The sequence below is a fragment of the Pseudorasbora parva genome, chromosome 16 (genome assembly GCF_024679245.1).
Source record: "Pseudorasbora parva isolate DD20220531a chromosome 16, ASM2467924v1, whole genome shotgun sequence".
NCBI classification, from domain to species: Eukaryota; Metazoa; Chordata; class Actinopteri; order Cypriniformes; family Gobionidae; genus Pseudorasbora; species Pseudorasbora parva.
The window spans coordinates 1943429-2047050 of NC_090187.1; the positions used below are offsets into that span (position 1 = coordinate 1943429).

At 39.7% G+C, this 103622-nt stretch overlaps 3 protein-coding genes across 5 annotated transcripts in view; 1 reads left to right on the plus strand and 2 right to left on the minus strand.

The window, feature by feature from the left end:
• Positions 1–25618: 25618 nt before the first annotated feature.
• scamp5b (secretory carrier membrane protein 5b) lies at positions 25619–33421 on the minus strand. Its single transcript, XM_067419573.1, has 7 exons — positions 33239–33421; positions 32209–32256; positions 32002–32121; positions 28033–28189; positions 27285–27386; positions 27000–27117; positions 25619–26175 (listed from the first exon to the last, which is right to left on the minus strand). Exons 2-7 carry the CDS (start codon positions 32213–32215, stop codon positions 25999–26001), a joined length of 681 nt encoding a protein of 226 aa, XP_067275674.1. The 5' UTR covers positions 32216–32256; positions 33239–33421; the 3' UTR covers positions 25619–25998.
• Positions 33422–34598: 1177 nt separating this feature from the next.
• Positions 34599–90572, plus strand: abcc8b (ATP-binding cassette, sub-family C (CFTR/MRP), member 8b). The gene is made up of 41 exons (XM_067419269.1): positions 34599–34733; positions 35370–35529; positions 35679–35820; positions 37562–37683; positions 37832–37998; positions 42545–42787; positions 44672–44860; positions 46130–46294; positions 46762–46917; positions 47013–47147; positions 49949–50111; positions 50496–50536; positions 50659–50810; positions 50913–51015; positions 52447–52578; positions 52730–52802; positions 53417–53522; positions 55337–55369; positions 55469–55501; positions 55585–55683; positions 57009–57093; positions 57180–57260; positions 57336–57473; positions 57742–57855; positions 59506–59590; positions 59857–59886; positions 61767–62011; positions 63386–63552; positions 65433–65502; positions 65602–65759; positions 66485–66577; positions 66671–66773; positions 66893–67006; positions 67573–67693; positions 68342–68472; positions 68541–68619; positions 68697–68805; positions 69552–69655; positions 84408–84541; positions 86258–86320; positions 90287–90572. The coding sequence occupies exons 1-41, from the start codon at positions 34713–34715 to the stop codon at positions 90422–90424; spliced, it is 4797 nt and encodes a 1598-aa protein (XP_067275370.1). The 5' UTR covers positions 34599–34712; the 3' UTR covers positions 90425–90572.
• Positions 90573–92087: 1515 nt separating this feature from the next.
• The window catches only part of mob2b (MOB kinase activator 2b), a 48735-nt gene continuing 37200 nt past the window's right edge, over positions 92088–103622 (minus strand). For all 3 annotated transcript variants that reach the window (XM_067419643.1, XM_067419642.1, XM_067419644.1), the window contains exons 2-5: positions 99245–99405; positions 97071–97164; positions 96426–96550; positions 92088–93379 (exon numbers count right to left, since the gene is read on the minus strand). In XM_067419643.1, the coding sequence (XP_067275744.1) occupies positions 93108–93379; positions 96426–96550; positions 97071–97164; positions 99245–99405 (652 nt within the window). In that variant the 3' untranslated portion in view covers positions 92088–93107. The remainder of the gene's footprint in view (positions 93380–96425; positions 96551–97070; positions 97165–99244; positions 99406–103622) is intronic.

The following is a 103622-nucleotide window of genomic DNA, read 5'->3' on the forward strand; positions in this document are numbered from 1 at the left end:
ATTTTTTTAAAAATAAAAAAGCCAGTTCATGACACCTTTAAAGTTAATCATAATGGTCAAGGGAACTAAAGGATGTTGCTCAATAGCACATCATAAAATCGTATGCCTACATGGTGTGTCAGTAGCTTACAGGCATGATTATAATTCATAAACAACGAGTCCCATAATTAAAGAAAAAACAAAGAAGTTAGCCAGAGGCGTGGGTTAAGAGTTTAAATCAAGTTTGGATTACATTATCTGTTTGCAGTTGTTTGCCAGGACATAATGAATGCTGTATACAAGTAGACAATATGAGACAAACAACAGCTGATGTAATGTAAGATTACAAACGGCAAACCTCCATACATGGATCTGCCAGATGTATTTATTCAACGACTGTAAACAGCATCCATAATATAACAGTGTTGGAATATTGGAGCATGTCCAAAGATCAAACCTAGTTTTGTGGTTTGAGATATACACTATATTGCCAAAGCTATTGGGAAACCCCTCCAAATCACTAAAATTAGGTGTTCAAATCATTTCATGGCCACAGGTGTGCAAAGTGGAAGCAATTGAGAACAACAACATTGAGAACAACACCAACTCAGCCACGAAGTGAAAGGCCATGAAAAATTACAGAGCGGGGTCAGCGCATGCTGAGGGTCACAGTGCAGAGTCAATAGCTCCAGACCTCCAGACTTTGTGGCCTTCAGATGAGCTCAAGAACAGCGTAGAGAGCTTCATGGAATGGGTTTTCATGGCAGAGCAGCTCATCCAAGCCTTACATCACCAAGAGCAATGCAAAGCGTGGGATGCAGTGGAGTAAAGCAGCCGCCACTGGACTCTAGAGCAGTGAGACGTGTTCTCTGAGCGACCAATCACGCTTCAGTCTGACAATCCCATGGACGAGTCTGGGTCTGGCGGTCGCCAGGAGAACGAGACTTGCCTGACTGCATTGTGCCAAGTGTAAAGTTTGGTGGAGGGGGGGGGTTATGTCATGGGGTTGTTTTTCAGGGGTTGACATCTTAGTTCCAGTGAGAGGAACTCTTAATGCTTCTGCATACCAAGACATTTTGGACAATTTCATGCTCTCATCTTTGTGGGATCAGCTTGTGGACGGCCCCTTCCTGTCCCAGCATGACTGCGCTCCAGTGAACAAAGCGTCGGTCCATAAAGACATGGATGAGGAGTTTGGTGTGGAGGAACTGGACTGGCCTGCACAGAGTCCTGAGCTCAACCCGATAGAACAGCTTTGGAATGAATTAAAGCGGAGACTGAGAGCCAGGCCTTCTCGTCCAACATCAGTGCCTGACCTCACAAATGAGCTTCTAGAAAAATGGGCAAAAATCCCCATAAACACACTCCTAAACCTTGAGGAAAGCCTTCCCAGAAGAGCTGGAGCTGTTAGAGAGGGTGGGCCGACTCCATATTAAACCCTACGGATTAACAATGGGATGGCATTAAAGCTCATGTGCATTTAAAGGCAGAACAAATGTTGGCAATATTGTGTTTATAATGCAATGACAGTTTAGTAGTGGAGTAAGTGTACGAATACTCTTCAGGGCCTTGTGCACAAATAAAAAAGTTCATGACCCAGAATTCCATCACAAAACAAATAGTAAGCTCATCAGATGTTTATGTCTCTGAGTTCCTCTTTGACTTTTCTTTACTTCAGGCTTTTAAACCAGCACTGGCCAATCAAGAGTGTGTTGATCATAAAGTGAAGGAGAATTTCATAAAAGAGACAGAGGGCATTAGAGACATTCCTACGTGGTGTGTGTGTCTGGACACAGTCATCTGGGTGTGATAGAGAGAGTTTGTGTGTGTTTGTAAAACACACGGATACGGCTCTGTCACCCTTGAGCAGGAGAACATAAAGCTCTTCTGTTCACTGGACTCCTGCATGTGTTCCCCTTCACATCCACTGACCTCCCTGCACCCTGATCTCAACCTAAAACATGTTTACCAAGTTTGAATTCCCCGTTACGTTCCTTGTGTGTTTATCACAATATTGATAAGGTTAGAGGGCCACTGGCCGGTGATTTTGATGTGGTAACATTGGCTAACATTCTGACAAGGTTCTCTCAAAGTTATGAATAAACATTATTCCAGTAATGTTAGTAAAACATTCATTCAAAGTTCTAGTCTTCAGTAGTCATCAAAATGTCAGCACATGTATGCAGCATACATGGATCAATTTTTCTGAAATGTTTATTTGGATGTTTATCTATTATTTTTTTACACGTTTCTACTTGTTTTAGAATGTTCAGAGAAAAGTAACGTTTGAAGAATGTTAAAATCAACCCAGGCTCTTTGAAAATACGTGACTCTGCCCACATTTTTGCAACACCCTAATTATGTACCTCCAGGTACGTTTACCTGCACTTTTTGGGTGAACCGTCCACCGGAGGCGCTAAGTGGTAATATTTTTTCTCCATTCCCAGACCGATCTCATGAAATGGCGTATATATGACACGCCAATTCATATGCCATTTTGGCGTGCTATCAAGACACATAATCGCTTTTTAGCGTGTTTATCAACGCCGTTACATTCTATCCCCTACACTGCCCCTACCCCTAAACCTACCCATCACACACACACACCGACACACACACTGCACTGCCCCTACCCCTAAACCTACCCATCACACACACACACAGCCCCTAAACCTAGCCATCACACTCACACACACACACACACACACACACACACACACACACACACACACACACACACACACACACACACACACACACACACACACACACACACACACACACACACACACACATACAGCCCCTAAACCTACCTATCGCAAGAAACATTCTGCATTTTTACATTTTCAAAAAAACTATTTTAGTATGTTTATAAATCCATTTACCTTGTGGACACACACACTCATATTCAGACACATTTTGAACGCGTAACTCAAACGCTTCCCTAAACCCACCCATGTGTGTATTATAAAAAACAGGATATAACAGGCAGATACGACGGCAGGCATAATTTATTCAGAAAGTATAAATATCCCAAGTGTCCGATGCCAAACGATTGATTTGTGTGAAGAAAATCCCCAAAAGCGATCAGTAACGTCGAGTCCATCCGCCAAAGATTAATACATTTCAAATATTGCCGCCGGAAGAAACCTCAGGTCAGCTTTGACAGCGTTGGCTGTCGTGTGTCTCGTGACCGATCGCATCATTCTAATCTTGCCCTGTGTATCATTTGAATTAGAAATATGAATGAACGAGTGTGTGTGTGTGTGTGTGTGTGTGTGTGTGTGTGTGTGTGTGTGTGTGTGTGTGTGTGTGTGTGTGTGTGTGTGTGTGTGTGTGTTCTGTTCGCAAAGGAGCCCGATCATCATTTCAACGACTAAAACATCAAGATCAACTCTGTTCTTCACATGAAGATATCGCATGACTTCAGAAGACTTGGAATGCAACATGAGTTAATACTTCTATACTGTTTTTTGGACAGTTTTTACAATAAATACCTGTGACTGTACATTTATTTGCCTGTTACGTGTTTTATATTGTTGAGAGTTGGTAGGTTTAGGGTAGGAGTGGAGTTAGTTGCTCCAAAATAAAATGAAATTAGGCTATAAATATTCATTCAGGTTGGCACATGTATGTTTACGCAAAGTCATGATGTCCTGTTGCACATCTGGAATGGAGAAAAAATGTTACCACTTAGCGCCTCCGGTGGACGTTTCACCCAAAAAGTGCAGGTAAACGTACCTGGAGGTACATAATTAGGGTGTTGCAAAAATGTAGGCAGAGTCGCAATCCGTAACTTTTTGGGGTTAAAAATGATCCAAAATCAATTTTTGAGCAAGTAAATAACTAGCCAGTGTTAAAAATGACCTTCTTACCTCAGTCTGATTCATAATGGTAAACTTGTAATAATGTTATAATTTAATTGGTACTGGTGGATTTCTGCGTGAAATCTGAGCATGTCGCCGTTCGTCTTTGCTTCATTATGCCCGGTCTGTAAAAATAAAGAAGGAGTGCGGCTCACATGTGAGGATGCTGCAGGTGGCGGATCATTTACAGCCTTCTCTCACCGCAAAGGTCCAAACGACAATCATCAGTGACAGCTGGAGATTCACTCAGAGTCAAAAGCAAAAGATTAGTCTGTACAGAAAGTGAAATCTACAGGTAAAGCTAATACACATAGTCATGCAATGCTGTTGTTAACATGAACAAATTGAGAACAAAGTATAACAATAAAAATAGTTTGCACAGTTTGATGTGATTAGAGCTAAGCAATCGTTAGATTTAATCACTGTTAGTGGCATGATTTATTAATGGGGTTTTTCTCAGTTGGTCAGAATAAAAGTGGCAGACATGTTACTCACTTGTTCAGATGACATTGTCTGGTGAAACCTATTATTTAGGTCATACTCAAGACGTAGAATCTGTGATTCCGGAGTACAGTATCCACACCGGTGCGGTGAATGAATGACAGCCACACACACTCCTCACAACATTAGCTTCAGCCTGACTGAGGAGTCGCTGATGCACAACACACATAAAGATGATAATTCAACAAATAACTGCAATTACAGGTTTCAAACAGAGATGGCGACAAAGAGGCAAAACTTGAAGTCTGGTCAAGTTAAAGTTTATCTATAAAGCACTTTTTTTAAACAGCATTTTACACACATAAACTAAAATATCAATGACACAAACAATCAACAACAAAGGAAAACAGTAAGACACAATAAAACTAAAGCAGGTCTCACATAGCGTCAAATGCCAGACTATAAAAATATCTGTTTAGGCTATAGATTTAAAAAAAAAAGCAAGTGTTTGAGCCTGTCTAATAAAGAGGGGCAAACTATTCCAGAGCTTCGGGCCGCTACAGCAAATGCTCAGTCACCCCTGCTCTTTAACTTTAACTTTGACTAAAAGCAAGAGGTCAGCAGACCTAAGAGCCCTTAGCGGAGCATACAGCTTAATCAGGTCCCAAAGATATCTGGGTGCTAAACCATTAGGAGATTTAAAAACAAACACCAAAATGTTTAAATCAATCTTGAAATGGACTGCTGATCTCTAGGTGTTTTTTGTTTGTTTGTTTGTTTGTTTTTTATGGACGTTTTTGAACGTTCAGAGAACATTCTGCATTCATGTGTTCACAACCTAGTGGAAATGCTGGCAAATGTTTTTAAAACACATTTTTGTAATTTAGCGATGCAGTGCTCTGGTCAAGCAGCAGTTGTCTCACACTTACCACGGTGAAACAGACTAAAACATACAGATGAAGTCACCCACTCATCATTACTTTATCATGCTTTCATGCAGTCCAAGAACACTGCCCTGAATGTCTACAGACTTTCTCAAGAACCTAAGGAAGAAATTGCATCTTGTTTTTAAACTCTGATCTTGTTTGTTTAGGGGTCACACTTGGCTCCTTCGTGGTCAAATGTGACTGAAGCCTTGAAGCATTTAAATTAATTAAAAATAGTCCTGCATTCCACCAGGCTAAAACATTACACAAATAATACAAAAGGGTGAACTATCTCTTTAAGGTTTAGATGTTTTTGTTTGAAATGTTGATTTAAAGTGTCAGTTTTTGCCATAATTAAACTGTGTTATATGTGCTAGTTTGTGTGTGTGTGTGTGTGTGTGTGTGTGTGTGTGTGTGTGTGTGTGTGTGTGTGTGTGTGTGTGTGTGTGTGTGTGTGTTCATGCAAGAAAAGTCACAAGCTGTCATGCCATTCCAATAAAGAGAAAAAAAAAAAAAAATGTTCTGTCATTTTTGACTGAAACGGTCCAGTGTTAAAAATGACAGTAATACATTTTTATGTATTTTTTATTTATTAATTTTTGCTTCATTGGAATGGCATGAAACTGGTGACTTCAGTACATGGAACACACACACACACACACACACACACACACAAAAAAAACCTTGGTCATAATGATCCCGGACTGATTCGGAGTCTCAGTCCATCCCTGCCCAAGTATTCATTCTGTGCTCAAACATCAATAATGAACAAGCACAAGGGCTTACGGCTCTCATTCACTGTGATATGTTTGCACACAGAATAAATATTTGGGCAGGGACAGACTGAGACTCAGAATCAGTCCGGGACCTTTCCTTGTGAAAAAGAAGTGCTGCGTTTAATGTGTGCTTTTAGTGAATTTTTTATTTTTTATTTTTTATTTTTTGTGTACTTAAAGAGAGTAAACTTTAAAGCGACACTGTGTAACTTTTTTTTTATTCTTAGTTAAAAACACTTAGTTCTTTCAAAAATATATGTGCTCATTAATGTATATTTACTTCTTTCACGTAATAAAGTATTCTCGTAAGTTTATAATATGCCATTGAAAACACATACGGGTGAGGGGTTTGAATGCCGGTCGCCATGTTGCCCCTCCATCTTGAAAGTACAGTAGCCAAAGAGGGACATACCCGTAAATTCAAGCTTCGCCTTTCGTGTTTTAACACTCGATGGCACCGTGTCGAATGTGAAGAGGGGGACTGCCATGTTAATCTTGGACTAAATCGGCCACCGTAGGAGTTAAAACGAAATCGGGATTGAGAGAAACAGAAGCTAATATTCACTGGATGGTCATAAACCTTTACACCGCTAGATGGGGGAAGATATCACACAATGCAGCTTTAATAACTATGTTTCTTAGCACATTAGCACATCCTAGTGAAACGCTTCTGGAACAAGAACAAATGTAGTGCGGTTGCCCCATCATCAGAGAAAAGATGTTGTGCACAGATAAATATTTTGTAATAAATACTGTAGTAATTCTGCCAGGCAACCAAAACAGTTAAAAATGCACAAAGTGTGCTGTATCAAACACAAAACAGTGCTGTCATTTACAGTAAGAGTTTTAACCATTTATACAGTGACATCAACCAAGATAACAATGAAATGCTCTAAAAATGTTTTGCTAACGTTTCCTTTAAGTTATGAAAATGGTGGATGATTATGATTTGACAAGTTTAACTTTAGTTTTTGTAAAATGTAATTTTTTTTATTAGTTATTTTACAGAAATCTCATTTTAAGGACTACAACAAACGGCTGGTAGGGACTACAACGAGTTAGTGACATCACTAACTCTAACATTTGCATAACCCCGCCCCCAGGAACATGTGGAGAAGAGGATAAGTTGCTGTGGTCGAGCACATTTGCATAACCCCGCCCCCAGGAACATGTGGAGAAGAGGAAGAGTTGCTGTAGACGAGCACATTTGCATAACTCCGCCCCCAGGAACATGTGGAGAACAGTTGCTGTAGTCGAGTACATTTGCATAACCCCGCCCCCGGAAACATGTGGAGAAGAGGAAAAGTTGCTGTAGTCGAGCGCATTTGGGAGTCGCTCAAGCTGTCGTCTGTCTTTCACATTTATTGATACAGTACGAACACAAATGAAATAGCATGTCATAAAGCAAGAGGAAGAATTGCTGTAGTTGAGCAAATTTGCATTACCCCGCCCCCGGGGAACATGTGCAGAAGAGGAAGAGTTGCTGTAGTCGTGCACATTTGCATAACCCCGCCCCCGGCAACATGTGGAGAAGAGGAAGAGTTGCTGTAGTCGAGCACATTTGCATAACCCCGCCCCCGGGAACATGTGGAGAACAGTTGCTGTAGTCGAGTACATTTGCATAACCCCGCCCCCGGGAACATGTGGAGAAGAGGAAAAGTTGCTGTAGTCGAGCGCATTTGGGAGTCGCTCAAGCTGTCGTCTGTCTTTCACATTTATTGATACAGTCCGAACACAAATGAAATAGCATGTCATAAAGCAAGATGATAACAAAAGTTATAACCGTAATTAAACTAAACCATCCCTGTTCTCTCTTCATCGGCAGATATTATAACCGTAATTAAACTAAACTATCCCTGTTCTCTCTTCATCAGCAGATATTATAACCGTAATTAAACTAAACTATCCCTGTTCTCTCTTCATCTGCAGATATTATAACCGTAATTAAACTAAACTATCCCTGTTCTCTCTTCATCTGCAGATATTATAACCGTAATTAAACTAAACTATCCCTGTTCTCTCTTCATCTGCAGATATTATAACCGTAATTAAACTAAACTATCCCTGTTCTCTCTTCATCTGCAGATATTATAACCGTAATTAAACTAAACTATCCCTGTTCTCTCTTCATCAGCAGATATTATAACCGTAATTAAACTAAACTATCCCTGTTCTCTCTTCATCTGCAGATATTATAACCGTAATTAAACTAAACTATCCCTGTTCTCTCTTCATCAGCAGATATTATAACCGTAATTAATCTAAACTATCCTGTTCTCTCTTCATCAGCAGATATTATAACCGTAATTAAACTAAACTATCCCTGTTCTCTCTTCATCTGCAGATATTATAACCGTAATTAAACTAAACTATCCCTGTTCTCTCTTCATCTGCAGATATTATAACCGTAATTAAACTAAACTATCCCTGTTCTCTCTTCATCAGCAGATATTATAACCGTAATTAAACTAAACTATCCCTGTTCTCTCTTCATCGGCAGATATTATAACCGTAATTAAACTAAACTATCCCTGTTCTCTCTTCATCAGCAGATATTATAACCGTAATTAAACTAAACTATCCCTGTTCTCTCTTCATCTGCAGATATTATAACCGTAATTAAACTAAACTATCCCTGTTCTCTCTTCATCAGCAGATATTATAACCGTAATTAAACTAAACTATCCCTGTTCTCTCTTCATCTGCAGATATTATAACCGTAATTAAACTAAACTATCCCTGTTCTCTCTCCATCTGCAGATATTATAACCGTAATTAAACTAAACTATCCCTGTTCTCTCTTCATCGGCAGATATTATAACCGTAATTAAACTAAACTATCCCTGTTCTCTCTTCATCAGCAGATTTTATAACCGTAATTAAACTAAACTATCCCTGTTCTCTCTTCATCAGCAGATATTATAACCATAATTAAACTAACCTATCCCTGTTCTCTCTTCATCAGCAGATATTATAACCGTAATTAAACTAAACTATCCCTGTTCTCTCTTCATCAGCAGATATTATAACCATAATTAAACTAAACTATCCCTGTTCTCTCTTCATCAGCAGATATTATAACCGTAATTAAACTAAACTATCCCTGTTCTCTCTTCATCAGCAGATATTATAACCATAATTAAACTAACCTATCCCTGTTCTCTCTTCATCAGCAGATATTATAACCGTAATTAAACTAAACTATCCCTGTTCTCTCTTCATCGGCAGATATTATAACCATAATTAAACTAAACTATCCCTGTTCTCTCTTCATCAGCAGATATTATAACCGTAATTAAACTAAACTATCCCTGTTCTCTCTTCATCTGCAGATATTATAACCGTAATTAAACTAAACTATCCCTGTTCTCTCTTCATCGGCAGATATTATAACCGTAATTAAACTAAACTATCCCTGTTCTCTCTTCATCAGCAGATATTATAACCGTAATTAAACTAACCTATCCCTGTTCTCTCTTCATCAGCAGATATTATAACCGTAATTAAACTAAACTATCCCTGTTCTCTCTTCATCTGCAGATATTATAACCGTAATTAAACTAAACTATCCCTGTTCTCTCTTCATCTGCAGATATTATAACCGTAATTAAACTAAACTATCCCTGTTCTCTCTTCATCTGCAGATATTATAACCGTAATTAAACTAAACTATCCCTGTTCTCTCTTCATCTGCAGATATTATAACCATAATTAATCTAAACTATCCCTGTTCTCTCTTCATCAGCAGATATTATAACCGTAATTAAACTAAACTATCCCTGTTCTCTCTTCATCTGCAGATATTATAACCGTAATTAAACTAAACTATCCCTGTTCTCTCTTCATCTGCAGATATTATAACCGTAATTAAACTAAACTATCCCTGTTCTCTCTTCATCTGCAGATATTATAACCGTAATTAAACTAAACTATCCCTGTTCTCTCTTCATCTGCAGATATTATAACCGTAATTAAACTAAACTATCCCTGTTCTCTCTTCATCTGCAGATATTATAACCGTAATTAAACTAAACTATCCCTGTTCTCTCTTCATCTGCAGATATTATAACCGTAATTAAACTAAACTATCTCTGTTCTCTCTTCATCTGCAGATATTATAACCGTAATTAAACTAAACTATCCCTGTTCTCTCTTCATCTGCAGATATTATAACCGTAATTAAACTAAACTATCCCTGTTCTCTCTTCATCTGCAGATATTATAACCGTAATTAAACTAAACTATCTCTGTTCTCTCTTCATCTGCAGATATTATAACCGTAATTAAACTAAACTATCCCTGTTCTCTCTTCATCTGCAGATATTATAACCATAATTAAACTAAACTATCCCTGTTCTCTCTTCATCAGCAGATATTATAACCGTAATTAAACTAAACTATCCCTGTTCTCTCTTCATCAGCAGATATTATAACCGTAATTAAACTAAACTATCCCTGTTCTCTCTTCATCTGCAGATATTATAACTGTAATTAAACTAAACTATCCCTGTTCTCTCTTCATCTGCAGATATTATAACCGTAATTAAACTAAACTATCCCTGTTCCCTCTTCATCTGCAGATTTTATAACCGTAATTAAACTAAACTATCCCTGTTCTCTCTTCATCTGCAGATATTATAACCGTAATTAAACTAAACTATCCCTGTTCCCTCTTCATCTGCAGATATTATAACCGTAATTAAACTAAACTATCCCTGTTCTCTCTTCATCAGCAGATATTATAACCGTAATTAAACTAAACTATCCCTGTTCTCTCTTCATCAGCAGATATTATAACCGTAATTAAACTAAACTATCCCTGTTCTCTCTTCATCAGCAGATATTATAACCGTAATTAAACTAAACTATCCCTGTTCTCTCTTCATCAGCAGATATTATAACCGTAATTAAACTAAACTATCCCTGTTCTCTCTTCATCAGCAGATATTATAACCGTAATTAAACTAAACTATCCCTGTTCTCTCTTCATCAGCAGATATTATAACCGTAATTAAACTAAACTATCCCTGTTCTCTCTTCATCAGCAGATATTATAACCGTAATTAAACTAAACTATCCCTGTTCTCTCTTCATCGGCAGATATTATAACCGTAATTAAACTAAACTATCCCTGTTCTCTCTTCATCGGCAGATATTATAACCGTAATTAAACTAAACTATCCCTGTTCTCTCTTCATCGGCAGATATTATAACCGTAATTAAACTAAACTATCCCTGTTCTCTCTTCATCGGCAGATATTATAACCGTAATTAAACTAAACTATCCCTGTTCTCTCTTCATCGGCAGATATTATAACCGTAATTAAACTAAACTATCCCTGTTCTCTCTTCATCGGCAGATTTTATAACCGTAATTAAACTAAACTATCCCTGTTCTCTCTTCATCGGCAGATATTATAACCATAATTTAACTAAACTATCCCTGTTCTCTCTCCATCGGCAGATATTATAACCATAATTAAACTAACCTATCCCTGTTCTCTCTTCATCAGCTGATATTATAACCGTAATTAAACTAACCTATCCCTGTTCTCTCTTCATCGGCAGATATTATAACCGTAATTAAACTAACCTATCCCTGTTCTCTCTTCATCGGCAGATATTATAACCATAATTTAACTAAACTATCCCTGTTCTCTCTCCATCGGCAGATATTATAACCATAATTAAACTAACCTATCCCTGTTCTCTCTTCATCAGCTGATATTATAACCATAATTAAACTAACCTATCCCTGTTCTCTCTTCATCGGCAGATATTATAACCGTAATTAAACTAAACTATCCCTGTTCTCTCTTCATCATCAGATATTATAACTGTAATTAAACTAACCTATCCCTGTTCTCTCTTCATTAGCTGATATTATAACCGTAATTAATCTAAACTATCCCTGTTCTCTCTTCATCAGCAGATATTATAACCGTAATTAAACTAAACTATCCCTGTTCTCTCTTCATCAGCAGATATTATAACCATAATTTAACTAAACTATCCCTGTTCTCTCTCCATCGGCAGATATTATAACCATAATTAAACTAACCTATCCCTGTTCTCTCTTCATCAGCAGATATTATAACCGTAATTAAACTAAACTATCCCTGTTCTCTCTTCATCAGCAGATATTATAACCGTAATTAAACTAAACTATCCCTGTTCTCTCTTCATCAGCAGATATTATAACCATAATTAAACTAACCTATCCCTGTTCTCTCTTCATCAGCAGATATTATAACCGTAATTAAACTAAACTATCCCTGTTCTCTCTTCATCAGCAGATATTATAACCATAATTAAACTAACCTATCCCTGTTCTCTCTTCATCAGCTGATATTATAACCGTAATTAAACTAAACTATCCCTGTTCTCTCTTCATCTTCAGATATTATAACCGTAATTAAACTAAACTATCCCTGTTCTCTCTTCATCTGCAGATATTATAACCATAATTAAACTAACCTATCCCTGTTCTCTCTTCATCAGCAGATATTATAACCGTAATTAAACTAAACTATCCCTGTTCTCTCTTCATCAGCAGATATTTTAACCGTAATTAAACTAAACTATCCCTGTTCTCTCTTCATCTGCAGATATTATAACCGTAATTAAACTAAACTATCCCTGTTCTCTCTTCATCAGCAGATATTATAACCGTAATTAAACTAAACTACCCGTTCTCTCTTCATCATCAGATATTATAACCGTAATTAAACTAAACTATCCCTGTTCTCTCTTCATCAGCAGATATTATAACCATAATTAAACTAAACTATCCCTGTTCTCTCTTCATCAGCAGATATTATAACCGTAATTAAACTAAACTATCCCTGTTCTCTCTTCATCAGCTGATATTATAACCGTAATTAAACTTAATATCCCTGTTCTCTCTTCATCAGCTGATATTATAACCGTAATTAAACTAAACTATCCCTGTTCTCTCTTCATCAGCAGATATTATAACCGTAATTAAACTAAACTATCCCTGTTCTCTCTTCATCGGCTGATATTATAACCATAATTAAACTAAACTATCCCTGTTCTCTCTTCATCAGCAGATATTATAACCATAATTAAACTAACCTATCCCTGTTCTCTCTACATCAGCAGATATTATAACCGTAATTAAACTAAACTATCCCTGTTCTCTCTTCATCAGCAGATATTATAACCATAATTAAACTAACCTATCCCTGTTCTCTCTTCATCAGCTGATATTATAACCGTAATTAAACTAAACTATCCCTGTTCTCTCTTCATCAGCAGATATTATAACCGTAATTAAACTAAACTATCCCTGTTCTCTCTTCATCAGCAGATATTATAACCGTAATTAAACTAAACTATCCCTGTTCTCTCTTCATCAGCAGATATTATAACCATAATTTAACTAAACTATCCCTGTTCTCTCTCCATCGGCAGATATTATAACCATAATTAAACTAACCTATCCCTGTTCTCTCTTCATCAGCAGATATTATAACCGTAATTAAACTAAACTATCCCTGTTCTCTCTTCATCAGCAGATATTATAACCGTAATTAAACTAAACTATCCCTGTTCTCTCTTCATCAGCAGATATTATAACCATAATTAAACTAACCTATCCCTGTTCTCTCTTCATCAGCAGATATTATAACCGTAATTAAACTAAACTATCCCTGTTCTCTCTTCATCAGCAGATATTATAACCATAATTAAACTAACCTATCCCTGTTCTCTCTTCATCAGCAGATATTATAACCGTAACTAAACTAAACTATCCCTGTTCTCTCTTCATCTGCAGATATTATAACCGTAATTAAACTAAACTATCCCTGTTCTCTCTTCATCAGCAGATATTATAACCGTAATTAAACTAACCTATCCCTGTTCTCTCTTCATCAGCAGATATTATAACCGTAATTAAACTAAACTATCCCTGTTCTCTCTTCATCGGCAGATATTATAACCGTAATTAAACTAAACTATCCCTGTTCTCTCTTCATCAGCAGATATTATAACCATAATTAAACTAACCTATCCCTGTTCTCTCTTCATCAGCAGATATTATAACCGTAATTAAACTAAACTATCCCTGTTCTCTCTTCATCAGCAGATATTATAACCGTAATTAAACTAAACTATCCCTGTTCTCTCTTCATCTGCAGATATTATAACCGTAATTAAACTAAACTATCCCTGTTCTCTCTTCATCTTCAGATATTATAACCGTAATTAAACTAAACTATCCCTGTTCTCTCTTCATCTGCAGATATTATAACCATAATTAAACTAACCTATCCCTGTTCTCTCTTCATCAGCAGATATTATAACCGTAATTAAACTAAACTATCCCTGTTCTCTCTTCATCAGCAGATATTTTAACCGTAATTAAACTAAACTATCCCTGTTCTCTCTTCATCAGCAGATATTATAACCATAATTAAACTAACCTATCCCTGTTCTCTCTTCATCAGCAGATATTATAACCGTAATTAAACTAAACTATCCCTGTTCTCTCTTCATCAGCAGATATTATAACCGTAATTAAACTAAACTATCCCTGTTCTCTCTTCATCAGCAGATATTTTAACCGTAATTAAACTAAACTATCCCTGTTCTCTCTTCATCAGCAGATATTATAACCGTAATTAAACTAAACTATCCCTGTTCTCTCTTCATCAGCAGATATTATAACCGTAATTAAACTAAACTATCCCTGATCTCTCTTCATCAGCAGATATTATAACCGTAATTAAACTAAACTATCCCTGTTCTCTCTTCATCAGCAGATATTATAACCGTAATTAAACTAACATATCCCTGTTCTCTCTTCATCAGCAGATATTATAACCGTAATTAAACTAAACTATCCCTGTTCTCTCTTCATCAGCAGATATTTTAACCGTAATTAAACTAAACTATCCCTGTTCTCTCTTCATCTGCAGATATTATAACCATAATTAAACTAACCTATCCCTGTTCTCTCTTCATCAGCAGATATTATAACCGTAATTAAACTAAACTATCCCTGTTCTCTCTTCATCAGCAGATATTATAACCGTAATTAAACTAAACTATCCCTGTTCTCTCTTCATCAGCAGATATTTTAACCGTAATTAAACTAAACTATCCCTGTTCTCTCTTCATCAGCAGATATTTTAACCGTAATTAAACTAACCTATCCCTGTTCTCTCTTCATCAGCAGATATTATAACCGTAATTAAACTAAACTATCCCTGTTCTCTCTTCATCATCAGATATTATAACCGTAATTAAACTAAACTATCCCTGTTCTCTCTTCATCAGCAGATATTTTAACCGTAATTAAACTAAACTATCCCTGTTCTCTCTTCATCAGCAGATATTATAACCATAATTAAACTAAACTATCCCTGTTCTCTCTTCATCATCAGATATTATAACCGTAATTAAACTAAACTATCCCTGTTCTCTCTTCATCAGCAGATATTATAACCATAATTAAACTAAACTATCCCTGTTCTCTCTTCATCTGCAGATATTATAACCATAATTAAACTAACCTATCCCTGTTCTCTCTTCATCAGCAGATATTATAACCGTAATTAAACTAAACTATCCCTGTTCTCTCTTCATCAGCAGATATTTTAACCGTAATTAAACTAAACTATCCCTGTTCTCTCTTCATCAGCAGATATTATAACCATAATTAAACTAACCTATCCCTGTTCTCTCTTCATCAGCAGATATTATAACCGTAATTAAACTAAACTATCCCTGTTCTCTCTTCATCAGCAGATATTATAACCGTAATTAAACTAAACTATCCCTGTTCTCTCTTCATCAGCAGATATTTTAACCGTAATTAAACTAAACTATCCCTGTTCTCTCTTCATCAGCAGATATTATAACCGTAATTAAACTAAACTATCCCTGTTCTCTCTTCATCAGCAGATATTATAACCGTAATTAAACTAAACTATCCCTGATCTCTCTTCATCAGCAGATATTATAACCGTAATTAAACTAACCTATCCCTGTTCTCTCTTCATCAGCAGATATTATAACCGTAATTAAACTAAACTATCCCTGTTCTCTCTTCATCAGCAGATATTTTAACCGTAATTAAACTAAACTATCCCTGTTCTCTCTTCATCTGCAGATATTATAACCATAATTAAACTAACCTATCCCTGTTCTCTCTTCATCAGCAGATATTATAACCGTAATTAAACTAAACTATCCCTGTTCTCTCTTCATCAGCAGATATTATAACCGTAATTAAACTAAACTATCCCTGTTCTCTCTTCATCAGCAGATATTTTAACCGTAATTAAACTAAACTATCCCTGTTCTCTCTTCATCAGCAGATATTTTAACCGTAATTAAACTAACCTATCCCTGTTCTCTCTTCATCAGCAGATATTATAACCGTAATTAAACTAAACTATCCCTGTTCTCTCTTCATCAGCAGATATTATAACCGTAATTAAACTAAACTACCCCTGTTCTCTCTTCATCATCAGATATTATAACCGTAATTAAACTAAACTATCCCTGTTCTCTCTTCATCAGCAGATATTATAACCATAATTAAACTAAACTATCCCTGTTCTCTCTTCATCTGCAGATATTATAACCGTAATTAAACTAAACTATCCCTGTTCTCTCTTCATCAGCAGATATTATAACCGTAATTAAACTAAACTATCCCTGTTCTCTCTTCATCAGCAGATATTATAACCATAATTAAACTAAACTACCCCTGTTCTCTCTTCATCATCAGATATTTTAACCGTAATTAAACTAAACTATCCCTGTTCTCTCTTCATCAGCAGATATTTTAACCGTAATTAAACTAACCTATCCCTGTTCTCTCTTCATCAGCAGATATTATAACCGTAATTAAACTAAACTATCCCTGTTCTCTCTTCATCAGCAGATATTATAACCGTAATTAAACTAAACTACCCCTGTTCTCTCTTCATCAGCAGATATTTTAACCGTAATTAAACTAAACTATCCCTGTTCTCTCTTCATCAGCAGATATTTTAACCGTAATTAAACTAACCTATCCCTGTTCTCTCTTCATCAGCAGATATTATAACCATAATTAAACTAAACTACCCCTGTTCTCTCTTCATCAGCAGATATTTTAACCGTAATTAAACTAAACTATCCCTGTTCTCTCTTCATCAGCAGATATTTTAACCGTAATTAAACTAACCTATCCCTGTTCTCTCTTCATCAGCAGATATTATAACCGTAATTAAACTAAACTACCCCTGTTCTCTCTTCATCAGCAGATATTATAACCATAATTAAACTAAACTACCCCTGTTCTCTCTTCATCAGCAGATATTTTAACCGTAATTAAACTAAACTATCCCTGTTCTCTCTTCATCAGCAGATATTTTAACCGTAATTAAACTAACCTATCCCTGTTCTCTCTTCATCAGCAGATATTATAACCGTAATTAAACTAAACTATCCCTGTTCTCTCTTCATCAGCAGATATTATAACCGTAATTAAACTAAACTACCCCTGTTCTCTCTTCATCATCAGATATTATAACCGTAATTAAACAAAACTATCCCTGTTCTCTCTTCATCAGCAGATATTATAACCATAATTAAACTAAACTATCCCTGTTCTCTCTTCATCTGCAGATATTATAACCGTAATTAAACTAAACTATCCCTGTTCTCTCTTCATCAGCAGATATTATAACCGTAATTAAACTAAACTATCCCTGTTCTCTCTTCATCAGCAGATATTATAACCGTAATTAAACTAAACTACCCCTGTTCTCTCTTCATCATCAGATATTATAACCGTAATTAAACTAAACTATCCCTGTTCTCTCTTCATCAGCAGATATTATAACCATAATTAAACTAAACTATCCCTGTTCTCTCTTCATCTGCAGATATTATAACCATAATTAAACTAACCTATCCCTGTTCTCTCTTCATCAGCAGATATTATAACCGTAATTAAACTAAACTATCCCTGTTCTCTCTTCATCGGCAGATATTATAACCGTAATTAAACTAAACTATCCCTGTTCTCTCTTCATCAGCAGATATTATAACCATAATTAAACTAACCTATCCCTGTTCTCTCTTCATCAGCAGATATTATAACCGTAATTAAACTAAACTATCCCTGTTCTCTCTTCATCAGCAGATATTATAACCGTAATTAAACTAAACTATCCCTGTTCTCTCTTCATCTGCAGATATTATAACCGTAATTAAACTAAACTATCCCTGTTCTCTCTTCATCTTCAGATATTATAACCGTAATTAAACTAAACTATCCCTGTTCTCTCTTCATCTGCAGATATTATAACCATAATTAAACTAACCTATCCCTGTTCTCTCTTCATCAGCAGATATTATAACCGTAATTAAACTAAACTATCCCTGTTCTCTCTTCATCAGCAGATATTTTAACCGTAATTAAACTAAACTATCCCTGTTCTCTCTTCATCAGCAGATATTATAACCATAATTAAACTAACCTATCCCTGTTCTCTCTTCATCAGCAGATATTATAACCGTAATTAAACTAAACTATCCCTGTTCTCTCTTCATCAGCAGATATTATAACCGTAATTAAACTAAACTATCCCTGTTCTCTCTTCATCAGCAGATATTTTAACCGTAATTAAACTAAACTATCCCTGTTCTCTCTTCATCAGCAGATATTATAACCGTAATTAAACTAAACTATCCCTGTTCTCTCTTCATCAGCAGATATTATAACCGTAATTAAACTAAACTATCCCTGATCTCTCTTCATCAGCAGATATTATAACCGTAATTAAACTAAACTATCCCTGTTCTCTCTTCATCAGCAGATATTATAACCGTAATTAAACTAACCTATCCCTGTTCTCTCTTCATCAGCAGATATTATAACCGTAATTAAACTAAACTATCCCTGTTCTCTCTTCATCAGCAGATATTTTAACCGTAATTAAACTAAACTATCCCTGTTCTCTCTTCATCTGCAGATATTATAACCATAATTAAACTAACCTATCCCTGTTCTCTCTTCATCAGCAGATATTATAACCGTAATTAAACTAAACTATCCCTGTTCTCTCTTCATCAGCAGATATTATAACCGTAATTAAACTAAACTATCCCTGTTCTCTCTTCATCAGCAGATATTATAACCGTAATTAAACTAACCTATCCCTGTTCTCTCTTCATCAGCAGATATTTTAACCGTAATTAAACTAAACTATCCCTGTTCTCTCTTCATCAGCAGATATTTTAACCGTAATTAAACTAACCTATCCCTGTTCTCTCTTCATCAGCAGATATTATAACCGTAATTAAACTAAACTATCCCTGTTCTCTCTTCATCATCAGATATTATAACCGTAATTAAACTAAACTATCCCTGTTCTCTCTTCATCAGCAGATATTTTAACCGTAATTAAACTAAACTATCCCTGTTCTCTCTTCATCAGCAGATATTATAACCATAATTAAACTAAACTATCCCTGTTCTCTCTTCATCATCAGATATTATAACCGTAATTAAACTAAACTATCCCTGTTCTCTCTTCATCAGCAGATATTATAACCATAATTAAACTAAACTATCCCTGTTCTCTCTTCATCTGCAGATATTATAACCATAATTAAACTAACCTATCCCTGTTCTCTCTTCATCAGCAGATATTATAACCGTAATTAAACTAAACTATCCCTGTTCTCTCTTCATCAGCAGATATTTTAACCGTAATTAAACTAAACTATCCCTGTTCTCTCTTCATCAGCAGATATTATAACCATAATTAAACTAACCTATCCCTGTTCTCTCTTCATCAGCAGATATTATAACCGTAATTAAACTAAACTATCCCTGTTCTCTCTTCATCAGCAGATATTATAACCGTAATTAAACTAAACTATCCCTGTTCTCTCTTCATCAGCAGATATTTTAACCGTAATTAAACTAAACTATCCCTGTTCTCTCTTCATCAGCAGATATTATAACCGTAATTAAACTAAACTATCCCTGTTCTCTCTTCATCAGCAGATATTATAACCGTAATTAAACTAAACTATCCCTGATCTCTCTTCATCAGCAGATATTATAACCGTAATTAAACTAAACTATCCCTGTTCTCTCTTCATCAGCAGATATTATAACCGTAATTAAACTAACCTATCCCTGTTCTCTCTTCATCAGCAGATATTATAACCGTAATTAAACTAAACTATCCCTGTTCTCTCTTCATCAGCAGATATTTTAACCGTAATTAAACTAAACTATCCCTGTTCTCTCTTCATCTGCAGATATTATAACCATAATTAAACTAACCTATCCCTGTTCTCTCTTCATCAGCAGATATTATAACCGTAATTAAACTAAACTATCCCTGTTCTCTCTTCATCAGCAGATATTATAACCGTAATTAAACTAAACTATCCCTGTTCTCTCTTCATCAGCAGATATTTTAACCGTAATTAAACTAAACTATCCCTGTTCTCTCTTCATCAGCAGATATTTTAACCGTAATTAAACTAACCTATCCCTGTTCTCTCTTCATCAGCAGATATTATAACCGTAATTAAACTAAACTATCCCTGTTCTCTCTTCATCAGCAGATATTATAACCGTAATTAAACTAAACTACCCCTGTTCTCTCTTCATCATCAGATATTATAACCGTAATTAAACTAAACTATCCCTGTTCTCTCTTCATCAGCAGATATTATAACCATAATTAAACTAAACTATCCCTGTTCTCTCTTCATCTGCAGATATTATAACCGTAATTAAACTAAACTATCCCTGTTCTCTCTTCATCGGCAGATATTATAACCGTAATTAAACTAAACTATCCCTGTTCTCTCTTCATCTGCAGATATTATAACCATAATTAAACTAAACTATCCCTGTTCTCTCTTCATCAGCAGATATTATAACCGTAATTAAACTAAACTATCCCTGTTCTCTCTTCATCAGCAGATATTATAACCATAATTAAACTAACCTATCCCTGTTCTCTCTTCATCAGCAGATATTATAACCGTAATTAAACTAAACTATCTCTGTTCTCTCTTCATCAGCAGATATTATAACCGTAATTAAACTAAACTATCCCTGTTCTCTCTTCATCAGCAGATATTATAACCGTAATTAAACTAAACTATCCCTGTTCTCTCTTCATCAGCAGATATTATAACCGTAATTAAACTAAACTATCTCTGTTCTCTCTTCATCAGCAGATATTATAACCGTAATTAAACTAAACTATCCCTGTTCTCTCTTCATCAGCAGATATTATAACCGTAATTAAACTAAACTATCTCTGTTCTCTCTTCATCAGCAGATATTATAACCATAATTAAACTAACCTATCCCTGTTCTCTCTTCATCTGCAGATATTATAACCGTAATTAAACTAAACTATCCCTGTTCTCTCTTCATCAGCAGATATTATAACCGTAATTAAACTAAACTATCCCTGTTCTCTCTTCATCAGCAGATATTATAACCGCAATTAAACTAAACTATCTCTGTTCTCTCTTCATCAGCAGATATTATAACCGTAATTAAACTAAACTATCCCTGTTCTCTCTTCATCAGCAGATATTATAACCGTAATTAAACTAAACTATCCCTGTTCTCTCTTCATCAGCAGATATTATAACTGTAATTAAACTAAACTATCCCTGTTCTCTCTTCATCAGCAGATATTATAACCGTAATTAAACTAAACTATCCCTGTTCTCTCTTCATCAGCAGATATTATAACCGTAATTAAACTAAACTATCCCTGTTCTCTCTTCATCAGCAGATATTATAACCGTAATTAAACTAAACTATCCCTGTTCTCTCTTCATCGGCAGATATTATAACTGTAATTAAACTAAACTATCCCTGTTCTCTCTTCATCGGCAGATTTTATAACCGTAATTAAACTAAACTATCCCTGTTCTCTCTTCATCGGCAGATATTATAACTGTAATTAAACTAACCTATCCCTGTTCTCTCTTCATCAGCTGATATTATAACCGTAATTAAACTAAACTATCCCTGTTCTCTCTTCATCAGCAGATATTATAACCGTAATTAAACTAAACTATCCCTGTTCTCTCTTCATCAGCAGATATTATAACCGTAATTAAACTAAACTATCCCTGTTCTCTCTTCATCAGCAGATATTATAACCATAATTTAACTAAACTATCCCTGTTCTCTCTCCATCGGCAGATATTATAACCATAATTAAACTAACCTATCCCTGTTCTCTCTTCATCAGCAGATATTATAACCGTAATTAAACTAAACTATCCCTGTTCTCTCTTCATCAGCAGATATTATAACCGTAATTAAACTAAACTATCCCTGTTCTCTCTTCATCAGCAGATATTATAACCATAATTAAACTAACCTATCCCTGTTCTCTCTTCATCAGCAGATATTATAACCGTAATTAAACTAAACTATCCCTGTTCTCTCTTCATCAGCAGATATTATAACCATAATTAAACTAACCTATCCCTGTTCTCTCTTCATGAGCTGATATTATAACCGTAATTAAACTAAACTATCCCTGTTCTCTCTTCATCTTCAGATATTATAACCGTAATTAAACTAAACTATCCCTGTTCTCTCTTCATCTGCAGATATTATAACCATAATTAAACTAACCTATCCCTGTTCTCTCTTCATCAGCAGATATTATAACCGTAATTAAACTAAACTATCCCTGTTCTCTCTTCATCAGCAGATATTTTAACCGTAATTAAACTAAACTATCCCTGTTCTCTCTTCATCAGCAGATATTATAACCGTAATTAAACTAAACTATCCCTGTTCTCTCTTCATCAGCAGATATTATAACCGTAATTAAACTAAACTATCCCTGTTCTCTCTTCATCAGCAGATATTTTAACCGTAATAAACTAAACTATCCCTGTTCTCTCTTCATCAGCAGATATTATAACCATAATTAAACTAAACTATCCCTGTTCTCTCTTCATCGGCAGATATTATAACCGTAATTAAACTAAACTATCCCTGTTCTCTCTTCATCAGCAGATATTATAACCGTAATTAAACTAAACTATACCTGTTCTCTCTTCATCTGCAGATATTATAACCGTAATTAAACTAAACTATCCCTGTTCTCTCTTCATCAGCAGATATTGTAACCGTAATTAAACTAAACTATCCCTGTTCTCTCTTCATCAGCAGATATTATAACCGTAATTAAACTAAACTATCCCTGTTCTCTCTTCATCATCAGATATTATAACTGTAATTAAACTAAACTATCCCTGTTCTCTCTTCATCAGCAGATAATCTCTGCTCATCTCATCAATTCCCACACCAGCGATTTAGAGATTATCATGACAGAATATGCTAATCAATGACTGAAGATCATTAACTCATAAACTCATTAACTATCCCTTCAAAAACGTCCTGTCTCATTCTACGTGTCCTCTCTTCTTCTGGGGTCTCTTCATCATTGTCCGACTCCGGTTTGATCATAAAAGGCTGAACAGTTTCTGACATTTTTAGTGTGTGTGTGTGTGTGTGTGGTGTGTAAGAGAGAGAGAGAGAGAGAGAGAGAGAGAGAGAGAGAGAGAGAGAGAGAGAGAGAGAGAGAGAGAGAGAGAGAGAGAAAGGTAATCAGAGCTGCTAACATGAGCTTGTGAAGCTCCGCCCTCTTTTAGAAAGGGGGGGGAGCAGCAGCTCATTTGCATTTAAAGGGACACAAAAAAACTGCATTCTGGGGACATCAGAGACTTAATTTACATCTTGAAAAAAGGGGCGTAATAGGAGCGCTTTAAGGGAACATTCTATTGTATCATTCTTCAAAAATAATGGGAACGTTACTTTTGAATGTTCTCTGAAAGTAGAGTTGCATATAAAAAAAAAAGTTAGAAGAGCATCCGACTGAAATGTTCTATTAACATTACTGGAAGAATGTTTCCTCCTAACTTTGAGAGAACCTTGCCAGAACGTTCCCTGTTAGATGCGTATACGGTACACTAACTTAACTTGAACTGTTCAGAATGACTTAACTTCCTTCAAATCCAAGCATTGCAGAGGAACAGATGTTGTGCGCAGTGAGTGTCATGGAGTAAAGGATATTCAGATAGACCCAAAGGCAGATCATACAATATCCCATCTGCAAAACACCAATTTCCAAATTTCCTCCGCTTATAGTAGCAATACTGCTACAGTTAATTTGCAAGTGCAATATTTGATTTCACCGTCTGCAACTGTAGTAATGCAGTTAGGCAACTAAAAGAAGTGCACAGAAAACCCGATGCTGTATTATAAAACACAAAACAATACAGTACAGTCATAGAGCTGTAACCATCAAGCTATGTTTTATTATTATGAGTTTCCGGGGAATCCAATCCATGACCTTGACCTTGCTAGAGTCATTGATCCATAGGAGCACTAAAACATCAGGCCTTTGCAGTCACAAACACACTGTACCTTTACAAGCCTCCAGGTTCGATGCGATATAATAGACAGTAGTCAGTGATATAAAGAACATATGCTTCACTGTGATGGTGCTGACTTTATTGGTTATACTCCATAAATCAATTTGATTTAAGCTGAAAGCTGGCAAATATTCTCATCTTCATAATTCATACTACGAGTTTTATTATACGTCGCCTCTGTGTTAGAGCGAATCGAGTGTGTTCCTGCTAAAAAGCAGAGGACGTCAGTGATGTATATGGCAGTGCCGTTGATACTCTCTAATGTGAATGGTCTGTGCAAGGAGATACAAATGGTCAATGAAAGACAAGAGAGCATTAGACAAATTCATTCATTGTCTTCTTTAGCAATCTAATCCTGGCTCGGACACATGCTTGGACAATGTCCACGGCGAAAATGTGCTTGAACGTGCGCCTAACTGAGAATCAAGTTATTAGCCTCCAATTGCAATCTGCAGGTCAGTGAAGTGTCTGGAGAAATGGTGGTTTGGAAATGTCTAGAACAACACTGCGCCCTGCTGGACAAAACACTTCATGCATTCACACACGAAGCCCGAAGAGGACACACGTTTACTTGAGTTTATTGGTTCATTTAGATCCTTCTGCTCTATTTAAATCATTACAGTCACGAATCTGTAACACTAGTTTTATATCACATGGAAAAACAATCTCTAAAATAGATGTAAAGATGTACACAATTCCCTTTTTTATGTGTATATTAAAGTAATCTGTGGCTCGGCGTTCTTCAATAAATGTAATGCATTTAAACTCACAAATCATGTGTCAGTGACCTGACAAATCAGAGGCCCTTCAGTTTAACTAAATACACACATACAGTATATCTGAAATTAAAACAATATACGTCAAATTTAATTAATTAACAGAGCAACCCGTCTACTAGTCATTTATGATTACTAAATAAATATGTTATAAATATGAGTTATATCATATTACACTCACTTGAGCAGTCTCTGGCAGATTAAATAATTTATAATAACTAGAAGGAAAATATATATATATATATATATATATATATATATATATATATATATATATATATATATATATATATATATATATATATATATATATATATATATATATATATATATATATAATAACACCAAAATTTTTAAAAATAATTTAATCAGCTGTGCTAAAATATCTATCTGAATTCATATTTTAGAAATATTAATATTTGCTTTAAAAATGTCCAGGATGTTCTTTACAGATATTACAGAAATGTTTAATATTTAATAAAAAAAATTACAGAATTTTAAAATGCCCTGATGTTTCCAGTTTTCCCTGATTTCTAATTTAATGTAGACACATAACAGCAAAGATAGGCTATATACTGTATATATACACACAACTTAAAACAAAGACACAGACATAAAAAAAATAAATTAAAAAAACTGAAGCCTCACACACTTTGTTCACCCCGTATTCCAGCTACATCACATCGCGATCACCCGAGGCCAACAGCAGGTTTCCCGCTCAGCCTGATCTCTCCATTATTCGTGGTTTGGTGGTGTTTTACATGGTGTTGTCGTAGGAGGGTGTGGAGTATTGTGGTGACGGAGGGCCCTGCATGGCCCCCAGAGCGGCCTGCTGCGCTGCCTGCTGAACGTGCGGGTTCTTCCAGGCTCCAGACACCCACTCCTCCTGCGCTTTACTCATGCTGCCTCCACTGCCTCGGTAGAAGTTATGAATCTGACATACACAGCAAATATTCAAGCACACGGTTATTTAACCAGAGAACATCTCAAGAATAAGCAAGACAATGATATTATTCAGTAACAGTTTTATATGGAAGATTTTTTTCTGCCATGGGTTATTTAAAAAAAAAAAAAAAAAAAAAAAAAAAAACCTGTATTTTGACTTTTTATTTTGCATTTCATACAAATTCATACAATAAAATGAGTTCCTATAATATGTCATTCTGAGACGTCTGAATTGTGAGATAAAAAGTTACAATTAACATCTTTAGTTTTTCATTCCATGATGGAAACAAGAAAAACAGAATTACAAGATGTAAAATATCAGAATTGTGAAATGTAAAACAAAGTGTGTAGAAAATTTGCCAGAATTTCAAGTTTAAAAAAATCTGAGAATAAAGTCAGATTTCCGAGATCAAAGTCATAATTCAGAGAATAAAGTCATATTTTTGAGGTGTAAAGTCATAATTCAGAGAATAAAGTCATATTTTTGAGGTGTAAAGTCATAATTCAGAGAATAAAGTCATATTTTTGAGGTGTAAAGTCATAATTCAGAGAATAAAGTCATATTTTACTGGCTTATAATTGGCTTTTTCCAAACACAAATACTGAGGTAAATCATTTATTTCCTCTCACATCTAATTAACAAGCACTACATGCTCCAGCATCACGGTTAATGACACATCCCAGGACAGACAGCGCACTGCCCCAGTCCTCTATATACCCGTCAGCTAAACGAGCTGTGAAGAGCCGACTGCAGGAGCAATGAGGCAGCCCGAGGCCTGTCTGTCCCGCTGTAATACATCAGCGAGGGCTTACCTTAGTGAGCGCGATGAAGGAAATGGCAGCGACTGCCGTGAACATGATCGTGGGGATCAGCATGATGATGGAGGCGAAGATACTCGTGCCGAAGAAGGAGATGGTGCCCAACCAGCCGCTGAATCACGACAGAGACACCATACCACGACACGTGTTATATGTGCATAAAATACAACACAATCATCCACACAGCATTCTAGATTTATGCTAGCATACAGAATTCTGATATTTGGCTATTGTTTTTAAGCGTAATATCTGCATGCATGTGCGCATAAAGGGTCTTACCAAACACCCCATCCTGGAATACCAATGGCCTGAATTATAGCGATGAAAAGTTGAGCCATGAAGACAAAGAAGAAAGCCATGAAGTAGAATGAGCTGTCGGTCCTGAAAAACAACACATACATGAACAAATACATAACAATATTTATCTAAAACTTACTGATCAATGTGTAATAAATCAGTTGTTGTCATTATTGTTTATTTAATTCATATAAAAGCATACAAAAATCATTTATATTTAAAAATAATTTTATTTATGTATTTATTGGATTTTAATATATATAATTTTAATATTTACCATGTCATGAGGATGACTATTACAAGTAATTAAGATTAAAACAAAGAAAAAAAATACAAAATATAACAATATTTATTAAAAAACTTAATGATTGTTTAATGTTTAATAAATCAGATGTTATTGTTATTATTATGTATTTAATTCATATAAATAAAAATATATCATAATAATGTATATATGAATTAATTACACATTTACCATATTATTATTATTATTATTATTATTATTATTATTATTATTATTATTATTATTATTATTATTATTATTATTATTATTATTATTTTATTTTTATTAAATATTAATACATTTCATAAAATACAAATTATCAATAATAATAATAATAATAATAATAATAATAATAATAATAATAATAATAATAATAATAATAATAATAATAATAATAAATAATAACTAATAATTGATTTGCTAGTAATCTGGCAGGCCGGCGCTCACTTGAAGGCGTTGTAAATGGGTCTGAACCAGCAGACGTAAGAGCAGGGGGTGAAGAGAACCAGCCATATGATTGACATGCCAAAGTTAGTCACTCCTCCGCCGCCAAACATCCACGCCATACAGCCGAAGAAATTCACCAGCAGGGTCACGCCGTACACTGCAAAACAGAGCAGACGTCTTACGCTCGAAACAACACGGGGCGGCCGGGTCATTTACACAGGTGTGTGTGAGAGAGTGAAAGAGATCTTCTTTCAGCACAAGTGCCACATCTTTACCTGTCACACACACCTCAGAGACACACACAGAGAGCTCGTGTGTGTGTGCAAGAAAATGCAGCTGTCAACAAATAGAGGAAATGCTTCACTAAGCAGAGTAACCTGAAGACCCACAGTACACCAGCTGAAATATTTCATTGCATTTGCACAAAGGTTATAAATGCACAAACTTATGAGCACACTGAGCAGTTTACACAAAACACGAGGCTGACAGAAGCAGTGTAACGCGCCGTAAAACACTGTGACATGCGGCCTTGAAGGAAAATGCTTTGTTTCATGCCATTAAAAATATAATTAAATAATTCAGACCCCCCCCCCCACACAAACACACACACACACACACACACACACACACAAACACACACACACAATTAACAAACGAATGATACAATAATAAATATATATATAATGCATGCAATTTCACTCAAAAGCAACACATAAAGTATACCTTCGAAGAGATCTGCTACAGGTATCTACAGCAAGAGATGACAATAATTAATGTATATATTTAATAATATATATTTTTTTAAATACCAGATCCACATCATTTTTGAAACCATCCTTCATGACCTCTCGGGACAAAATATGCTCATTGATTTCTTAAGTGCAGTGAACAAATGCAAAGGCGTGTGAATGACCAATGATGTCAGCACTTAGAAATAACGGCTCTTTAGAGGCGCTGATGGTCCCATGAAGAACCTTAAACAGCCATAGAATCGCTCCATTACACAAAAGGTTTTTACTAAGAAAACAATACCGAGTTATGTCATGAAACTGTCCCAGACAGGATGGGCCTTAAACACAACCTGCTCACATTACATCACTAACTACACGACACACTGATTGGTTATGAATTCTGAATGGTTAACTCGCTTATGATGGTAAAATGATGCCATGAATCGCATGCGCAGGGTGAGATTTGTGATAGTAATGTCTATATATGATTGCAAGCGCAGATTAAATTTGAATGTGCAAGAGAAGATTTGTAAAGTTGTTAATTGCCTTTCAAGTGTCAGTAAAATGTCTTATTTGCATCATGTCACTGTTATTCATAAGTGTAATTCATGTATAGTGAAACTAACGTGAACTAAATATGATCTATGAGGCCTGCTTTCAACAGCATCAAGAAGATTACAAACTAATATCACGGCAGGAGTATGAGAAGCATGCACTGAACACACAGAAATGTTCTTTCTTAACACACCAGCTTGAAAATCAGTGTGAACACACATAGTCAGACTAATAGTGCACAGTTCAAGCAATCACGCTTTATTTATTTATTTTAATATATTTTATTTTATTTGTTTGTCTGTCTGCCTATCTGTCCATCTATTTATTTATTTATTAACATGTACGTGTGCATTAAAAGTACCATTTCGGCAACAAGAATGATGCTGAGCCAAATGAAGATGTGTTCTGGTGTGTGTTTAATGAACCAATCAGATAAGAGTAAATCTAGAGTCAGCGAGAAGCTTGTTTGATTGGTTATAGAAGATGGTGGACCCGCCTTCCTCCTAACGCTTGCAAAACTCAGAAAGAATCGTACCAAATCTCTAAGCGCAGCTAAAATAACGACGGAACTGTACAAATCGGATTATTTTGGGAACAGTTTTGCCCTGCATACACAAGAAGTCATTTAGACATTTGCAACAGTTTTATGAGGCCAATCGGTTCTGCAGTTCCTGACAGTTCAGTTGCAAATCGATGTTCACAGGTTTGCAATGCTTTTAGACCCACTTTATATTAGGTGGCCTTAACTACTAACATTTGAATTAATAATTACAATGCACTGTCTGTAGTTACATTAGTAATCACACACTTCCCTTTCATCTAACCCTACCCTTAAACTGACCCACACCTGTCCCTGACCCACTCTACCCGTATCCATCTCAATAGCAGCAAAGGTGTTTTGCAATACAATTTGGATACAGTAAGTACATTGTACTAATTTTTTGATGTAAGTGCATAGTACTTAAGGCCACCTAATATAAAATGGGGCCAGATCATATTTATTTTGTGTTCGCATGAAGCTGCAGTTTCACAATACATAAATTACACTTACGAATAACAATAAAATGCTGCAAATATTTTTACTTACACTTAAAAAGGCAATGTACACCATTAAAAAAAAAAAAAAACTTCTCTTGCACATGCACATTTAATTTATGCTTGCAATCTTATGTAGACTTACACAAATCTTACCCTGTGCGTTTGATTCTTTATAGCTGCTGCTTTATGGCACACTGCTGCTCAACATTTGAATAGTTGGTCAGTGTTTGCTGTAGCAACAAAAATTTTCTCAATTAAACAATTTCTTCTCTTTTAGAAAGTTTTTTCTTTGACCGTCCTCAAACTGTTCCCACAGAGTTGGGAGCATGAAATTGTCCAAAATGTCTTGGTAAGCTGAAGCATTAAGAGTTCATTTCACTGGAACTAAAGGGGCCAAGCCCAACCCCTGAAAAACAACCCCACTCCATAATCCCCACTCCACCAAACTTTACACTTTGCACAATACCATCAGGCAAGTCCCGTTCTCCTGGCGACGACCAAACCCAGACTCGTCCATGGGATTGTCAGACTGAAGCGTGATTGGTCGCTCAGATAACACGTCTCACTGCTCTAGAGTTTAGTGGCGGCTGCTTTACTCCACTGCATCCCACGCTTTGCATTGCTCTTGGTGATGTAAGGCTTGGATGAGCTGCTCGGCCATGGAAACCCATTCCATGAAGCTCTCTCCGCTGTTCTTGAGCTCATCTGAAGGCCACAGAAGTCTGGAGGTCTGGAGCTGTTGACTCTGCAGAAAGTTGGAGACTTCTGCGCACTGTGACCCTCAGCATGCGCTGACCCCGCTCATGGAATATTTAATAGTGAGGAAATGTCAGGAATGGACTTATTGCACAGGTGGCAACCTATCACGGCACCATGCTTGAGTTCACTGAGCTCCTGAGAGCGACCCTGTTACGATCCAGGGTCTCCAGTGTGTGTGTCTGTGACGCTAACCACTTAACCACGGAAGGAGGTTGACCCCAAATGCAGAGGTATTCAAGACAGTAAAAAGTCGGAGTCTTAATCTTTGCCTCTTTACTTCAGCATCCAAAAACAAACCAGAAAGCAGAAAAAAAAAGTCTTAGGCATGACAATGGTGCGGCTAACATCAGGACTGAACAAGAACAAAAGGGTGTGAGGCTTTAAATAAGGTTTCTCATTAGGTGTGATTCAACACAGGTGAGAGCATTACAATCATTTAAATCAAAGAGAATTAACCTAGGTAGAAATAACGACCTCTAGTGGTGAAATCAAGGAACTTCAGACATAACATTACAGACCCATTCTTTCACTAATGTGTGTAGAAGCGTCTGCAGGCCGAGAGCTGGAGTTATACACCTGTGGCCATGAAGCGACTGAACACCTGAACTCAGGGATCTGGAGGGGCGGCCCAATACTTTTGACAATATAGTGTATATGCAAAAATGTACTCAATATTTAATACACTAATATATAATACATAGACTAATATTTAATTAAATAGATTCTACATTTTTAAAAATGATTCTACAGACCACATTTCACTAGGGAACCAAGAACTAACAAATCAGTCAGAGTAGTTTAGACGTTTAGACTAAACCCAACAGAATATTTGATCACATGTGAACTAGAACTAAATGTTATGTATAGGTGCGTTTTCCAGACTCACAGATCCACAGGTAGTAGAGTCTCTTGCATATGGTGCGGTGCTGCTCAGGAATATCCTCAAAGTCCTGATGGAAGCACGGCTTCAGAGGAATAAAGCCAGGCAGAGGAGGGAAGTTGTTTTCTACAGGACAGACATAAACAAAGCAAGGCATCGATGGAAAATACAGATTCTTATGGTTATGCAACGGACTGGATTCAAGGTCCTTACCAGCCATTGGGAAACAGGCGACGGATATTTGTCTTCAGAGCTGTCAATCTATCACATATGAAGAGAAGAGAAGAGAAGAGAAGAGAAGAGAAGAGAAGAGAAGAGAAGAGAAGAGAAGAGAAGAGAAGAGAAGAGAAGAGAAGAGAAGAGAAGAGAAGAGAAGAGAAGAGAAGAGAAGAGAAGAGACAAATACAGTAAGGTCACATCAGAGCATTTTCAGTTTTATTGCCCATGAACACATTGACATCAACATCCTGGTTCTCAAGCAGGGGCCCGAGAAGCTTCCACAAGGGCCACAAAAAGGCTAAAAAATGATTTAAATGTAGTCATATTGGGGGTGAGAAGAATCACCAGAGTCCTCACGATATGTCATCACGATTTTTAAGCCATAATACATTAGTATTGTGATTTCAAACATGAGTATTGCAATAAAATATTTAGCAATTTATTATTTTATTCAACCTCAAACGCCCCAAATGAAAACTGTGCCAGGTGCAAAATATGTAATAGACAGTAGTCAAATAATGTTTGCACTTTTAGATATGTCTAAATGTTTTAATGTTACCCATTGTATTGGACTAATCCACAATCCTTACAGTAAACAAAAACAAGTCATGAAACGATAACCTTCTAGTTACTGATATATAACCCTTGATAACTTCCCTGTGTGACAACAATCTGAGACAGAGCATTCAGCACTGCAATGCATCCCGTAAAACAGAGAAAGTATCTTAAAGTTAACAGTGCTTAATGTCTGCTGGCTGGAGTGTGTTCAGAGTCTTAGATTAAGAGGCTATATGTGTGTGTGTGTGTGTGTGTGCGTGTGTGTGTGTTTTCTAAAGTGACCCATATTGACACATTAACGTGCTTCTCAAAGCAGATCGCAACATTTACCTTTGCACGAGTTGCATTAGTTTGATTCTCGTCTATTTACTTCAAACACTGAGCAAATGAGATCCATCCATCATGTCAGCTCGCGCTAAGCCTGGCATTAACACAGACTGAATGGAGAGGAATATAATCGCCTTACCTTCTCCTGCTCTCCTTCTGCGCTCCTCTTACACTAACATGCTCTCCAGTGCATACTCAAACACTCATTTACACCAGACCAAACACCACGCACACACTAAAGCAAGCAGAGAAGCTGGTTTCTTGAGAAGTTTGGTGTAATCTTTGAGTGATTTGAGTTACATTCCCCGCATATCCAGACACATCAGAGAGTACGCTTACGCCAATAGGAGTGGCGCATTAGGTTCTGGGCACGCCCTCTTATACCTCGTTGGCCAATCAGCATCCGGGATCGCGGTTGCTCTCCGCGGTGCTGAAGTTGTTGTTTGGTGGGCGTGTTAAAGAAGGAAACCTTCGCCCTCCAGACTGACCTGATCATCAGACGCTCTAAAACATAAAGGTTCTTTATTGCCATCGATGGTTCACAACATTTGCAACGCATAAAAATGTTCTTCATAGTGGAAAAAGATTATTCAAACCCAGTAAAATTGTTCACTGAAAGACTCTTTGCTGTGAAAGTTTCCATTTGGAATTGGAGCCATTATTTGTTAAGAGTGTAAAGACCTTTCAGGCCACTGAGAGATTGAAATGTGAAATTTTGTGTAAAATGGTGTAAAATGTGATCAGACTTGCTGAAATCAGTAAGACTCGTGTTGTCAAGTATTGTTAAGGGTTTTTGTTGTTGTTGTTGTTGTTGTTTCAATAAGGGTGGTTATCAGAAAAAAAAAAAAATAGTTTGTCAGTTTATTAAACTGTCTGGCGCCCAACCTGAATAATTAAAATGTTGGCTGAACCACCGTTACAGCATGCACTCTCCAATATATTCTTCTCTTCATATGTTATTCACAAGAGCTTTCAAAAAACCTCAGACAATTAGTGCAGTTAATACATGGCTAACTAAAGATTCTGTTTCAGCAATTAAAGCACATGCTGCATCAAATTATTCAATAAATTGTGAAAGTGGTTATGAAAATCTCATGCATTTTCATTGTTTAACCACTAAGGGGCAGCGTTTCAATAAATTATGCCATTGCAACCTCATAGTTTCATATCTAGCTGTCATGCTTATGTTCACGCTGCATTTATCCTTCCAGCATTTGTACTTTATACACACTAGTAAAACACTCAAATACACGTGTAAAGGTAGACCGACTAACTGATATATTCGCCTTATAAATGGTGTTTTAACTTCGGAAGACAATGCGTTTATTTTATTTTGCTCATTATCAGTTTAATGTTATCAGATGAAATGCATTAAACGAGAGCCCCGCTGAGGGAGGAGATTAAGGGACAGTGGGACTGAGAGGCTCGCGCTCATAATCTCAGAGCATCTCATCTCAGGTCAGTCAGATCAGAGCTCAGTGTGTGTGTGACTCGTGCAGACATCACTGCTGTCGCGCTCGTGTGCGTGCTTCAATGTCTGAGGTGGGAAGCACACACTTACTATTGGAAATAAACCAGTCACCGTGGGGAAAATGAAATAAACACTTGTGAAGATGATGCGAGGATACAGACCGGTGAGTAGCTGCACTTTTATCGGTGCCACATTTTACTTTCAACACTTCTGTGAATATTATGCATGTTTTGTTTTTTTCCCCACGGGAAACTATTTGAACTTTTAATATTTTAAATATGCACAATACTATATTGTGTAGGAATAACAGTTTTGAAATATCATGATAATATCACATATTGGGATAAATGTGTGATTGACATACATGCACAAAATAACCCCTGCATGATTTTTTTTATTTATTTTTTTACTATTATTAAAAAATATTTCAGATAACTTAATCCTGGCTACATTGGGATGCCACAACAAAACGAGATTTATAAGATCTGAAATAGTGTTTTTTTTTTTTTGTGTGTGTAGTTGTTTTTTTAACAATTGCATACTTTTACAGTGTATATCAAGAACAGATTATTCATGTTAGTGCTGTTTTTCCATAGGGCAGTATGTGAAACTGTTGGGATGTTTGTGGAAAATATCCACACATTGCAATAAGGATTTTTTTAATTTAAAACCATGGATGGGAGGATTACTGTAGCATTACCTCAGGATACCCCAGCAATTCAGACACAACAGATTCTTCGCTCTATATTTCTATAGTCTCATAACTGATGGTCTCCAGCATTTCTGTATTTCTCCTCAGACTCCAGTCTCCAACACCACTCTGTCCTTCTGCGGCACTGATAACTCCTCAGCGTATAAGGTTGATAATGGCCTTCTGAACAACGGCTGCTTTTTGGACGCTCTAGGAGTCGTCCCTCACGTCTTTTTGCTGTTTAGCACCTTCCCCATCCTCTTCATCGGTGAGATGCTTTCTCATTTTTCACAATTTGCACCGGATTTCATTATGGACGTGGGCTTCTGCGTGGTCCAAGATACAGTTGAGAAGTTTTCACGTCCAGTGCATTGCAGACACTGTGTTTGAGTGTGATTGTGTGATTGTGTTGTGTAGGCTGGGGCAGTCAGAGCTCGAAGGTCCACATTCACCACAGCACGTGGCTTCATTTCCCCGGCCATGACTTCCGCTGGCTGCTCACCACCGTTCTGCTCTTCGTGCTGGTGTGTGAGATTGCTGAGGGAATCGTGTCGGACGGGTGAGAACAACCACTAAGAGATTCAGTGATTATCACGCTTCACTGATTATCAGCTCATTTATGTTTGTCAGTTATTTAGTCATGACCAATAAAATGTTTTTATATAACATGGCTGTATATTTTATAACCTAACTTGGTAACATTTTAGTTTATGGTCCAATTGTCACTATTAACTAGTTGCTTTTTATGCATATTATATTGTCTGTTTATAAAGCACATATTAATGTCTTATTTTGCATGACCTTAGAATAAGATCAGGCATAACATTATGACCACTGACAGGTAAAGTGAATGACACTGATGATCTCTTCATCACGGCTCCTGTTAGTGGGTGGGATATATTAGGCAAGTGAATATTTTGCCCTCAAAGTTGATCTGCAGTTAGAAGCAGGAGAAATGGGCAAGCGTAAGGATTTGAGCGAGTTTGACAAGGGCCATGATGGCTAGACGACTGGGTCAGAGCATCTCCAAAACTGCAGCTCTTGTGGGCTGTTCCCGGTCTGCAGTGGTCAGTATCTATCAAAAGTGCTCCAAGGAAGGACCAGTGGAGAACCAGCCACAGGGTCATGGGCGGCCAAGGCTCATTGATGCACGTGGGGAGCGAAGGCTGGCCCGTGGGGTCCGATCAAACAGACGAGCTACTGGAGCTCAAAATGCTCCAGAAGTTAATGCTGGTTCTGATAGAAAGCTGTCAGAATACACAGAGCAGCTCAGTTTGTTGCGTATGGGGCGGCATAGCCGCTGACCAGTCAGGGTGACCATGCTGACCCCTGACCTCGCCCAAAAGCACCAACAGGGGCACGTGAGCATCAGAACTGGACCACGTAGCAATGGAAGAAGGTGGCCTGGTCTGAGAAATCACGTTTTATTTCACATCACATGGATGGCCGGGTGTGTGTGTGTGGCTTACCTGGGGAACACATGGCCCCAGGATGCACTATGGGAAGAAGGCGAGCCGGCGGAGGCAGAGTGATGCTTTGGGCAATGTTCTGCTGGGAAACCTTGGGTCCTCCATCCATGTGGATGTTACTTTGACACGCTCCACCTACCTAAGCATTGTTGCGACCATGATCACCCTTTCATGGAAACTATATTCCCTGGTGGTCTCCTAACAACTTACAGGACTTAAAAGGGTCTGTTACTAACATCTTCAGGGGTCTAGTGGTTTCCATGCCTTGACGGGTCAGGGCAGTTTTGACTGCAAACGGGGGACTAACACCATATTAGGAAGGTGGTCATAAATAGTGAAAGTTATGTACAAACACTTGTCTGTTCTACTCATTTCAACAACAAAAAAATCTAAATTCTATGACATAGCAACTTCTTTTCTTTGTTTTTCCTTTTTTTTAGTAACACAAATAGTTTCTTTCCCTGGTAACGAGTTACTTTTATTACATAGTATTTCAGTTACTAACTCAGTTCATTTTTGTAACAAGTAGTGAGTAACTATAAAGATTTTTTTTTTTTAAAGTAACGTTCCCACATAACGTCATAATGTTATGCCTGATTGGTGTAGGTATATATGACATATGTGTGTGGACCACGGATGCTGCCTGTCATTGACATACATTGGCATCACTTCCGTGGACCCATCACCGAATTTTCGGCGATTCCGTAAACCTACCACAGATTTTGAGTTAAGGGGCCGTGTTCATTTCATGTAATTCTCTGAGACCAGGTTGTCCTGTGATGAGTGTGATTCTGCTGCAGTGCTAACTAACTGAATGAAATCCTTCACCAGGTTTAATCAGTCCCGTCATCTTCACCTCTACATGCCAGCAGGGCTCGGGATTCTGGCTGCCATCACTTCTATCGTTTATTACCACAATATAGAGACCTCCAACTTTCCCAAGCTGCTTATAGGTATAACCAGACACAACAGCACGATTTCAGATCCAGATCAGTGCAGTTATTATTATCCCTGAGATAAACACTGAATGTTGTCAAAATACTGACAGAGAACAGACAGTAGGCTTTTATTCTAAATGGGAATATTTATCTTCCTATCCAGCACTGCTGATCTATTGGACTTTGGCCTTTATCACCAAAACCATCAAGTTTGTGAAGTATGACGATCACGGTATTGGCCTAAGACAGCTGCGATTCTGCATCACAGGACTGCTGGCCCTTCTGTACGGCCTGCTGCTGGGAGTCGAGGTCAACGTGATACTGCGCCGCGTAAGTGAGGGTCAGGGATTAGAGGGGTGAATATCTGCAACACAGAGAGCGGATTAATGAAGACAGTGTTGTTTAATGGAACTATCTGTCTAAGCTTATTCATTTTTTAAATGCTGTTGACTTCAAAGCTACCTGGCAAAAATATATCACAATTAAAAATGAATTGCACAATCATTGTGATTAAAACACACACATTATATATATATATATATATATATATATATATATATATATATATATATATATATATATATATATATATATACATACTTTTTTTTTGTTATGGCAGTATTATGTTATATATTTGTCATGGTGTGCCTGTGTAGAAATGCAAATGAGATGCATACATAATTCTTTAATCTACTAACAAACATAAATAATTTGAGAAAATTCAAGGAGAAACACAAGCACATGCACATTGACATAAAATAATAATAGACAAGGACAAAAAAGAAACAAACAGCTTTCATACCCAGAAAATAGAGGAGCTAAAAAGACTAATTAAGCTGACACACCTGCATTAAGGACTATATAGGTGGGGAACTGAGGAGAACTAATCTAATTAACACACAAGAAGATTGACAAGAAAACCCAGACAGAAAAACAGATAAAAAACAAACTGAAATTCAAAACACAAACTGAAACCTTGACATTTACTCCTCCCTCCTGGAAGGCACTTTCTCAGGCCACAAACAGTCAACTGAGGTGGGAACCCTGGAGGCTGGCTAGGAGTGTCTCAGACAGAATCCAGGAGGCATCATGGGCTGGAGAGGACTCTGGACTTGGGTCAGGTGAGGGTAAGGGTCTAACCTTAATAAGACTCTGGTCAGGGGCTGGAGCTATCACAGGACTCTGGTCAGGGGCTGGAGCTATCACAGGACTCTGGTCAGGGGCTGGAGCTATCACAGGACTCTTGGCAGGGGCTGGAGCAATCAGAGGACTCTGGACAGGAACTGGAGCCATCCCTGGACTCCGGACAGGAACTGGAGCCATCACTGGACTCTGGAGCCATCACTGGACTCTGGTCAGGGGCTGGAGCTATCACAGGACTGTGGTCAGGGGCTGGAGCCTTCATGGGACTCTTGGCAGGGGCTGGATCAATCAGAGGACTCTAGACAGAAACTGGAGCCATCACTGGACTCTGGACAGGGGCTGGAGCTATCACTGGACTCTGGACAGGGGCTGGAGCCATCACTGGACTCTGGACAGGAACTGGAGCCATCACTGGACTCTGAACAGGGGCTGGAGCCATCACTGGACTCTGGACAAGAACTTGAGCCATCACTGGACTCTGGAGCCATCACTGGACTCTGAACAGGGGCTGGAGCCATCACTGGACTCTGGACAGGAACTGGAGCCATCACTGGACTCTGGAGCCATCACTGGACTCTGAACAGGGGCTGGAGCCATCACTGGACTCTGGACAGGAACTGGAGCCTTCACTGGACTCTGGACAGGAACTGGAGCCTTCACTGGACTCTGGAGCCATCACTGGACTCTGGACAGGGGCTGGAGCCTTCACTGGACTCTGGAGCCATCACTGGACTCTGGACAGGAACTGGAGCCTTCACTGGACTCTGGAGCCATCACTGGACTCTGGACAGGGGCTGGAGCCTTCACTGGACTCTGGAGCCTTCACTGGACTCTGGAGCCATCACTGGACTCTGGACAGGGGCTGGAGCCTTCACTGGACTCTGGAGCCATCACTGGACTCTGGTCAGGGGCTGGAGCTATCACATGACTCTGGTCAGGGGCTGGAGCTATCACAGGACTATGTTCAGGGGCTGGAGCTATCACAGGACTCTGATCAGGGGCTGGAGCTATCGCAGGACTCTGTTCAGGGGCTGGAGCTATCACAGGACTCTGGTCAGGGGCTGGAGCCTTCATGGGACTCTTGGCAGGGGCTGGAGCAATCAGAGGACTCTGGACAGGAACTGGAGCCATCACTGGACTCCGGACAGGAACTGGAGCCATCACTGGACTCTGGAGCCATCACTGGACTCTGAACAGGGGCTGGAGCCATCACTGGACTCTGAACAGGGGCTGGAGCCATCACTGGACTCTGAACAGGGGCTGGAGCCATCACTGGACTCTGAACAGGGGCTGGAGCCATCACTGGACTCTGAACAGAGGCTGGAGCCATCACTGGACTCTGTTCAGGGCCTGGAGTCTTCGCAGGACTCTGGTCAGGGGCTGGAGCCATCACGGGACTCTGGACAGGAACTGGAGCCATCACTGAACTCTGTTCAGGGGCTGGAGTCTTCACTGGACTCTGGATAGGAACTGGAGCCATCACGGGACTCTGTTCAGGGGCTGGATCCTTCACTGGATTCTGGAGCCATCACTGGACTCTGGAGCCATCACTGGACTCTGTTCAGGGGCTGGAGTCTTCGCAGGACTCTGGTCAGGGGCTGGAGCCATCACGAGACTCTGGACAGGTACTTGAGCCATATCATGACTATGGACAGGACTGGAGTCCTCTCTAGACTCTGGACAGGGACTGGATTCATCAGACTGGAGCCTCAGGCATGGTGCAATCTTGGCCAGATATTCAGGCCTGGCGGCCATCCTGGTTGTAGTATTAGGTGTAAGGGCCATCTTGACTGAAAACTTTTGGCGTAGTGGCCATCTTGGCTGAAGACCCAAGAATGGCAGCCATGACGAGATGAGACTCTGGACGTGCCCTCTCAGGCATGCCTTCACCCTGGTGTGTGTGTGTGTGTGTGTGTGTGTGTGTGTGTGTGTGTGTGTGTGTGTGTGTGTGTGTGTGTGTGTGTGTGTGTGTGTGTGTGTGTGTGTGTGTGTGTGTGTGTGTGTGTGTGTGTGTGTGTGTGTGTGATTAATTTCCTGGAAAATTACTTTTAGCTTGTCCGAGAAAATGCCTCGTAACCATTCACCTCCATGTCAGACAACAAATTTAGCCACGAGGACATTGTTGCTTTAGGTACGGCATGATCCTCTCTGCCTGTTACATAACTGCACTACTGCAGCTCGATGTGAGATTAAAATGTTGAGAACCTGCACTGGCTGTAGTTTACAGCTGAATTAAATGGCCTGCAACACACAATAAACATCTGACTACTGTTTGGTTCCCTGCACAAATCCCTCACTTTCCACTTGCTTTGCTAAGCTGTTTATCGGGACGGTTGTGTTCTGTTGCTTCTGATGAAAGCTCAAACTCAATCCAGGTCCACTTATGACTGCTTACTTAAAAATGAATGTACATAACTCATCACTGGGGATAATCCTGTAATCGTACCATGTTTGGCCTCACATTATTAAAATTATTATAAACAAGTTTTGGACAATTACCAGATGGGGAAAAACAGCTACGCTGCATACTAATAATACAATTCAAGTAGTGTCAAATCACAGTTTGTCCAGAAAAATTATGAATCATCATCTTAAGTTATTTTGGAGTTTGAACAATTTGGAAACAAAATATTTAGACATGCATAATATTGTGCAAAACAAGGGTCAAGTCTTAATAAGAGAGCTAATCGTTTTTTATTTAACCAGCTGTAAAAAAAAAAAAAAAAAAAAAAAGAAAGAAAGAAAGAAAGAAAGAAAGAAAGAAAGACCATATTTTAAAAAGAGAACTTATAATGAAAATAAATTACTTTAAATATTTGTTTTTAAGTGTGGCCTGAATGTAATGTTTTCCGGTGATTAATTGCATGTTATTACAATTAAATGAAAATGTATTCGATATTCTAGTTATCTTAAATGCAATTAGTTGTATTTAATATGTACATTTAGTACATCTTTATTTGTAATTTCATAATTATTTATATTGTCTTTGAAATATAGTTAATGCTGAATGTACTGACAATCATTGATGGAAAAATAAAATATATATTTGTTATACTAAAACTTGTATGTCATTGTGTATTTGAATTGTATTTTGTTGCAGTTTTATACATTTAAAATATATTAACTAATATCTCAACTAATAACTTAAATATAGTCAACACATCAAAATAACTGTAAATCATGACAAAAGATTAAAAAAAACAAGTATTAAAATGCACTTAAAAGTACAACTTTTAATTATTACAAACTGCACTTTTTAAAAAAAGTTTACTTAAGTGTGTTAAGAAATATTGATGAAAGTGTTTTAAGATTTGAAGTACACTACAATTATAGTATTATATTTAGGGATTTCTTAAAAACCTAATGTTTCAAAATGTAAAACATTTGAAAATATACTTATGGTCTTATATGATGTTATACACTTGAAAATGCTGATTTTGTGGGATTGAAGTACACTACATGGCCAACAGTAATGGGCAAGTCCAATTATGCTAGTAAAGTTATTATACAAATGCTGAGAAAGACATTCTAGAGAATAATGTACTTTTCAAAAGTATGGGAAGAGCAGTTTTCTGAGGAAGGTTGTTTCCACCACAGAATAAAACATTTTAAAAGAAAATTGGGACTTTTTATCTCACACTTGTCAGTTTACATCTGGCAAGATGGTTTTGAGATGTTAATGCACATATAGGCGTTCATGCTTCACTAACGAATGTTCTCGGTTGGGTTTCAGCGCTACATGTGTTTTCCGTTTCCCACGGAGGTCAAGCCACCTGATGACCTTCAGGACCTGGGCGTTCGGTTCCTGCAGCCTTTCGTCAACCTGCTGTCTAAGAGCACGTACTGGTGGATGAACACCTTCATCACCTCCGCTCACAAACGGCCCATCGACCTGAAAACCATCGGCAAGCTGCCCATCTCCATGAGAGCTCTTACCAACTACCAACGGCTCCGCAAGGCCTTCGACGCGCAAATGGTACATTCATTTCATTCAGTGTTTCACTTTATTCTCTTGAGACATGCATGATTTAACCAGTGCTGGGTTCTTACAAATTAATGTCAAAACATGACAAAACAAAAGAACAGCATTTATTTGAAATAGAAAACATTTTGAAATGTCACTTAAATGAATGCGTCAAAAATCTTGCTGTAACACATTCTAAGAAAACTGTATTTATAATGCATTATAAGGGTATTATTAATCCATTATAATACATGCATAATGCCTTATAAACAATCTTATAATACGGTCTATCATCTGATAAATAATCATAACAACAGTTACAATACACCAATCAGGCATAACATTATGATTTAATACTGTGTTGGTCCCCCTTTTGCTGACCCGTCTCTGATGGACTCCTCTAGAGCCCTGAAGGTGTTGTGCTCCTCAAACCATTCCTGAAGCATTTGTGCTTTGTGTCAGGAGCATTATCCTGCTGGAAGAGCCACAGCCACCAGAATACCGTTTCCATGAAAGGCTGAACATGGTCTCAGCAATGCTTAGGTAGGTGGAGCGTGTCAAAGTAACATCCACATGGATGGAGGACCCAAGGTTTCCCAGCAGAACATTGGCCAAAGCATCACACTGCCTCCGCCGGCTCGCCTTCTTCCCATAGAGCATCCTGGGGCCATGTGTTCCCCAGGTAAGACACACACACACACCCGGCCATCCACGTGATGTAAAAGAACACGTGATTCCTCAAACCAGGCCACCTTCTTCCATTGCTCCGAGGTCCAGTTCTGATGCTCACGGGCGACTGTTGGTGCTTTCGGCGGGGTCAGGGGTCAGAGGTCACCCTGACTGGTCCATACGCCTCAAACTGAGCTGCTCTGTGTATTCTGACAGCTTTCTATCAGAACCAGCTTTAACTTTTGGAGCAGTTTGAGCTCCAGTAGCTCGTCTGTTTGATCGGACCCCACGGGTCAGCCTTCGCTCCCCACGGTCATCAATGAGCCTTGGCCGCCCATGACCCTGTGGCCGGTTCTCCACTGGTCCTCTTGGAGCACTTTTGATGGATACTGACCACTGCAGACCGGAAACAGCCCACAAGAGCTGCAGTTTTGGAGATGCTCTGACCCAGTCGTCTAGCCGTCACAATTTGGCCTATAAGATTGTTTATAAGGCATAAGAATTCATTAAAAATCCTTATGATGCATCATAAATCTGGTGCTATGATGCATTGTGCTATTAAAAGTTATAACCACAAATAGGTTTATACTAGTTTTATAAAGTATTATAATGTATCGTAATGGTGGTATAGTTATTTATCATATCATAAGACATATTATAAGATGATAAGACTATGTACATATTTATAATGCCCTTATAATGCATTTTAAATACAGGCTTCATAGAAATTGTCATACCAATCTTGCAATTCTTTTGACTTTATATTTATGGTATCACTCGAACTATATGTGCAGATGGTTGATGAAAGGCCAGTGATCTATAATCTGGATTTCAGGGAAGAGCTGCATGTAAGCCATTACATAAATTTAAATGGTAGGATCTGTTTCTCTGCCAAATTCAGGGATCTTTTTTTGGTCGAATCCTTCCTGTTTTGTTGTTTTGTAGACGTGCACTGGTTTAACCTGACTGCGTACGTCCCTAATACAGCAGAATTGCTTTTATCCTTTTGTCCTGAAAAAAATAGAAGGGACTTCAGAAACTCTTCAGATTAAGCCCCTTATGTAAGACATGGTAGAAAACGTGTTTGGGTGTGGAATTGACATTCTCTGTTCATCAGTTACTAAATTACGAGTTTAGAGATGATACAAATGAAATATAGTCAGTGAATGTCCTAATCTTCATCTGTCCAGCGGCTCCCCTGTCATCTCTCTTTGGGTGTGTGTGCAGGAGGTTGGTCCTGTCCCGCTGAAGGGCTCGAGGTGGATCTGGCGTTCCCTTCGGCAGGCTTTCGGCAGACCTCTGGTGCTGAGCATCACGTTCCGCTTCATGGCTGACCTGCTGGGCTTCGCCGGGCCGCTCTGCATCTCTGGGATTGTTCATCACATCAGCAGTGAAAATCACAGCGTGCTGCCGCCGGTACCAATGCAAATTATAAAGTATTTAAAGAACTGTATGTACAAAATTTATTTCAATTAATCATAAAATGTCAAAATAAAATATCATAAAAATAATAATTTACACAGTTATTATTGCATCATGTTAATGTAAAACAATACTGAGGTGCAAATAGTATGTATCTTTCAAAATAAACGATGTAATTACTATTTATATGGCAAAGAGCTGCTACTTTTATCTGGTGTAAATAGAACATATCACTATTTTCACTTAGTAAATATAATCTACAGCTATTTGCACTTCTATCACTATGAAAATATGCCATTTTCACCAAGTGTAAATATAATTTAGTTGCTATTTAAACTTGGTGTAAATAGCATCTATCGCTATTAGCCGCTGCCTAATATTTTTTCCCCTTCCTTAAAAGTCTTGTTTTAGAGAGCAACAAAAAAAGCATTATAGCATAAGTAGGTTCCAGTGCAACAGCTGGCGCTGTTATGTGACATCTGTATCACTGAAACCACCATTTTATATTCTACTCAGATGCCACTTTGAATGTGTTCCTGAACACCGAGTACAAACACTCAGGACTATAGCTTTGAGTTTCTGTTCAGTACTTGTCAAATCTGATTGTGTGCCGCTGCATAATGTCCGTCACTTGATATGCAAATACTTTATGGAAAACGTGATTTATTTGTATTTTTTCTGCATAATATTTCAAAACATTATTTTCTTTTGAGAAATTTGGTTTTGTACAATTGCTCCTCTTGCTAAATGATCTCCTGTTTTTACAGACACAGGGAGGACGTGATGTTAATCTCATTACATGCTCAGTTTGAACACACTTAGAGTTCACACTTACATATAATTATATAGAGTAAATTTAAATGCGTATTTGGCGTGCTGTCCGAGGGGAGGGATTCGAGCTCGAACTTGGTCCGAACCCAGAGACTGCTGCGTGTATATATACACCTCTTGTTGATTAGCTGAGTGCTCTTCACCTGTGTCAATGATCTGAAAGCCCTCCTCCCGAATCGTTTCCAGAGCACAAAGAATGCTTTGATGTATTGCTTTGAGATGGCTAATGCATAGTGCATGCTATTAGATGAATGTTTGCTCTTGAGTTTTAATGAATATGGGGAGTATTGTGTTAAAATCACATTATTATTTTTCTTATAGGTCCTCTTGAATGAAGAATATTTGAATTATGGGGTGAAATGTGCCCTGGACATGTTTTTGCAAGCTTCACCCATTGGGCAATGTTCAATATTTGCACACTGTCTTCTGTAGGTGAAGCTGCTTGGAGTGCACTTCATTTCGTCAGAAGCCTTCTTAGCGAATGCGTATGTTCTGGCTGTGCTGCTGTTTTTGGCCCTGCTGCTGCAGAGAACCTTCCTTCAGGCCTCTTATTATGTGGCCATTGAGACCGGAATAAAACTCAGAGGAGCCATTCAGGTATGAATAATGAACCGGTCTGTCAGTAAACTCTAGTTTTTACATTCAGTGTTCTGTTAAAGTCGGCATGAAAGAGAATTTGCGCTGGTCTCTTCTTCTCTATTATGCCATATCTGAGTGAATCGCTTCAGGAACAAGAACAAATGTAGGGCGGGGCTTGATTGTGTCTGTGGGGAATTGATTGGATGGCTGTGGTTTGCTATTGGTGGATCTCATGTGAGTGACAGGTGGCCCCGCCCTCATCATCAGAGAAGAGATTAAGTTATTCTGATTCAAGATTATTAAAACAATAATGATGTGCACCAATAAATCATTTAGAATAAACACTGTGATATTCCATTAAAAACAACAATTTTCTATTTTGATTTCATGGTGTCTTATCATTGGTTAGATGAAGATTAATAGCAATCCTTTGATATTTTTGTGGTAACTTGGAAATATTTCGTCTTTGTTCTTTTTTCCTACAGACTAAGATTTACAATAAGATCATGCGTCTGTGCACGTCTAACATGTCTATGGGTGAGATGACCACGGCCCAGATCTGCAGTCTCGTAGCCCGCGACACCAACCACCTCATGTGGTTCTTCTTCCTCTGTCCCAACCTGTGGGCCATGCCGGTTCAGGTTAAGATGAAGCATTGTTTCATTTAACATTACTCAGTCACCTGAATGAAAACATGCATGTATTGTAAATTCTGCTGTATTATTGTCATGTGTAGATTGTCATTGGGGTGTTACTGCTGTACTATCTGCTGGGAGTGAGCGCTCTGATCGGCGCGACGGTCATCGCAGTGTTGGCCCCGCTGCAGTATTTCGTAGCCACTCGACTCTCACGGGCGCAGAAGAGCACTCTGGTGAGCAGTTCATTTTAGTAATGTGCAATTTGGATATATGGAGAGCAGTTAGCAGCTAACATGATGTCATCGTGCAGAGGCCGGCTGTATGCGATGATGTCATCACACAGAGGCCGACTGTATGCGGTGATGTCATCACGCAGAGGCCGACTGTATGCGGTGATGTCATCATGCAGAGGCCGACTGTATGCGGTGATGTCATCGAGCAGAGGCCGACTGTAGGCGGTGATGTCATCGTGCAGAGGCCGACTGTATGCGGTGATGTCATCGCACAGAGGCCGACTGTATGCGGTGATGTGATCGCACAGAGGCCTACTGTATGCGGTGATGTCATCCAGCAGAGGCCGACTGTATGCGGTGATGTCATCGAGCAGAGGCCGACTGTATGCGGTGATGTCATCGAGCAGAGGCTGACTGTATGCGGTGATGTCATCAAGCAGAGGCCGACTGTAGGCGGTGATGTCATCGTGCAGAGGCCGACTGTATGCGGTGATGTCATTGTGCAGAGGCCGGCTGTATGCGGTGATGTCATCGCACAGAGGCCGACTGTATGCGGTGATGTCATCGCACAGAGGTCGACTGTATGCGGTGATGTCATCAAGCAGAGGCCGACTGTATGCGGTGATGTCATCGAGCAGAGGCCGACTGTATGCGGTGATGTCATCGCACAGAGGCCGACTGTATGCGGTGATGTCATCGAGCAGAGGCCGACTGTAGGCGGTGATGTCATCGTGCAGAGGCCGACTGTATGCGGTGATGTCATCGAGCAGAGGCCGACTGTATGCGGTGATGTCATCGAGCAGAGGCTGACTGTATGCGGTGATGTCATCGAGCAAGAGGCCGACTGTATGCGGTGATGTCATCACACAGAGGCCGACTGTATGCGGTGATGTCATCATGCAGAGGCCGACTGTATGCGGTGATGTCATCACGCAGAGGCTGACTGTATGCGATGTCATCACGCAGAGGCCGACTGTATGCAGTGATGTCATCGCACAGAGGCCGACTGTATGCGGTGATGTCATCGAGCAGAGGCCGACTGTAGGCGGTGATGTCATCGTGCAGAGGCCGACTGTATGCGGTGATGTCATCGAGCAGAGGCCGACTGTATGCGGTGATGTCATCGAGCAGAGGCTGACTGTATGCGGTGATGTCATCGAGCAAGAGGCCGACTGTATGCGGTGATGTCATCACACAGAGGCCGACTGTATGCGGTGATGTCATCATGCAGAGGCCGACTGTATGCGGTGATGTCATCACGCAGAGGCTGACTGTATGCGGTGATGTCATCACGCAGAGGCCGACTGTATGCGGTGATGTCATCGTGCAGAGGCCGACTGTATGCGGTGATGTCATCGTGCAGAGGCCGACTGTATGCGGTGATGTCATTGAGCAGAGGCTGACTGTATGCGGTGATGTCATCGAGCAGAGGCTGACTGTATGCGGTGATGTCATCACGCAGAGGCCGACTGTATGCGGTGATGTCATCACAGAGAGGCCGACTGTATGCGGTGATGTCATCGTGCAGAGGCCGACTGTATGCGGTGATGTCATTGAGCAGAGGCTGACTGTATGCGGTGATGTCATCGAGCAGAGGCCGACTGTATGCGGTGATGTCAGCGCGCAGAGGCCGACTGTATGCGGTGATGTCATCACACAGAGGCCGACTGTATGCGGTGATGTCATCACACAGAGGCCGACTGTATGCAGTGATGTCATCGTGCAGAGGCCGACTGTATGCGGTGATGTCATCGAGCAGAGGCTGACTGTATGCGGTGATGTCATCGAGCAGAGGCCGACTGTATGCGGTGATGTCATCGAGCAGAGGCCGAATGTATGCGGTGATGTCATCGAGCAGAGGCCGACTGTATGCGGTGATGTCATCGAGCAGAGGCCGACTGTATGCGGTGATGTCATCGCACAGAGGCCGGCTGTATGCGGTGATGTCATCGAGCAGAGGCCGACTGTATGCGGTGATGTCATCGCACAGAGGCCGACTGTATGCAGTGATGTCATCGAGCAGAGGCCGACTGTATGCGGTGATGTCATCGAGCAGAGGCCGACTGTATGCGGTGATGTCATCGCGCAGAGGCCGACTGTATGCGGTGATGTCATCGTGCAGAGGCCGACTGTATGCGGTGATGTCATCGAGCAGAGGCCGACTGTATGCGGTGATGTCATCGAGCAGAGGCCGACTGTATGCGGTGATGTCATCGAGCAGAGGCTGACTGTATGCGGTGATGTCATCGCGCAGAGGCCGACTGTATGCGTTGATGTCATTGAGCAGAGGCCATCTGTATGCGGTGATGTCATCGAGCAGAGGCCGACTGTATGCGGTGATGTCATCGAGCAGAGGCCGACTGTATGCGGTGATGTCATCGTGCAGAGGCCGACTGTATTCGGTGATGTCATCGAGCAGAGGCCGACTGTATGCGGTGATGTCATCGAGCAGAGGCCGACTGTATGCGGTGATGTCATCGAGCAGAGGCCGACTTTATGCGGTGATGTCATCGAGCAGAGGCCGACTGTATGCGGTGATGTCATCGAGCAGAGGCCGACTGTATGCGGTGATGTCATCGAGCAGAGGCCGACTGTATGCGGTGATGTCATCACACAGAGGCCGACTGTATGCGGTGATGTCATCACACAGAGGCCGACTGTATGCGGTGATGTCATCGCGCAGAGGCCGACTGTATGCGGTGATGTCATCGCGCAGAGGCCGACTGTATGCGGTGATGTCATCGCGCAGAGGCCGACTGTATGCGGTGATGTCATCGTGCTGCATGTGATGTGTGTTTCAGGAATACACCAGTCAGAGACTGAAGAAAACCAATGAGCTGCTGAGGGGAATCAAGCTGCTGAAGCTCTACGCATGGGAGCACATCTTCAGATCCAGTGTAGAGGAAACACGCAGACAAGAGCTGACCAACCTCCGGACGTTTGCGCTCTACACGTCCCTCTCCAGTGAGCCCGTCACAAACCACACCACATAATAATAATCAAACGTTGATTATTAAATATTTAATGATGTGAAGTGCAAACTTTGATTATTAATTATATTATTGTGTAAAATGCAAACATTGATTATTAAATATCTTATTATGGGAAATGCAAATTTTGGTATGACTTTTCAAATGCAAATTTAGATTAATAAATATATTATAAAATTAAACAAATAACATTGGTCATCATAATAAAATTAAAAAAACCTAAACATTTAATTCAATATTTAAGATAAAAAAAGTCATTTTAAATATTTTCATTTATACAATGATAAGTATATTTTAGAATACATTTTTTCAAATTATAAATATTTTGTATGCAACTTTTTTCCCTTTTTCTCCTCAGTCTTCATGAATGCCGCCATCCCAATCGCTGCTGTTCTCACCGTGAGTCTTTGACTGCGCTCCGTTCTCTCTCTCTTATGTAACGCTCAGTTCATTCAGTAATGGTGACAGTAGGAGAACAGTATTTGTGCGATTCCAGCTGAATGCATGTGTTTTCCTGACAGATCTTTGCGGTGCACGTGCACGTTCACAGTGCCACAGATTTCGATCTGTCTCCCGCTGTGGCCTTCGGCTCGCTGTCGCTCTTCCACATCCTGGTGACGCCGCTCTTCCTGCTCTCCAGTGTTCTGCACTCCACGGTCAAGGCTCTCGTGAGGTGATTGACATCCTCATGTCTGCCATTTGAATAGCCAATGCTTCCTGTCATCATTTTTCTTTGGATACACATTTAAAATGTTTCTTTTTTACCTCTTCTCAGTGTGCAGAAGCTGAGTGAATTTCTTGGCAGTACAGAGATTGAAACTGATCAGGATCCCATCTCTCAAACCCCAGCGGACAACAATGGCAACATTAAGTCTGTCGTGAGTTCATCCTCATATCGCTGCCTACCCGTGAACACAAAGCATACATTTAAAGGAATGATACATTTAATTTCGAACCATTTTTTTGCATACATATTTGGATTGTTTTACGGGAATCCTATAATATTGATGATTAATTGCAATTAATCACATCAAAATTTAAAGTTTGTGTTTATATAATATATGCTTGTATATTGTGTATTTTTATTAAGTATATTTGAATTCACACATGCATGTATATATTTAACAAATATTATTTATTGTTATATTTTTGTATATATATATATATATATATATATATATATATATATATATATATATATATATATAAACACACAGTATATACTGTACATGCAAATATTTCTTAAATATACACATGCTTGTGTGTGTGTGTGTGTGTGTGTGTGTGTGTGTGTGTGCGTGCGTGTGCGTGTGCGTGCGCGTGCGCGTGCGTTCATTAAGTCCATTCCTGACATTTCCTCACTACTAAATATTCCATGAGCGGGGTCACCGCATGCTGAGGGTCACAGTGCGCAGTAGTCTCCAACTTTCTGCAGAGTCAACAGCTCCAGACCTCCAGACTTCTGTGGCTTTCAGATGAGCTCAAGAACAGCGTAGAGAGCTTCATGGAATGGGTTTCCATGGCCGAGCAGCTCATCCAAGCCTTACATCACCAAGAGCAATGCAAAGCGTGGGATGCAGTGGAGTAAAGCAGCCGCCACTGGACTCTAGAGCAGTGAGACGTGTTCTCTGAGCGACCAATCACGCTTCAGTCTGACAATCCCATGGACGAGTCTGGGATTGGCCGTCGCCAGGAGAACGGGACTTGCCTGACTGCATTGTGCCAAGTGTAAAGTTTGGTAGAGGGGGGATTATGGGGTGTGGTTGTTTTTCAGGGGTTGGCCCCTTAGTGCTAGTGAAAGTAACTCTTAATGCTTCAGCATACCAAGACATTTTGGACAATTTCATGCTCCCAACCTTTGTGGGAAAAGTTTGAGAACAGCCCTTTCCTGTTCCATCAGGACTCTTCCAGCATCAGTGCCTGACCTCGCAAATGAGCTTCTAGAAGAATGGGCAAAAATCCCCATAAACATACTCCTAAACCTTGAGGAAAGCCTTCCCAGAAGAGCTGGAGCTGTTAGAGAGGGTGGGCCGACTCCATATTAAACCTGACGGATTAACAATGGGATGGCATTAAAGCTCATGTGCATGTAAAGGCAGACGTCCCAAAACTTTTGGCAATATAGTGTAGATATATAATCACACTTGTTTGCAACTTTTCAGACCTATAAACAAACACAGCAAAACTGGATTTTAAAACACTTTTTTCCCCAAAAAAAATCACAATTTGTTTCCCTCGTTCTCCAGCCCTTACTGGGAATGACTCCTTTCTGCGATGCATGACTGAAGTGTTTTGCTCTCTATTCTCAGTATGCATTACAGCTTCAGGCCAAACTAGTGAATCGCAAGAATAAATCCAAACAGGACGTGAACAGGAACTTTGAGCAGCAAGACCAGGAGCTGACAGTATCAGCCACCCAGGAGGAACAAGTGTGTTTAAAGGTTAGATTCATTCACATCATTCATATTTGATTGAATGTCAGTAACATTGACTGTTTCTTTGCCAGATACTGTAGATGTTCTGATACTCCACCAGGGAATCAGACGTTAGCTTTAACAAGAACGTTATTGTGTTTCTGTTTCACACGCATAGATTATAAACGGCTACTTCACATGGACGCAGGGTTGCCCGACTCTAACCAACATTGACATAAAGGTTCCCTTTGGTGAGTTTCTGTCTCACTGTCGCTGTAGTGTTGCAAACACATACACACACACACACACACACACACACATACACACACACACATACGTCTGGTTGACTATCTTTGTGGGGACTCTCCATAGGCGTTATGCTTTTTATACTGTACAAACCGTATTTTCTATCCCCCTACACTGCCCCTAACCCTAAACTTACTCAACACACACACACACACACACACACACACACATACACACACACACACACACACACACACACACACACACACACACACACACACACACACACACACACACACACACACGCACACGCACACACACACAGCTCCTAAACCTACCCATCACAGGAAACATTCAGCATTTTTACTTTCTCCAAAAAACTCATCCTGTATGATTTATAAGCATTTTGAAAAGTGGGGACTGCTGGCTGGTGATCTCAGGTTTTACTATCCTTATCGGGATATTTGGTCCCCACAATGTAATATAAACAAGGACACACACACACACACACACACACACACACACACACACACACACACACACACACACACACACACACACACACACACACGTCTAATAGGAAGAGTGACTGTGTTTCCTCTCTCTCCACACGTCTCAGGGCAGCTGACGATGATCGTGGGCCAGGTGGGATGTGGAAAATCTTCTCTTCTGCTGGCCGCGCTGGGAGAGATGCAGAAGATTTCTGGGAACATCTCATGGAACAGGTGAAGCCAGCAATAATGAGATGATGAGAGTCCGAGTCCGAGTCATTTGATTTTGAGTATCTGCCGATACCGAGTCCCGATCCGATATAATACATAAAAAAAGAATAAAGAAGGTCCAGAATGTTCCTTATTCTTTATTAAATTCACCTAATTTTAACATTCAACAACTCTGTTAACAAACAGAGCGGTTCTGTGAGGTAGCTTGTACAATCATGTAATAAATAAAATTCCCTTTTGGATTTTAGTGCAACAGTAAATATAAAAAAAGTCCGGGACCGGAGTCTGCGCAGTAGAGCAGGAAGTACAGCCGCGATATCAAAAGCCCGCCCACACTCTCGCAGATGCAGAACAATTAATGATGTTGGTGTGAAATAAACAGTTATGGAAATGTAGAAATTAAATTTAAAGGTCCAATCTGCTCCCAAAAATCCCGAAAAAAGTCAGTTAGTGCCTCAGTGACTTCACTCAGAGAAGACGTCGATCTCAGCTGTCAATCATGACGTCACACACCCGTTTTTATAGCATCAAATAACTAACTAAAACTAAACTCATTTAAAAAACGATCGCTTGAAATTAAATAATCATGATGATAACTCCCTACAGTGACATAAACAAATTTTGGGGGAAAATATTTTAAGTGTAATTTTATTGTTTAGTTTGCCTCGCGTCCATTAGAAAACACAGAGGGGCGACTATACTGGGACCGGCCACCGGGGGGCGATAGAGGTGCGAAGGCTTCAGTGTCTGAGAGGGAGACTGTGTGGAGTTAAAAGGGTCTAACTCTGTGCCACCGCATAACTAATGATGTGTTAAAACAATAATGAGAATATACATATATATCCGAGTCCTGATCGGGAGGTAACGTCCAATTCCGATCGAGTCTGAATTCACGTGATCGGATCTGGACATCCCTAATGAGAGCTATAATGGCCCAGTCCCAAATGGCACACTTCATGTGCACTTCGGTCTTGTGCGTGTCCCGTAGGGTGTCCCATGCGAAGTTTAAAGACGGGTGCTCGTGAGCGTCCCCTTTGCGGCTGCTATGCGCCCTCGATGCGCACTTCAGCTGAGACGCAAGTTTGCGAGCTACGCAAAGGATTTCTACCCGGCAGCCAAAGCGGCGTTACGTCGTGATATTGCGGACTCAGAGGAAGACCGCGCGGGTTTAGGGTGTCATTTGGGACAGGGCCTATGAGAATGTAGTATTACATTTGAACGCGCTGTTATATTCTTCTTTATCTTTTTCTCTGGTGTGTGTTTGCTTTAATGCTTCGATAAAGGCTGACATGAACTAACAATAAACAGCTGTATTTTTATTAATTACTGTGAACAAAGATTAATAAACTACTGTAATGAATGTATCGCTCATTGTTAGTCAGTAGTATCAGTTAATGCATTAAAACTAATGGAAGCTTATTGTAAAAAAAATACAACTTAAATAAAAATTAATAAAATAAGTAACACTTTCATTAGTTAACTACATTAATTAACATAGCGAACAATGTGTAGATTGAAAAATGTGTTTTCAATGTGAAAAAAAAAAAAAAAAAAAATATATATATATATATATATATATATATATATATATATATATATATAATATATATATATATATATATATATATATATATATATATATATATATATATATATATATATATATATATATATATATATATATATATATATATATATATATATATATATATATATATATATATATATATATATATATCATTTTACGTTTCCTTTTTTCCTTTTTTTATTTTTTATATTGGATTACAATCATATTAATACTGCTTCATTGCTCACAGTTTACCCAAGACTGATCCAGAAGAAAATGTGAGGTATAGTATATTATTGATTTGGTTTATTAATGTATACAATGTCTTTTTCTTTCAATTATTAATTAGATGTATTAATATTATTTCTCTTTTTTCTTACAGAACGCATTACATGAGTGGAAGACATTCGATCCCGTAATTAAATAATTATTTTAATTGCATTGTGTCCTGATCCTGCGTGTTTTTCCGTGTTTTCAGGCTGTGCTTGTGTTTTTCAGGAAGAGAGGGTCGGTAGCCTACGCTTCCCAGAGGCCTTGGCTCTTAAACGCCACCGTTGAGGAGAACATCTTGTTTGACATGGCGCCCAATGAGAAGAGGTATATCCCAGATCCACACAGATCCCGCACAGCCCTGTGATTTTCCCTAAAGTATCCCATCACATCCCGGACTCCTGCCGCTTCAGTCATGTGCGAGATGCGTGCGGATGCAAACTGCACAAACACAAAACCACTGCTGCTGGTTTTACACTCAGGCCAGAGGCCAAAGTAAAATGTTTTTTATCCGTCTTACAAAGAAACAACCGGGAAAAATCAGTGGGATTTCAATGGGATTCCCGAAAGGCAGTGCTGTCAGGGGGAAGCAATCATTAGAGCTTGTCCACGAGGTTGTACGTTATGTAAGAGTAGCCGTGCAGGAGCTTTCGCTTACAGTTCTCCGTTTACTAACGCTCCACGCTGGTCAGTTCAGGATTTGGCAAGTGCTATTTTTAGTCTAATTAATATACTATTTAAATGTACTTTCCTGTACCTCAAGCAGTAAGAGTGAGGCGCGAGCAACGTCAAGGTAATGGTTCGATTCCTGCAAGAACTGACAAAATGTCCAAAATGTATAGATTGAATGCAATGTAAGTCACTTTGGATAAAAGCGGCTGCCAAATACATAAATGTAAATATTCAAATTTTATTGTTATATTTTCGGTTTTCATTTTAAAGTTTTTATCATTTTGGTCATTTAATCATTTACTTTTTTTGTCTATATAGTTTTATTTAGTTGAACTTGAACTTAAATCAAAGCAACAAATTTCACCTTGACAACAACAACAAAAAAAAAAAAATTAGTTAAAGGTTTCTTAAATTAAATTTTATTTCAGTTAATATTTATTTTATTTCAAGTAATTATATATTTATTTATTTATTTATTTTATTTTTAGGTTTTAGTAATATTAGTAATTATATATATATATATATATATATATATATATATATATATATATATATATATATATATATATATATATATATATATATATATATATATATATATATCACTAAAACCTAAAAATACATGGAAAAGAAAGACATTTTCATACAGTGTATATTTATCACTGAATTTTTTTTTCCCCTATTTCCTTCATTTACTTGTAAATTGCAATTAAATTTTACAAAAAATGTCAAGAAACAACAAGTAACACATTTAATGAAACTTGAAATCTTGAAGTAGAAAAACTATATATATATATATATATATATATATATATATATATATATATATATATATATATATATTTATATATTATTATTATTATTATTATTATTATTATTATTTTTTAACAGGACATGTTATGATCAATAAATCTGGTTACGGTTCTAATAGTTATTGAAATGTCAGGCTTCTCCATCGTGATCTTGCTGTTGTTCCTCAGGTATAAGGAGGTGATCGAGGTCTGTCAGCTTCAGCCAGACATTGACACACTTCCCCAAGGAGACCAGACAGTGATTGGAGAGAGGGTACGTCTAACTCAAGCTAAGCCCAACACATATTCAGCTCTCTTCTGTTATATGTGTCTGAACTCGTCTGCATTCCCCTGGTCCAGGGCATCATTCTCTCCGGAGGCCAGCGTCAGCGGATCAGCGTGGCTCGAGCCCTTTATCAGCAGACCAATGTGGTTTTCCTGGTGAGTACAGCTAAGTATTACATTCAGCACAGGTAGTGTTTGTGCTAAAATACACACCACCATCTTCCCTTTCAGGACGACCCTTTTTCAGCTCTCGACATTCACCTCAGTGATCATCTCATGCATGAAGGGATTCTCAAGTTCCTCCGACAGGAAAATAGGACCGTTGTCTTGGTCACTCACAAACTGCAGTATTTACCTCATGCAGACTGGGTGAGGAGGTTTTTACCACTGTGTTGTTTATATATATATATATATATATATATATATATATATATATATATATATATATATATGTCTATGACGTTGGCTGTCATTCCATAAGTTGGCCTGAATGGGTCTAACTATTGAATATAAGAGGAGAAATTATATTTTCGAAGCAATTAGAAGAGCATTGAAGTATACCGTATGTGTTAACTTGACTTTGTGTTGATATGTGTTGCCCAGCTTTGTAAAATGTGCCACTACATTGATCCTACAGATTATCGCCATGCGGGACGGGACGGTGCAGACACAAGGGACCTTAAAGGACATCCAGTGTGCCGAGCCGGAACTGTTTGAACAGTGGAGAACCCTAATGAACAGACAGAACAAAGTAAAAAAAAAAAAAACATAATGGATATGCTCTTCTAAAATAAATGTTATAATAATAATAATAATAATCATTAAATTTAATAAACAAGAAGGAAATCAGGCGTAACAGCGTGCACTAATCACACAACAGGTGAAGAGTGAAAGAGAGAAACTTAAATACAGTGATAATGAGAGGATGACAAACAGCTGTGATGATAATCAGTGTCTATAGAAACTAATGATAGACGTGAATCTAAAACAAAGGTGGATTTGATGCGACTTTTACGTCAATCTATGTCGACATTTGTCACAATTATGCACCGGCGAGTTAGCTCTAGACACAACAGACACAGACAATAACATTAAAAACTTGACTAGATGGAGAACGGCAATGGAGCGCGTCAGTGGAGGGAGAGTGAGGTGTTAGACCTGATTATATGGGGAGATACTTCAATTCAAGCTAAACTAGAACGATCCTACCGTAACCGCTCCGTTAAAAAAAAAAAAAAAAAAAAGCACACGAAATGGAAGAACGGGGACACAGAAAAACGTGGCTTCAGTGCTAAAGGAAGGTGACAAAAGGCCAAAATAACCAATTTTGCTCTCTTTCTTTTCGTTCTTCTCCTCTTCAGCACCTGCTCATTAATGTTATGGCTTCCACACAAACGTTTTTAAATAAAAGTGAAAATGCTTACTTCCTCTATAACCTCCTGAACTTTAGTGCACAGCTGCGTCTGATGTCACTGATGTTGTTCTTTTGCACATGCGGGTTAGTTTGAAACCTCAAAGAGTTCAGACTGGAATCAGATATAGGCCACATTTTAAAAGGTAGTGTCAACAGCTAGCCTGACAAGCCAGACCCACATCAAGATGTTTGGTCTGAAAACTCACCATTGACGGCTCAATCCGAGGGGCGGATAAACGTCTGTCTTTCAAACTCCCTCTGCACGTGATAGGATAGCGCTACAACCAACCAGAGCAACGAAGGTGAAGCAGAGCTCGCTGACTGATTAAACATTCGCCGTATCCGGTCGGCAAACCCCGAACACATCTTCCCTTCTTAAGAATGACTTCAGTGCCGTTCTTTGTTCTTTTCTCAGAGAAAAGCTTAACTCCAAGTCTTCCAGAGTCGCGGTCAAAGCTGATTCGAAAGACCGCCGTTCGCCAGTTTCTGTGTTTACTAGAAGCAGCAAACGCAACTCGGCCGTCGTCATTATGGCCCCGCCCACCGACTCTATACACAACGTGATTGGCCTGGCAAGAGTTAGGCGTTTACAGCTCAGAAGGGTATTGAGAGTTGCTAGACGACACTCGCGGCAGATTAGATTTGCTGCCGCTAGGGTGCGTCTAGATTTCTAGGCTAGTGAACAGCCAAACAAAAAATCTAATCTGAGCAAAAATCAGAATTGAGCATTAAGACTTGCGGTGTGAACGGGGCCAAAAGTAACACGGGACGGAAGATAACATTTGATTTGATGTGTTTTTTCTAAAAAAAAAAAAAAAAAAAAAAAAATATATATATATATATATATATATATATATATATATATATATATATATATATATATATATATATATATATATATATATAATATTAACTAATTAATCATTTTTGATGTTCTGTGTTGGATAATAATGGACCAATGCAGCATTACTGTGTTATTTTCCACAGGAGAACAGTACAGAGCTGAAGAGGAAGAGTTTCAGACGGGCCATGTACTCTAGAGACACTCTGGCCACTGAGGACGAGGACGAAGGTAAAACATTAAACTCACTGACAACAAGATTATGCTGTTATTATCATAAGTACATCAGAGTAAAACCTATATTCTAACTCTATTATAAATGTATGTTTAGGTGTAGAAATGTTAGAAATGACAGGTCATTATTCTGTTGTGATATTTCGCCTCGTATGCCGCATTGCATCTGTCATTGTATCATCTGAGCGTTTGTCTTCAGTGCTGCAATGTGACTCTGATGTTCTTGTCTTCATGTCTATGGTGGACTCATGGGATTGACCCAGCTGCTGATGCCACTGTTAGTGAAATAAAAGGTCTGGACTCAATGGCATGAATCCTTTGAGCTTATTCTCAAACTGATGAATAGCATGCAGCCTGAGGATGTTAAAAACACTGGCGTTTACCAGTAAAGCCATTATAATGCAAAGAGCGTTCCTCTCAATCTGAGTGCTGTTCGTAGAGTTATGTAATGCATCGACAACAATACCATACAATACACAAAGCTCTTACTACGCTCCTCTGAGCTTTAATTATAAAATGAGGTATTCAGAATGTAGGTGGTAAGTAATTCAAAGTGCTTTATATCCACGAGAAATCCAAGGATATGCTACTGTAATCGCATTAGTGATAACTCATTAAAATCCTGAACGTAGACCCATCCTGCATTATTTTCATGGTCATGATAACATGCTTCATTGTGCTGCACAATCCTGTTTGAGTCTTCGAGGCATGAAATGCATGAGACGTTTGGAGAAATAGTTGCACCTTCTCCCTCCTTCCTCTGCCATGCATGAGTTCACAACTGCAATTATTCTGCATGTTTATTCAAACAAGCTTTTGAGGATATTACTCCATTTAAATGGAATCATTGCTTCCAGTTTGGACTAACAGGATTTATCTCTGATCATTGCTTATCGCAGAAGTTTTAACTCTAAAAGGTGAATTGAGTTATTTCTGTGCCACTAGGAATTTGATTTGCACAAATAATTACTGTTTTCAAGCAAGTTTTCAAGACATCAGAATTTTAGTTTTCATTAATGGCAAACACCCTGACATATACATACACTGTATTGCCAAAAGTATTGGGACACCCCTCCAAATCATTGAATGCAGGTTATCCAATAACTTCCATGGCCACAGGTGTATAACTCCAGCTCTCGGCCTGCAGACGCTTCTACACACATTAGTGAAAGAATGGGTCGCTCTCAGGAGCTCAGTGAACTCAAGCGTGGGGCCGTGATAGGCTGACACCTGTGCAATAAGTCCATTCCTGACATTTCCTCACTACTAAATATTCCACGCTCAAATGTTAGTGGGATTATAACAAAGTGAAAGCGATTGGGAACAACAGCAACTCAGCCACAAAGTGATAGGCCACGTAAAGTCCACTGGACTAGTGAGACGTGTTCTCTGAGTGACCAATCACGCTTCAGTCTGACAATCCCATGGACGAGTCTGGTGGTTGCCAGGAGAACAGGACTTGCCTGATTGCATTGTGCCAAGTGTAACATTTGGTGGAGGGGGGATTATGTGGTGGGGTTGTTTATCAGGGGTTGGGCTTAGCCCTTAGTTCCAGTGAAAGGAACTCTTAATGCTTCAGCATACCAAGACATTTTGGACAATTTCATGCTCCCAACTTTGTGGGATCAGTTTGTGGACGGCCCCTTCCTGTCCCAGCATGACTGCGCTCCAGTGCACAAAGCGTCGCTCCATAAAGACATGGATGAGGAGTTTGGTGTGGAGGAACTTGAATGGCCTGCACAGAGTCCTGAGCTCAACCCGATAGAACAGCTTTGGGATGAATTAGAGCGGAGACTGAGAGCCAGGCCTTCTCGTCCAACATCAGTGCCTGACCTCACAAATGAGCTTCTAGAAGAATGGGCAAAAATCCCCATAAACACACTCCTAAACCTTGAGGAAAGCCTTCCCAGAAGAGCTGGAGCTGTTAGAGAGGATGGGCCGACTCCAGATTAAACCCTACGGATTAACAATGGGATGGCATTAAAGTTCATGTGCATGTAAAGGCAAACTTTTGGCAATATTGTGTATTTACCCTGATATATATATACATATGCAATTCAGAAATTACTCACTTCACCAAATTCATTCCAGCTTATCTGAGTGGGATCTGTGGAATGAACTCTGCTTGACCTTTCTCAGAAAGAGATTGAATGGTGTTGTGTTGTGTTTGCAGACAGCTCAACCAGCACAGATGAGGACAGCCTCAGGGCGGAGCTGCGTCACAGGACCACCATTCCCTGGAGCTCGTTTGCAACGTACCTGAGAGCTGCAGGCCTGTTATTACTTCCTCTGCTCATCCTCTCTCAGCTTACCAAACACTCTCTGATGGTCGCCATAGACTTTTGGCTTGCTCACTGGACATCACGCGTCATTGCAGCGCAGGTGGAAAGTGCTGAGAGGAACTGCACCGTCACAGAGGTGAAATAACTGGACGCCGACACGAGTGACGTTTGAAACTGCTAGTGACGGCAACAGCAACTTTAAGTGTTAAATTCTTTGATACTTTTTAAGTGTGAATCCACAGAGAGTGTCTGACAGACACACACACACACACACACACACAGACACACACACAAACACACACACACGCGCGCACTGCAGTAACATCCCTTTAGCCCCAAGGGTCTGAGCGCAGCTGTTTGAGTCTCGCTTACCGTCCCAGTAGACTGTGTGCCCACTACAAACACAGTTCTTATGTCCCTTGTGAATGACTATTGTTTTCCTTTGGTAAAAGTTTGTTCATATTTTCATAGAAACTGTTTTTATAACCGGGTAATTCTCGGGAAACAATGCAATATGATTTAAATGTCAAAGACATACACTACCGTTCAAAACTTTGGGTCTGTAAGACTTTCGTTTTCAAAATAAATTAAGAATGAGTTCAACAGATTGCTCTGTTAGTGTAGTCCATTTGAATAAGTTAGAATGCTGCCATCTGATCCCTGGCCCCACCAAACAAGTGAATCGAAACTCCTGAAAACAAACTCTGAATGAAATATGAACACAACATAAACCAAAAGCATCTAAACACGATGTGATGTCACAAGATGCGACCCAAAAAGTAAAGAATGCTCAATCATACCTGGTTTTTCTCATCATATTCAATTAGTCATGATGTTACCCAGTTCGCATACAGGCAAGTCAGTGACTGGGCCATTCAGCAGTGGCACAAGGATTGTAGTGGTGGGGCATAACATCTGTGATTGTTACATATGTAACCAAGATGTTCCCTTTTAGTCAGTCACGTTCAACATTATGTCTGATAAATGCCGTAATGGGATCCCTACCAAAGTGTCACTATTGCTGTTCCTTCCAGCGCCCTGATTAAGCCACCTGATTCCCCCACTCCTGCTGGTGCGGAAGATAGGACAGGGCTTACGCAGAGAAGGTCGATTATTGCTGTTCTGCTTGACCCATGCAGTAAAATTATTAAATAACACTGGGAAAGTGTGCACTTTCCAACTGATACATATGGAAGGTCACATGGGGTTAGCCTGGATGCCAGCCGAACTCAGCCCCGCCCACAATCGAACTCAGGTTCGATCCAGGCAATCAAAACCAAGTGTGAAAGCACCCTAAAATATGCCTTTTTCTATAGAAAACATTGCAACTATATTTTACAATTTGTAATTATTCTTATCAAATACTGTAAATGCAGCCTTGCAGAGCAGAAAAGACTTCTTTCAGTAACACATTACGAATTCTTACCAATCCCAACATTTTGAACGGTTCCTCAGTTGTGAAATTTAAGGAAGTGTTGGAGTCTGATCTTGTTTCCTGTGATTCTGTCAGGACTGTGGGTTCAGTCACACCTCGTACCTGCAGGTGTTTTGTGTGTTGTGCGCTCTGGGGATCGTGCTGTGCCTCGTCACGTCTCTGGCGGTCGAATGGACGGGTCTACGGGTGGCCCGCGAGCTTCACTGCAGCCTCCTCCGAATCATAGTCCTCGCACCCATGAGGTGTGTGAGTTCAGGCCTTTAGCCACTTTCTGACCTCATATGTGGTACCATTTGTAAGCTTAGAGGCTCTACTTTCTGGAGATATGCATCAATTTGGCATTTGTTTTACACAAAGTAATGTATTTACACTAAATTACGCTGGTACCATTTCCACCTGGATTTGGCCTACCCAAATTGAAAAGCTTCCCATTCACACATACAGGGTCCTATCTTGCACTCAGCGCAATTGACTTTGTACACCGACGCATGTGTCATTCCTATTTTGCACCCGCGCAAAGCGTGCTTTTCCCTCCACAGAAGCACGTCGCTAAACTAGTGAATGAACTTGCGCTCCCTGGGCGGTTCAGCGCAAAAAAGGAGGCGTGTTCCGGCGCAAACAATCCCTGGAGCTATTTTGCTGTTCCATTAAACAGTTGCGCCACTGACCAGAAAAAACCTAGTCTAAAGTCAGTGGCGCGTTGTTCATTATGCTATTTTAAGGGCGCACGCTTGACCATAATGTATAGCGTGAACAACGCGCATACACTTTGCTCATGAAATCTACACAGATGCAACAGTTATTTTTGCAAATCATAAATTGTTAAACTAAAAAAATATGTACACATGAGATGACGGAAATCATTGTGGTGTGTCACGAAGATGTGAAAAAATAGGCATAAATCTAGCTTACAAATTATTCAGGCTAATTGTAGTAATTAAGGATCAGACCTGTTTGCCCAATAGTGGCGAGACATATCTGTATATAAGGACATCTGACAAATTGGTTTGTCCGTCAAGAACCAGGAAAAAAAATCGACTGAAAAACTGAAAAACTGTTTAACCGACGCTATTTTGGGTGTGTTTCTCCCATCCCCATCCAACACAACTCCTCTGTCTTTCACTGCTCTTACAAGAACATCAGTCTCTTGTGAACCGCTCCTGGCGTGCGTCTGGTAAATACGCCGTAATAATAGCGATCCATAATGGAACTTGCGCAGCTGCTTTTAAAGGGAATGTTGGATGCCGCTCTGATTGGTTTATTCACGTTACGCCCAAACCACACCTATGAATAATGAAGCTACTTCAGACCAACCCATTTTAGATTTGTGCCGGGCGCAAGAGCCATTTATCCCGCCGGGAAAATAGCAACAGCGCCGAGACCCGCCCACAAAGTTACTTGCGCTTCGCGCTTTGACACTTGCGTTTCAGATCGTTAAAATAGGGCCCATAGTGGTCTAAGTTCAAAATTTTGGTGTCATTTTACAGGAAACCCTTTGAAATTACATAAAACACTGCTCATCCCTTCAGACCCTTTGAATAAATCTTGCATACAACACGACACAGACAAACGTATTTTTTCCACCATTTTCTGAAATTTTGTGGAAACAGCCCAAACTGTCTCACTGAGTTACACACTTTCAAAATTGAATTTATATTTTTTAAAAAAAGCTTTTCTTTTTTTTTAATCTTGTGTGTGTGTGGGGGGGGGGGTTACATCTTAGACAACATATACTTACATGTTTATCACTTTTAGCAGTGTTTTATGTAACTTCAAAGGGTTTCCTGTAAAATGACACCAACATTTTTAACTTGGACCACTGTATGTGTGTATGCACTCTTAAAATGCTGGGCTAAAAACAACCCGAGTTGGGTTGGAAATGGACAAACTCAGAAATTGGGTTGTTTGAACCCTATTAAATGGACCCATTTAAACAACCCAATTTCTGGGTTTGTCCATTTTCAACCCAACTTCAGTTGTCTTTAACCCAGCATTTTTTAGAGTGTGGGAAGCTTTTCAATTTGGGTAGGCCAAATCCAAGTGGAAATCCCCAAAATGGTCCCAGATCTTGACACAACACATTACAAAACCCAAATGCTCTTCTGTGTCCCTCACAACCCAGGCTGTTCGAGACAACTCCAGTGGGGAACATCCTGAACCGATTCTCGACAGATACCAACACAATCGATCAGGTACAGCCGGTTAAAGAGACATTACGTATGTCTGATCTGGTTTGGTTTGGTTAGTGTGTGAATGGGATGGAGGTGTCTGATGTTTTGGTGTAATTCTAGCATATCCCGGTCACGATGGAGTGTTTGATTCGCTCGACTCTGCTGTGTGTGTCTGCGGTGGGCGTCATCTCTTACGTCACGCCCGTCTTCCTCATCGCTATGCTGCCGCTGGCCATCGCCTGTTACTTCATTCAGAAGTATTTCAGAGTGGCATCCAGGTTAGTCTCAGAGGAGAACACTGTCCAAATATACACACAAGAGAAATAATGCCTAAAGCTTCACACCATCGAGGTGTGAAAAGTAATATAGTAGTAAAATAGTAAAATATCTGCTAGAACTGTTTTGGGTTAACTATAGTGTCATTGAGGGTTTTTTTTAGCTATAATTATTTGTAATTATATTTCCCATTTTAGATTAGATATTTAAATGTAAAAAAAAAGTCCTTAATTAATGTCATAATGTGTTTTTACATTTTTATATTTAATTTAGTTTTTTTTATATTATATTTCCTACTATTCCACAAAATATAAAAAAGTTAAAATGTTTTTATAATATATTAATGTTGTTGTTTTTTGTATTATATGTCCAAAAATTAAAAATGTTTTAATGAACTAAAATGTAAATATTTACTTTAAAAAGAGTTTTAATGATACATACATTTTCATATTTAATTTTATAACATCACATTTAATATATATATATATATATATATATATTTAATGTTGTTATGTATTATATTTGCTATTATTTCTCACAAAATAATGTTATAGTTAAACAAATTTCATGTGTATAATTAAATAATCCAGACAACTGTATTGTGTGTGTGTGTGTGTGTGTGTGTGTGTGTGTGTGTGTGTGTGTGTGTGTGTGTGTGTGTGTGTGTGTGTGTGTGTGTGTGTGTGTGTGTGTGTGTGTGTGTGTGTGTGTGTGTGTGTGTGTGTAGAGACCTACAGCAGCTGGAGGACAGCACTGAGATGCCGCTCCTGTCCCATTACTCTCAGACCGTGGAGGGGCTCACCACCATCAGAGCCTTCAGGTCTTGACCGTACACACACACACACACACACACACACGACAGCTGTTAATTGTGCTGACCACTGGACATTGACTGGACTGTCCTTTGTCTCAGGCATGAGCAGAAGTTTAAGAAGAAGCTGCTGGAACACACAGATGCTAATAACATCTCCTCCCTCTTCCTGACGGCGGCCAATCGCTGGCTGGAGGTTCGCATGGTAATGAAAATCGATTTAAATTACATACACTAATATGTGGATATTTATATTTGCCTATTATTAATTTCGGCATATTATATAGGCATGATTGTTCCAGTATTGCTGTTGACTGTGTGCAGGAGTACGTGGGAGCGTTTGTGGTGCTGATAGCGGCGGTGGCTTCGATCTCGAACGCGCTGTACCGCCAGCTCTCTGCAGGACTGGTGGGTCTGGGGCTGACCTACGCTCTGATGGTAAACCTCAGGACTGGCTGTTCTCACAGCCGGATTAGAGCCGGATTAGAGCTGGACCAGAGCCAGATTAGAGCTGGATCAGAGCTGGACCAAAGCCGGATTAGAGCTGGACCAAAACCAGATCAGAGCCGGATTAGAGCCGGACCAGAGCCAGATTAGAGCCGGACCAGAGCCAGATTAAAGCTGGACCAAAGACGTATTAGAGCCGGACCAAAGCCGGATTAGAGCCCGACCAGAGCCGGATTATAGCCGGATTATAGCCAGATTAGAGCCAGATTAGAGCCGGACCAGAGCTGGATTAGAGCCGGACCAGAGCCGGATTAGAGCCAGATTATAGCCAGACCAGAGCCAGATTAGTGCCGGACCAGAGCCAGATTAGAGCCGGACCAGAGCCAGATTAGAGCCAGATTAGAGCCGGACCAGAGCCGGATTAGAGCCAGATTATAGCCAGGCCAGAGCCAGATTAGTGCCGGACCAGAGCCAGATTAGAGCCGGACCAGAGCCAGATTAGAGCCGGATTAGAGCCGGACCAGCAGTGTAACAGCCTTTCTCTGTCTCTCCTGAAGGTGTCAAACTACCTGAACTGGATCGTGCGTAACCTGGCAGACATGGAGGTGCAGCTGGGCTGTGTGAAGAGAGTCCGCGCGCTCATACACACTCAACCCGAGAGCTACGACGGCCTCATGAGTGAGTGAACACACACCAGCTCAGGACCAGTGGACAAAACTAGAACAACTGGGAACAATGTTGTTGTTTGATTTTTATATTATTATTATATGCAGTATACAGTAAGTTCAAAGTTTTTATTTATATAAATTAAAAATAACAATAAGAACAATTTAGTCAGTTTATAAGGAGATATGAATCATGATTAATTTCATAATCAGATCATTTATTTAATATAAAAAGATACTGTATTTTAAAACCAATCATTTCTATATAAAGTACATTTGGTAATTTTTTTGTGGTATATACAGTAATAATTTATGTTCATACAGGGAAAAACTAAATGGGAACATTTAGTGTTAATAACAATAATAATAATAATAATAATAATAATAATAATAATAATAATAATAATAATAATAATAAAATTATAGTATTGATATTTGATCTAAATCCATACAATAATATATTCTGAGTCAAAAATTAATCAATATCATTATTAGCATTCGTAACTGTTGAATGCACATTGCACAATATATATGATGTGTGACAGGAGAGTGTGTGTGTGTGTGTGTGTGTGTGTGTGTGTGTGTGTGTGTGTGTGTGTGTGTGTGTGTGTGTGTGTGTGTGTGTGTGTGTGTGTGTGTGTGTGTGTGTGTGTGTGTGTAGCTCCAGCTCAGGTTCCTGCGGGATGGCCGAAGTACGGAGAGATCCAGATCAAAAACCTGAGTGTGCGTTACGACAGCAGCCTGAAACCGGTCCTGAGACACGTCAACGCTCACATCAGACCGGGACAGAAGGTCAGCACACACACACACACACACACACACACTGAGAGACATGCACACACTGATGCTTCTGTTGATAGGTGGGAATTTGTGGACGGACAGGAAGTGGGAAATCCTCCTTTTCTTTGGCCCTCTTCAGAATGCTGGACACGTTTGAGGGTAAAGCTCCCAGAAATGATCAAACTCTTCATGTTCTGCGGCTCTTTGAGATCATGGTGTGTGTTGTTCTCACACAGGGCAAATTGTGATAGATGGGATCGATATAGCCAAGCTTCCTCTGCAGACGCTACGATCAAAGTTCTCCATTATCCTGCAGGATCCCATTCTGTTCAGTGGGACGATCCGGTGAGGATGTGCTTGGGATTTACTCCATTAAACTGCATCTCTATCAGGACACACACACACACGAATACACGCACGCACGCAAACACACACCCACTCTTCTAGTCTTCTCAGTCATGAAGCGCGCACACACACACACACACACACACACACACACACACTCTTCTGGTCCTCTCAGCTGTAGTCGTGAAGCAGACACACACACTCTTCTGGTTCTCTCAGCTGTAGTCGTGAAGCAGACACACACACACACACACACTCTTCTGGTCCTCTCAACTTTAGTCGTGAAGCAGACACACACACACACACACTCTTCTGGTCCTCTCAGCTGTAGTCGTGAAGCAGACACACACACTCTTCTGGTTCTCTCAGCTGTAGTCGTGAAGCAGACACACACACACACACAGACACACACACTCTTCTGGTCCTCTCAGCTGTAGTCGTGAAGCAGACACACACACTCTTCTGGTCCTCTCAACTTTAGTCGTGAAGCAGACACACACACAGACACACACACTCTTCTGGTCCTCTCAGCTGTAGTCGTGAAGCAGACACACACACACACACACACACACACACACTCTTCTGGTCCTCTCAGCTGTAGTCGTGAAGCAGACACACACACACACACACACACACACACACACACACACACTCTTCTGGTCCTCTCAGCTGTAGTCCTGAAGCAGACACACACACACACTCTTCTGGTCCTCTCAGCTGTAGCGTGTGTCTCCTCTGCTCATCAGGTTTAATCTGGATCCGGAGAGGAAGGCCTCAGATCAGATGCTGTGGGAGGCTCTGGAGATCGCTCAGCTCATGCCCGTCGTTAAAGCTCTGCCCGGTGGATTAGGTGAGTCGGTGAAGGAGCTGCGGCAGCTTTCACACACAGAGCCACGGATTGACCGGAACGAGACACACTCACACTTACCCCTTTTCCACCAAGGCAGTGCTGGTGCTAAATCAGAGCCAAAGCCTAGTTTCAAATCGGCTCTTTGTGTGTCCACACTCCACACCACCTGGAGTTTAAGAGGTTATTATATATTAATAATCCAAAATCAATATTATGTTTTGGAATGTTGTAAAGTAAAGGTTTTAAGAAGAAGAACACTGATAAAGTACATATACTTGAAAAGTAAAATGAGTTGGACAGAAAAATTACTTCTGTACTGTCCGCCTCTAGTCTTCTCTGGTCTGGTCTTCATTTTTGATCAGATTAATGAGCTTTAGTGAGCAGAAGAACACGTGTAAGGCTTTAGACTGGTACTGTAGTTCTGGTCTTCTCTGGTCTGGTCTTCATTTTTGATCAGATTAATGAGCTTTAGTGAGCAGGAGAACACGTGTAAGGCTTTAGACTGGTACTGTAGTTCTGGTCTTCTCTGGTCTGGTCTTCATTTTTGATCAGATTAATGAGCTTTAGTGAGCAGGAGAACACGTGTAAGACTTTAGACTGGTACTGTAGTTCTGGTCTTCTCTGGTCTGGTCTTCATTTTTGGTCAGATTAATGAGCCTCATGAGCAGAAGAACACGTGTAAGACTTTAGACTGGTACTGTAGTTCTGGTCTCCTCTGGTCTGGTCTTCATTTTTGATCAGATTAATGAGCCTCATGAGCAGAAGAACACGTGTAAGACTTTAGACTGGTACTGTAGTTCTGGTCTTCTCTGGTCTGGTCTTCATTTTTGATCAGATTAATGAGCTTTAGTGAGCAGAAGAACACGTGTAAGACTTTAGACTGGTACTGTAGTTCTGGTCTCCTCTGGTCTGGTCTTCATTTTTGATCAGATTAATGAGCCTCATGAGCAGAAGAACACGTGTAAGACTTTAGACTGGTACTGTAGTTCTGGTCTTCTCTGGTCTGGTCTTCATTTTTGATCAGATTAATGAGCTTTAGTGAGCAGAAGAACACGTGTAAGACTTTAGACTGGTACTGTAGTTCAGGTCTTCTCTGGTCTGGTCTTCATTTTTGGTCAGATTAATGAGCTTTAGTGAGCAGAAGAACACGTGTAAGACTTTAGACTGGTACTGTAGTTCTGGTCTCCTCTGGTCTGGTCTTCATTTTTGATCAGATTAATGAGCCTCATGAGCAGAAGAACACGTGTAAGACTTTAGACTGGTACTGTAGTTCTGGTCTTCTCTGGTCTGGTCTTCATTTTTGGTCAGATTAATGAGCTTTAGTGAGCAGAAGAACACGTGTAAGACTTTAGACTGGTACTGTAGTTCTGGTCTTCTCTGGTCTGGTCTTCATTTTTGATCCGATTAATGAGCTTTAGTGAGCAGAAGAACACGTGTAAGACTTTAGACTGGTATTGTAGTTCTGGTCTCCTCTGGTCTGGTCTTCATTTTTGATCAGATTAATGAGCCTCATGAGCAGAAGAACACGTGTAAGACTTTAGACTGGTACTGTAGTTCTGGTCTCCTCTGGTCTGGTCTTCATTTTTGATCAGATTAATGAGCTTTAGTGAGCAGAAGAACACGTGTAAGACTTTAGACTGGTACTGTAGTTCTGGTCTCCTCTGGTCTGGTCTTCATTTTTGATCAGATTAATGAGCCTCATGAGCAGAAGAACACGTGTAAGACTTTAGACTGGTACTGTAGTTCTGGTCTCCTCTGGTCTGGTCTTCATTTTTGATCAGATTAATGAGCTTTAGTGAGCAGAAGAACACGTGTAAGACTTTAGACTGGTACTGTAGTTCTGGTCTCCTCTGGTCTGGTCTTCATTTTTGGTCAGATTAATGAGCTTTAGTGAGCAGAAGAACACGTGTAAGACTTTAGACTGGTACTGTAGTTCTGGTCTTCTCTGGTCTGGTCTTCATTTTTGGTCAGATTAATGAGCTTTAGTGAGCAGGAGAACACGTGTAAGACTTTAGACTGGTACTGTAGTTCTGGTCTTCTCTGGTCAGGTCTTCATTTTTGGTCAGATTAATGAGCTTTAGTGAGCAGAAGAACACGTGTAAGACTTTAGACTGGTACTGTAGTTCTGGTCTCCTCTGGTCTGGTCTTCATTTTTGGTCAGATTAATGAGCTTTAGTGAGCAGAAGAACACGTGTAAGACTTTAGACTGGTACTGTAGTTCTGGTCTTCTCTGGTCTGGTCTTCATTTTTGGTCAGATTAATGAGCTTTAGTGAGCAGAAGAACACGTGTAACACTTTAGACTGGTACTGTAGTTCTGGTCTTCTCTGGCCTGGTCTTCATTTTTGATCAGATAAATGAGCTTTAGTGAGCAGAAGAACACGTGTAAGACTTTAGACTGGTACTGTAGTTCTGGTCTTCTCTGGTCTGGTCTTCATTTTTGGTCAGATTAATGAGCCTCATGAGCAGAAGAACACGTGTAAGACTTTAGACTGGTACTGTAGTTCTGGTCTTCTCTGGTCTGGTCTTCATTTTTGGTCAGATTAATGAGCTTTAGTGAGCAGAAGAACACGTGTAAGACTTTAGACTGGTACTGTAGTTCTGGTCTTCTCTGGTCTGGTCTTCATTTTTGGTCAGATTAATGAGCTTTAGTGAGCAGAAGAACACGTGTAACACTTTAGACTGGTACTGTAGTTCTTGTCTTCTCTGGCCTGGTCTTCATTTTTGATCAGATAAATGAGCTTTAGTGAGCAGAAGAACACGTGTAAGACTTTAGACTGGTACTGTAGTTCTGGTCTTCTCTGGTCTGGTCTTCATTTTTGGTCAGATTAATGAGCCTCATGAGCAGAAGAACACGTGTAAGACTTTAGACTGGTACTGTAGTTCTGGTCTTCTCTGGTCTGGTCTTCATTTTTGGTCAGAATAATGAGCCTCATGAGCAGAAGAACACGTGTAAGACTTTAGACTGGTACTGTAGTTCTGGTCTTCTCTGGTCTGGTCTTCATTTTTGGTCAGATTAATGAGCTTTAGTGAGCAGGAGAACACGTGTAAGACTTTAGACTGGTACTGTAGTTCTGGTCTTCTCTGGTCTAGTCTTCATTTTTTAAAAGATTAATGAGCTTTAGTAAGCAGAAGAACACGTGTAAGACTTTAGACTGGTACTGTAGTTCTGGTCTTCTCTGGTCTGGTCTTCATTTTTGGTCAGATTAATGAGCCTCATGAGCAGAAGAACACTTGTAAGACTTTAGACTGGTACTGTAGTTCTGGTCTTCTCTGGTCTGGTCTTCATTTTTGGTCAGATTAATGAGCTTTAGTGAGCAGGAGAACACGTGTAAGACTTTAGACTGGTACTGTAGTTCTGGTCTTCTCTGGTCTGGTCTTCATTTTTGATCAGATTAATGAGCTTTAGTGAGCAGAAGAACACGTGTAAGACTTTAGACTGGTACTGTAGTTCTGGTCTCCTCTGGTCTGGTCTTCATTTTTGGTCAGATTAATGAGCTTTAGTGAGCAGGAGAACACATGTAAGACTTTAGAGTGGTACTGTAGTTCTGGTCTTTTCTGGTCTGGTCTTCATTTTTGATCAGATTAATGAGCCTCATGAGCAGAAGAACACGTGTAAGACTTTAGACTGGTACTGTAGTTCTGGTCTTTTCTGGTCTGGTCTTCATTTTTGGTCAGATTAATGAGCTTTAGTGAGCAGAAGAACACGTGTAAGACTTTAGACTGGTACTGTAGTTCTGGTCTTCTCTGGTCTGGTCTTCATTTTTGGTCAGATTAATGAGCTTTAGTGAGCAGAAGAACACGTGTAACACTTTAGACTGGTACTGTAGTTCTGGTCTTCTCTGGCCTGGTCTTCATTTTTGATCAGATAAATGAGCTTTAGTGAGCAGAAGAACACGTGTAAGGCTTTAGACTGGTACTGTAGTTCTGGTCTTCTCTGGTCTGGTCTTCATTTTTGGTCAGATTAATGAGCCTCATGAGCAGAAGAACACGTGTAAGACTTTAGACTGGTAGTTCTGGTCTTCTCTGGTCTGGTCTTCATTTTTGGTCAGATTAATGAGCTTTAGTGAGCAGGAGAACACGTGTAAGACTTTAGACTGGTACTGTAGTTCTGGTCTTCTCTGGTCTAGTCTTCATTTTTTAAAAGATTAATGAGCTTTAGTGAGCAGAAGAACACGTGTAAGACTTTAGACTGGTACTGTAGTTCTGGTCTCCTCTGGTCTGGTCTTCATTTTTGGTCATATTAATGAGCTTTAGTGAGCAGGAGAACACATGTAAGACTTTAGACTGGTACTGTAGTTCTGGTCTTCTCTGGTCTGGTCTTCATTTTTGGTCAGATTAATGAGCTTTAGTGAGCAGAAGAACACGTGTAGGGCTTTAGACTGGTACTGTAGTTCAGGTCTTCTCTGGTCTGGTCTTCATTTTTGATCAGATTAATGAGCCTCATGAGCAGAAGAACACGTGTAAGACTTTAGACTGGTACTGTAGTTCTGGTCTTTTCTGGTCTGGTCTTCATTTTTGATCAGATTAATGAGCTTTAGTGAGCAGAAGAACACGTGTAAGACTTTAGACTGGTACTGTAGTTCTGGTCTTCTCTGGCCTGGTTTTCATTTTTGATCAGATTAATGAGCCTCATGAGCAGAAGAACACGTGTAAGACTTTAGACTGGTACTGTAGTTCTGGTCTTCTCTGGTCTGGTCTTCATTTTTGATCAGATTAATGAGCTTTAGTGAGCAGAAGAACACGTGTAGGGCTTTAGACTGGTACTGTAGTTCTGGTCTTCTCTGGTCTGGTCTTCATTTTTGATCAGATTAATGAGCCTCATGAGCAGAAGAACACGTGTAAGACTTTAGACTGGTACTGTAGTTCTGGTCTTCTCTGGTCTGGTCTTCATTTTTGATCAGATTAATGAGCTTTAGTGAGCAGAAGAACACGTGTAGGGCTTTAGACTGGTACTGTAGTTCTGGTCTTCTCTGGTCTGGTCTTCATTTTTGATCAGATTAATGAGCCTCATGAGCAGAAGAACACGTGTAAGACTTTAGACTAGTACTGTAGTTCTGGTCTTCTCTGGCCTGGTCTTCATTTTTGATCAGATTAATGAGCCTCATGAGCAGAAGAACACGTGTAAGACTTTAGACTGGTACTGTAGTTCTGGTCTTCTCTGGTCTGGTCTTCATTTTTGGTCAGATTAATGAGCTTTAGTGAGCAGAAGAACACGTGTAAGACTTTAGACTGGTACTGTAGTTCTGGTCTTCTCTGGCCTGGTCTTCATTTTTGATCAGATTAATGAGCTTTAGTGAGCAGGAGAACACGTGTAAGACTTTAGACTGGTACTGTAGTTCTGGTCTTCTCTGGTCTGGTCTTCATTTTTGGTCAGATTAATGAGCTTTAGTGAGCAGAAGAACACGTGTAGGGCTTTAGACTGGTACTGTAGTTCAGGTCTTCTCTGGTCTGGTCTTCATTTTTGATCAGATTAATGAGCCTCATGAGCAGAAGAACACGTGTAAGACTTTAGACTGGTACTGTAGTTCTGGTCTTTTCTGGTCTGGTCTTCATTTTTGATCAGATTAATGAGCTTTAGTGAGCAGAAGAACACGTGTAAGACTTTAGACTGGTACTGTAGTTCTGGTCTTCTCTGGCCTGGTTTTCATTTTTGATCAGATTAATGAGCCTCATGAGCAGAAGAACACGTGTAAGACTTTAGACTGGTACTGTAGTTCTGGTCTTCTCTGGTCTGGTCTTCATTTTTGATCAGATTAATGAGCTTTAGTGAGCAGAAGAACACGTGTAGGGCTTTAGACTGGTACTGTAGTTCTGGTCTTCTCTGGTCTGGTCTTCATTTTTGATCAGATTAATGAGCCTCATGAGCAGAAGAACACGTGTAAGACTTTAGACTGGTACTGTAGTTCTGGTCTTCTCTGGTCTGGTCTTCATTTTTGATCAGATTAATGAGCTTTAGTGAGCAGAAGAACACGTGTAGGGCTTTAGACTGGTACTGTAGTTCTGGTCTTCTCTGGTCTGGTCTTCATTTTTGATCAGATTAATGAGCCTCATGAGCAGAAGAACACGTGTAAGACTTTAGACTAGTACTGTAGTTCTGGTCTTCTCTGGCCTGGTCTTCATTTTTGATCAGATTAATGAGCCTCATGAGCAGAAGAACACGTGTAAGACTTTAGACTGGTACTGTAGTTCTGGTCTTCTCTGGTCTGGTCTTCATTTTTGGTCAGATTAATGAGCTTTAGTGAGCAGAAGAACACGTGTAAGACTTTAGACTGGTACTGTAGTTCTGGTCTTCTCTGGCCTGGTCTTCATTTTTGATCAGATTAATGAGCTTTAGTGAGCAGGAGAACACGTGTAAGACTTTAGACTGGTACTGTAGTTCTGGTCTTCTCTGGTCTGGTCTTCATTTTTGTTCAGATTAATGAGCTTTAGTGAGCAGGAGAACACGTGTAAGACTTTAGACTGGTACTGTAGTTCTGGTCTTCTCTGGTCTGGTCTTCATTTTTGGTCAGATTAATGAGCTTTAGTGAGCAGAAGAACACGTGTAAGACTTTAGACTGGTACTGTAGTTCAGGTCTTCTCTGGTCTGGTCTTCATTTTTGGTCAGATTAATGAGCTTTAGTGAGCAGAAGAACACGTGTAAGACTTTAGACTGGTACTGTAGTTCTGGTCTCCTCTGGTCTGGTCTTCATTTTTGATCAGATTAATGAGCCTCATGAGCAGAAGAACACGTGTAAGACTTTAGACTGGTACTGTAGTTCTGGTCTTCTCTGGTCTGGTCTTCATTTTTGATCAGATTAATGAGCTTTAGTGAGCAGAAGAACACGTGTAAGACTTTAGACTGGTACTGTAGTTCAGGTCTTCTCTGGTCTGGTCTTCATTTTTGGTCAGATTAATGAGCTTTAGTGAGCAGAAGAACACGTGTAAGACTTTAGACTGGTACTGTAGTTCTGGTCTCCTCTGGTCTGGTCTTCATTTTTGATCAGATTAATGAGCCTCATGAGCAGAAGAACACGTGTAAGACTTTAGACTGGTACTGTAGTTCTGGTCTTCTCTGGTCTGGTCTTCATTTTTGGTCAGATTAATGAGCTTTAGTGAGCAGAAGAACACGTGTAAGACTTTAGACTGGTACTGTAGTTCTGGTCTTCTCTGGTCTGGTCTTCATTTTTGATCCGATTAATGAGCTTTAGTGAGCAGAAGAACACGTGTAAGACTTTAGACTGGTATTGTAGTTCTGGTCTCCTCTGGTCTGGTCTTCATTTTTGATCAGATTAATGAGCCTCATGAGCAGAAGAACACGTGTAAGACTTTAGACTGGTACTGTAGTTCTGGTCTCCTCTGGTCTGGTCTTCATTTTTGATCAGATTAATGAGCTTTAGTGAGCAGAAGAACACGTGTAAGACTTTAGACTGGTACTGTAGTTCTGGTCTCCTCTGGTCTGGTCTTCATTTTTGATCAGATTAATGAGCCTCATGAGCAGAAGAACACGTGTAAGACTTTAGACTGGTACTGTAGTTCTGGTCTCCTCTGGTCTGGTCTTCATTTTTGATCAGATTAATGAGCTTTAGTGAGCAGAAGAACACGTGTAAGACTTTAGACTGGTACTGTAGTTCTGGTCTCCTCTGGTCTGGTCTTCATTTTTGGTCAGATTAATGAGCTTTAGTGAGCAGAAGAACACATGTAAGACTTTAGACTGGTACTGTAGTTCTGGTCTTCTCTGGTCTGGTCTTCATTTTTGGTCAGATTAATGAGCTTTAGTGAGCAGGAGAACACGTGTAAGACTTTAGACTGGTACTGTAGTTCTGGTCTTCTCTGGTCAGGTCTTCATTTTTGGTCAGATTAATGAGCTTTAGTGAGCAGAAGAACACGTGTAAGACTTTAGACTGGTACTGTAGTTCTGGTCTCCTCTGGTCTGGTCTTCATTTTTGGTCAGATTAATGAGCTTTAGTGAGCAGAAGAACACGTGTAAGACTTTAGACTGGTACTGTAGTTCTGGTCTTCTCTGGTCTGGTCTTCATTTTTGGTCAGATTAATGAGCTTTAGTGAGCAGAAGAACACGTGTAACACTTTAGACTGGTACTGTAGTTCTGGTCTTCTCTGGCCTGGTCTTCATTTTTGATCAGATAAATGAGCTTTAGTGAGCAGAAGAACACGTGTAAGACTTTAGACTGGTACTGTAGTTCTGGTCTTCTCTGGTCTGGTCTTCATTTTTGGTCAGATTAATGAGCCTCATGAGCAGAAGAACACGTGTAAGACTTTAGACTGGTACTGTAGTTCTGGTCTTCTCTGGTCTGGTCTTCATTTTTGGTCAGATTAATGAGCTTTAGTGAGCAGAAGAACACGTGTAAGACTTTAGACTGGTACTGTAGTTCTGGTCTTCTCTGGTCTGGTCTTCATTTTTGGTCAGATTAATGAGCTTTAGTGAGCAGAAGAACACGTGTAACACTTTAGACTGGTACTGTAGTTCTGGTCTTCTCTGGCCTGGTCTTCATTTTTGATCAGATAAATGAGCTTTAGTGAGCAGAAGAACACGTGTAAGACTTTAGACTGGTACTGTAGTTCTGGTCTTCTCTGGTCTGGTCTTCATTTTTGGTCAGATTAATGAGCCTCATGAGCAGAAGAACACGTGTAAGACTTTAGACTGGTACTGTAGTTCTGGTCTTCTCTGGTCTGGTCTTCATTTTTGGTCAGATTAATGAGCCTCATGAGCAGAAGAACACGTGTAAGACTTTAGACTGGTACTGTAGTTCTGGTCTTCTCTGGTCTGGTCTTCATTTTTGGTCAGATTAATGAGCTTTAGTGAGCAGGAGAACACGTGTAAGACTTTAGACTGGTACTGTAGTTCTGGTCTTCTCTGGTCTAGTCTTCATTTTTTAAAAGATTAATGAGCTTTAGTAAGCAGAAGAACACGTGTAAGACTTTAGACTGGTACTGTAGTTCTGGTCTTCTCTGGTCTGGTCTTCATTTTTGGTCAGATTAATGAGCCTCATGAGCAGAAGAACACTTGTAAGACTTTAGACTGGTACTGTAGTTCTGGTCTTCTCTGGTCTGGTCTTCATTTTTGGTCAGATTAATGAGCTTTAGTGAGCAGGAGAACACGTGTAAGACTTTAGACTGGTACTGTAGTTCTGGTCTTCTCTGGTCTGGTCTTCATTTTTGATCAGATTAATGAGCTTTAGTGAGCAGAAGAACACGTGTAAGACTTTAGACTGGTACTGTAGTTCTGGTCTCCTCTGGTCTGGTCTTCATTTTTGGTCAGATTAATGAGCTTTAGTGAGCAGGAGAACACATGTAAGACTTTAGAGTGGTACTGTAGTTCTGGTCTTTTCTGGTCTGGTCTTCATTTTTGATCAGATTAATGAGCCTCATGAGCAGAAGAACACGTGTAAGACTTTAGACTGGTACTGTAGTTCTGGTCTTTTCTGGTCTGGTCTTCATTTTTGGTCAGATTAATGAGCTTTAGTGAGCAGAAGAACACGTGTAAGACTTTAGACTGGTACTGTAGTTCTGGTCTTCTCTGGTCTGGTCTTCATTTTTGGTCAGATTAATGAGCTTTAGTGAGCAGAAGAACACGTGTAACACTTTAGACTGGTACTGTAGTTCTGGTCTTCTCTGGCCTGGTCTTCATTTTTGATCAGATAAATGAGCTTTAGTGAGCAGAAGAACACGTGTAAGGCTTTAGACTGGTACTGTAGTTCTGGTCTTCTCTGGTCTGGTCTTCATTTTTGGTCAGATTAATGAGCCTCATGAGCAGAAGAACACGTGTAAGACTTTAGACTGGTACTGTAGTTCTGGTCTTCTCTGGTCTGGTCTTCATTTTTGGTCAGATTAATGAGCTTTAGTGAGCAGGAGAACACGTGTAAGACTTTAGACTGGTACTGTAGTTCTGGTCTTCTCTGGTCTAGTCTTCATTTTTTAAAAGATTAATGAGCTTTAGTGAGCAGAAGAACACGTGTAAGACTTTAGACTGGTACTGTAGTTCTGGTCTTCTCTGATCTGGTCTTCATTTTTGGTCAGATTAATGAGCCTCATGAGCAGAAGAACACGTGTAAGACTTTAGACTGGTACTGTAGTTCTGGTCTTCTCTGATCTGGTCTTCATTTTTGGTCAGATTAATGAGCCTCATGAGCAGAAGAACACTTGTAAGACTTTAGACTGGTACTGTAGTTCTGGTCTTCTCTGGTCTGGTCTGGTCTTCATTTTTGGTCAGATTAATGAGCTTTAGTGAGCAGGAGAACACGTGTAAGACTTTAGACTGGTACTGTAGTTCTGGTCTTCTCTGGTCTGGTCTTCATTTTTGATCAGATTAATGAGCTTTAGTGAGCAGAAGAACACGTGTAAGACTTTAGACTGGTACTGTAGTTCTGGTCTCCTCTGGTCTGGTCTTCATTTTTGGTCATATTAATGAGCTTTAGTGAGCAGGAGAACACATGTAAGACTTTAGAGTGGTACTGTAGTTCTGGTCTTTTCTGGTCTGGTCTTCATTTTTGATCAGATTAATGAGCTTTAGTGAGCAGGAGAACACGTGTAAGACTTTAGACTGGTACTGTAGTTCTGGTCTTCTCTGGTCTGGTCTTCATTTTTGGTCAGATTAATGAGCTTTAGTGAGCAGAAGAACACGTGTAGGGCTTTAGACTGGTACTGTAGTTCAGGTCTTCTCTGGTCTGGTCTTCATTTTTGATCAGATTAATGAGCCTCATGAGCAGAAGAACACTTGTAAGACTTTAGACTGGTACTGTAGTTCTGGTCTTTTCTGGTCTGGTCTTCATTTTTGATCAGATTAATGAGCTTTAGTGAGCAGAAGAACACGTGTAAGACTTTAGACTGGTACTGTAGTTCTGGTCTTCTCTGGCCTGGTTTTCATTTTTGATCAGATTAATGAGCCTCATGAGCAGAAGAACACGTGTAAGACTTTAGACTGGTACTGTAGTTCTGGTCTTCTCTGGTCTGGTCTTCATTTTTGATCAGATTAATGAGCTTTAGTGAGCAGAAGAACACGTGTAGGGCTTTAGACTGGTACTGTAGTTCTGGTCTTCTCTGGTCTGGTCTTCATTTTTGATCAGATTAATGAGCCTCATGAGCAGAAGAACACGTGTAAGACTTTAGACTGGTACTGTAGTTCTGGTCTTCTCTGGTCTGGTCTTCATTTTTGATCAGATTAATGAGCTTTAGTGAGCAGAAGAACACGTGTAGGGCTTTAGACTGGTACTGTAGTTCTGGTCTTCTCTGGTCTGGTCTTCATTTTTGATCAGATTAATGAGCCTCATGAGCAGAAGAACACGTGTAAGACTTTAGACTAGTACTGTAGTTCTGGTCTTCTCTGGCCTGGTCTTCATTTTTGATCAGATTAATGAGCCTCATGAGCAGAAGAACACGTGTAAGACTTTAGACTGGTACTGTAGTTCTGGTCTTCTCTGGTCTGGTCTTCATTTTTGGTCAGATTAATGAGCTTTAGTGAGCAGAAGAACACGTGTAAGACTTTAGACTGGTACTGTAGTTCTGGTCTTCTCTGGCCTGGTCTTCATTTTTGATCAGATTAATGAGCTTTAGTGAGCAGGAGAACACGTGTAAGACTTTAGACTGGTACTGTAGTTCTGGTCTTCTCTGGTCTGGTCTTCATTTTTGGTCAGATTAATGAGCTTTAGTGAGCAGGAGAACACGTGTAAGACTTTAGACTGGTACTGTAGTTCTGGTCTTCTCTGGCCTGGTCTTCATTTTTGATCAGATTAATGAGCTTTAGTGAGCAGGAGAACACGTGTAAGACTTTAGACTGGTACTGTAGTTCTGGTCTTCTCTGGCCTGGTCTTCATTTTTGATCAGATTAATGAGCTTTAGTGAGCAGGAGAACACGTGTAAGACTTTAGACTGGTACTGTAGTTCTGGTCTTCTCTGGTCTGGTCTTCATTTTTGGTCAGATTAATGAGCTTTAGTGAGCAGGAGAACACGTGTAAGACTTTAGACTGGTACTGTAGTTCTGGTCTTCTCTGGCCTGGTCTTCATTTTTGATCAGATTAATGAGCTTTAGTGAGCAGGAGAACACGTGTAAGACTTTAGACTGGTACTGTAGTTCTGGTCTTCTCTGGTCTGGTCTTCATTTTTGGTCAGATTAATGAGCTTTAGTGAGCAGAAGAACACGTGTAAGACTTTAGACTGGTACTGTAGTTCTGGTCTTCTCTGGCCTGGTCTTCATTTTTGATCAGATTAATGAGCTTTAGTGAGCAGGAGAACACGTGTAAGACTTTAGACTGGTACTGTAGTTCTGGTCTTCTCTGGCCTGGTCTTCATTTTTGGTCAGATTAATGAGCTTTAGTGAGCAGAAGAACACGTGTAAGACTTTAGACTGGTACTGTAGTTCTGGTCTTCTCTGGCCTGGTCTTCATTTTTGATCAGATTAATGAGCTTTAGTGAGCAGGAGAACACGTGTAAGACTTAAGACTGGTACTGTAGTTCTGGTCTTCTCTGGTCTGGTCTTCATTTTTGATCAGATTAATGAGCTTTAGTGAGCAGGAGAACACGTGTAAGACTTTAGACTGGTACTGTAGTTCTGGTCTTCTCTGGTCTGGTCTTCATTTTTGGTCAGATTAATGAGCTTTAGTGAGCAGAAGAACACGTGTAAGACTTTAGACTGGTACTGTAGTTCTGGTCTCCTCTGGTCTGGTCTTCATTTTTGATCCGATTAATGAGCTTTAGTGATCAGAAGAACACGTGTAAGACTTTAGACTGGTACTGTAGTTCTGGTCTCCTCTGGTCTGGTCTTCATTTTGATCCGATTAATGAGCTTTAGTGAGCAGAAGAACACGTGTAAGACTTTAGACTGGTACTGTAGTTCTGGTCTCCTCTGGTCTGGTCTTCATTTTTGATCAGATTAATGAGCTTTAGTGAGCAGAAGAACACGTGTAAGACTTTAGACTGGTACTGTAGTTCTGGTCTTCTCTGGTCTGGTCTTCATTTTTGATCAGATTAATGAGCTTTAGTGAGCAGAAGAACACGTGTAAGACTTTAGACTGGTACTGTAGTTCTGGTCTCCTCTGGTCTGGTCTTCATTTTTGGTCAGATTAATGAGCTTTAGTGAGCAGAAGAACACGTGTAAGACTTTAGACTGGTACTGTAGTTCTGGTCTTCTCTGGTCTGGTCTTCATTTTTGATCAGATTAATGAGCTTTAGTGAGCAGGAGAACACGTGTAAGACTTTAGACTGGTACTGTAGTTCTGGTCTCCTCTGGTCTGGTCTTCATTTTTGGTCAGATTAATGAGCTTTAGTGAGCAGAAGAACACGTGTAAGACTTTAGACTGGTACTGTAGTTCTGGTCTTCTCTGGTCTGGTCTTCATTTTTGATCAGATTAATGAGCTTTAGTGAGCAGGAGAACACGTGTAAGACTTTAGACTGGTACTGTAGTTCTGGTCTTCTCTGGTCTGGTCTTCATTTTTGGTCAGATTAATGAGCTTTAGTGAGCAGAAGAACACGTGTAAGACTTTAGACTGGTACTGTAGTTCTGGTCTTCTCTGGTCTGGTCTTCATTTTTGGTCAGATTAATGAGCTTTAGTGAGCAGAAGAACACGTGTAAGACTTTAGACTGGTACTGTAGTTCTGGTCTTCTCTGGTCTGGTCTTCATTTTTGGTCAGATTAATGAGCTTTAGTGAGCAGAAGAACACGTGTAAGACTTTAGACTGGTACTGTAGTTCTGGTCTTCTCTGGTCTGGTCTTCATTTTTGGTCAGATTAATGAGCTTTAGTGAGCAGAAGAACACGTGTAAGACTTTAGACTGGTACTGTAGTTCTGGTCTTCTCTGGTCTGGTCTTCATTTTTGATCAGATTAATGAGCTTTAGTGAGCAGAAGAACACGTGTAAGACTTTAGACTGGTACTGTAGTTCTGGTCTTCTCTGGTCTGGTCTTCATTTTTGGTCAGATTAATGAGCTTTAGTGAGCAGGAGAACACGTGTAAGACTTTAGACTGGTACTGTAGTTCTGGTCTTCTCTGGTCTGGTCTTCATTTTTGGTCAGATTAATGAGCTTTAGTGAGCAGAAGAACACGTGTAAGACTTTAGACTGGTACTGTAGTTCTGGTCTTCTCTGGTCTGGTCTTCATTTTTGGTCAGATTAATGAGCTTTAGTGAGCAGAAGAACACGTGTAAGACTTTAGACTGGTACTGTAGTTCTGGTCTTCTCTGGTCTGGTCTTCATTTTTGGTCAGATTAATGAGCTTTAGTGAGCAGAAGAACACGTGTAAGACTTTAGACTGGTACTGTAGTTCTGGTCTTCTCTGGTCTGGTCTTCATTTTTGGTCAGATTAATGAGCTTTAGTGAGCAGAAGAACACGTGTAAGACTTTAGACTGGTACTGTAGTTCTGGTCTTCTCTGGTCTGGTCTTCATTTTTGATCAGATTAATGAGCTTTAGTGAGCAGAAGAACACGTGTAAGACTTTAGACTGGTACTGTAGTTCTGGTCTTCTCTGGTCTGGTCTTCATTTTTGGTCAGATTAATGAGCTTTAGTGAGCAGGAGAACACGTGTAAGACTTTAGACTGGTACTGTAGTTCTGGTCTTCTCTGGTCTGGTCTTCATTTTTGATCAGATTAATGAGCTTTAGTGAGCAGAAGAACACGTGTAAGACTTTAGACTGGTACTGTAGTTCTGGTCTCCTCTGGTCTGGTCTTCATTTTTGATCAGATTAATGAGCTTTCATGAGCAGAAGAACACGTGTAAGGCTTTAGACTGGTACTGTAGTTCTGGTCTTCTCTGGTCTGGTTTTCAGAGGCCGTGGTGACGGAGGGCGGGGAGAACTTCAGCCAGGGCCAGAGGCAGCTCTTCTGTCTCGCTCGAGCCTTCGTGAGGAAGAGCAGCATCCTCATCATGGACGAGGCCACCGCATCCATAGACATGGCCACGGTGAGAACCAGAAAGAGTCATTCAGTGTCCCGTCTCCTGCACGCGCACTCAAAAAATGACTTGTTGAATTTACTCCAAAAAGATGTGCCAAGTGGTTGCACAAAACTATATTGAGCATTTTTTACATATAATAATTTAGTAATGTGAACAAAATAAATTCAAGTAAAACGGACAAAATGTATTTTAATGTAAATACAAACCATTTGAATTTGTCACCGTTACAATATTTATGTGCAGTTTACATAATAATGTTATGTTAAATTTATAAAAGTTTATTATGTAACAAACACATTTATCAATTTAATTTACCTTTAAACCTTTTAAATAGCAGCAAGCATATTTTTAGAAACAAAAGGCAAAAATAACTCAAATTTAATTGGGAGCAGGCATTCCATCCAATGAAATTGTGTATAAGAGCCCACAGCCTAAACACACACACACACACACACACACACACACACACACACACACACACACACACACACACACACACACACACACACACACACACACACACGCACACACACACACACACACACACACACTTCTGCTAAGCACAGAATTACAGTCCAACATAACTGAACACTAACATAAACAACATCATTCCCTTTACTGAAAAACACATACAATAACACTGTAATCAATAGATGTACTCTCCTAACAGTCCCATGCAAAGCATGCTGGGATCTACAGATCCACTGCCCAGTTAGTTGTCAGCACAAATATTTCATGTAGTTTTAATGCAAATGAATTGAGTAAACTTCAGTTTTAAATATTTTAGGATGATTGAACATAACTAAATTAAGTTTAGCGACAAAATTACACTGCAAAAAAAAAAAAAAGAGGCTTTTCTTACTTAGTATTTTTGTATTATTTCTAGTCAAAATTTCTTAAAATTCTTACATTTAACATCTAACATTTACTAGACGTAGTAAAATAATTGTCTTGACAACAACAATAACTCAAAATTAAAAGAGTTTTGGCTTAAAATAAGCAAAATAATCTGCCAGATAATCTAAAAAAGATTTTTTTAAAATAGGATTTTTTTTGCTTACCCCAGTAAGCAAAAAAAATCTTATTTTAAAAAAATCTTTTATTTTGAATAATTTCTTCCCCAAAACAATTACTTTTGCTTGTCTAGTATTTTATAATATTACTATTTTATTGTTTAAATTATAAATTAATATTAAATGCAATTAGTTGAAATGTTTTTTGACTTACTTCAGTTCATCTCTATGTAATTTCAAAATAACTTCTATTCTCTTTGAAATATAGTTAAAGTGTTGAAAAGTAGAAGTAAGAAACGCATTTTTTTTAATATATATATATATATATTTTTTTTTTGCAGTGTAGATATGTTTAAGAAAAGTGGACAGAATTTAAATGTGTCGCCTTTGGCTTGGATTGCTCAGTTGGGGACACTAAAATTTGTTGAAAGTAAACTAAATATTCATATAAAATTAATTCATTAGGTCTTATTTAATTCTATAAACTATAATACTGATCTGCCAACATTGTCTCTCTATGATAAATTAAAATAAGCTGATAACATCACTGCTTACTCCAGAACGACTGTACAGCCAAATCTAATTCTGCTGCAGTATTGTCCTGTTTAACACTGAAGCTGCTTTGACACAATCGGCGTTGGAAAAGCGCGATATAAATAAAGATGACTTAAAGGGCCTGGATCATTTTGGCACTGCTCTGCTCCCGCAGGAGAGTATCCTGCAGAAAGTGGTGATGACGGCGTTTGCGGACCGGACCGTGGTGACCATAGCAGTGAGTACAGACTCCTCTTTAATACTGTAAGCCATATGAATGAATGAATGAATGAATGAATGAATGAATGAATGAATGAATGAATGAATGAATGAATGAATGAATGAATGAATCTTTGTATTTAAGTGTCATGGACTCATGGTGCCCAGCCCACATGGACTTATATGACACTATCCAATCATTAGGAAAGATGACCATCACAATTGTATTATATTCATACAATAAGGGTGCCCTAGAATGAAACATGTAATTAACCTTGCCATAGTGAAATAACAAGAGTTAAGTGCATGGACATCACACACTGTGAGTCTCAAACACCATTGACTCCTCTTCAGTCTTGTTTGTGAAAAACACGACGGAGAAACAGGCTATTTTCAACATAACGCCAGCTGTGACGCAATCGCTGGGATCCTTAATATGTTCACCCCCAACCTTTGCATGTCAGCCCATGTTCATTTTCAGGCGTGACTGACGGAGCCGAATCATCAGTTCAGCAGATAATCAAGCGTCACGGGAGGATAGCGAGAACAGCAGATCATGAGCACACGTCATGTTCAGGCTGTGCAGGAGACATGAGGACTTTTCACAGATAAACAATGTCTACAGTCATGGTAGCCTGACAAGCCAGACTTAGATGCAGTACTCAAGTAAATTTACCTAATTATGTATAGTTTTAGAGAGATAAAATCCCCAGATTTTAAATTAAGCATAAGACTTGTAGCCTGACAAGCCTGACCCACATCAAGATGTTTGGTCTGGAAACTCACCATTGACGGCTCAATCCGAGCGGCGGATAAACGGTTGTCTGTCAAACTCCCTCTGCACGCGATAGGATAGCGCTACAACCAACCAGAGCAACGAAGGTGAAGCAGAGGTCGTTGACAGATTAAACATTCGCCGTATCCGGTCGGCTAAACTCTGAACACATCTTCCCTTCTTCAGAATGACTTCAGTGCCGTTCTTTGTTCTTTTCTCAGAGAAAAGCTTAACTCCAAGTCTTCCAGAGTCGTGGTCAAAGCTGATTCGAAAGACCGCCGTTCGCCCGTTTCTGTGTTTACTAGAAGCACGCAAACGCAACTCGGCCGTCGTCATTATGGCCCCGCCCACCGACTCTATACACGACGTGATTGGCCCGGCAAGAGTTAGGCGTTTACAGCTCAGAAGGGTATTGAGAGATGCTAGATGACACTCGCGGCAGATTAGATTTGCTGCCGCTAGGGTGAGTCTAGATTTCTAGGCTACGGTCATGGTTGATGTTTATTATAATTTGATACTGCAACAATTTAATTCAAAGTTGTTCGTTTGCTCGGCACATTTCACTGCGGAGAGTTTTTCTAACCTGCGGCAATATAGCAGGATTCTCTCAGCGTCTAAAACTGAAGAAAGGGCCGATTTCAACCATATTCCTGCCAGCAGTAAGTAGTGATTTTATCCACTTCTTGACTGTCGAACCCATTTCGGATTAAATGTAAAGTTTCTAAGTAAGATAACATTACGATAATATCCCATGTTGTCTAGATCTAACGCAAGATGCTAGTAAAATAACTATTAGAAACTCCAAGTACCACACATAACAGTTTGTCAAATGACAGGTTAATATTATTTCCTACCTGTGTTATCATAAAATACAACTGTAGATACGCATGTTGATCCCTTTTGACGGATTGAAATCTAAATTAGCCTATATTTAATCATTAACACATAACTCAGAAGCTAACTAACGTTACGTTTACTACTACTGTTTAGTTGCTTACAGAGCGGTCACTCGAGCCTTTAACATCACCTTCACCATCTAAGTTGAAACGATAGTCAATTGACAAGGCTTCTAGTCAATTTGTTAAATAGATATACATTTTTGAGAACTGAAGTATGATTATTTTGCAGCGGGTGAGTAGTAAACATGACACGGTCTATTTCGAGTGGCTTCTACATTCCTTTGTTTGGCTAAATAAATCGACTTTTAAATCAGTACTCTACTGTCAAACGGTAACGTTACTGTAAACAACATATTTACTCGCTACCCAGTTCAGTTTGTGATTCAAAGTTAAGAAGCTATCATTGTAAAATCATTGCCATGACGGATGGTATAGATGTGTTAGCGGTCATTGAGCGGTGCAGTGAAACAGCCAATCAGAGTAGAGCTCAACATTAATATTCATGACCGTTCCAAATAAGGCCAAAACAGAGCATCACATCCTCGGGACTAGGGCTGCACGTTTTCAAGTTTTTCATTAACCGTTAACCGAGGCCCTTAGCGGTTAATACTCAGTTAACCATAGTGTGCATCAGGGTTATTATTTTAAGTTTATTAATTTGACGACCGCCATCTCCGTAGTGAACGCGACTATAGAGAGAAATGCACATCATGGATTACCTAATCAGAGAGTAGCCTATTTCTTTTCGTTTTAAATTGTTAAAAGACATTTCAAGTTTCTTAAGATCTATTTCATGTCTGTGAGGCGTACGCTGAGTTTCGTTAAATTAGGATGAGATGCGCTCCAGTTCACGAGCAATGCGAGTGGCCGCGAGGGCGCCGTCATGATTAGGGTATGTAGTAAAATATGCGGCCGAGAATGATTCACACAGTGTTTGTCTCGCGCGGCTGAGCCTCTCCCGGCAGAGAGTTCAAGCATCTGTGGACTCGTCCCTTCAGCTCTGGCCATCTTCCTTTCAGTCCGCGATCAGCTTTTTTGTTTTCTTCATTACAGTTAAAGTAACGTCTGCTTTTCTCTAGTCATTCACAAGTTTCTCACTTCAAACTTTCTTTCTTCTGCTCCGTTATGTACAGCGCGCGCGGCTCCAGCTCTGCTTCTGCCCTAATGCGACTTATAGTCCAGTGCGACTTGTTATTTTCCTCTTCATGACGCATTTTTTGACTGATGCGACTCATAGCCTGAAAAATGCGGTAAGCACTGCATTGCAATACTTACATTTTGCCCCGTCACTCTCAATTTTAAAGTGCTCCCACGCTTGTACTTTTCTTTGCCCGCTTCATGTTAGAAAGCTGGTCATGACTTCTTCTTGTGGATATTACAAATGTCTGGGAGCGCTCTGGCGGTCTCTAGGGGTGCAATATATTACAACTAAATTCAAAGCACGTCATTGACGCCAACAGAGCAAAATGTTTCACTCGGTTACGCAATTGTTAACGGTTAATCGGTTAACCATGGGCACCCCTACTCGGGACAATTGGTTGTAAATGGACTTGGACAATTTTTGACCTTAAATAAGCCACATACCCTCGATTTAGAACAATTTAACAATTTTCAACTCATTCTAGGGCACATATAAAACAATATAATAAGCCACAACATCCTGACATAATCACAACTAAATGACCTCCTGCCAGGGTATGAAGTCTTTTGTTGTAATGTCCATCCCTTCTCAACAAATATTGTCATACAAAAAAATGTCATTTTTAAAAAACCAATACATAATTAACCAAAACAAATCCGTTTTTCTGTTGCATCATATTATACAAACCAATTCTTAAAGCTGCTGTCCGTAACTTTGTGTTCAAGATTTACAAAAATTACATAATGATATGGTACAACATTAATCCATTTTCCAAACCGTGTTTTTGTCCTACCCTGAATCATTATGGGACACTTATAAAAAGTGTATATATTGGGACTATTTCAGACCGGTCTGGTAGGAGCCGCTGCGGAGGAGCACAGTCCCTGCGTGATCCGCCATAGACATCAACAGAGAGAAGTAGCCGCTCCGGCTGCAATGTTCTTCCGCAAGACGCATACAGTTCTGTTTATTAACCACTAGAGCGCAAAAAGTTACAGACTGCAGCTTTAAATTATTATTAAGTGGGCAATAAAACATGAAATGCAATTCATCCTCCACCACACATAAATCACATACAGAACATAACCTGTCCTCCTCTGGGACTCATCCGCATCCCTCATATACCTGTGTTTGTGTGTGTGTGTGTGTGTGTGTGTGTGTGTGTGACAGCACCGCGTGCACACCATCCTGGGCTCAGACGCGGTGATCGTGATGAAACACGGTGCGATCGTGGAGTACGATGAGCCGGACGTGCTGCTGGAGCAGAAGGACAGCGTCTTCTCCGCGTTTGTCCGCGCCGACAAATAAACGCCGCCATCATGTAGATCCGGCTAGAGCTTTATGGCGGTGTATGATTTGTAGAATTTATTTCTTGTAAAATAATACAGTGATGAACGGCACAGTATTCTGTATCATTGGTGATCTGTAGCGAGACTCTTATTGTATATTTCTAATAAAATGCATATATATAAGTGTGCAAGTATGAATATTTTTAATAAAATGCATACATATATAATTGTTTTTTAATCTAATATGTGGTGTTTTATACATTTTGTTTTGGTTGAAACTATCATCAATATATTTTATTAGTTTTTTGTATTTGTAGTATTGGTTGTATTAATTTACATAATTATATTTTAATCTTTATTTATTTTAGTAATTTATTAATAACAATTTTTAAATTTAATATTTGTTAATTGTTTTATTAATTTATATACTTTTTTTACTCTCATTTAGTCATTTTGTATAATATTTTAGTCTAATATTTAGTATTTATTTTATTAATTTATATAAGATTTAATTTTTAATCTATTTATTTTAGTCATTAATAGCAAATCTATCTAATATGTGGTATTTGTTTTAATAACTTTTTTTAACAATTTATCTTTCATCTATTTTAGATAAATCTATTCTAGATCTATTTTATCTTTCATCTATTTATTTTGAATCAAATATTTAGCATTTACTTTATTCATTTATAGTGAATTTATACATTAATCTTTAATGTCAACCTTTAATGTCAATGTCATTAATTTATTTTCATCTTTTATTTATTTAATAAATTAAATTGGTGTGTAAACCACACCACACTGCCGTCTCTCTCCAGCATTATCCTTTGAGTGTTTTACAGATAACTTCAAAAGCATGATTTATTAATTCATCATGTGTCAACCCACCTAAAGGTATGAGGACCAGACTTTTGGAGTGGGCGGAGCTCTTGCAGGATTTGCTTGTTTCTTTGGTGGAGTGGAGAATTATGGGTAATGTAGTGTCACCAGTAAAACCTAAAGCAGGGATTTAGTGAATAGAGAGCAAAAGTGATGCCCACTTTATTACAAAGTTTGATTTAAAGTAAAAATAATATTTAAAAAACAGAATGACAAGTGAGTGGAGCTCTTCTGGCACATTTAGCTGGTTTCTCAGATTGATGGGAGTGGAGATTTCTTTGCAGAATTATGGGTAATGTAGTTTCCACCAGTAAACCTACAGCAGGGATTTCGTGAATAGAGAGCAAAAGTGCTGCTCACGTTATTACAAGCTTTCATTTAAAGAAAAAATAATATTTAAAAAACAGAATGACAAGTGGGTGGAGCTCTTTTGGAGTGAGTGGCTTGTTGATTGGTGGAGTGGAGAATCATGGGTAATGTAGTTTTCACCAGTAAAACCTAAAAGCAGGGATTTACTGAATAGAGAGCAAAGGTGATGCCCACTTTATTACAAACTTTGATTTAAAGCAACAACAACAAAAAATAATACATTTAAAAAAAATGAATCTGACAACGTGGGCAGAGCTCTTTTGGCACGTTTTGCTGGTTTCTCTGATTGGTTGAGTGAATATTTGATTGCAGAATTATGGGTAATGTAATTTTCCACCAGGATTACATTGTTAAACATCTTCCAAAATACAGATGGCTTAAAGCACTTCAAATGACCAGGACATGAAAAAAAGAGAGACACTAAATACCATCGCTTATGACTTTTAAATATTTTATTAGGTTATAATTTGCAGAGCTTAAAATATTAAATCGCTTTTAACTTAAAGTATTATTAAAATACATAAAACAAAAAAGCCAGAACTGAGGAGCCCTGAAAAAACGTCAACTAAAAGAAACAGAAATCAAAGAAATAAATTAAATAAAAGGAAAAGGTCCGATCTTCTCACAAAGAGGTCATCGCAACAACTAAAACATCCGCCGCCCTTCCCCTCGCTCTCAGTCGCTGTAAGATAATCGTAATCTCGGCGATCGATACGTAGAGACTAAGCGTACATTCTTTTCCATTCACAAACGGAGGCCGGGCGCCGCTCCCGGAGCCTGAAGAGCAGGCGATTGGATTCAACAGCAGACAATCCCAATGTCTTTGTCACTCGAGAGAGAGAACACATGGCCCCGGGCTTCCTAACACGGGCTCCTCTACAGTGGTTAACATGCTAATTACGCAACACAAGTCTATCCCGTTTACGCAGAGGGCCGTTTGGGGCGATGGACCGCTATATGATGAGTAAAGTGACACCGAGAGGCTTATGGGTGAGCAGGTAGCATTGACAGCTCTCTCAGTTCCTGAGTGCAAAAGCCTTGAACGCACACACACACACACACGCGCACGCACCCACGCACGCACACACACACACACGCACGCACGCACACACACACACACGCACACACACACACACACAAACTCCCCTTTTACCCTATAGAAAAAACGAGAAAGAAACCCAGGCCAACACCCTTATCAAACCAAGAGAGGGGAAAGTGCTGCAAGTATGTGTCAAAGGGAGCGCCAAACGGGAAGGAAACGAAAGAAGCATGGTTGTTCTCGGTTAAAGGGTTAGACGGGCCGCCTCAGAGGGCATCCGGCCCGGCTGAGCTCCTCACTGGGTCCTAAAGAGAGCAATGTTCTGGGAGGGTGAAGGTCTGTGAGTCCCAGCGGCTGTGCGAGCGCTGAAGTCCTTCCGAACCCCGGATTGGTAGGCGCGGCGCGGGCGCGGTCCTCATCTCTCGGTCACGTGGTTCTGTGGCTGGGGAGGCAGCGGCGTGCATAGGGCCTCCGTCAGGTCGTCCATTATGGACGTCTCCTTGGGGTCCATCAGGTTGAATTCCCTTATAAAGACTACGAAATGTGTGTACAGTGTGTTTAGGTGTCCGTGCAGGTCCATGGCCACCGTCTCCTTGTAGTGGGACCAGTAGATGTGGGCCAGAACGTGGAAGAGATACCTGCAGATTTTCTTCACCAGCGTGTCGAAGGTGTTGGGGAACTCTTTACCTGTGGATGACACACACACACACACACGTCAAATTTAACAATGGAAGGAATGATTTAACAATGTATAGATGGATGGATTAAACAATGGATGGATGGAAAAATAGAATGAATGGATGAATGGATTAAACAATGGATGGTAGGATGGATGATGGAAAGATTTAACAATGCATGGATGGATGGATTAAACCAGTGGTTCTCAACCTTTTTTTGTGACGTACCCCCTGTGAAATATTTTTTCAGCCAAGTACCCCTAACCAGCGAAAATATTTTTGGTTAAAAAAGAAAAGAAAAAAAGATAAAAGATTGTAATATTGTATAATTGTTAAGTTTAGGCTTTACTATATAAATTACTGTTTTTACTTCAAAAGTTTTATGTTTATGCTTGAAAATAATTCTTAGTATCCTTAATTGGTCATGTTAGTTTGCATTTTAGGCTTATTTTAGGTAGAAAGTATATGTATTCTGCACATGTAAGTTACTGTATTGAAGTTATATTTCAGAGGTATGGTAATCACTGCGTTGTGACTGCAGAACTTTTCAGGCAAATCAATCCACACCTTTTTGAGGCTCTGTTATAAAGTACATACAAACAATATTACTTTACATTTAAAGCCAATAGTTAGTATGTTACTGAAAGCGATAACGAGGTTTCTTGTGATATTTGACGATAATGCCGTTCTGTCTGCTCTCGACGTTGTTCATGAAGTAGTAGCGGCTAGAGGTCTTCACGGGGCACCCGAGACCCGTGGACCCGGGATCCGACCCGGGACCCGTACGGGTTCGGGTCTATTTTTTAAATGGTCAGCCGGGTCCGGGTCGGGTCCTAATCTATTACTTCGGTTCCCGGGTCTGTTAATGTTGTAGCCTATGTAATACGTCAATCGGACTCGGAGAACACCTGGCCGTGAGAGTCAGCGCGGCTTGTGTGTTTTGTGTAACTTACAAATTGCTAAATTAGGATAAGAAAAGTGAGCCGGGAAAAGAGGATTAGAAATACACAACAACAACAAAAACACAAGCGCTCTCTCTCTCTCGCGCGCGCTCTCTCAGCCTTTTAGAAAGCGGGCAGATTTAATGCATGCGCGCGGTAATAATGTACTCAAGAATATATTTCAAATCAGCAACAAGACCTCAGGTGAACTGTCACATAAATGTTTTCTGTGATGCGTTAATTGCGTAAAAAAAGGTTCATATTTCAGGTTGCTCCAGCTGAGCGCGAGTGCAGTCTCAAGCGCGTGTCATGTTTCTATGGCAACCCGAGCTTCCGCAGACCGCAGTGACTTTAATGACTTTAAAAATAATATGAATGAACCGTCTTGTTTAATCTTAAAGTTCTGCTAGTCAGACTCAGAGAGATTATGGCAAATAAATAATGGTAACGCAAGCGGCCATGGCACTAAACGAGCAATAGTTATTAGTTCAAAAGGGCAAACAGTCAAAGTTATTATGCGAATTAACTCATAAATCCGTCACTGTGAAATAAAATTGACTTTTACAGCTGAAATGAGTGAATTAAGCATGCTTGGAACAATTAATGAGGAATATTGTAATACATCACAATCAAGGTACAAGGGAGACAACGGCTATATCGTTAGGTAGGCTGACTGAGACAAAGTTATTTTTCGCAGCTTGTTCATTAACCTGTTAACAGCAGTAACGTTATATTGTGTAATATGAGACAATCGGGTCCAGTCGCGTCTGTGTCTTCCCGGCGGGTTCGGTTCCAGCTATCAAATAATAGACGGGTCCATGTCGGTTCCGGGTAATATATTTTTGGCATTTTTCGGATCTGCACGGGTCCGGGTCCAGTTTTTGAAATAATAGACGGGTCCGGGTCGGGTCTGTGTTGAACATTGCGGGTCTCTTCGGGTTCGGGTGCGAATTTTTGGACCCGTGAAGACCTCTAGTAGCGGCACACGCGACCAAGTAGAGTCAGCGTAGCTCACAGCGCCATCTGCTGGTGAAAATGATCACCAAACTCTTGCTCCTAAAACCAGCGGCTGCTGTATGATGTTGGTTGCGCGCTTTTATCCCTAATATATCTGTGGGTTGTTTGGAATGAGCTGTAAAACATGTACATTTCCGGGGACAGCTCCGGGAAACGGGACGTCTGGTCACACAATCCTTGATCCAAGTGATTGACAGGTGATGCCAGGCGGCGAATGACAGGTTGGGTCAAATCATCCTGGTATGGGGGAAATTCTGGGTTTTTAGGATAATGAAATTGAATAGCCTACTGAAAATAAAATTAATTTTATGAACATATACTTATATTTCACAGAGATATTTATGAAATAATTATTTTTAAAGAATTTTTGCATGGATGCTACTTTTTAAATATATGTAGGCTATATTTTAAAATCTCACGTACCCCCTGGAGTGCCTTCACGTACCCCCAGGGGTCCACGTACCCCCATTTGAGAACCACTGGATTAAACAACAGAATTATGGATGGATCAATGGATTAAACAACGTATGGAGGGATGGATGAAAAAATAGAATGATTGATTAACCAATGAATGACTAAACAATGTATTGTGGATTGATGGATGGAGTACTCCGGGGTGGTTGCTAGGGTACTCAAGGTGGTTTCTAGGGTGTTGGTTGCTAAGGTATTCAGGATGATTAGTAGGGTACTATGAGTGGTTGCTAGGGTTGCTGATAGGGTGATCAGAGTTGCTATCCAGATGTAGTTAACTAACTAAAGTTAATAATAAAACAGACCCATATTTACTTTAATGCTGTAAAATAAATAAATAAATATGTGTGTGTGTGTGTGTGTGTGTGTAATTAATTAATATGAAGCTTAATTGCCTTTGGAAATAACATAATTGCAATTTTTTTACTTTATACATCCATCCATTAGCTATTTAATGCTTTTAAGTGAAATAAGATTATATTTATATGTGGTATATGTTGAGATATTATAGTTACATTTTACTATGCGTGTTATAATTAAACAGGAAACCCTAAAACAGATCTGGGCCATTGACGTCCCTCGTGCAGTTTCCACACGAGTCCACTAGGGGTCGGTAGAGACTCTCACCATATTTAGTGGGGAAGATGTCCTCGTCAGTCACCAGCTTCTGCACTGAACTCATGACGAAGTCCACGTACTGCGGCGCTGTGCACTTCGTCTTCTTCCCTTTTTCATCATACCAGTAGTATGTCCTGAGAGAGAGAGAGAGAGAGAGAGAGAGAGAGAGAGAGAGAGAGAGAGAGAGAGAGAGAGAGAGAGAGAGAGAGAGAGAGAGAGAGAGAGAGAGAGAGAGGTTTATAAACAGACTGCATCACACACACTTAACAGAGCTTGAGCTCTTCTCTCCTCTTCCGTCACGTATCGCCTGTCTGACACACTTTCTTCTCTGTGGTTGTTCATTAACCAAACTGTCTGATAGGGCATCTTCCCATAATGCCTCAGTAAACACTCGAGCTGCTTCCTGTTCCCATCAGCACACAGCTGACCCAGTTAGAGTCGGATCAGGAGCAAAACGGATCCCTGCCACAAACACAGGCACTTTTCCCACAACAGGAAGGCGGCATTACAAACCCTATCCCTTTATTCTTACTATCCCTTCTCTCTCCCGGAGGTCACGACCCCTGAGGGTCTCGGGTCACAGAGGAGTGTCCAGTGTCCGCTGCGCAGGCTTAATAATGGATAACAGAGTGCGGATGAATAATGGATACTCACGTATTGCAGGCGGTCATGGCCGGACACGTGTCCCCCGTGCAGAACTCAGAGATTGTGCTGTACTGCAGGTTGATGAGATTGAAGAACGTCGTGGCTGGAAAATCACAGAGACGTTTCAAAGATTAACGGATGATAATACAGATGATAATACACAGCAATCATGAACTCTGTGCTGAACAATCACTGTCATACGAATAACAGATTAAAACATCACTGTCTGTCTGTCTGTCTGTGATGCGCGGGTTGATCCAAAACGAGCGGGTGCCTGCGGTCACAAGTCATCCAAAAATATTTTTAATGCTATCCGGGTCGTGGTTGGTCGGGTTGTTTGAAAGAAAGGTGACGCGGGACAAAATGCCCGATTTCCCAACACGTTGAATTGAGCAGTTGTACCATTTCAACAGGCCATCCTTTCTTAAACGCATATAGCTCAGTAATGTCCAACACGATCACATGGTAATGCGTATCAATAGTAAGAGTGTGCAATCTCGTGGAATGGGTACACCAAAATGAGTTTTGGCGTGCACGTGATACACTCTTGGGTAGGATGGGGGTGATGGGGTGGGTGGTCTGTGCGTATAAAACGCCATGAAGTGGCCATTAAACTCATTTTGGCGTATACATTACAGGGCGGGATTTTATTGGGAAAGTCGGGGGAGACGCGCACACGTCGATTAGACTGGATAAACACATGAAGCATCTTAATTGTTAAGAAAACAAAACAAAATAAATGAATAAATCGAGCCTTTATTACTCAACACTAGGCTATAGCAGACAGCATTCAGAAAAAGAACAGTTTGCGACTTTGTGCTCCTAAGGGCTTTCACTCGGGTGCGTGTTGTTTATACATTGACCCGCACATCAATATATATATCTATATATATCTATCTATCTATATCTATATATCTATATATATATATATATATATATATATATATATTTATATATAAATATATAAAATAACTTTTATAATTTAATATAATATAATATATAATAATCTATAAATATAAATTCTAAATGTCATTGACAAAATTAATGGCAATTTAAACTGCACAATTATCTCAAATAAGTAATCATGCGATTAATGAATAATCATGACATGACACAGCAATATTTCAACTATTACTCATTTGGCAAAGCATATAAACACCTTTGTGTTACACATTAAAATATGCATAAACAATCACTTTTGAGTGACATTACATTTTACGATGTATAATAACCATTTTCACGAACATAAAATATGTCCTTACATTTTTATAAATTAATGCAAATATTGGTTAATTGTACAAATATAATTATTATAATATTTTATTATTATTATTATTATTACAATATTCTTGTATATATAAAATACTAATTATATTAATACTAATAATAATTTATTCAGAAATATTCAGGTTATGCATCAACTCTGTTTGCACTGCACCCGATGCAGTGGCTAAAATAAGAGTGAAATGATCAACAGTTACGGTTTCAAATAACGGTCACCTCACGGACTGTGAAACTGTGCATCTGTTATTGAACAATATTTGACAGAATATCTGAATAACTCACATTAATGCTTTGTATTTGAGAAGAACGTGAAAAGCATGAAGCGACACCATACGAGACGAGTGCAAACTGTGCAGATCCAGCTGTGAGAGCAAAGGCTTCAGTTCACCTCACGAGGCTCAGCGAGGAGGCTTTGTGGAATTTATAAGTGCATTAATGTTTCCTAAATTAAGCCATACTTTGTTTTGTCGAGATAATATCGAGGGAAACGCACACAATGGTGTGATTCGTGGACTCTGGAATGTTATTATTCTGAGCAGGTTTGATCATACAGTCAGTTATATAACAGCTGAAATCATACATTCCCTCTGACGAAAGATGTTCTCAAAACACAGACACAACACCGCAGCAGGGTCAAAGGTCAAGGGGCGCCACTTTTCCACATTAAAAACAATAAAACATGAAATAAAATGTCGCTAAATCGGGGACCGTTTTCTCCTCTTGCCTTGGGCCAAATTTCACATGTTAAAAGTGCTTGATCTTGGATCACTTTTTGCCTTTTAGAAGCAACTAAATATAATGAAGCATCATTTTTGTACCAAACAAGAGTAACACACACACACAAATGCTGCACTGTCAATGTAATTTGGTCTTAACTCGAGGTCACGTGAGATACTTACTGTTGCTGGCGAGCCATTCGTTCAGGTCGATCTCCCTCGGCAACACCACCAGCTCCTTGAGCTCAAAATCCACGACTCTAACTTTGGTGTATTCTGCGTCCAGGTAATGCTTTTTCTCCTCTGTGGGCGGCTTCTTCCCATTGGGCTTCCCTTTGCCCTTCCTGTATGGGATGAAAACAAGGGTCAGCGTTCAGAAAAAGCATTGAATATACACTATATTGCCAAAAGTATTAGGCCACCCCTCCAAAACACTGAGTTCAGGTGTTCAATCTTCATGGCCACAGGTGTATAACTCCAGCTCTAGGCCTGCAGACACTTCTACACACATTAGTGAAAGAATGGGTCGCTCTCAGGAGCTCAGTGAACTCAAGCGTGGGGCCGTGATAGGCTGACACCTGTGCAATAAGTCCATTCCTGACATTTCCTCACTACTAAATATTCCACGCTCAACTGTTAGTGGGATTATAACAAAGTGGAAGCCATTGGGAACAACAGCAACTCAGCCACGAAGTGTTAAATCCAAGAGCGGGGTCAGCGCATGCTGAGGGTCACAGTGCGCAGAAGTCACCAACTTTCTGCAGAGTCAACAGCTGCAGACCTCCAGACTTCTGTGGCCTTCAGATGAGCTCAAGAACAGCGTAGAGAGCTTCATGAAATGGTTTCCATGGCCGAGGAGCTCATCCAAGCCTTACATCACCAAGAGCAATGAAAAGCGTGGGATGCAGATTCAGTTCACTGGACTCTAGAGCAGTGTGACGTGTTCTCTGGAGCGACCAATCACGCATGGTTTGGCAGTCGCCAGGAGAACAGGACTTGTCTTAATGTATTGTGTCAAGTGTAAAGTTTGGTGGAGGGGGGGTTATGTGATGGGATTTTTAAGGGGCTGGCCTCTTAGTTCCAGTGAAAGATGGATAATGCTTCAGCATACGAAGACATTTTGGACAATTTCATGCTCCCAACTTTGTGGGATCAGTTTGTGGACGGCCCCTTCCTGTCCCAGCATGACTGCGCTCCAGTGCACAAAGCGTCGCTCCATAAAGACATGGATGAGGAGTTTGGTGTGGAGGAACTGGACTGGCCTGCACAGAGTCCTGAGCTCAACCCGATAGCACATTTTTGGGATGAATTAGAGCGGAGACTGAGAGCCAGGCCTTCTCGTCCAACATCAGTGCCTGACCTCACAAATGAGCTTCTAGAAGAATGGGCAAAAATCCCCATAAACACACTCCTAAACCTTGAGGAAAGCCTTCCCAGAAGAGCTGGAGCTGTTATAAACCCTACGGATTAAGAATGGGATGGCATTAAAGTTCATGTGCACGTAAAGGCAGGTGTCACACAACTTTTGGCAATTTAGTGCATAGACATTATTTATTATTTATTTCAGAGGTAGCTTAGTAAAAGTTACTGGCTTATGTAACCACATACGGACACCTCATGTGAAAGAATGCTTTGCAACAAACTATGCAACAGTGTGCGCACATCTGCAGGTTTGCACAGTTAACCTCGCCCTGTAATTAGCACAAGAGACCACAGACATCCAGGCTTTTCCTTCCACGGCTATTTTTAGCCCAGGCGGGTTGTGTTACCATCAGACCCACCGCCCCTTTCCCAGTCCTCCACACCACACCCGTCTCAAACATCAAACGTACAGTGGAAACAACGAGAGCTGCTCTAATGGAAACGCAGAGCTTTAGGAGCCAACCATGACCTCACGGCACCTACAGAACACACACACACACTCTGGACCAGACCCTGAAGAACTATACACACTTTACGCTGTCCAGATGAGTGAGGCGGGCAGGAAAAAATGTGCCTGGTTTTCAATTCTTTGAATCTGTGGGGAGTAGATTGATTTGTATTTTCTGTAAATCTTTTTTATAAATAATATTGTAGTATTTTGTATTTTAAATTCTTGTCATCAAAGTGTATTTATCAATATTATTTTATTAAAATATTCATCATTGTTCATTATTCTCATACATAATAAATATATTAATGTATAATGTGAATGAAAATAAGTGTGTATTTATTTTCACATTCAATTAATAATAATTATTATTATTATATAACTATATATTATATTTTATATAATTATGTACTATTACTTTATTAAGTAATAATTTGTTGAATACTGTACAAATACATTTACTGTCAAAAACATTTTCAAGGTAACCAGACATACATATAGCATAATTGCTGATGTGTTTTTTTTTTTTTGTTTTTTTTATGAAATACAGGTCACTTATGTTCACTAAAGTGCATTTAAACAACTTCCCTAAAAATGAAATTACTCATCTTCCAGTTGTCCTAAACCTGTATGAGTTTCCTTGTTCTGTTGAACACAAAGATATTTTGAAGAATGTGTGTAACCAAACAGCTGATGGCAATACAATACAAATGGAAATTATTCAAAATACCAAAATAAAAATTAGTAAAATGACAAGAGAATTTTATTTTTGGGTGAACCGTCCCTTTAATCGGAAATTGACTTTAACCTTCCCTAAGTCATCCGTATCTGTAGAAACCAATATTGGTTGACCTCTAGTGTGGAGATTTCGGATATCAACCATCATGTGATGGCAAACAGTCAGAGAGAGCAAAGGGGTCTCATTTCTCAGAGGCTTTTTCCAAGCGCACGGCCATCCAATAACAGCAGGACGGTATAAAGCCACGTCTGTGTGCGTCTGAAAGGACACACTGGCCTGGTCTTTAGACAGCTGCTGCCATGTTGTTTGACTCCGGGGCCCCGGGGCCAGTTCACCCTCTCCACACAGAGACCGGCCTTGTGCTTTAATGCTGAAAGGCCCGAGCAAAAACCTCTGCCAGAACCCAACGCTGCTCAACACACACAGGACTCATCCACACACTGACCACAACCAACAAACAAACCTCACTAAACTCGCTTCTGGCTCTCGCAGTCTGTAATGACTTCCATTACCTGAAGCTTTTTAATATTCACACTCTTCATTCAGAGCTCGCAAAGCGGCAATCAATTCATCGCCCTGTCCAAAATACACAAAGAAGGAAAAGTTAGGTATAATTTACAGATCCGTTGTGTTGATCAATCCGATGTGTGGCATCTAGAGCTGTGCAATATATCGAAATTATCTAAATATCACAAATGTACAAATCCCAATAGCATGCGATAACAATGATTTTAATAGCCTACTTCAACATTGTGAAAAGTGTAAGTTTTAGGTTGACACATAGGTCAGAGAATCGACTGGGCACACTACTGCTACTTATATGACTTGCTTGATGTTAAAAAGAGTTATTAAACGCAATAATTTGCAGTCTGGCGCTGTCTCACACACACAAACATGAATGATTTTTGACATAAATGTTTGCTAAAACACTGCTGGTCACTTTCAGAAGTTGTAGTTATTAGTTAGTTAGTATACGAATATGGAATATCTCACAGCCCTAGTGGCATCCATGAACCACTATGCTCTTCCCTTTAGATGCACGGTTCATGATTTCTGGAAGACCACGGCAGTAAAGCAGGACGTGCCTCTGGAAACTGGAGTGGGTTTAATGGGGCGATGAATCTTTAATCAGGACAAAAAAGCACAAGTGTGTGGACAATCACTGGGATTAAACTCCTGTTACACATCAAATCCTCGATATATTATTAAAGGTTTCACACGCGTGTTATATAAGCAGAGCCCCTTAGACTAAATATATTACAATGTGTAGGATACAATTTCAATTTTACAAGACATTTGCATATTCATGGTTCTCTGATGTTGGTTAATGGTCAGATGACCTGCAGGTAAAACAGATCGGCCACGCTGGGGTTGTGTTTTTTTAGACACGAGATCAACAATGTCACTAAAGAAGTGTGTGTGTGTGTGTGTGTGTGTGTGTGTGTGTGTGTGTGTGTGTGTGTGTGTGTGTGAGAGAGGGAAAGAGCAGCTTATTCAGCTTCCCAAATAACCCAGCGTTAAGGGGACAGTGGATGCAGTTTGTGTTTCTGGAGTTCTCCAAGTGTGTGTGTGTGTGTGTGTGTGTGTGTTCCCGGTCATGAGTGGAAACCGCCGGCGGTGAGTAAAACTGCATCAAATGTTTGTTTTGTTGGCAATCGGTACGCAAGTGTGTGTGAGCGAGTGAACATGTGCGTGCGAATGTGTGTGTGAGCGAGTGAGCGTGTGTGTGTCTTAGTGAGTGTGCGTGCATGCGCGAGCGAGCGAGCGAGCGTGTGTTTGTTCCTGGAGTGGGAACGGCAAGCGGTGAGTAAAACTGCATCAAATGTGTTTTGTTGTCAATCGGAGCATAAGTGTGTGTGTGAATGTGTGTGTATGAGCGAGTGAACATGCGTGCGAATGTGTGTGTGAGTGTGTGTGTGTGTGTGTGTGTGAGAGAGAGCAAGTGAGCGTGC

Excerpts from the sequence above, each read along its gene's own strand:
- scamp5b (XM_067419573.1), bottom strand. Across the intron at positions 28,190-32,001 it reads ACTCTACTACCTGTGGATCT|TGTACGGCGTGACCCTGCTG; the intron begins GTGAGTCTGGAA and ends TCTGTTTTGCAG. Across the intron at positions 27,118-27,284 it reads ATTCCAGGATGGGGTGTTTG|CGGCTGGTTGGGCACCATCT; the intron begins GTAAGACCCTTT and ends GTCGTGATTCAG.
- abcc8b (XM_067419269.1), top strand. The coding sequence starts at position 34,713 with ATGATGCGAGGATACAGACCG. Across the intron at positions 37,684-37,831 it reads CTTTCCCAAGCTGCTTATAG|CACTGCTGATCTATTGGACT; the intron begins GTATAACCAGAC and ends CTTCCTATCCAG. Across the intron at positions 55,502-55,584 it reads AGTGGAAGACATTCGATCCC|GAAGAGAGGGTCGGTAGCCT; the intron begins GTAATTAAATAA and ends TGTGTTTTTCAG.